Consider the following 113,713-nt stretch of genomic DNA (forward strand, 5'->3'; position numbering starts at 1 on the left):
AAGGCTTCCTGTAGTTTTTATTTTCTTATTTTTAACGCTGATCCTTCTTTTTCTCATTTCATTTTGTTTCATCCTTCCTTATTTTTTTTCATTTCTTGTCTTGAAAGGGGGGGTCCGGACCTCCCCCTTGGCTACGTGCCTGCATACGGTCAAAAAGTCGAATTGTATATCGTGCGTGATCAAATTACTGTATTCGTATGGTAAAGACCGTTTAACTGGCAACGCTGCCTGTGATACTACAATACTGATCAGAGAGTAGGGTACAAAGTTATCAGTCTAGATGCCAGATGATAGTACCTGCTAGATTTTTTTTTTTTTTTTTTTTGATAAGGTGCGAACGAGAAGTAACAAAGAACTGGGAGTCAGAAAGTATAAGAGATTTAAACTATGGTAATAGTATACAACAGTGCCTCACGATCTGTGCGCGTGGATACTTCCTACTGTTGCACTACGTATAAAAATGATTTTATTACATTTAGAAGTAGTAAGAAGCATCCACGTGCACGTGACATGCGATATGTGTTTCAAATCCCCCACATATACTCATACACTACGTACAAGGGCACATTATTATTCTTCGCATACCATAAAACACAACGAAACGCAACGCAAACCGACGTACATTTTATTTTATATTACTCAGTAATTAAATGAAAGTCGCATTTTTACCTCATTTTCAAGTTCCTTTATCCTCAATGAATAATCCTTAAAAGACTGCACTTCGTGAGTCCTCGCTAAATGATGAGGCACTCTCGTATACTATATCCTAAACTATTTTTACAACAATCGTTTTAATATGTTAGTAATAAATATTATATAATTATTTTTACACCATTTGGTGAATATATCATAGGTTGAATGATCACCACACTCAGCTTGGTCTAATGTTGAACTTTTGGTTGTATTCTGTGAAAATTGTGTTGCTATGGTAACTTGACAATAATTTTATGGGAGTATTTTCTGAAATATAGGAGAATGAGCATGCTAAGTAAGGTATTATCAAATATCAATGTATAGTTAAAGAATAAAGAAATGGCACACGTGAATTAAATGGAGCCTATGTTTGGTAAGTTTAGAGATACAACGTGACACTATACAGAAAAAGAGTAAGTATCTTTATACGTATAAACAAGTTGCACACCACCTAATGGGTAGAGAATTTGAAAGGCATTACGTTTTGGAAAATTTACAGGTAAAATAGAATGGTCGGCATTAGAGAACATAGTTCTGCAGGGTACATGAAAAACTACTGAACAGTGAAACAGAAAGTGAAATGTGAAGTTGCATGATATTACACGTAACAATAGGAATCGTCCATTTCAGTGGATGATCACAAATTAAAATAAAAATAATAAGGCTAGCGTTAGCAGAATGGGTCCAGCAATTGTTTCTTTGGGTTAAGTTCCAAAGTTGGGCGTCCGTTTCCAGCAAATTTTTAAAAATTTACAGGTAAGATATGGCTAATTTCATCGTTTGTGTGCTTGATAATATATAGGAGTCTCGAAAAATCTGTTTATGTCTTATATATAAGCGGTTATAAACATGGGACTATACGGCGAGCGGAGGGAACTACTTGGCACAAGGTAACCGAACAGTTGCATTGTGGGAAAGAAACGAGCATTTACGTTATCAACATGGCGAATGTACAAGGGCAATGAAGGAGATAAGAGTGGGAAGGAGATAAGAGCGAAAAAAACGTGGGAAAAACGGACGCCCAACTTCGGAATAAATGCCGTTTCTTTTTTTAAAAAAATGTTACAATTTCGGTAATTTCTGTTCATATTAGGTTAGGAGAGGTTAGTTTATGTTGCATTATGTTAGTCTGGGGATCCAGGATAATTTTCCAAAAAAGATACAATTTCAATTATTTCTACTAATGTTAGGTTAGGTCAGATTTAGTTACGTTATTGTAGGTGTAAGTACTTGCGTCATCCATTTCTCCTGTAAATATTGTCTTTTACGTGTATCTGGACCTATTCTGCTAAACATAACCCAATAATGATAATAAAATAATCCTATACCTTTCAGAAAACGTTTTTGTTGTCAACGTAAGATTACATTCACTCGTACTGATTAAGAATAGTCCGTCATAAACATGGTAATATTACAGTTAAAATGAATTTGTGCATATCAAAAAGTATTTCCTAGAATATTAAATTCTACTGTCGGCAGGAATTTTTCATAACGTAGGAAAACAGTGTTGACAAGTTTAATGTTACAACTTTGAAACATACTAGAGTAAAATGTGTAAGTGCATAACTGATTTCCACTGGCAGGCATTTCTTGACCTGTACGTGTAATTTTGTGCTATTTCACGTTTTTTTAAAACTTTTTTTTTTATTTACCCATTTATGCATATGTCCTCCGTCGCTGACGCACATGCTACCTGCAGACTACCGCCGCGTTGCCTCGTGCCTCACCTGCTTCGCTCCTGTCTTCACTTAGGTAGTGTTCTCGGTTTTAATGATCATCTACCAGAACTTGGTTTGTTCTTTTTAGTAGTATCTTTTGTACAGCACACGTCAGGACGCATATTTATTGCGGATAAACCTCCGCAGATAGTGTCCCCGGACTGGACACACATGAACCTGTTTGCAACGTTGTGTTGTTATTTTTTTTTATTTTTATACGCTGTACATAGAATTACTCCTCTTTCATATCCCTCGTTTATTTTTAACTGTTGATTACAAATATTTCATGCTTTCATTGCTCTTTACTAGATACGTATTCGTATGTATTGTATTCTTGCGCAAAATTAGTACCTTCCGAGTGTTAAGTGTGCAACACTACTCACTAGGCCTCTATTCAAACATAACGAAAACAATGAATCCTCACTTTCTCATGTTTCTAACCAGCACTATAAATAACATCCTATTACAGAATTATATAGATAAACTTTAAGGGGATGTTTTGGGAGCAGAGCCCCAGCCCAAACAAAATTACTTCACTAGGTTCCCATACAAGGAAATGCTAATATTCATAATATATAAACATCTTTTAGCAGGAAATGCACTCTTACTGCCTTAGAAAGTGTTTCTTAAAGGAGTTGCATTAATGGGTGAAAATGACTTTAGCAGGACTGAGCATAACTACACTCTGTGCACATATGTCATAAAAATTGCAGCGCATAATGCACAAAGTGACTTAGAAACGCAAACCAACTTATGTAAATTAGCCGCTAAAAAGCACGAACACTTCCTACTGAGTCAGGGCAGGAACTTAGCAGGGGAACCCGTGCCTAGAGCCCAGGCGCGTCATCGACGGTGGGTATACGCATAAACGAAAAGTTGCAATAATGGGTGCCAATGGAACAAAGCACTTTTTATGGTATAAAACACATACGTTGTGAGTGACACAGCTTTGTAACATTTCTATGATCACCTTGCACCCTGGATTTACAACACTTCACTTCATCAAGCCTTTCCTATAGAGTACTACGTGGTAAAGGTCATACTTTCCATTTCGTATTTCTACCTTATACATGAAAAAGGTAAGATGCCGATATATTTTGATTACTTGTACAATCCTATTGTAAAATCAAGTAACATATATTTTCCTTGATTTTACAATTTTATGCCCCTATTTAATGGAATAGGGCCCAAAATTTTGCCCCATATCACTACATTTATTTCAGATGCAACTCTCCTCTTCTTAGTTTCCGCTCTACAAATCAGTATTTTCCTCCATTGCTGCAGCATCAGGTCCTAGCTTAGTTAATAATACCGTGGGCTTGAAACACTGCCATTATGCTCTATGGATGTTTACCTAATATCGCATCAATACGCGGACTCGTATGATCCAGAATTTAACTTTCTCCCTAATTAATCACCTGACAGCGATGACCTGTATTAACTTTCTTCTTACTTTCATGTTCACATTTTATCTGATTCTGTTCGTTTCTCCGTAGATTTTGTATTTCGTGGCCGCCATCTGTGGCAGTTATCCTTTAATATACCCGTAATGGAAAGTGTACTTGTAAACGCAACTCCTACCCTAAGGAAAAAAAAATCTATGGTATTATTTGTGAATTTCGTGATGGAATAATTGTATATAATTAATAAGGTAGTATGTGATAGAATGGTACGTGATCATTTCAGGGTGTATTAGCCCTTTCCGGATCTTGGCTTTTTGGGCTATTTTTTAGACTTTCAGTCAAGCAGCTACTGAATCGTCACTATTTATGCTAGGATCATGGTTCATACCTCATTCTCTTCAGAATAGAGCTGGCTTTCAAATGGTATCACTTGTATGCTCATACCATATACCAGAAGCGGGAAAAAAATGTCAAAGTGAAAATTTCGGAGGGATTTTTTTCTCGAACTTTGCCCCCTCCCCCCCCCCTGTGTGAACGTAGCCACCTAAAAAAAATCTGAGAAATAGTACTTGGTATAGTGAATGTGTGTGCCAAATTTCAAGATTATATCTTGAATAGTAAGGGCGGGGGAAATTTTATCAGGAATTCCCACCATGCCCAAAACTACCTCAAAACACCATGATCTCAGGGAAAAAAATTCCTGAGACATCCCTAATTACCCTAGAGTCATGTTTCGCCCATCATTCTCTTCAGAATAGAACTGCCTTTCAGACGGTATAACTCACGTGTCTCTACCATGTATGTAAGGCGGGAAAGTCCCGACCAAAAGAATTTTTTTTTGCCTAAAAATCCCTTTTTTCAACTTTTGCCCCTCTGGACCCCCCTGTTTTTACGCAGAAATCGGAAAAAAAAATTCTGGTAAATACTACTCGGTGGACTGAATGTGCAAAATTTCGATCATCTACGCGAAAAAATAGGCCCGCCAGAAAAAATTTCCCGACCATGCCCCACTTTTACCCTATACAGAAGTATATTTGGATAAAAATTCACTGAGACGGCCCTAATTACCCTAGAATAATAATTCGACCGTCATTCTCTTCAGAATGGAACTGCCTTTCAGATGGTATAACTCACGTGTCTCCATCATGGATGTGAGGCGGGAAAATTACGAAAAACGGGATTTTTTAGGTCTAAAAATCCCTTTTTTCAATTTTTTCCCCTCTGGACCCCCCCATTTTTTAATGCAGAGATCTGAAAAAAATTGATAAATACTACTAGGTGGGCTGAATGTTTATGCAAAATTTCAGTCTTCTAGGTGCAAAAGTAAGCCCGCCAAAAAAAAATAAACCCACCTTGTCCCATTTTCCCTATATAGAAGTATATTTTTTAAAAATTCCCTGAGACGACCCTAATTACCCTAGAATAATAATTCGAACGTCATTCTCTTCAGAATGGAACTGCCTTTCAGACGGTATGACTCACGTGTCTCCATCATGTACGTGAGGCGGGAAAATTACGAAAAACGGGATTTTTGGGGTAAAAATATCCCTTTTTTATTCCTTTGCCCCTCTGGTTCCCCCCCCTGTTTTAACACTGACATCAGAACAAAAAATCTGGTAAATACTACTCGGTAGACTGAATGTTTGTGCAAAATTTCAATCTTCTACGTTCAAAAATAAGCCCGCCAAAAAATAATGAACATAGGCTTAAAAAGGGGAAAAAATACATTTTAAGATTATGTCGTCATCACCTCCTATGTCTGGACGCAGGACGGTCTGAAACCATACGTAATGTCTTCTACAATGTCTCTGGACTTGAAAAAAAAAAAAAAAAAGAAAAAAGAAAAAAAAAACCGGACGAAGAAGCTCAAATAGGAGAGAAATAACGCAATATACAATGAAAAACGCGTATGGTACAAATTGTACCATAAGATCCCGAAAAGGTTAGTTTCCACGCATGATATCAATCTACACGCAATTATGTAGGTATGCACCAGGGTAGTAAGAGTCCAGAACGTCTAAAGCAAGAAAATTAATACAAAAATATTTTTTAAATCTGACGAACTATTTTTAATCTGCACACAACCATTTATTATGAATGAAGTAGAAGAGAGCCACAATGTTCGTGCCTGTAAAAATAATCTGTTATTCTATAAGTGAGATTGAGTTTTTGTTCCGCAGGTATGAGCCAGCACTATCCTAACTTAACCTACCTACACTAGTTCATCCTACCCTTAATTAAGCTAAAAGCGTTGTCTCACGTCTGCTGAATATATTCTGCGAGATTTAATATTTATAAAGTATATGTGAAGTCAAAGATAGCAACCAAAGCCTAGAGTTGAACGGTATTCATCAGGTTATGGTATATGCTGATGATGTAAATTTAATAGGGGATGATAGGAGAACAATAGAAAGATATGCAGAGATCTTATTAAACGTTTGCAGGGACATGGGTTTAGAAGTAAATGCAGAGAAAACTAAATACATGGAAGTGCGTCGGAACCGTAATACAGCAAATTATGGATGCGTTAAAATATTAAATAATACTTTTGATAAAGTGGATAGTTTCAAATATTTAGAATCAATATTAACAGTCGAAAATCATATTCACGAAGAAATTAAATGTCGACTAAAAGCAGGGAATTCGTGTTACTATTCGGTTCAAAATCTCTTGTCGTCGCAAATTCTGTCGAGGAATTTGAAGCTTAAAATATACAAAACTATAATCATGCCTGTGGTTCTGTATGGTTGCGAAACATGGTCGCTTACTCTGAGGGAAGAACATAGACTGAAAGTATTTGGGAACAAGATCCTGAGACGAATATTCGGATCCAAGTGGAACGGGAATGGGGAATGGCGGAAACTTCATAACGAGGAACTACATAATTTATACGGTTTACCCAACATTATTAAAGTCGTCAAGTCTAGGAGGCTTAGGTGGGCGGGTCATGTAGCTAGAATGGAAGAAAGTAGAAACGCTTTCAGAGTGTTGACTGGAAGACCAATCAGAAAACGACCATTAGGTAGACCTAGGCGCAGATGGGAGGACAATATTAAGATGGATCTCGCAGAGATTGGAATACAAAGTAGAAACTGGATGCAGTTAGCTAAGGATAGAAGTCAGTGGAGAGCTTTTGTGAACGCGGCATTGAACCTCCGGGTTCCATAGGCCATAGAGTTAGTTATTTAGTTATATGTGAAGTTTAGATGAGTCACCACTCGATTAGTGTATATTACATACAAATGTTAACAAGAATGAGCGTGCATTTGTAGATGCGCAGTTTCACTTTAGTACGCAGCAATTAAGACATTCAATAGCGTTCTTCCCAATGTCTTTGGTGCCGTTATTGTTTATACTGTCCAACTCCCTTTCCTCTTCCCCTTTCCTTGCCGGTGGGTCACAAAACAAATTTCCTTGTACTTAACGTGCGTTCCCCATACCTAGTAAAACTGGGAAGTTACAAGTAGAACACGAGCTTTTGAGACACTCAAGTGACTACTTTTATAGAAAACTATTTAAAAGCATGCTTGTGGTGGCTTTCTTTATTTTTGATGTACCTAAAACAAATGAAATAGCGCTAAGAGGACACGAGTGTGTAAGGCTTTAAGTGACAAGTTTTGAAAATATATATATATAGAGATATAGATATTTGTGGTTACATCTTTCAGTTTCAGCTCACGTAATACACACAATGTCATGTCGCCGTGTGCAAATCTTTTGCAAACGGATTGAGAGATCTTTAGTGGAAGAATTTGAGTTCTTGAACACTTATTTCTAGTGACATTTTTGAGCTTGTCCTACACGAGTGAAAGTAACAAAATAGAGATAACATACCGCTAAGTAATGTTAGCATCTCCACTGTGTAATCCTGCATATTGTGCACCCTAAATATGTATTCATAAGGTGTTTTAACTGACAGTTACAGAAAGTAATGCCTGCTCTTGGGCCAACGGTGCCCTGTGTCTTCGCTTTCTAAGTCCCCCACATTTCCAAGTGGGTCCGAAGCATATTCCCTTTTGCAAGCATATCAAATAAAATTGGAAGGTCAATAACGGGAGAAGTGTTTTAAAGCAATAGGAGACGATGTAGTAAGGATATATTATAGTAATCAGTATATGATTGCATCTGTACTTTCTACCTATACCAGTGTGGTGGAAGTAAAAATAGGAAGTCACTTGAATTTACCGTTTTAAAGGTAGTTGGATCTATAAAAAACAATGTGCATTCGTTACATGGTGGTGGCCACCAGATTTTTTAACTGCATATGCATATATGCCATAGTCCATATCACTTGCCAAAAATTTTGTGACTGTTGATCAGTACCATACAGTACTACATGCCCTGAAAAGAAGAACTTCCACTTTTGTGTTTCACAGGTTTGATAAACATTGCCTATGTTTAATTTTATGACTTATGTCTTAATTATATTGTTAATACTAGTCCCAAATGTGAGAATTGTACAAGAGTTGTATCTCTAACAGTTAAGGTTCATATGATTGTGCAAATGCGATACGAACATAAGACGTCTGATTGAGCATAAAAAGAAATGGAGATCATTAAAATTTAAGCTGTTATGGACCATAGGGAGAGGAGCTAGGGAAGAGAAAACTTTGAATGTCACCGAAATGAGAGAAAGGCAGTGAGGACGGTGAAACTGAATTTCTTGCAAAGGATGAAAGTATTCAATCCAAAACTAACCTACCAACCATATAAGAAAGACAGACAATTTAATATAACTTTTATGTCAATGAAAGCTGTTCTAAACGGAAATAACATATGGAACCGGATCAATTAGATCCCGTGTTAAAGGTTTCATTTTGTATATAATTGAAAGAAAGAACGCGTGTGGTTGGGAAAATACGTAAATGAAACCAGTTGACGTGTGTACTACAAAATAGAGAGATGTTGTGAAATGTGCTATGCTATGGACCAGAGGGAACGGAAATATGGGAGCGTGGGCAGTGTACAGAGAGCATGGGATGTAAAGGCGCGAGATGGAACTAGTTTTAGTAGTTTTAGTAGTAGGAGCAAGTGTGAACGCATACTAGTGTTTCTTTGTGAACATTCGGTCACGCAGGTCAAGTAGTGTCAATGGAAGCAGAGTGCAGCCGTACTTCGGAGACTGATTTGTAAACTTGCATCATATATATACACAATGTGACAAACTGTAGTTGTGAAGCTGTTAGCTGATGTGTTCTGGAAACCGCAACACCGGAAGAACGCCTTGTTGCAGGACGGATTAAAACGCAGCTTTGTGAGGAAGGGGTTGTTATGGATGATTTTAACACACTAATGATAAACGATGATCAAACAGATGATAAGAACATTAAAAGTGATATCGGCAATGATCCAGCGTTACCAGGAGGGACGACGCTGCCACTAGAACGAAGTTTACCAGTCGGTGACTATTACAAGAAGACTAGCTCAACATATGCTTCATCGACACCAAAGAAAACGTGCACAAAGAAACCCGTACAAAGTACTTGCCCGATGCATACAAGATCTGGACCAAGCAGCCCAGAGGCTCGGAGCCTCCCCAGCTGTGCCCTCTTGGATTAGCGATTCACATGTCATCACGTTTGCAAATCATTATTGTTATGGGACAAAAACGAAGAAAAAAGATAGTCTTGCAAAAATTTGAGATGGTACAATGCCTTGCAAACGCCGACATTCCTTGCAAGCACGACCTAATGCTGTACGTGATCATTTCATGCCAATGAGACAATACTATACAGTTATTTACGATCGCACAATACGTATCTGGGCGATGAATATTAAGAATGAACTTGATCCATACAACACATCATTCACAGCGTCCAAACTATTGGTCAAACGCTTCAAACGAATATATATAAATTACTGCTACTGTGGGTGGGTACACCAAATCAAAACTGACCAAACTCTTCAAAGTAGAAATTCCACCTTCAGAAGACAATGAACGGAAAGAAGCTTGTGTGACTTGCCGGGAATTTATATCAAACATCAATTTAGCTGTTGAATCGCGTGAAGGAATTTAAACGGTGAAGAATGTACGACTTGAACAGGAATCGAAACTTTTGCCAAGCACCACGCCACCCAGTTCGCCTCCTGATTATCCACACATTTTCACTTTTGAGGTCGGCGCTATGCCACAGACGGTGCCGCGTTGCTAACGAACATATGCAGTTGTACAGTCTATTTGGTTTGAATGGCTGAGCGTCGACCAGAAAAAAAGAGACTGTAGCGGATCAGGAAGCTTGGTGGATGACATGGTAGTTGGCGGAACGACAGGATAAGCCTGAAGTCCGGGTTTAGTTACTGGCTTATTCGTTCATTTTTTACTCTTTTAATTTCGTTGAATTCGCACTATAGAGGGTACTGTGTGAGAAAAAAGAAAATCCTTGTTTTTTCCATTTGTCATTTATAACGAAGACTTTTACTTTTCTAATACTGTAGTAGTGATGTAATAACCTTGACGTAATATTGCCGGAATGAACTACCCTTTCAGTGCATTATTGTTTTAAACACGATATATAATTATCTGTACAATTTTGGTTTGTGATAGCGAGCTACTGCGATGCAATAATACACTTTTTTTCATTTCAGCTATTACCTGTTATTTATACTGAATGAAATTTGTACATATAATTATTGGATCTCTTGTATTATCACAGACTAGACCCGTAGTAGTTAGGAGACTTAACCAGCGAGACGATATAAAGTGTCATTGTTTCTGGTTCAGTGTTTCAGGTGCTATAATTCATTTTTTCCCCTTTTTTTCTTTCTTTTGACAGGATTAAAAATCATGTAGGGTTTGCCGTATCCCCTTGCATGACTACAGGCATGAGACATTGATGCTAGGTAAAAATATTGTTATAATTATTTTAATCATACCTTAGCAGAAGTAGTACATAGCTGTGTAATTCTATTCTTCAAATTTTCAGAACTACTTAAAGTGTTTCAGGTGACTTGTCCTTGTAGGAGTCGTGAAATTGCTTTATTCTTTTTCTTACTTTGTTTCAGGAAAACTAAGGATTTGTTTAGGAAAATATTCATAATATTAAGTTGTTCATTTTTAAACTGGGAAGAATGTCACACCAGTAAGTATAACATTTCATTTAATTTCCACTTTCATTTTTCTGTTTTACGTCTAAAATACGAGTTCTGTTTAATACTGTTGACGATAAATGAAGTGAAATGTCTAGTTGTGTGTCTCACATTCATGTCCTGTAAGCTAAAGAAGCCGAATGATTAATGAAAATGAATGATCGTGAAAAAATTGGTGGGAGGAAACAGGAGAACTCTCATGTGGGCTTATATCAAACATTGGACTTCTCACACCACAGGTGAGTTCTATACCATTGAGCCATCGTGCCTTCCTGACTGTCGATGCAGTTTAACGTCAGTCTGTGTTTGGTCAAGAGGGTACATACTCAGTAGACTGGATTCTACGCTTAGTGAATTGGATACCCTTCAAATTTGCTGTGTAATATTATGAATTCCATTATGGACAATCATTCGAAATTGTTGACGGAAATAAAAAAAAAAATGTGTTAATATTTCCACTTTTGATGTATCATAACTAAATATCCGTTCTTCGCACGAGGAGTATAGATGTATTAGAAATATTTGAATCCCCATTCCTCTTACATATTTCAATGAAATTGTCATGATAATAATCAATAAAACACACTACTTTTGGCATAAATTTTGAAACATCCTGCCCCATAGAATACGAACTTTAATCGCACTGACATTATAAAAATCTACCTTGAAGTAGTTACTACGTCCCAAAAGTTATTTCAAACGGGTCAGTCGTTTCCGTGACCCCAAAAACTATGGATTAGACATTATTTTCGGTTGTTTTGGATATTTTATTTTCAGTATTTCTTATCTACCATGCCGATGGGGGCTAAAGTTGGACTTACACGGCATTGGAAATATCAGTGTTTATCTCAGCGATTCCGAAAACTATGAATTCGGCACTAATATCGGTAATTTCAATCATTTTTATGTCACCCACCTCACTTGCCTTCTGTAGATGTGCTTGAGGGTCTTATCCCCACGGTGTTCTTTTCATGGTTGTAAATGATGTATGTACCAAGTTTGGTAGAAATTTCTCCAGGCGATCCAGAGTTATGCTGGAACACACATAAATACATTTAATATATATATATATAATAGAAAGATAGATAAATGAAGTGTACTTTCAAAAGAAGCCAAGAAAAGCTATGTGACTTTAAGATTAGGTTCTTTGTTTTTATTTAAATTGACAACCAATGTGTTAACTTGTCGTTTCTTGAGAAAGACTTAATCGCGGGACGTTACACTAAAGATTTATTCAATTTATTATCTTGTTTCAATTTTGAATTGATTTTCCTTTCAAAACTGCCAATGATAGAACTTTAATATGTTGTACCCTTTACAACAATAATTCAATTAATCTTGCAGGGTAGATTCATCTTTGTCCCATGAGGTTTTATATTTATTTTATTTCATTTATTTTTTTAATGATGATTTCGACATAGACAGAGGAATAATATTACATCTCAAAATTATGTGCAAAACATTGTGAACCGTACATCAATGTACGCATATTAACGAACTAATTTATATAAAGGGCAAATAATGTTACCTATGTGGAACTTCAAGGGATATTATTTACCTGCAATATTTCGCAAACCACACAGTTTACTTATTTATGTAGTCTACGTACAGTTTGGCAATTCTCAGAAGAATTTAAAAGTCGTACTAATCTGTTTAATTTCGGCCTTATGCTGAAGTCATGCTTTTGTCGAACAGAACTGATCCAGTAAACACGACTACATGAATAAGGAAGCAATGGGATTTGCGAAATATTGTAGGAAAACAATATCCCTTGGTGTACCACACAGGTAAAATTATTAGCTTTATTTAGATTTGTAGCTTTCTACATTAAAATTGTTGTAGCAGTGAAAGATAGTAGGCATAGAACAGGATGTATTCGATTCTTTTAAGCTTATGTTGAACGAAAAGAAAATAATAATAATAATAACAAACTTATTTTTTCACATGCAAAAACAAGAGAAAAATATTGTTTCCTTTTCTTTATTCTACAGAACATATAACAAGCTTTGGGCAGAAGCTCAGATCGCTTTGTGCAATGCTTCAAGTTTTGATGCTCTTCTCCAATCTGCGAAGCCAGAGAAGGTATATGAAAAATTAATTATTCTGTCTGTTAATGATTTTTGTAAAAAATCTACTATTTAAATTAAATAACTATTAGTTATCTACCAAACATGTTAAGTATTAAGTGCTATTAAGTAGTCATAAGACAATATTTTCGTAAGAATAGTTAATATATTGCATGATCGGAAGGAAATTTTCAGTTATATATAGCGTCAATTACCCGCTTCGCTGAGTTAAAGTAACAAAAATTAGTAATATGTTCCGTTATTGAGTCACTTTTTACTATTACAGTGAAGCGCTCTTTGATAGACAATGTTTTTTGTCTTGCCAGTCATTTTCGATCATTTTTATAGATTTCCTCCCTCCCCCCGTTGCGGGGCTGAATTTGGATTTAAATGGCATCGGAAGTGTCACTATTCATTTCAGCGACCCTGAAAACTACGGATTCGACACTAATATCGGTCATTTTCTATCATTTTTATGTATATCTCTCCCTCCTTGCCCCTCCCCTAAGTTTCACCGTCAAAGTAAATAGATAAAAAACATCCCAGGCTCGAACTTTATCTATGTTGAAAATTTGATCGAGATCTATCGGGTGATTGAAGTGTTATTAAGTCACAGACATAGTCACTTTCATTTTTAGATATATAGATTAGCTAAAATACCCACCCTTCTCATGGGTCAGATAAAATATCTATGTAAACAAACTGAACAACGAAAGGAAAAAAATATCAGTCATTTTTTACTACTTTTACATATCCCAGTAAACGGTCCCTGAGACCTCGTTGTTCGAATTTAAAAAAAAAAAAATAAAAAAGAAAACTTCTCTGCGCTCCAGCCGATGGGGGCTGTATTTGAAGTCAACGCCTGTGGAAGTATCACTATTCATCTCAGCGACTGCGAAAACTATGGATTTGACACTAATATCGGTCATTTTGGATTAATTTTACATGTCTCGGTACCCCTCCCCCCCCCCGGCAGGTGACCTCCGGCCTGTATACAGTGCTAGCTAAATTTAAAAGTCATCGCTAATGGAAGTGTCACCATTGATCTCAGCGACTGCGAAAGCTATGAATTTGACACTAACATTGGTCATTTTGGATCATTTTGGATTGTTTCGGTGTGCCCCCGCTCCGCAGCCGAATGGGGTGAATTTGGAAGTTAATGCGATCGGAGTTTCACCATTGGTCTCAGCGACCGCAAAATTTATGAATTTGACACTAATATCGGTCATTTTCTACTACTTTTACATGTCTCGGTAAAGCCCCCCCCCCCCCTCCCTCCGCCGAGACCCTCTGGTTCGAATTTTGAAGAAAACGCTTCGTCTTGGTCTGACACCTGAACCAAGGTATCCGTGACCAAAATTTGGTAACTCTCGGTCCACTCGTCTGGTCCCCAGGCTGCGCGCGCGCACACACACACAACTCTTCATTTTATTTATATTAGAATCTAGAGAGTCTCTTTCTTTTAGTTTATTAATTTATTTTTGTTATTCTCGTTCTTAGTAATTAAGGTGCATATTTTTGAACAAGCATTGAGGTTAAACAATCTAAATAGAAACAATTACTAAGTACTTGGTGAAATATTTATGTGAGAGGCACAGATAAGTAGAGAAAGGAAGCAAATTTGGAATACACAGAAATTAACTAATACAGAGCATTAAAGAGACATTTTCTATTTAGATTTGTGATCATTTCCTGAAGGCTGCAGGGTTTTGCCTGTGGCATTAAAGTAATATTTTATTTTGTTTTATTTCAGAGGTGATTCATTATCTTCCTCTGTTTTTTTATGTATAACGTTCTGCAGTTTCAACTTATATATGTGTCTGTTTACCGTATAGGCAGATGCTCACTAAGATGCAGATATATTTTGTACTGTGATATTTGAAATAGAAAATGGAGTCTCGTTTCTTTTTGTTTGAAGCTTTTACATTTTTCATATATTGCAGGACAAAGAGCTTGCTTCTAGTATTGTTTGCGGTTTATACATAAAATATGTTACAATTGTTAACAAATTAGATGAGTGCTATAATCAAATTGTGCAACCACAAAAAAGGTTATTGATAAGAAAATTGTTGGAGGCAAGTATTGGTAGACTCCTTGAAATGAAGGTAAGAATAGATTTTATATTGATAAGTATATTTGATATTGATAAGTAAAACAGCACATTTTTGTTTATAGTTTCTACGTAAGAATCTCTTCCAAGTTCTGTTGTAAATTGAGTGGCTATTTAAAGCATGTACGAAATAAAAAGTACATTTAATTGTATAGGATCTTTGTTAAATATTCTTACAGAAAAATCAAGTTCTTTAGAGGATCCCACGTATGCAAGGGATGTTTCACTTTGACGTGTTCTTAGAGATTCATATTGTCAGTTATGTTCTGGAGTTCATTACAAGTAGGGGCCGCGGTAGCTCAGTGGTAGAGCGTTCACCTCTGGTGCTTGGGGTCCCGGGTTCGATCCCAGCCCCCACCAAGTGAACTTTGTGGTGAACAAACACCGTGTGCGTGGGTTTTCTCGGCGTTCTCCCGTTTCCTCCCACTTTCTTCATTCCACCATTTCACTCATTTCTCATAATCACCGTCTCCTTTAGCCTAACCGGCATAACCGTGGGACGTAAAACTTACAGATTTCATTTCATTTTTTTCATTACAAGTACTCAAAAAATGCATATACTCACCGTTCCGTGCGCACTTCCAATGTTTCACGTTGTATTGCGAGTCCTTCATAGTTCTTTTTCTGAAGGATAAAAGTGATATGAGAAAGGGGTTACAAGGAAATAAGCAGAAATAGACGAGAACCGTCTTATACACCCACTAAATTTGTCCAAAAAATATTTAGGAAGGCCTTCTGCTGGATACATAAATATTCTGCATGTATATTTGTCATACGTTTTCTCATCTATATCATGTGACGTTTCTCTTTTATTTCTTCAGCCACTTTCCAACCAACTTGCTTAGAAATACTTCAGATATTTCCTTGCTCGTTCGATTGATCTGCACGAAGTTTCACTTGACTTTCTGTTTCTTTGTTTTTTTCTTTTTTTTTTTTTTTCGTTTTCCAATCTTCGCATTGATCTGTATGTCCAAGTTATTTTCCGTCTTATTCTAAACTGACTTCTGAATGTTATGCGTTTTATTTTTTAAAGTGCTTAAGGTACTTTTTCAGAGTTTTTACTTTAACGACCCTGATATGTTCTTTCAATCTGACATTGATTTTTCGCACGTGCAAGTAATTTCGTATATCATGCTAATCTCTGTAACCCCAGTTTTTATATGGTAGAAGCAAAGAAGTTTTATTTTACCCAGCTAGAGGCTTATTACACTGTACGTTTAAGGGCAGATTGAATCAGTATCATGAGATGTTTCTATTTTGTTCATGTTTTTATCCTAGTAACTTCTTTTACATGTTACTTCTAACTATCAGTAAGCATGTACTATACATCGATTAAAATTAACAACAAACTGACACTTCAAAACCACGTGGATGTCCCGGTGGTAGTTACAGTTGGAGGGTCTCTGTAGAAAGGAATAACAATAATACAATGTTACCGCATTGTATCACATGTTCAGAACTGTTTGTCAACCAAGGTGAAAGAAGCACAGCGGAATATCACGACTTAGCACTAGGCCAACAAGTACTCCTTCAAATAATAATTCTTTTGTTATTTTGATTTGAGTATAGAAGTTGAAAACATAGATTTAAAATTAGAAAAAAGCACATGGTGGTCAGTTTTTCTTCTTCTTCATTATAATAATAATAATAATAATAATAATAATAATAATAATAATAATAATAATAATAATAATTATTATTATTATTATTATTATTATTATTATTATTATTATTATTATTATTATTATTATTATTATTATTATTATTATTATTATTATTATTATTATTTGGGTTTTCCTTACTGGATATTGCTGTGTACAAGTATGACTTCGAATGCAATTTTCTATGTCCCTTTATCTAAACTCTAAAACAATTAGTGTTTATCCTATGTAATCGCAAAGTTTATTTTCCCACATATTGGAGGTTTGTAAGTCAGAAATGAGACTGCTTAAAAGTTTTCCCAACATAGACTTCTGTATTAACATGACTTCCTGTATGACATGTATTAATCTTCCTTCAAACGATTTTTTTTTTTTTTTTTTTTTTTTTTGAAATGTTCTGCGCTGTTATAGAATTAAGTCGGCACAAGTCATATTAATAACATAGTCGTATCAAAGAACAATGGAAAGAACCCGTTCCGAAATGTTTTACCAGAGCTCCATCCTGGCTATGTGATTAGCGTACGCGTCTTTGGCATGGTAGTCCTGGTTTCAATTCCTGGCGATGGTTCGGATCTCACTCTAAGCTGTAGGTCCACGTCTCATGAATCTTCGCTGGTGAAAGCGAAACTCAAACCCAACCAGCCGAATGTTATAGTGTGTTCACTCAATAGGAGTGCAGTTTAGCAAATGTCTTTGAAGTTCTGCTGAATTTTACCACAATATCTCTTCCTCCCTCTATCCCTCTTTTGACCACATTTGCGGGGTTGCAATCTCTTAACATCCACTATGTTAAACAGCAATCTTCTAATCACTAACTGAAAGAACAGCGTTTGGAATTGTGACAAGTAAGAGTCCACGTGGAATTGGCAAGCAGCTGTCAATTCTTTGAAATGAGAGTTCTGGTTGGCCATTTAATTATCGGGGCTGTTTTCCACAAGTTTCCTTGGACGATGACTTATTATGGCACGAGCCACCATACCTAGAAGGCGAAATCCTTTATATACGAACTGCACCTCGGTTGGAGAAAAGAACTATATCCTAAGTGTTAATCTTTTTTTCTTCCTTTTTAATGTAAACTTCTTAAAGAGTTACCTTATAAATAAATGAACTCGAAAGCTACGTGACGAAACCGCATTCTACGTCAAATTATTTTTGAACAAATCTGTTACACGATACAGAATAGCAAGATTTCGAGTTTATTTATCATTTTTGATTATATTTTATGGATTTATTAACATGTTTTGTGCCAAACTTTTAAATACACCAGGCAGCAAACTGTATAAAAATAACCTTTTTGTCTGAATGTGTCATTCACTATTAATAGAGATCCTTATTTTCCGTCAGTTCTGTATTACGAAACACTTAATCATCATTAATAATAAAAAGTTTCGTTTCATCATGAGTTTATGAACAAAACTATGAGTTAACGTAATAATTATGCAATCGTTGGCTCGAGAGGGAGAATGATATTTTTGAATTTTTAATTTAGAATTATATCTACTTTTTATCAAAACAATACTACCTTGAATACACACATAGATAAGTTTTTACTTTTGTTGCAACTTATTCTCACACACAGAAAAGTATAAGGTATTAGTAGTGCCAACTTGGAACCATTTTTACCAAACTGGATTTTAAAAAAAAATGTAATAAATTTTTGTTTCTTTGCGAGAGCGACGGCAAAATATCGATCTACTACTACTTCTTCTTCTTTTTATTTTCACTTTTGTTCAAAAACGAGGCTGACTTTGAGTTTTCTTCAGACTCTTTCTCTCATTTCCGTGACTACAGTAATCATAGTCTCACCTCTTGCCATGCAATATAGCGTATAAAATATTCCATTATATTGAAACAGTAACTATATTAAGTTACCTATTATTAAAGTTACAATGCTATCTTTGGAAAAAACTTATTGAATATTCTGTCTATTTTCATAGGCAGAACTTGTTAATCTTGACATATCCGACTGGAGTTATTATGACAGTGCTCTGTTTGATATGAACCTGACTCCCATTGAGGCAGAAGTGAGAGTTCCACAGTATTACAGACGAGAAAGGGAAGACGAAATACAGGAACGAAAACGCACTTTGGATAACATTCTGAAGAAGTTAGGGATTTATGAAGAAGTAAGTATACATAGTATTTCTCCAAGTTTTTCTTCATTTCCTTGTTCTGAAGTAACTAAGGAATTAGAAGTAAATCTTTCTTCCTAATGCAGTCGATCACAGAATTTTTGTCTTGCTGAAGAAAACGAACTTAGCCATAAATTTAGATAATATGATAAAATGCAGTATTTTTTAATGTATTACAAACTATTATATCTTTGAGAATCTGCATTAATATTGAAATTTGCGTATTAACTTTTTTTTTTTCTTTCTTAGAAGTTCTGAAAATTTTGTAACAGATTGGTCAAAAAAAATTAGGTAGGTTGATCGAAGACTGAAATTATTGTTTTTGTATTTCGTTCTGTATACCTTGTATATACCTAAGTACAGTGTTATTTGAAATAATCTTTCCTATTAAAAGCACTCATTAATTCATGTTTAGTGACACCCACATACGGTATCAAATAGTGTTGATGGATGTAGAATCTCAAATCAAGAATTCCACATCTTTGTATATATTTATATAGTCAGGTGTTTAGTGTGAGTACTCTTTGCCGCTCGGTAAATTCCTCTCATATACGCTATAGTATATTACGATCAATTGATCTCAACTCCCGTGGCTATATGGTCAGTATACGCGTCTTTGGCGTGGAAGACCCGTGTGTAATTCCCAGTGGCAACTCATGTGGGTCGGATCCCACGTTAAGCTATAGATACACGTCTCATATAGCCTCGCTGCTGAAATGAATGTTAAACTCTTAATTCAACCAACGAACAGTCAATTGATACAATGGCTTCTGTCATGTGTACGCAGATCAAGAAGAATGACAGAGGAGATTGAAAAACATGAAAATAAAATGAGATCTTTAAGTTTTACGTCCCACGATTATTCCAGCTAGGCTAAAGGAGTCGGTGATGATGAGAAATTACTAAAATGGTGGAACGAAGGAAGTGGGAGGAAAGAAGAACCCCTAGAAAACCCACACACACTGTATTTGTTCACCATAAAGCTCACTTGGCGCAAGCTGGAATCGAACTAAGGACCTCATGCACCAGAGGTGAACGTTCTACCACTGAGCGACCGCGGCCCTTGATAGAGGAGATTGTAGGCTCTAATATACTTTCAGAGAAAAACACAGGCCGTAACGTCCGAGGAACGTGAAGGCGAAGGAAGGAATTCACTGCCGACACAACCATCACGGCCAATCCATCTGTTTGGTACTCACCTATTAAGCTTCAATTTGTCAACCGGTTTTATGACCTGCAGCAATTGTAATAGGTGGAGTTACAATCGCACACGTTTGCAGAGAGTCTCCTATATAGTTGGTTGTAGAATGTCTAATTCTTTGTTCGCACTAGCTTAAATTTCTGTGGACTCGATAGGAAAGTTGTATGGGCAAGTTCTACTGTTTCAGTGGCTAAACAGATGGACGGCCGGATGACCCGCTTACAGATGTAGTGATTTCTTTCCTTAATGTGGTGCACCACTTAAACATTTTGTGCCCACTAGGAGAATCTTACCGACTTTCTTGTTATTTATTATTAAAGTATTTTTCCTTTTGGAAAGTCTTGCGACTGATAAGTTTTTTTTCTTCTTTCTTTTAAACTTCCTGAGGAAATTAAATTACACTATTTAACAGACTGGTTGATGTAAAAATCATGGACACAAAATGCTCTCTTGTTTTTGTTGCCATTTTCTTTTATATTATTCTTTCTGGCGAACTATGTGATTACAAACGGTTTTACAGGACAATGAGAACTACTTCAACTTTTCTATCCGTTGATGCTTTTCTTTTCGTTTTTATCTGAGTAATTAAACGCAATTTTTAGTGTTCCTAATTGGAAAGATCATTTGTAATAGCTGTGTATTTGTAAAACGAAATTAAATGAAATCTTTGACTTTAACATCTCACGATTATATGCCCTTTAGGCTAAGGGAGACGGATGATTAAGGCAAGTGAATGACAATGGAAGAACTGATGAAATGATAATGTGGGAGGAAACGGGAGTACCCGGACACAGTATTGTCCACCACAAGCTTACTTGACCTGTGACCGAACCAGGGACCTCTTGTATTAGAGGTAGGCGCTGTACTACTGAGCCACCGTGCCTCCCATTTCTATTTGTAAAAAATAAAATAAAGTTTACTGATTTATGTGATTTTCGTAAAATACTTCACACATTTGAAAGTGAAGTTTACCTTTGGAAATCGCTCTGTGGTTAATAAATACGGCACTAGATGTCACTTATATGCGGTGACTCCAAAAGGGATGGGAAACCCTCGTTTGGGTCGTTTAAATTGTTTGCTGAAGCGCATGTGCGTAATTTTTTAGCTGTGGATCTTAATAAAACTTGCGTAGAGTACATCTGTAAGAAGCCTAATACATTTCAATTTAGTTTTCAGATAACTTTCTTCAAATGATTTTTAGAAGCACCGAAAGGTATTAAAACTTCAAGCTTTAAAAGAAGAACAAATTAAATTTTAAAATAATAATAATAATAATAATAATAATAATAATAATAATAATAATAATAGTAATAAATTGAAATGCTACAGAAAAAAATAAGTTAGATTTGTTGATTGTAGGTAAAGAGATAGGTCAAATTATGATAAATGTTTACTTGTATGTTTGTAAATCTGTTTAGAATTGCGAATTACCGTTAGTGTTTTATTATATTTTGGTACTAGTGTTGTATTGTGGTTGAAAGACAGGAAGTGTGACTTACAATAAATGTTTACGGTAAGAAAGTAAGCTTATACTGTATTTCAAAAATAAAAAGAAGAGCGTTGTAAGAGCTATGGAAATGGTAGAGGTCGATTACCAAAATTGTTTCGTTAATTATCGCCTCTTATCATAACTGTACCGCCGATGTAAAATTATAGACCTTTCCAAGACTTAATGCTTAAGTTTACATAAAGCATGATCAAAATGTGTTCAGTAATTTTGACGTCAATTGGAAACAGATGTAGTGATGTTCTTTTTTATTTATAATTTTTTTTACATCATTATCGTTCTTTTATTTACAAATTGTTTCGTAGGTGATTTGTATTATTTCTCATTATTATAATTACTCGATTTTTATTTCTTCTTAAATTATGTTCATTAATTTATAATGTATAGTTTTCAGTAACTATTTATCTATCCCTTTTTTATTAAACTTAATTATGCTTATATAAATTTATGTCTTCAATAACCCATTGAGACAGACTTACGGAAAAATTCTGTAGGTTTGTAAAAGGGCAAAATGCAGACCGGAAACTTTTCATTTCACATCCATCCATTCTGTTTTCCCTCTTCTAACTCAGATGTTAGTAAACATGTTGAATTATTTATTACTATGTACTTTGATTCTTCATTAATAGATGGAATGACTATGCGAGACTTTCCTATTAGTCCTAAATGATTAAAAATATGATAAAGAGTGTGTCAGTTTCTCTCTAAATTAACTTTAATTTCTAGAAAACTTATGTGCCAACGTGTTCATTACCACTTTATCGTCCCATACTCTTACCGATTAACCGGTCCTTTAAATCTGATTTAAAGTACTCGCTGACCAAAACAGTACGTTTATTAACGTAAAATAGTTTCGTCAACTATCCACTTTGGCTTGATGAGACACTATCAACTATCAGACTAGCGTCTGATGAAGCCAGACTGGATAGTTGGCGAAACTGTTTTACGGTAATATTTGTTTACAATAAACGTACTGTTTTGGTCAGCGAGTACTTTAAATCAGATTTAAGTCTGTCAAAAGCAAAGCTTGTACAATGAAAAATATTACCGCCCTATTAGTTTTATCTGTAAAATACCCTTATCCTTCACATTAGTTTTATCTTCCTTCTCTAAACCAGGGTGGGAACAGTATTTGCATGAAAGCTTCTTGTGGCTATGTGAGTAGCGTACGCGTCTTTGGCGCGCGAGACCCGGGTTTGATTCCTGCTGGGAGCTCGTGTGCTTGGGATCCCAGGTAAAGCTGTAGGTCTATGTGTCATATAGTCTTGCTGCTGAAAGGGACACTAAACTCGAATCAATCCAATCAAACAACTATTGTATGGCTCTCGATTCCAATACTTTCCCAGCCGGATGCTTCAGGGCCACTCCCCTGTTTTTTAGTTCCCTTTTCTTTCTACATTTTCCACTTCCTATCCGATGAAGAACTTAGTATATGCTCTCACACGTCATCTTATTTTGTGTTCTGTGATAATATGATGAAATCTCTGAATAACAGACAGCAATGGAAGATGATTATTCGTCCTTAAATGAGAAGTAACCGTTACGGAGAAGTTACACAAATTTAGCTTACTTTCATTTCATGCGATAATTGAATTGCTGAGGGTGAGGGAGAAATTTCCTCTACAAGGAAACAAAAGTATCGCCAGGGAATGTATTTACCTTGCACTGATCTGTGTGCTGTTTCACCAGGTCATTGCGTTATGACAAGGGTATTTTGTGTGGAAGGGATTTTCCGTCTACAACGCTGTATCGCAAAAATATTTTCAGATTTATATGTACTAAATAGGTATGAAATGAGAATAATAATTGCTGTCCGTTGTCAAGAGGTTATTATAAGTTGAGGGAAAATGAAGACTATACATGTCTATATTTGTAAAAGAAAGCGTTCTGTCCCGTAGTAACATAAATTTTTCCCCCTGGACAAAGGAATCTGGCCGTATTATCAAGGTGTTTATTATTGAGAGATATTCTTTTAAAAAATCCACTGCATTTTTATTATACTCTGGTAAGTAACTTGTTTTCTGCCCTGTTTGCATACACTTGTCACCATAAGAATAGCTCATTGTGAAGGACCTCAGTTAAACATTTTCCGATCAGATTTCGATCGTAATGCATTGAGAAAGAAGCAAGATGATATGAAAATATAAAAGTTAGTGTTGAAGAACTGCATGTCTTCTGATTTTTTCACGCATTATTATATGAAACTCAAAAACAAGTTATCACATCAATTTTCGTAAAAGTTTCTTATAAATGAAGAAAAATACTCACGGTAACGATCTGCTGAGAACTTGAGGAAGGAAAAGTCAAGTAAAAGAAGGATTCCTTTATAATAAATCATAAACTATGAGCTCCATTTTCTTCAGTATAGCGGTACAAAATGTTTATTTTCTTAAGATTGAACTTTCTTCATAAACTAAATGTTACATTTTAATGAAAATATAATTTTTCCTATGTATTTTTTAGATTAGTTAAAATACATGTGAAATATATACTGCAATATTTAATTTATTGTTATTTTAGGAAAAGGTCGAAGAACCAATGTCTATACAAGAAGCTATCCATATTGTTCAGGTTCACGAAAGAGCTCGTCAGGGACGACTGAGGTCACAATTTATGAAAGAAATTCGACTTTTGAAAGAGAAGGGCAAGTTCGAACAGTCGGCATACAAAGCTGTAGATGGAAATGTTGCAGCTATTAAAATCCAGAAGACTTGGCGTGGGTTTTCTACACGAAGGAAAATAAATAAACGAAAACAGGATGAAATGCAGCTGATTGGAATGGTAAATAAAGAGTCAATCTTTTCTATAATATTACCAACTCTTTGTGACCAAGTGGCTAACGAGCGTGCTTTCTATGCGCGTAGTCCATGGTTTGATTCCCGATGGTTTGGATCTCACCTTAAGCAGGAGATTCAATTTCACAATACTGAAAAAGCATGTTAAACCCCAGTGAAAGAATAGAAATTCTATTGTTGGATCAAAAGATCCAATATATTTGAGACAGAAATTTTCTTGTAGGTCTTATATCTGGAGAACTACGTATAGTGTAGCCAAACCGAAACTACTACTTAGTATGATGTGCTTATTCCGTAAAAAATACGAAATCTCGATTTAGAGGCCATTCAAAATTTTTATGGCACCTGATCCAAAAAATCCAACGTTTTTCATTCAATTACAAATTTTCTTGTAGGCCTTATCTCGATAACTACATATAGTGCAGCCAAACCAAAACTACCACTCAACTCAGTATGATGTCCTTATTCCGAAAAAATACAAAATCTCGATTTAGGGGCATTTAAATTTTTTATGGCCCGTAATCCAAAAAATCCAATATATTTCATTCAACCAAACGTTTTCTTGTACGTCTTATATCTGGAGAACTGCATGTAGTGTATCCTACCAAAACTACCACTTAACTCAGTTTGATGTGCTTATTCCGTAAAATATACGGAAACTCGATTTAGAGGTCGTTCAAAAATTTTGTGGCTCCTGACCCAACATCTAATTATTGGCCAAGATCGCAATCTTTTGATCCATTTTTTGGATCATTCCTAAAATTGGTGTTTTACATTCTTAATGCCTTTAGGATTAAATTCTGTCCAGAAACTGTCCATATCTTGCCTGCATTGTGTATCATGTTGTCATTAAATACATTTCTTTGTTATTCAGAACTATATGAGAGTCAGATAAATAATTGAAACTATGCCATTTTTTTTTTTTCGTACAAGATCTGTACTAAGTAGTGTAGTAAAGTAACTTCCGTTTCTTAAAGCTTTCCATACGTATTGAAAGTAAACATTTTTGTATGAAAATTTTTATTTATATAAAACGCTCTAGAGGATTATCATTGTTTTCGAAACACAACTCGATGCGTGTCCTTCATTGCTGAAGAACACAATATGTTGAATAAAAATGGTTTTCATAAACAAATATTAATTTTTCTTATTTATGCAAACTTACGGGGCACCCTGTAGATTGATTGTTTGGAATTTAAATTCGTTTCAATCACCGAGAATATATAATATAGTATCACATTGATCTAGTCTAACATACAATCTGAATTACATTTATTTACACCGGTAGTCAAAAACTGGGATATCCAAGAATAAAGGCGAGAGCACTAAACATTTATTTTGCTTACTTATAATTAAAAAAAAAAAAAAAAAATCCTTTGTATTTCCTAGCTTTTGGCTCTCCCCTAGAGCCTTGTTCACGAAAGATAACAAAAGGGAAAGCAATAACTCTTTCCGATACGATGTTTCTTTCACTCATCAAAGTTATTTTAAAGTATTTTCTACACATATATAAATACATATAAATACTAAGAATGATTTAGCACATTTCAGTTATTCTCATTGTTAGGTACCCAACAATAAAAGTGTGTCAATTGATGCCACTGTGACTGTACGGTGATAAATGTTGCGCTATGGATTCTATGCACTTGAAATTAAACATTTGCCATTTCAGTTTATATTTATTTCTGTTTTTAAAAGAAGCACTACAATAGTTCCAGTTCACACGAAAGGCGACAAAACTGATTATAATAGTTATCGAGGCATCTCTCTCTTGCTAACATTCTATAAAAATCCTCTCAAATATTCTGTTAGCAAGATTCACCCCATTCGTTGATGAAATTATTGGAGTGTTACATTACTGGATTCAAGTAATGCTAAACCTGCTAAAATTAGCACGAGAAAGAATATTTCCAATTGAGAATGAGTATTTTCCAACTACAGGGATAACATTTCTACCACCAGTATTAATTACTGGAAAACCGATGTGTAATTTAGTTATCGGAAATCAGAATGAGATTTTAACTAAATACTTTCAAACGTAGATGTAACTCAGAGGGTTCCGTGAAATAAATACGTACATAATAAAATGATACAGAACATAATTAGTATTAGAAAGTGCAGTAGATATGGATAGATTAGATAGGAGTTAAAGATTTCTAAGTTTGGCGTAAGTGCTCTTAATGTGTCAGTTCTTGGCACTGTACCTTGTTGAAGAGCAGTAGTTTCATGTCTAAAATAACAGCATGATCTCGGTGTAATTAGAGAGAAAATTTAAGTCGCACTGGCACGAATTGAGCTCAAGGAGGTGATTTCGTTTAACGTTTGGAAACCAAGATACCTCTCCAGGAACTTCCGCATGTCCAAATTAGGAAAATCACTAATTAGTCTGTGTTTTACCTCCTTCTACGTCACAGGTGACGTAAATCAAAGGAACCATGATTAGGACAGGGCAAATCCTCCTGGCTGGATGTCAACCTTAAGTTCACACGTTTTCTTTGAGGAAATCGAGTAGTTTGTAAACATAACTTCAGCATGATGAGGGAAACTTTAGAGATTTCAGGCTACGTGGAAATCACAGGCAACCAAGTAATATAAATTTCTGATATCTATAAAGCGATTGGATCTTCCTGGAAAGATTACAAGGTAACAGTATTTGTTGTTATTTCAAAAGATTGTGGTAGTAATGTCCTTCGGCACGCTCCAATAAAAAAGCTGACACAATAGGAACATGAAGGTTTGACACATCAAGCCTAGTTGAAATTAAGGAGAAATAATAAATAAGTACAGGTAAGGAAAACCGAAAGAATGTAAATTATAAGAGAAACAATTTGGTGGAAAGGAGGAATCTCCTCATGTACTGGCTTTAATGCAAGACAAGAAGAATTACGAAGTTCTTGAAGGAAGCTTTAGGCTACATTCACTTTATTATTATTATTATTATTATTATTAAAAAAAAAAAAAACGTCTCCCTTAGCCTAAAGGGCGTAATCGTGGGACATTAAAGCTGAAAGATTTCATTTATTAAAAAGAAAAGAGAGAAAATATAATTTGTTTCGGAGCCAAAAATATTGAAAATTCTAAATGTGATTCAATTGAAGTCGAACTCGGGACCAGTGGATAAGCCAGCCACTAATTCCATATCACAACAGAAGATTATCAATGCAGATTTAGGCGAAATCGATCAACTATTGACCAGATATTTAACATTCTCTAAGAAGTGGGAATACAATATCCCGGTACATCAATTATTTATTTATTTCAGAAATGCCTACGACTCAGTCAGGAGGGAAACATTGTACAACATTCTTATTGAATTTGGTATACCGAAAAAGTTGGTTAGATTATTAAGATATGTTTAAATGAATTACAAAGTAAAGTCCGGTAGATACTACACATGAATTAAACGAATACGTGTTTATATATATATATATATATATATATATATATATATATATATATATATTGTGCGGAAAAACAGTTATTGGGGCAAATCACCGAAACATTTGTTACTCGATGTCAAAAGCCCAGAAAAAAGTAGACCGAAGCAAATAAAATTGTGCACAGATATACTAGAAGTAAAATAAGGGGACAGTTTTTCATTCGCCATCACTGGCCCAAACATACTGTTAATGTGTTTTTGCTGCTTGTTGTGCAGGAATTCGTCAAGATAAATCACTCACTTATGTGTTCTCTATGTGCACTTTCATACAATTCTGTTCAACAATACACTGCCTCTTCACTGTCTGAGTATCTCAGCCTGTTTGCTGGGCGTGTACTAAGTGTGTGACGTTACGTTACGGGCGTGACCTTAGTCCATTGCTGTGTTGTGTTATTAAGGCGAGTTTCCTACCAGATATCAAAGTGGACATTTTATCAGTTTAAAGAAACCCGGGTATTTTTGAAAAACCCAATCCACCTGGGCCCATATGTTTTTTTTCGGGTTTAGTTGGGTTTTTTCGAAATATTTCAATGTCTTTGGGATAAAAGTTAAAATGTGATTTATATTTCAAGATTGTCATTGTCGGAACCTGCAACAATTTTCTATTCACTACTGTTTTGAAAAAACTGCCGCCAATTTGAAATTTTACATTGGATCGTCGACAAAATCTATACAGCAAATTTAAAATATCTCTCGCTTCTACCCTCAAAATTTCAACTTAAAAGTCCGAAAATTGCACCCTGTAGTGCGGATACGCGCTACTTTGAAAAATGGCTGCCATTTTGAAATTTTACGTTGGATCGCCGTCAAAATATATATACAGCTAATTTAGAAGGTTTCGTGCTTGTACTCTGAAAATGTCTATGTAAAAGACCGAAAATTGCGCTTTGTAGCGTGGATACCCGCTATTTTGAAAAAAAAAAAATGGCCGCCATTTCGAAATTTTACGTTGGTATGCCGTCAAAATCTATACAGGAAATTTAGTGTGTCTCGTGCTTGTATTCTGAAAATTTAAACTTAAAAGACCGAAAGTTGTACCCTGTAATGTGTGTGTGGTACAGGCAGACAAACGAACAAATGTAGATCGAGTCATCCCAGGAGCCTTAGTAACGTTCGCCAAATATGAATACCAAATATATTAATTTAAAACAAAAATATAATTCATGTATTACAAAATAAATGTTTCAAAATGTCTTATATGGAAAATATTTTCCAGCGTAAAATAAATGGTTTTATGTTGTAGTTTACTTCCGATACTTTGCGCGTTCAACTACGGAAATTTCCCTAGTACTAGCAAGACGGTTCTTTCCCGAAAATGAATTTAAAACAATTAACAAAGAGATAATTCATATTTTATAAAGTAAATGATTCAAAATGTCGTAAATGAAATTAAATATCTTCCAGCTTAAAATAAATAGTTTTATTGTTCAAGTATTCACTTCCGATGCTTTGTCCGTTCAATTGCGGAAATTTCCCGAGCATTTCTTTCACGACGGGTTTTCCCCGAAAATGCAGTTTTGTTTACATTACATCGATACTTCCAGTACTACGGAAGATCAAATTCAGCAATTGAAATAGTAGCGTTACATAGTCTTCGGAATTCCGAACATTAAGCTCGGGGAATTTGGCGAGAATTTTTCCGCTATTGCTGGTGTTGATTCTACAGAATGCTTATTTGAAGAGTAGCAACTAATGAATGAACTAAACTACCATTCCTGGAAAATTAAATTATACTGAAGAATACTTGTGCTACCATCAAATGTATGAAATAACTAGCAGCGTTCACCCCGCTTCGCTGCGGTCACCCCGGAACGCAATAAACTTTGTTACTTAGATAATTTTTACTTTTTCGCTTTCAAGTGATATGATAAAAACCATAGAAGATTGCAGTAAATGTTAACATTATATCGCCTGTCATTTATGTTAACCCGCCCCGCTTCGCTGCGGTCACCCCGGAACGCAATAAACTTTGTTACTTAGATAATTTTTACTTTTTCGCTTTCAAGTGATATGATAAAAACCATAGTAGATTCCAGTAAATGTTAACATTATATCGCCTGTCATTTATGTTAACCCGCCGAGTGACACGGTCATGCGGGTTGCATATAAATACGTTTATTTTTACCTATGATGAACTAACAAAGGATTTGTACGTTATGGACACTTGAATGGTCAATTATCTCAAGACACTGGTAATTAAAAATTAAAGTGATATGATAAAAACCATCTAGGGTCCAAATCCTAATAACCCCCCAAAAATGAAAGAAATTGGTTCAGCCGTATTAGCGTGATGAGGGAACAAAGGATTTGTACGTTCTCTTTTATATATAAGATACTAACAGTTAAACTAGTGTATTTACATATTTACTGGTGGAACAGGCACCTATGGCCTTAAACTCGTCAAACGTATGAGGAATAACGTCTCCCGGTGTCGCCAAGTCGGCGAGCACACTATTCACGGAAAGTATTTCCTAAAATATAAATTTGCATGTTTTACTTCAAATAGGCTATAAACATAATCCATACATTAATTTGTTCTATAATTATCTCAAGCTAAGGTAAGCTTTTTTGTTCATTCAGTGCATTCAGAACTTTATATAGGTCTAACATTGAATGTTGTATATTTTAACATGAAAACATCTAATTCGCCCAAGGAAAGTCCAAAATCTGATAAAAATCACTTTCAGTGTGTCCACCTTAGTCGTACCAATAATATACTAACAAAAAACTCAAAAACCTAGGTGGATTTTATTTTTTTTTTTTTTTTTTTCAGGTGGGTCCAACCCTGCATTTTGTTCATACGAACGTAATATTTTTGTAATAAATCATAGGCTTTTTCATTATTTTTTGATTAAAATAAATCATTATGTAAAAAAAACATTAAAAAACAGAAAAGCGATTGGTTGATTAGAGCCTAACATCACCTTTAGGACCCGAAGTTTTTGAGCCAGGGCCTGCTTCTTGAAATGGGAAAATGCCGTTATTCTGCTTTGTATCCAAGGTAGTACCTCCATTAGAAATCGAACCGGAATCACGCATACAGGTTAGCCACTTGGGCATGAAGAGAAAGGTAGAAAATTAATACAAATCCTTGAAGATTTCAGTACCACAAGGTTCTGTCTTATTTCCTTTCGATTTTTTTTTTTTTTTTTAATGTCTCTTCGGTAATGCCTATAGAGAATAATGGCCTTACATTGGTTGTGCATGGCACTTAGCTAATAAATATAAAAGGTACAGGCCACCACACTTAACTTTCTCGTTCCAATTTCATCAAGTAGATTATATTATGTTGCAGTTATGCTGAAATATTTATTTGTAAAATAGGAGCAAAATTATGTTTTCGGAAGAGTTTGTCCGAAGAAAACTCATCCTCTAAAAGTAAATTCCCTTTGTGGATTTTTTTCCTGAGAAGTGACGTATGCCGTATACCAGGGCCATTAATGAAAAATATCTATACCGTATTATAGAGTTTTTGATTAACTATTAATGTATGAAATATAAACTAATCGTTAGCTCTGTTTTCGAGAATATCGCAATTTCTTTTCATTTTTTTTTTATTTTTTACTCTTCAGTAAATTACCCTTATTTTTGGCAGTAGGAAGACAATTTGAAAAACATCCATAGGCAATCTTATAAAACCCGTAAGTTTAACATTTGGATTCGATACTTTAAACGGTATGGGCTCTAGGTAAGTAAACATGTTTACTTCCGGACAGATGGAAAGCCATCCAAAATTCCGACTTTTGACATGTAGGGACCATGAAACGTGTAAATTCATTTAAATCTCGAATTCGATATTTTTCGTCACTATTACCGTATACAGTAGAGTCACGTAAACTCGGCCAAATGTAGATCGAAGGGTGGCCGAGTTTGTGAAAATGCTTAGTTATCAGGAATGGGGTTAAAAAAGAATAAGTACAAGTGTTTCCTCAGAAAATAGGGTACTGTACTTCGATGTATTGGTTGCTTGAGAATACAACAGAGAATAAACCGCCCAATTTCCCTTTAAACAAAGGAAAAGTACGTACTTTATGAAGGAATAGAGCCTTTGCTATACATGAAAATGAAAATTAATAAATACACACCGTACAGTAATTTAACTGATAAAACAGACTTCAGAAAAATACTTGATGAAGGCATAAAGCCGTTTATAATGAAAATTAACACGTACGCGAGCAATGATCTTGAACGGATCTGCGCACGTTTTTTTCGCTGTGCTAGGATGTAGCTGAGTTATTCAGACTGTGCCGGGTTATCGACTGCCGAGTTTGCGAGACTTTATTGTACTATCTTTTCTCCTATTAATGCTCAAAAGTAATAATTAATGAAAGAGTTGTAAGCTAAGGAAAATGAAAAATATAGTGAATTTGGTTTCTGTAAAAGTAAGTTTATGTTATTTAATTCTAACTGTTTACTTACAATTGTTATAAATATACCACATTGACTTGATCCCTAGTCTTCCGTTGCAAGCGCTGCTATCGGCTGAAGGTATTCCACTTGCTTTCTCTCGCTTAGCAACAGCTGAACCCTTATTGGCTAAACGCGTGGGTGTGTGAGACTGTGAGCTTTAGTTCGCATTTTTGCCACGGCTCAAGACATTTTGGCAGCACAATAGTTGATGCAGCATAATTGTTTATTTTTTGAAAATGTTGTTACGTTTTGTGTTTTAAAATTATTTTCGCTTCTTTATTACTTGTTCTTGTTTTACTTGTTTTCGTTATTTTGTCATCATTGCGTTCTGTTTCTTTTTGATGTTTTGTTTTCTTTTTTATGTTCGCTTTCAGAAAGTAGATTAATCTCCAGGATATAAACCATGTGTTTGAGGTACGAATTCCCTTGTATTCATTGACTTTATAATAACTGACAGATCCAGCCGATCCATTATGAGACGAGGGCTCGAGATCGAGCCGAGGAGGTGAAAGAAGCCAGGCAACAACTTCAGAAGGTATATGAAAAGAATTATCAGGATGCCTTAGTTGCAGAGAGAGAATTCATAGTGGAAACCAAAGGTGTAGAGATCACACAGTGTATTAAAGACGAAATCAGGAATTGGTTTATGGATTACAGGTAGGTGTAGTATATTCTTACCATGTTGAATTGGATTTGTTTACTAATTTGGAAACAAAATGCTGACGCATGTGTTCTTAACAAAAGTTTTAGAGCTCTTCCGTGGCTATATGGTTAGCGTCCTTGTTGTCGGTGGGGGCTCATTTAGTTCGGATCCCATGTTAAGCTGTAGGGATCCCATGTTATAGCCTCGATCTGGAAGGGATGTTAGTCAATTAATCAGCCAACCAATTAACTATTGTCTAATTTTTATTTTCGAGCGAAGGCTTAAATAAGTATGTAAGTGTCAAATTATCAACTTCCTAGAAAAATGAGTTCAGAAAGGTATATGAATCGGTCCGTACCGGTTATAATGAAAATTCAATATAGCGGCAAAAGACCAAATCTGAACTTTCATTTTTCTTTATGTCATCTGATATATATTGTAAGGTTCCGCATGTCTCCATAACATGCGATAACCATGTGTGTACTACACGTGGTAATAGTAAACAAAAACAACGCAGACGACGGACCCGAAGAGGAGTCGCCCACACTCGCCAGTAGTCGGCAAGACGAAGATCACCGAGGGTAGCCAACACTCCAGGATAAAAGAGAGGAGCACGCATCAACAAGCATCAATCTATTCAGGTTGATCAAACCACCTAAAGCCTTAAGACACCCTGCCATTGGGTTTACCTTACCCTCTCACGACGCTTGGTCAATTGGGAGATACCTATCCTTAAGCTCTAAGACGCACGATCATTGGGTTCCCTTCCTCTCTCACGACGCCCGGTCACCGAGAGGAACCTCACCTACAAAAGCCCTAAGACGCTTGGTCATTGGGTTCCTTTCCATAATCTTACCCGAAGTATTAGAGGAACTAGTTATTGTATGCATTTGTATCTAAGTGGATCTTTTTATAATAAAAGGTGAAGGGAAAGTCCAAATTCTTGTGTACAGTAATTGCTTTACCTTACATAAACTGAGAGAATTTTACATGGTGGAGGCGCCGAGTATTCGGGAGCCTGATTCTGCCATATTACTATCACTTTCTCTACTCGTATTTTTCCCAGATCTAGTTGTCGGCATAAATACCTGCCAGCCTAAAACGAATCAATTTACTGCTAAGAATAATGAGAGTGCTATAACAACACGGATATTATTTTTACGTGATCCTGTTTTAGTAACACCAACACTTAAAGAGTTCTAAGTTCGTTTTTCCGTTAATAAAAAGAGCGTCCCGTAGGAAAGTCCTTAAAGAAATGTCTGTAAATAGACGCCGACGCAATATTCTGCTTGTCATGTTATAACGCATTTTCACAAATGGTATTTATTGGGTTGATTCATTAATTCATGTCATTCATTTTCAGGATTTTATTTTCGCGAGATGTCAGTGATTATGACAGTGCTGTGAAATATGTAGCACTGTTTGTGCTTTTGTTCGTTCTAATCAATTTTTGTTTCTCAGGATCTGAAGTGTGAAGTGTCAAGTTAAAAAGGAGGGGGGTCACATCTGATATGGTCTCCAGTACGAGTTCAACAAAGATTCTAATGCTGCAGAGGTATCTAGGTAAATTTGTGGAGTGTATGGAAAGAACCAATTCCTGAAAGGACTACCCGGAAATGATTTGACCTGAGCGATACCCCACGTTTTGGTCGCCCATCCCACTTTGATGAGGACCATTTCACGACTTCATCCACGATAATACACATCAATGCACTCGGAAATTGGCCACAAAGATTCACAGTAGATAGGCAACCGTATGCGACACCTTCAACATGTGGGAAAGGTTGAAACATTGGATTCATGGGTGCCTCATTCACGTACTGTAAAGCACACGAACCAGCGTGTAGCCATGTATGGTCCTTTGCTTATTCACCATCGTGAATCCTGTCGCTAACTTTATCCCTTTCTTTTACGTATTACCAGAGATGAGAAATGGTGTCTGTACGTGAACTTTAAGCAGAGGAAGGAATGAGTCAGCCCTAACAGAAAGGCAACAACACGTGTCAAATTTGATTTGCGTCCCAAGAAGAGAATATTGTGTCTCTTATGGGACATGGAAAGGATCATCCACAATGTATTCATACCCTGTAATCGTACTATCACTGTTTCTGCATATTGTGATCAACTACAACACGTTAATGCAGCACTTCAAGAAAAAAGGTTGAATAAGCAACATGGCATTACCATCCACATGGACAACGCTAGACCACATGCAGCACAGTCACAATCGTTGCCGTTTAGCAACTTCAATGGGATGTTCTTCTTCATCCGGTGTATTCTCCGGACGTGGCTCCTACAAATTTTCGTCTTTTTCCCCTCCCTGTCGAATGTACTCCGTTATATATTCTTTGAAAATGATGAACAGCTTCAGAACTTCATTGATGATTTCTATACATCCAAGGCACTGAGATTTTTTCCTAAAGGCATCGAACATCTGTCTGAACGTTGGGAACAGATTGTGAGCAATGTAGAGAAATACAAGAGTAATCCATTGGTTTCAAACGGCACGAATTAATGAATAAATACAATGCATTGTTATTTACTTTAATTTTAAAATATGTTTTAATAAAGAGTGATCAACTTTATTCTTTCTCTCTAAGGCTCTTTTGTAGCTTAATGTTAGCACACATCTGTAGAGTCCCTGTGGGCACAAAATTTTAGATGTTCATGCATCATCGTAATGCAATTGGAAAGTTACATAAAGTAACAGCTAGCAAAATCTCATCTCGAAAGCCAAAAATAACGGCTAGAGGAACCGACATACGCGTCACGTATAATACAATAAAAATATCTGGCTGCCACACCAGTTAGTGGGTTGTTATGCTGGAGAGTTTAGGTTTTAGTTATCTGAGCCATATTGTTTTCATTTAATTCGTCTTTCTGTGTAATTTACATATACCCATGTAACAAGTATTTTTAATGCAAGTGAGAAAAGTTCATCCTTCTTTGCTCATAACAAAACTTTATTGTCAGCACACAATGCAACGGGGCACGGTGGATCAGTGGTAGAGCGCTTATCTCTGGTGCGTGGGGTCCCTGATTTAATACCCGGCCACGAACGGTCCCGGGTTCGATTCCCTGTGGGGACACTCGGTCGAAAAAGTGTAACATTTTTTAGGCCAGTCATCTTGACTGAGCTTCTTTCTGGGTTTCCCTCATTCACACTAGGCAAATGCCGGGATACTACCTAACATAATGCTCCCAGGTCGCTTCCTTCCTTTCCCAATCCTTTCTTCTTTTCCTTTCCCTGTGCAATGTGTTCTCCGAGGGACGTCATCCCTCATACGTGACGGGCTAAATGGCTATAGATGCCGACAGCCCAGAAATCTGATTCCTAATCCTAATCAATCCCCGGCCAGAAGGACAACATCATGTTCGTGAGATTTCTCGGGGTGCTCTCGTTTCCTCCCACATCTCATTCCACCAGTTCTTCCATCATCATTCACTTGCCTTAATCATCAGTCTTACTAAGTCAAAACTCCAAATTTTATGTTCAATAATTCGGAAATCAAAGCTCTGCACACTGTAAGTTCTATGTATACACATCTCATGGAAATCTTATCAACATACAAAGTTCGGTCAAAATCGAATGAATTCCATCTTTAGTGTTCTAGTGAAATTTCTGTATTTCACTGGGTCCAAACCCGAATTTGATGAGTAACTTGGGAATCAAAGGTCTGCACATTAGGGTGACCATAAAATTCTCAACTGAAAACGGGACAGGCTCCGGGTTTTTAAAAATAATGAGAAATGAGAAACAAGCCGGTATATAAAATTATAAAGGTAAACAAGAAAGTTCTGTCGCTTTTGTGGAGATCTGTGTTCCGTTGGCCCTCACACCGTGAGTTGAATGCGAATAGAGATAAGGCGAAGGCCAGCTGTTGGTGTGGATGTATCCAACACACTGTGAACTTGTGTAAGGACAGAGTGAACAGATGGACCTCCACAGACCGTCATAAAGGTGTGTATGCTGTCCGAGTTCCAATTGAGGTCAAACGCTGCTGCAGCGGGGCGGAAGATACACCAGGCCTTTGGTGAGGGTGCCGTGACAACGCGGGCAGTGCAGCGGTGGTTTAACAAGTTTAAAGGCTGTGACGAAACACTCGAAGACGCACCATGTGCCGGAAGACCAACACATGTACAAAATGAAGATCTTCAGGTAGCAATTGAGGCGAACAGTGACCAGACATGTGAGGAACTGGGACTACAATTCAGTGTGAGTGGAGAAACCATTCAGCAGCACCTCCATCAACTTGGGAAGCAATACAAGTTGGATCGATGGGTCCCACATGGTTTGACTCCGGGCCAGAAGGCAACGCGAGCAGACACCTGTGTTTCTTTGCTGTCTCGTCTGAGGAAGGAGCCATTTCTGTACAGGGTGTTGACATGTGATGAAAAGTGGGCCCTGCACGAAGCTCCACGGTGCTGTCATCATTGATTAGCATCCCATGAACCGATTCCAAAACAGCCGAAACCAGCACTGCTCCAGAAGAAGGTCCTCCTGTGTGTTTGGTGGAATGCTCTTGGCATTGTGCATCGGGGTCTGCTGCCAGTTGATCAGAGCATCAATGCAGATGTGTACTGTCAGCAGTTGAGTCATGTTCAAGAAAAACTCGAAACTCTGGAGCCAGAACTTCTGAATCGCAAAGGGGTCCTCCTGTTACAGGACAACGCTAAGCCCACGTGTCTAGGATGACCCGGGACACCATTCTACGCCTTGGATGGGAAACACTATTGCATCCGCCATACTCCCCGAACATTGCACTATCCGATTATCACCTTTTCCATTCCTTGGACAATCACCTTAGAGGACGCCAGTTGAAATCCGTAGTAGAGGTACAAAATGCACTTGATACTTTCTTTGTTTTTCGGCCCACTAAGTTCTATCGCGATGGAATCTATGGCCTTCCAGAACGTTTGTATAAGGTCACCGATGCTGGGGACTATTTTTGATTTTCCTTTCACGTCTTAGGTCACATATTGATTTCCAAAGGTGGTGGGTGAAAAAGCGACAGAACTTCCTTGGTTACCTTTATAGTTCTGCTTGTTTACCTTAGCAATACCTAATACATTTTTATTGTAATTTAACATAATATATATATAAGCTATAAAATATAAACAACATTTAACTTACAATATAGTAGGACATGATACTGCCTGCATTTGCTCCTTTACCCTGGCTCGAATCCTTGATACTACATTGGATGAGAAGTTGACTCTTGAACTGAAGAATACAAGAAATTTCTCAGAAGAACTTGTCTTCGTGAGAATACCTTTATTCTTCACTAGTCTTTCATAAAATTCACTGCCGTTCTCTGTGAAGTTGACCCGTACCAGTAACGTAGATTTCGTTGTTGCAACATCATGTAAGAAAGATTTTTCACTTGTCTATATGTTATTCATGATTGAATAAATACGCTGACAGAAGTGCATGTTCCAGGCAGGCCCAACAGCCTTCCTTTTGCTTTCAATAGAATATCGAACTTTATATTTCGATCAGTACTGCGAACAATAGGTCATGTTTAATGTATTGAATTTTAATTCAATTCTTGCCTCTTTGTTATTATTAATTATTAATACCTTTTTAAGTAATAAATGTATAGGGTTTGTTATTTACCTCTTTCACTTGCGTAAAACGGACAAAAAATACTTTTTTCCATCTACTGACGGGACGGCCGGGACAGGTCCCTAAAACGGGACGTATGGTTGCCCTACACATTATATTAGTTCATACTAAGCTCGTGAAGGTCTGTAAATCATACCAAGTTTGGTGAACATCAGATAAGTTTCATCGATCGCGTTTTAGTGAAATATCTTGATTTCATTAAGTGAAAAACAAACTTAGATGGCCGAAACCCTACATACCACAATATCTTATATATAAAAGAGAACGCACAAATCCTTTGTTCCCTCATCACGCTAATACGGCTGAACCAATTTCTTTCATTTTTGGGGGGTTATTAGGATTTGGACCCTAGATGGTTTTTATCATATCACTTTAATTTTTAATTACCAGTGTCTTGAGATAATTGACCATTCAAGTGTCCATAACGTACAAATCCTTTGTTAGTTCATCATAGGTAAAAATAAACGTATTTATATGCAACCCGCATGACCGTGTCACTCGGCGGGTTAACATAAATGACAGGCGATATAATGTTAACATTTACTGGAATCTACTATGGTTTTTATCATATCACTTGAAAGCGAAAAAGTAAAAATTATCTAAGTAACAACGTTTATTGCGTTCCGGGGTGACCGCAGCGAAGCGGGGTGAACGCTGCTAGTTTTACATACATACTAAGCAGATTAAGATCTACCATCATGCCAACTTTGGTCAAGATCAGATGAGTTTTTGGAATCAAAGGCCTGCGTGGCTATTGTACTACATATATGTACTAAGCTTGTTAAAGTCTACCAGCATACCAACTTTGGTCAGGATTGGAAGAGTTTCATGGATCTACTCCCTTCGTGATATATACTCCCTTCGTTATCAATTTTTTAAAGAAGAATCAAGCAAAGGAAGAAAAGACGGAGATTGAAAGAAAAGAAAGGTACATATCCATATAACTTAAAATATAAAATATTCATCTGATCTTTTTTTTTTTCGCGTAATATACAAAAGACTCAAGGAAAATGTATTTGGTGCAATTTTGATGATTTGCAAATTATCAGAGAGAAATGAAGGGCACAAAGAAATGAAATGTTGTAAATTCCTCACTTTTCTTTTCTAAGAATATATACAGGCTGTTACAAACATTTGTCACTTTATTTTGGGAAGAGACTCCTCACATTAAAATAAGAAAAAAGTTCATATGGACCTGTGGTCAGAAGTGCATAGTTTCTTAGTTATAGGGTGCTGAAAAGTTGAAAAAATAAACTTTAAAGGTCCATAGATCTACTACTATAGGACCGATCGTAGTTGGCTCAAGACATCACTGAGAAACTAGCAAGTGGACTATCCAAATATCCATCTTTCAGAACTTGCGGTACTTGCACAATCATTTTTAAAGGCTGTTTTGGAGTACTTGATCACTCCCCACCTACCTCTCTAAAAATTGGTGTGCAAATACTGGAGCATTCTTAAACATGGATATTTGGATAGTTCACATACCAGTTCCTCAGTGATATTTTGATCCACCTACGATAGGCGATGTCTTGACCCAACTAGTAGTGGAGTTATGAACTTTTGAAGTTCACTTGTTTCACGTTTTCGGCACACTATAACTCCGATACTATCCACTTTTGAAAAAATGAAATGAAATCTTTAAGTTTTACGTCCCACGCTTATGCCGGTTAGGCTAAAGGAGACGGTGATAATGAGTAATGAATGAAATGGTGGAATGAAGAAAGTGGGAGGAAACGGGAGCACCCCGAGAAAACACACGCACACGGTGTTTGTCCACAACAAAGTCCACTTGGCTGGGGCTGGGATCCAACCCGGGACCCCAAACACCAGAGGTGAACGCTCTACCACTGAGCCACCGCGGCCGCCTATCCACTTTTGAGTACAGGTCCATATGAACTTTGTTTTTCTTATTTTGATGCGAGGAATTTGTTCCCAAAATGTTGTGACATATTTTTGTAACACCCTGTATAGCGAATTACTTAGCAGAAAATAATGAAAACGTAATCAGTCAATAACCGAAATACACTGGAAGCACTTTCGCTAGACGTACATTCCACGTTAGCATGTGATCCTACAATTCAAGACAACACTGCCCACCTGGACGCCTCCCAGCTACTTTTCTGTCCTTTCATTTCTCTTTCTTGTCTTCCTATTTCTTACCCTTGTTATCTGATGGAGCGTTTAGCGATAATAAGCAGTACCTTCCTTAGTAAGTGTGATGTGTGAAATGTTTTCACTATTTTCTGACAAGTAATCTTTTCACGATATACCGGATGTATCAAAAGTCTGGGGCCATAGACCAACTTCGTTATGAATAAAAGGTACGAAAAAGGAAGGAGAGGAAAGTTGTTGGAAATGGATCATTTTTCAGTCTAAAATGATGGATTTTCCCAATCACATCAACAGTTTGACCTCCACACTGGTAAAGCGTCCTGAGTGAAATAAAAAAAAAAAGTAACTTCGGGGGACTGTAAGGGCTTCGGAGAACGTGCACATTGTTTTGTGGGGAAACCTAGAACAACTTGAATACGTTCCCCAGCAGTACTCTATTGTAACTATTTTGAGGGTGCAAGGAAAAAGCCTGTTGAACTGATAACGTTGCGTCTTAGTATAATATAGGACACTTTACCAATGTGGGGACCAAATGGCTGGTGGGATTAGAAAAATTGCACTTATTTACATTCTAAACAAGTTTCCAAGAACATTACTCTCTTTCCATTTTTCGTATCTTTATACTCATGACTGAGTTGCCCTGTTGTTTCGCACTTTTGAAACACCCGGTATATTTAGACGTAGAAAATTCATTAGTACATTTTAATTGTAAGATACGGATTCAAGCGAATAGATTTTTATTTGTAGAAGCTCTATTCAGTAGTGGATATTAAAGTAGTGGGTTCTGTCCAGTTAAATTTTGTAAATGTGTGAAAATGATAAAGAAAGAAAAAAAACTGTGAATTATCTAACAGTTATATGAAGTGTATTTTAACTCTTATATGTGTAGTCGTTTGTTTCAAGGCGTGAAAGAATATAGGTTTTTGACAAATATTTCAATATATTTCAAGTGAAATTAATGAAAGTTTCTTGCGTTCTGCATGGAGCTTGTAACAATGATCGCTTTTCCTAGGAACGAAACAGGGAAGTTGCCTGATTTCCCGTCAGAAGATGCTGGGGGCTCAGCTGCGGTCTTTGGTAGGCAAGGAACAGACAGTGATAGCAAGTCTGCAACCCCATCGTCGAAGGACAGTAGAAGCAGACGAGAGAAAGGAAAGAAAACGAAGGACAAAGATAAAGACGTGAAAGTGAAAAAGAAAGATGATGAAGAAGAAGATCCTGGATTTAAAATGCAGCCATCAGGGTTTCTTAGTGAGTTAATATTAGGAAATACGGAATATGAAGGTACGTATTTCACAACGCGAGTGAACTTATTCCTTAAGAATTATTGTATACGTTCAGGATTAGGTTCGATATTATATACTATCGAGTAAAAGTGATCGTTACTACATCTTTAAATGCTATTCGAGTAATGTCAATATTAGCACCATTACTTAAATCATGTGTTATTGGGAGTTGCGCGCACGTGAATATCGGCGGATAATTTGGAAATGCCGTATATACGCGTGTATAATCCGCATCCTGTTTTTAATTGGGAAAAACGGAGAAAAAAGTAATATCTCGCATATAAGACGCACCATATTTATTAAAGGCAGATCCTGATTCACTTGTAAGTATATAATAAAATAATAATAATTAGGTCCAGGATTTTTATGCGCTAAAAAAACTGTAAAATACTTATGTGCTAAAAATGAAAAAATATTTGCTAAAAATTAAAAAAATATTTAACAAAAATTAACAAGGAAAAGTATGAGAAAACAGCCAACGTAAGAAAAATAAATGCTGGTGCTAACCAATAACTCCTATTCATCAGGTGTCGATATTCAATGGGGCATTACAATGAATAACTAACGTCTTTTCCAAATTGTCCATCGTAAAGCCATGCCCATTCTCGCGGAATAATGTCTTATACTGAGGAAAGGAACGTTCAACATCACACGATATTAACCTCGCTTATTTGAAAAGGAGCATATCACGAATATTCACACCATGAACTTCACTTGTGTTTTGGCCTTCCAATACTTCAGATATTTTACATTGGGTTTTATACCCAATGTTTTTTACAAATGCTTTTTTTTTTTCTTACGACTTCAGCTTTCGAAGCAGAAAGAACATTCAACTTTCTTTCAATACACTGTATTTCCTGTACTTTTTTAACCGAAGTACTCAATAAATCTCCCGTAGTTTCTAGTTTCTTTAGAGTGAGTCAAGAAACTGAAATTGGCAGATATGAGAGCCAGGTCACATTTCAAGCTACTGCCACTTACTAAATTTTGAACAATTTCAATGGATGAAGAATCTTCTGAGTTTAATTTAGTTACTAGAGATACAAATGCTTCAAAATTCTCTACATAACATAGTACTGGATTAAGCCAGGTACCCCATCGTGTGATTACGGCTGTTGAAGGAAGTGAAAGATCAGGATTTATGTCTTTGAAATGTTTAATTCTAGTTGGCGATTTTACGACAAAGTTTTTCTCATTTGACACTAACTTGTTCACTTTAGTACATAGCACTCCTTCAGAAGCTCTTTGTTTGGCACAAGTTACCCCAGCGTTGATAACCAGAATTTATGATGACGCTGTTTCTGCAGATGCGAAATTGCTTATAAATACAATGGATAGATTTATGTAGCCTACTCTTTTCCCGATGTTAATTTTCTAGAGAAAGTTATATATATATATATATATATATATATATATATATATATATATATATATATATATAAAGATGGTGGAAACACCTGTAGTTGGCAACACGTCAGTTGTATGGGTTGGCAGTGGTGTCGTGGCGCCCGCAGCGCCGGACCGCTGTTGGTGGTGTGTTAGGTCGGTCTCCATACTACGTCAGGCACAGTGGAACAGCAGTGTCCAATGGCTGCAGCAGACGGAGGTAGTGTGAAATGGGAGACCTCTCAGATTTTCAAAGAGGGCAAATTGTTGGTGCGCAGTTATGTGGAGTGAGTGTGATGGCAGTGGCTACTGTGTTAGGTGTGTCGCGTGGGACAGTGTCGAAGGTGGTGACGGCCTACACAACACACGGGAAAACCACATCGGGGAAGCGGAACAGTGGGCGGAAGAAAATCATGAGTGACAGGTCACGCCGGGTATTAAAGCGCATTGTCACGCAGAACCGTCGTGCCACTGCGGAGCAAGTGACGGAGGAACTCAATCAGCACCTGCCCCACCCTGTTTCGACAATCACAGTCCGCCGCGAATTACATGGCATGAACTTACGGGGTCGTGTTGCACGGGCCAAACCGCTCATCAGGGACCATAACGCTTTCGCACGCCGCAAATGGTGCCGCGACCATGCAACTTGGACCGTTGAGGACTGGAAACGTGTAATATGGTCGGATGAGTCATCGTTCACCCTATTCCCAACCACGGGCCGTGTTTATGTGTGGAGAACGCCCAAAGAAGCTTATGATCTGCAGTGTCTCCGCCCAACTGTGAAACATGGCGGCGGCTCGGTGATGCTGTGGGCCGCAATATCATAGTTTTCATTGGGTCCTGTGGTCACAGTTAGCGGACGAATCACTGCCAACGATTATGTCGCAATTTAGAAGACCACTTGCATCCTATGGTCCGGATGTTGTTCCCGGACAATGACGCCATCTTCCAGGATGATAATGCACCCATTCACACAGCTGGCGTTGTTGCAGCGTGGTTTGAGGAACATCGGGATGAAGTTCAACACCTCCCCTGGCCCGCCCAATCCCCAGATCTCAACATAATTGAACATCTGTGGTCCGTCTTGGAAACACGACTCCGGTGACGATTTCCACCTCCATCCTCTCTCACAGAACTGGCCGATGCCCTGCACGAGGAATGGTGTAAAATTCCACTTGCTACCATTCACGACCTCTATGCCTCCATCCCACGTCACATCAAAGCTGTTCTGAAGGCGAAAGGTGGCCCGACACCATATTAATCTGGTAAGTTGCAATTTCGTTCAGGTGTTTCCATTTTTCTGATCACCATCTATATATATATATATATATATATATATATATATATATATATATATATATATATATATATATATATATATATATATATATATATAAACAATTCGTTGTGGAATTTAGAATAAAATAACGGAAAGTTGTTACAAATATCTATTTATTACCAACATATTTATTTACATTACTTTTTTCAGAAAATATGTTTTTTTATGTGAAATAAAATTTGTAATTTACACTTGCAGATTCTTGATTGGGATAATAAACTTTGTTTTGGGCTTGTACGTGTTTGAAAAAAAAATATGTTTTTACATATAAATCCGGGCCTTAATAATAATAATAATAATAATAATAATAATAATAATATAAGTTTAACCTAAATTACCGCATTTATCCACATATATTACACCTTTTTATTAAAATACCATAAAGTTAAAGTTTCTGCATTACGTACTTTTGCACCACAGAAAACTTCGTGTGTGTTGTTATATTTTACTGTGTTACTTTTGCGTCGCTAATCTAATAAAGATGCATGATATAGTTTTTAAATGTTGCTTTTGTTATTCAGTTATGTTAATTTAGGTTTATATATATAGGGGTTGTACAAAAAAATCTAGTATGTTTCCAAATGTGTGAAAATCATACCTAGTATGGTGTGGGGCCTCCTTTTGCATCAAAAACAGCTTGGATCCGACGTGGAATGGACGTATACAGCTCCTAAATCGTGGTGTGTAGAATTTTGTACCATTGTTCCTCCAAAACACGCTCCAGTTCCCTAAAGGATGCTGGTGGAGGGTAGTGAGACCGAACACGCCTTTTTAACTCAGACCACAATGGCTCAATGATGTTCAGATCTGGTGATTGTGGGACCCAGCGGAGGTGCGATAGCTCCTGGTCATGCCCCTCAAACCATGATTTCACCGTTTTTGTAGCGTGACAGGGTGCTAAATCATCTTGGTAGATGCCATCACCATCAGGGAACAATATTTGGGCCATGGGTAGAACCTGGTCCCCCAAATTGGCCTCATACGCCTTAGCATTCATCATTCCATGCAGGGCTATGATGGGACCTGCGGAAAACCACGATATCACTGCCCATACTGTAACAGAACCACCTCCATGCTTTACAGTTGGGAGCAGACAGTCTGTATCATAGGCCTGCAACGGTGTTCTCCATACGTAAACACGACCGGTTGTTGGAAACAAGGTGAAGGTCGATTCATCGGACCACATTACGTGTTTCCACTGCTCATGAGTCCACGCCTTGTGGTCCTTGCACCACTGGATACGCCTCTTCGCATTTACAGCTGTGACCAGGGGTTTGGCGATAGAGGCCCTGCCATGAATTTTCATTTCATGAAGTTCCCGTTGCACTGTTTTCGATGAAACCGGGTTCTGTAGGCCGGAATTGAGTTCAGACGTAATTTTCATTGCAGTGGTCTTCTTTTTAGCTGGGGGCCGCGGTGGCTCAGTGGTAGAGCGTTCACCTCTGGTGCTTGGGGTCCCGGGTTCGATCCCAGCCCCCGCCAAGTGAACTTTGTGGTGGACAAACACCGTGTGCGTGGGTTTTCTCGGGATTCTCTCGTATCCTCTCACTTTCTTCATTCCACCATTTCATTCATTACCCATCATTACCGTCTCCTTTAACCTAACCGGCATAACCGTGGGACGTAAAACTCAAAGATTTCATTTCATTTTCTTTTTAGCTGCTACAACCCGTTTTAATGTCCTCCGATCCCTATCTGACAGGATTGTTTTTCGACCACTGTTGTGCTTTGCAGAGGTCGTTTGCCCATGAAATGTGTATGCCCTCGTGACATTGGACACAGTGCCTTTCGATACCCCCACAATGTTCGCCATTGTTGCCACTGAAGCTCCAACCACAGGGGCACCAACGATCATGCCTCTTTGGAAGTCTGTCAGGTCGCCCATTTTACCGCACTACTTTCACACCACGACACTCACAGGTGAACTAGTTACTGCTGACGGAAGAGGAAGGTCCATATGACACATTGAAAACAAAAATACGATCGGCAACCGCAACACGTGTTGTACAGTGGAGGGCCAAACTTATATGTCCTGTATGAAGTATTTTTAGATTTTTTGTGTATCCCCTAAAGTTGGTAATACCGTGTATTTACTCAATATACATAAACTACTAGCCGTGAAAGTGCAAATATTTTACTTATTAGTTTTATACTCGTAAAATTTTGTAACAAAATCTAGATGTTGTATGCAGTAACTTAGTTAAAGCACGCGTAGTTTTATGTAGCTTTCGGAAGTAGTATATACTGTGCATTCTACTTTTAGGCCTAATATTGAATAATAATAATAATAATAATGTGAGGGTTATATACTCGTAAATGCAGTAGGTGTTTTAGATATTGGACCAACATTGGATGGTGAATGTTTCATTGTAATTGATATCAAGATTTTATTCTTTTTTTTTTTATTTTTTTTTTAATTTTTTTTTTTTTTACTAAAGTCCTTGACATTACAGTCCGCGAGGGGCTTATGACCTATCTCTCTATATATAAAATTGAAACAGTTAAATAGGTACAGTTAATCTATATATATAAAAGAGAACGCACAAATCCTTTGTTCCCTCATCACGCTAATACGGCTGAACCAATTTCTTTTATTTTTGGGGGGTTATTAGGATTTGGACCCTAGATGGTTTTTATCATATCACTTTAATTTTTAATTACCAGTGTCTTGAGATAATTGACCATTCAAGTGTCCATAACGTACAAATCCTTTGTTAGTTCATCATAGGTAAAAATAAACGTATTTATATGCAACCCGCATGACCGTGTCACTCGGCGGGTTAACATAAATGACAGGCGATATAATGTTAACATTTACTGCAATCTACTATGGTAAAAATTATCTAAGTAACAAAGTTTATTGCGTTCCGGGGTGACCGCAGCGAAGCGGGGTGAACGCTGCTAGTCTATATATATAAAATTAAAAATCAATATGTTTGTGACTCTAAATCTCCTTAACCACCCGACTGATCTCGATCAAATTTGTAACATGAATGAGGTTCGAGGCTGGGCTGGTTTTAGGCTATTCACTTCGATGGTAGAACTAAGGGGAGGGGGTGGCATAGGGGTATAAAAAATAAATAAAACTTCATAACTCCTGAACCACTCCACCGGTCTTGATCAAATTTTCAACATAGATGAGGTTCAGGTCTGGGATCATTTTTGTGATTTAAATTTGACGTAGCAACGTAAGGGAGGAGAAAGAGAGGGAGATATATAAAAATAAATTATATAAGACTGAAAGTGATTATTTTCGTAACTTAATAACTCTCGCACTATCCGACCGATCTCAATCAAATTTTCAAGATACATGAGGTTCGGATCTGGAAACATTTTTGTAATTTCACTTTAACGGTAGATACTAGAGGAGGGGGCGTATAAATAAAAACTAATAAAACCTAATAACTTCTGAACCACCCTACCAATCTCGATCAAATTTTCAACATATATATGAAGGTCGGGCATTGGGTGTGTTTTATGGTTTCACTTTGACGAGCCAACCTAGGGGAGGGGGATGGGGAGATATATGTAAAAAAAATGAAATTAAAATGACTGATTTTGTGACTTCATCACTCTTGAACCACCTGACCGATTTCAATCAAATTTTCAACATACGTGAGTTTAGGGCTAGGGATTACTTTAGGCTATTCACTTTGACGATGCAACGTAGGGGAAGGGGAGAGAAATTTAAAAATGATCATAAATGACCGATATTAGTGTTGAATCCACAGTTTTCAGGGTCGATGAGAGAAACAGTAACACTTCTGATGCTCTTTCAATCCAAGTTCAGCCCAAGGAGGGAGAGGGTACAACGTAAGGGAGGTGGATAAACATTTAAATTGATCGAAAATAACTAATATAGTGTCGAATCCATAGTTTTAGGAGTAGCTGAGATTAATAGTAAAAAAATCTGATTCCGTGTGCCGCTGCAGGATGGGGGGGAGCTATATTTACCGTAGGGGAGGGGAGAGAAGTTTAAAATGATCAAAAATGACCGATATTAGTGTTGAATCCATAGTTTTCGGGGTCGATGAGAGAAACGGTGACTCTTCTGAAGCTGTTTCAATCCAAGTTCAGCCCTGATAGTTGGGGAGGGGGAAGGTACAACGTAGGGGAGCGGGATAAACATTTAAAATGATCGAAAATGACTAATATTAGAGTAGAATCCATAGTTTTAGGAGTAGCTGAGATTAACAGTGACAATTCCGATGCCTTTTGCCGCAGCATGGAGAAGGGGAAGTTACATATAATAATAATAATAATAATCGAAAATGACCAATATTAGTGTCTAATCCATAGTTTTCGGAATCATTCAGATGACCAGTGACATTTCCGATCCGGTTTAAATCCCAAATCAGCCCCGCCACTTGGGGGAGGGAGAGTAAGAGATATATAAAAATGATCGAAAATGGCCACTATCAGTGACGAATTTATAGTTTTCTGGGTCGCTTAGATGAACAGTGATACTTTCGATTCCTTTTAAATTCAAATTCAACCCTGCAACTTGGGGGAGGGGGGGGGAAGAGATATTTAAAATGATCGAAAATGACCAATATTAGTGCCGAATCCATAGTTTTCGTGGTCGCCGAGATGATCAATGATCTTTCCGATGCTGTTTAAATCGATGCCATTAAAAACGAAAACAGCATATTTCACGGGTACTAAACACATGACATACGGAGTTGTGCATTTAAATTTTCATTTCAACCCAGCGAAGCGCATAATATGTATATGCTAGTCAGATGACATATTCAACTCAGTGCGTGGGGATGTCATGACTAGACTTCGGATTTTAAGGCAAATGCCTATTTTGTTCCCTTTATAGGAAGTAAAAAATACTTCGGATCTTTACGAATCATGAGGAATTAAGCCTATTAAAACACTTTATAAGTGCCCTAAAAATGCCTAAAATGGAGTTTAGCGCCTATTTTGGCCGTTTTGGCCTAAAAATGCCTAAAACTGCAAAAAATACAAAATTCCTGTATTTTTTAAATAAACTTTTTTTTTAGTGTTGAGTGAAATTTAATTGACAAATCTGAAGGCAGAGTGAGTGTGTTTGTCGAGGCTAATTTTAGTCTAACTCGTATGAAGAAGTGAAACGCAGAGGGTGGTTGTATGTAAAAAATTGTTTCTAAAAGTTGAGCTATTTCTGCTCAAGGTCAAGCCCATTTGTGAAAGACAAAGACAAACCATCCCTTTGCATCCTGCAGACACTGTACTGAAAGATCTCTATCTCTTTCTGTCTGTCTCTCTTTCCCCAGGGGCAAAACCAAAGCTATTGCTAAGTGCATATCGCAGTAACCAATATTCCCCTCCCTGCCGTTCTGCATTCTTGGAACTATTCCACCTTTTCTCTTCTGTAGCGGCTCACTTCAGCTCTTCTGTGATCCGTTCAGCTCTCTGGAATTTGGACAATAGTTTACACACACACATTCACAAATCAACACACAGCTCTATTGAAGCAAGAATCTCTTCGGGTCTTCGCTTTCAATATTTGGGAAAAACCAAAGTCCACGAACAGAAACGATTCATGAAGTGACGCGGTTCAGTTGACTGGAGTATCCATCCATGTATCATTTTCGGGTCAGTGCAGTGATTTATCTTAAACACGTAGTTCAAGAACGATACATCGTCTCTACAACGCATGAACAATTGGACTCAACGGCTTACAGCCCAGTCACAGATCTTGAGGATTCTTAAAAAGAAGTTTTGTATCATACGCAACAATGCCAAAGGAGAAGTCTTCAAAAAGTACCTTGATTCGCCAGTGGTTGCAAGAATTTCCAGATCTAACATACGATGGAAGAATAATCTTTTGTCCATTGTGCAGCAAGCAGGTAAGAAAAGCTATTTTTATTTACAGAATTTATAAATTTAATTAAATCAATTGTACACCCCCCCCCCCTCCTTGTTTCTGTATAGCTAGCTAAAGTAAAACCTTTATCAATGGGAGGTTAACTATTTTAAGAGACAACGTTACTGAGCTGCTGAACTCGTGAAAATCTAATTTACATGGAATTTAGATCAGTTAAGAAAAAACATAAAAATAATCCTGTAACACAGGAAAATCTTTAAAATGTAAAGACTTCTAGCAGCCTGCTTAAATGAAATATATGAACGATGGTTTTGAAAGTGCTAATGGAAGAAAGTGTCTAGACTTACACATTCAACAGTTTTAGGGATTCTCGGGGATCTTGAGAAAAGCGGACATGGCATTCTCGGTTCTTTCCGAAGGACTCCCCCCCCCCCCGAAAAAAAGCGGTAAAGGTTAAAAACAATGTAAGTTAAAGTTGACATATTGTGTCAGTAACTCCAAAAGGGGTCCTCTTTTCGGAGAAAAATGTTTAATGCCAGCAATTACTCGACAGTTTCAGGAGCTTAAGAAAACATATTTTTGCTATCTCGTTTTTCAAAAGAAAAAAAAAAAATACGAAAGAAGTTAAGAAAGGCGGGATTCAATTTTTTTTAAATGCCAACAGTTCCAAAAGTTTGAAAGAAGAAATGTGCAATGCCAATATTGATTATCTTTAAAAAGTTAAGGAAACTGGATATATCCTTTCATCCCGAAAATATCTAAAAACGAGGATTTCAGTTTGAAAGAAAAACTAGAAATGTCAATATCTTGAAAAGCATAAAAGATAGGAAAAATGTTTAAAGGCCATTTTTTTTTTTTTTTTTTTTTTTTGTTATTTTTCTCGAAAAAGAAAGAAAAGATCTGTTAATAGTTAAATAACGGCGTTTGAGGTTCATAGATTGTCTCAGAACTTGTTTTACGAAGCAGAAACTTGTTTGTCTCTTTGTTTTTTTATTTATCAATTTTGCTCGAGGTGCTACTGTCTATTGTCTTAAGATGCTATTGATTTCCATCCATAGTTACAGACAAATAAATTCCACACAGGGGCAAGAAAAGAACAGTCTGACACTCGTCTAACAAGAATTACAATTGCGGATAATTTTATTTTAGGACAGATCTTAAGAAAGGAAGAATTTGTCTCTGATGTTCTCTCCCCAAAGCCAAAAAAAAAAAAAAAAAAAAAAGGAATTCTAATCGATTGCTCTCTCTCTCTCTCTCTCCTGATGAAGAATATCCATACACCTTTTGTCGCAGGGCCGCAAGAGACAACTAATTTCCAAAAAAAAAAAAATTAAAAAACGCCAATTTTATTTATTGTATCATGCTGATGTTCACGCTCAACTAAGGCATTGCTAATACTTTATTTTCGTTCTAACTTTGGTTTCTGTCAGTTGATAGTTGCAAAAATTTTGAATTTTTGAAATTTTAAAACGGCCCTTATTTTAAATTTTTGACAGGTCACTGATTTTCACACTGAAACATTTTAATCATATTTTGGGGAAAATTTGGTTCAAATCAGTTAAAAATTTTGTAAATTACAGTTTTAAAGAAAATTTTAAAGGGACGATATTTTGAAATTTTTCATGCAATTATTTTGGCATCCAAATCTCAAACAAAATATTGCCAAATTATGTTTTAATTTTTGCCAAGTTGGAGTGTGTCAGCATTCGAAATTAAATAAAATATAGTGCTTAAAATTAAATTAGTTACAGTGCTTAAAATTAAATATTATTTCTCAGATATTGATATACAATTTTATTGCTTCTGTCTGTAAATTGGGGATTATTCTGAAGTAAAATGCTCATCGATTAGTCTTTTATTTGATCTGTTCTGATTCGAAATGGGACTGGGGTATATTGGTCTTTAACGAGGTAGACCAACAAGTTTGCCTTTTTGTCAACTTTAAATCAATAATGTAACGTTCACCGATTAAAAAAAAAAAAAAAAAAGCACATTACGACCAGAAAGGCAAGCAAACAGTGATGGTAGTTGTCGCAATTAGTGCTCTCAATCGGGTCAGTTCGGGTCGACTTTTGGTTGGACACCCTCGAGTAACGGGTCGGGTCAGGTCAGCCTAACTCGGGTCACGGGTCGGGTAGCGTTAGACCAACTCAGTTCACCGGTCGAGTCGGGTCACCCGAGATAGTTTGACCCGACCCGACTGGTGAACTGAGTTGGTCTAACGATACCAGACTCGTGACCCGAGTTAGGCTGACCTGACCCGACCCGTTACTGAGGGTGTCCAACAATAAGCTGACCCGAACTGACCCGTTTGAAAATACTAGTCGCAATGTACACGAAGAAAATTAGAGAATTTGAAACCGAAATTAAAGTTAAAACGCCACCATCTTCACTAGTTTTGTAAGAAGCATTTGAAAATATATTTCTAAGCGTTTTTTTTTTTTTTTTTTTTTTTTTTTAAGGTTTCTCAGGAAAAGAAGTGCCACTTAAAGCAACACATTGATGGTGCTGGACATCTTGCCAAATCTAAAGCGAAGAAACAACAGAAACAGACACAGTTAACTCAGCCTTCTGGATCTGGATCTGAATCTGGAACTGCGAACACATTTAATGCGGATCTTGCTAGAGCCCTTGTCGCTGCCAACATCCCATGGAACACACTTCAAAATGAAACATTCCGACAGTTTTTACAGAAGTGGTGCCAGCAATCGATACCGTGTGAGTCAACACTCAGGAAAACGTGTTTGGATTCTGAATACAACAATACACTTGATACAATCAGAAAGGATATTGGCGATTCCAGCATTTGGGTAGGCGTCGATGAGACTACTGATGCATGCAATAGATACATAGTGAATGTTGTTGTAGGAAAACTTGATGAAGATGGACCTTCAACTCCTCACTTGTTAAGTAGCAAGGAAATTAAGAAAGTGAGTGCCCAGACAATTGCTTACACCGTGAACAAAAGTTTGCAACTTCTGTATCCTAGTGGTGTGGATGATTCTAAAATTCTTCTTCTTTGCACAGATGCAGCTTCTTACATGATTGCTGCGTTTAAGAACCTAAAACCTTTCTACCCCAACCTCATCCATGTTACCTGTGTAGCACATGCTTTTCATAGAATTTCTGAAACAATCAGGAACGAATTTCCTCAAGTCAATGCCCTCATTTCTAACATGAAAAAAACTTTTTGCAAAGCCCCATCGAGAATCGCTGTCTTTAAAGAAAAACTGCCTGGCATTTCTCTTCCTCCACAACCTGTCCTAACGCGCTGGGGAACATGGCTTGAAGCAGCTTTGTATTACGCAGAGAACTTGGACGCTATTGCTGGTGTTGTTGGCGAACTTCCTGGTGTGGAAAACATTGCAAGTGTTTCAGTTTTGAAGGAACTTTTCAAAGATCCCATTCTCAAAAGAGATCTTGTATATATCAAGTCAAATTTTTCATTCTTACCTACGACGATCACTAAGTTGGAAGCTACGGGAAAGCCACTTAGTGAACAGGTGTCAGTAGTTAACGAAGCCGAAAAGAAAATCCAAAGTGCTACGGGGAAAGTTGGGGAAAAAGTGCAGTGTAAGTGGGAAAGTGTAGTGAAGAAGAATGAGGGATTTCTTGTGTTGGCTCGTATAGGGAAAGTTTTGATGGGAGAGGATGAAACCATCCCCGACGAAGTGGAAATGAAAAATGTATCGAAATTTAAGTATGCTCCTGTAACATCTGTCTCAGTGGAAAGATCGTTTTCGGCAGCAAAGATGATCCTTACAGACAAAAGAGAGAGATTGACAGTCGAAAACTTTGAGAAACTGTTGGTAATTTACTGTTTCCAAAATTACGAATGAGCAAGTTGTGTACTGAATGAATCACCTGATTCACTGAAAACAAAAGATGTTAATAAAAAGGGGTATGTAATAATTTATACTATTATTTTTAGAGCCTATTTTTAATTTTTAGCGCCTATTTTCCTATTTTTAGTACCTATTTTAGGCGCCTAAAATTAAACTTTTTGGTGCCTAAAATTCCGAAGTCTAGTCATGACGCTGGATTAATATTAAACATTTTGTGCCTACAGTGGAATTGAACCGAAGACCATGTGCACTGACCATTCAGTTACACAATTTTCAAAAATAAAAATCAGTGTAAAGCTGTTAAAAACGGACATTCTTATCAGGATATTAAAATAATTAGGAGAAATACTTAGACACGTCAGCAATATTCACACGGTATCCATCGATATTTGTTGTGCGTGATCTATAAGATTCTATCATTACTTCATCGTTGAGTGGGTGATTCACTAGTGAATATGGACTAGAAAGTCGATTCAATGTTGAAAGCCTATCCTAAACCAGTGATGAGTTTTTTTTTTTTTTAATTTGTGTTTAGCGTTCCTTTCAGCAGCGAGGCTATATAAAACGGACCTACAGCTTAACGTGGAATCCGAACCACATGAACTTTCGCCGAGAATCGAACTCGGGTCTGCCGTGCCAAACGCGAGTACGCTATCCACGAAGGAGCTCAGGAAAACCTTTAAAGGAGGTTCCGAAGAAAAAATCTTTAGTCGGGACAATGACATTTATTAAAAATAACAATAGTACAAGTTGGAGCACCTGTCTATGCCTCTCCCCCACAAAAATAGAAAAAGAGGAAATTTCCCCATTTTCCTAAGAAGTCGCCCGGACAATGTTTAGAGCCCGTAAAAGAAGACATGTCTGGGTAAAGTGGACATCTATCAATCTTATTCTTTACATTCGTCAGATTAGAAATCATGTCGCAGATGTAGAACCTTTCAGGGAGTTGTGTCTACACCACGAGCTGTTGTTTGTCTATCACTTCCGTAAATTATTGACCATGAAGATACAGAAATAATATTCTTTAATTGTACTTTCAATAGTAAACTCGGTATTTTTCTTTATGTATTTACATATTTAGTTGTACAATCGATGTTCAACATTACTTAGCTCGTACTTCATAATTTCGAGGGTAGGTGAAAGAAAGATATAAACGAAAGTTGAAAATTAAACTTAGAATAACTGAAGAGATAGTTTTGAGTTGTCAGTTTCGTTTCGATTCACCATGCTTATGATAACATTAAGAAAAAATAAGGCAAACAGCTTGAATATATTACTTCCTGTTAAGTTGAACTCCACGCGCCTGCTAAATCATGTCAACTGTTTAGAAGTATTAGTTTTAGTTGTGGAAGTTGTACATTTCTATACTATTGTGAATTATATGATTTGTTTTAATCCTAACATTTATGCTTAAGAAATATCAAGATAAAAGACTTACTGCTTTTCGTTACGAAATACCTGATCTGTCTTGTATTTTAGCCCATTGATTTGTACGGGAAAGTATTGTTTTTTCTTTCTTTGAAATGAGCAGGGATTTCAATGGTTTCTTTTTTTAATTTGTCCTTCACATTTATTTAAATGTGTCTTACGTTATAAAATAAGTTGGTATTATATGTAATTTTAATATTTATAAATCGAATTTGGTTTAACTAGTATTATTAAAATTATATATAATACAAATTTATTTTTCAAAGTAAGGGACATTTACAGAAGCTCGAAGAAGAAATCAGTAAAATTAAACCATTAAAATCCCTGTTTGTTTTCAAGTGGAAAGAATATCTCCCCAGATAAATCAGTAACTGAGAAATAAAAATGGCGGAGGAATTAACAGCCGTAATAAAATATTATTTTCTTATTTGTTTAACCCTTTGTTTACCAAGTTAAAATAGTTACTCTGTTTTCCGAGTGGGATGTGAATGCATACTAGCATCAGAAACTTTTTTTTCTAGAAAAGTAAAAGGATAATTATAATACCAGACTTCCCCAGTTAGAACCATGACGATCAGCGGAAAAACATGGTCAGTCATTTAGTAATAATTCAGGAAAATATTTGTTGCTTTATTTATCAACTCGGTTGTACGTACACCTCACTCTTATTAACTTCAAATGTCTACAAGACAACTTACTGAATAGTATTGCTTTTTCGTAGATATGTTCAATAGATATAAACAATACAAGTTAAGGAATACCATCCTTGAATTATTATTTAAGTAACAAACAGCACTGAGGTTTGCGCAACCCTACTTGGTAAACAGAGGGCTAAGTGCTTGCTGGATAGGATTAAATATTTTTTCTGAAATATTTACGTATAATATTTTTTCGTCTTTAATTCATTTCATCTTTAATCGTCTTAAGGTTATGTCATTTAGGCTAAAGGAGACGGATGATTGATGAAAGTGTATAATTATACAAGAATTGGCGGATGAGAATGTAGGAGGAAATGAGAGAAGCTCAAGAAGACTTACAAACACGATGTTGCCGACCACAAACATCATATAATATTGTTATCACGGCATCATCCATTGATGTTGAAAAAGATATATGGTGCAAGTGTTTAACGCCTATAAGAAGATATTGCTTTCTTTTTTTTTTTTTTTTTTTTTTTTAAGTGCTTACTGGATAGAATTGTTTTGTAAAAAATATAAGATATAATATTGCTATATATTTCCATAGAAATCTGGAAGGATAAAGATGAGAGGAAGAATCCACAACAAATTCACTACGTGGATATGATCAGAGATGAAAAATTAACAGAAGTGGAAGCAGAATTGCGGAAAACAGTCGACGTATTGATGCGTCAAGAGCTGGAAGTTTTGCAGGCTGTGAGTTCTGTTTTATTTTATTTTTTTTTCTGATTTTTTTCTCAAGTATGGATTATCATTTTACGTACCTTAAAATATATGTATGCCTAACAGATGATCTAGGGAAACCAGCCAATTATTCTGTTGAAACTTCCAACATTTTCTAAGCAGTGAGATCCAAAGAAGAAATCCAAGGAGACTGTAGTGTATTATATAAAGACTTCATAGATTATATTCATCTCATTAACTGCAAAATCTCAATCACTGATCGGCTGGAAATCTTGTCGCTGATTGCCTGGAATAAGCGAGTCGCTATACACTCAAACTGCCACTTCATGATTAGCTGTCCTCTAGAAATGATCTGGCAATACTGATGAATTGACCTAAGATGATTTTGTTAGACTTCCAGACTATGCACAAGTATTGGAAGTGTTACAGAACGACTATGTTCGTTTGTCTGTCGACAGGTATCAGAACAAAAATGGTAAAAGGTCTCAAGAATCGGTTTTCTGGAATCGATTCAGTGTCCCAAGAACAGGTCCCATCTCATCTATTAACCCTGAACACTGTTTTCAAACCGAAAGTGGTAGAAATTAGCCATTTCCGGGTTCAACGTTGATCGCCATAGAACGGAAACGGTGACGGATAGCGACAAGCGTTTTTTATTTATTTATTTATTTATTTATTTATTTATTTATTTAAAGAATTGATTCAGCATTTTAAGAAAATGTTATCACCCATATCTCTCTACTAAAACCAGAAGTGGTAGAAATACACTACTGCTTCAGGTTACACTATGAATTTTCATAGAGCAAAAACAATAAGAAATAGAAGAAGGAGTTTTCTACAATCCATTAAGTGTTCGAAGAATATGTTCCATTTTCTACCAATCCTCCAGCATGGCCACGTTCTTTAAACAGATGTTGAGAAAGCTCATGCTTTTATAACCATTACCAAGTTATATAAGTAATTTTTGGGACGGTCTGTATATTTTTGAAGAAGAGAAACCATTCTTCGATTTATATTTTATTCTTTCAACGAAAATCATTTCTTTTCTTCGGTGCGAATAGCGAACAACTCGATTCTCTCCCACGAGTAAGAACAATAGAATCTTTCATCGTTCATCAACACATATGTGTGAAACGTTGGTTCACAGTGAAAGGATTTTAATGAGTAACAAAGACAACATTCATTTTGTGAACTACATGCGTGTGAACTGTGTTTCGTCTATTTGGACACTTCAGTGTTTCTTCCTTACTCATTATGCATAGACTACGTTATATAATTGTTTAAAACTAAATTAAGTACTTTCGTCTATTACTTATGGAAATACAAGCATCACAGGTGCGTCAATACAAGCAAGTCAAACCGACGCCAACCTATATCCCTCAGCCCGTTCTTATCTCAAAAGTTCTCCCATTTGAACTAATCACCTCTTCTTCTAATTGTGGCTAGTGTACTGTGAATTAACATAAGTTCAGTTAACGTTTAATTTACATATCCACACAGGTTGCTTAAACCAGATTGCATTTTAAAATGAACTGCCAACCTTAACCAGTTGGTCAGTCGAGATCTTACCCCGAGTATCTCGACTCAGGGAGTCTTTCTCCAGGCACCAACATAGAAATTGTACGTGCGCTGTTCATTATACAGTTAAGCAAAGGGGCATAAGTTATTATGTAGTCGCCCAAGTACCTTATCAGCGACTAGCCACATTGAGTTAATTCCCTGGTCCTCTGTCCACGTACAAATAAAAGTTATCGGTTCCTATCAACTACTTCGATTTTTACACTGCGGCTGCAGGCATTTATCCTGGCGAATTACCATTATGTTCGATTCTCATCGCACCAGCTAAAACTTTATGTCGTGGGGCTACTCCCAATGTTACTCCACAGTGTTAACCCCAATGTGCATCATATAGTGGTGTGAGAAAAGTGCTTATGGTGATCTCTAAAATGTAAAATTTCATTCTTGTATATCTTATATATAAAAGAGAACGCACAAATCCTTTGTTACCTCATCACGCTAATACGGCTGAACCAATTTCTTTCATTTTTGGGGGGTTATTAGGATTTGGACCCTAGATGGTTTTTATCATATCACTTTAATTTTTAATTACCAGTGTCTTGAGATAATTGACCATTCAAGTGTCCATAACGTACAAATCCTTTGTTAGTTCATCATAGGTAAAAATAAACGTATTTATATGCAACCCGCATGACCGTGTCACTCGGCGGGTTAACATAAATGACAGGCGATATAATGTTAACATTTACTGCAATCTACTATGGTTTTTATCATATCACTTGAAAGCGAAAACTTCCGGGGTGACCGCAGCGAAGCGGGGCGGGTTAACATAAATGACAGGCGATATAATGTTAACATTTACTGCAATCTTCTATGGTTTTTATCATATCACTTGAAAGCGAAAAAGTAAAAATTATCTAAGTAACAAAGTTTATTGCGTTCCGGGGTGACCGCAGCGAAGCGGGGTGAACGCTGCTAGTATGTGATAAAGATTTAAAACGGCTATTGTATGTTGAAACGTGACGTGTATTTTTTTTTTTTTTTGTGTGTGTGTGTGTGTGTGTGTGTGTGTGTGTGTGTGTGTGTGTGTGTGTGTGTGTGTTCATTAATAGTTATCCATATCTATATCTTATATATAAAAGAGAACGCACAAATCCTTTGTTCCCTCATCACGCTAATACGGCTGAACCAATTTCTTTCATTTTTGGGGGGTTATTAGGATTTGGACCCTAGATGGTTTTTATCATATCACTTTAATTTTTAATTACCAGTGTCTTGAGATAATTGACCATTCAAGTGTCCATAACGTACAAATCCTTTGTTAGTTCATCATAGGTAAAAATAAACGTATTTATATGCAACCCGCATGACCGTGTCACTCGGCGGGTTAACATAAATGACAGGCGATATAATGTTAACATTTACTGCAATCTACTATGGTTTTTATCATATCACTTGAAAGCGAAAAAGTAAAAATTATCTAAGTAACAACGTTTATTGCGTTCCGGGGTGACCGCAGCGAAGCGGGGCGGGTTAACATAAATGACAGGCGATATAATGTTAACATTTACTGCAATCTTCTATGGTTTTTATCATATCACTTGAAAGCGAAAAAGTAAAAATTATCTAAGTAACAAAGTTTATTGCGTTCCGGGGTGACCGCAGCGAAGCGGGGTGAACGCTGCTAGTCATAAATAAGAATATTATTATTTTATTCAATGTGTTTTCGTCTCATGTATGAATAGTATTTTTGCGTGTCGCAGTCTAAGCAATTGTCTGGCTGTCCATGAGGATTTCGAGACGAGTCATCCGAACCTCTCGGTGCTTTACGCTCATTTCATTGTCGAGACCTGAAAACGATCTGGGAAAAGTTTTGTAATTCGTTTTTGGAAATGTTCTTCAATGTCCTAATCAGGTAAGCTCAGTTGTTTTCAAAGTATCCATTAGTTGGACGACAGGAACAGATTCGGAAAGCGGTTACACTTTCGCCAATTTTTTTTCAGGATATCTTTACACTTCCTCCTCATCATTTTGCCATTCAGTTTTACCGACAATCGAACGCCTTACAGATTCAACTTGCCAACACACCTCGCCATGTTATCATTGCGATCATACCATTGATGCTATGCAGCTGCTCACTACGCTAATAATTTCTTTCGACATTGTCAATATACTCCGATATAAACGCAATACCGCACCTTGTTTCGACAGTCACTTAACGCCTCATCAAAGCCACACCTACTTTCTTTCATACCTTTCTTGCTTCTGTTTATAATTTCATTCTTCGTGCCGGCTTTTAACCTCCTCAATGGAAAGTATCTAAAATGTTGTCTTCTAAGCCAAATAAACCCTCTCAGGCTCTCTCACCCTATCATCTAATTCAACTTACTTCTTGCTTTAGTAAGATCTTTAAAAAATTCTTGTAAATCGACTTCATAACCATTTCGTTGCTTATAACCTCATGCCAGTTTACCAAGCCTGCTATAGACCTGCCAACACTAGCGGATCCAGAAGGATCGTTTGTGGGGGAGGGGGTTCGCTTCCCGGAAGATGAGCGTAGCTTCAAGGTGACCAGAATTTTACTTTGCAAAAATCGGACGCATATGAATGCGGGACTGGAGGGGGTATAACTAAACCTCATTTCCAGATTCCATTTTGGGACCCAAATTTGTAAGGTTTTATTATTTTTTTTTTAATTTTTTTTTTTTAAATGAAAGTATGTTCTTTCTGTAGATTTAAATTAAATACGCACTTTCATTTCGGAGACGGCGTTGTCATGATTCACTAGTCACCGCAATATACCAGATGCGCTGTCTTGCACAGTACTTGCACAAAAGAAAATACTGTATTGACGATGGCATTCATTTTAACGAAAGAGTATAGAATTTGCTCTAATCATTTATATTTTGAATAACAATTGCAGGACAGCAGTTGAAAAAAAAATGACAGACTCGGTGTACGCAAAAATAGATAACAAAAGTATACATGCATAAAGAATAATACAAAATGTCAACAAATAACAAGAAACTATAAAGTGATGTTTAATAGTATATGGCACACAGTGTTCCAAATGGGCCAAAATATAGGGGAGCAATCTTTACATATTCCTTTCATTTCTGTTTGTATCAGAAAATTGAAAACTGAAAATAAAAAAAAAATATATATATATAATATTCAAACTGAACTCCAAGGATGTTTAGTGCCTCCATGATTATTCCCCGTGGTAGTGATTGCCCGAAGATGAATTTCGTAGCTTTCCTCCGAAATAAGAATGTTATGGTTTTTGCCTTAAAAGAACTGGCCTGCGCATTCAAGGGCACAGATCAAGTACAGGAGAATGAAATGGATACACTTTCTAATACATAATACTGTTCATGACTGCATTTAAACATTGTACTGTACTACTAACAGGAACCCAGAACGACGGTTTGAAGTTAAACTACAGCAGTAACATATAAAGAAATGAATTGTGAATATAAATCTTATATAAATATAATATATTGCCGTAATCCTTAACCATATAAATCACTACAAAAGTAAATGCACAATTTATTCAAGAAAATACAGTAAATAATGTAATAGCAAAAATATCAATACTAAACTTTCTGTTACACAAACTTAACAGAAATTTTGTCGGAGCTAGTACGTATATAAATTTTAGATTAATTAAAATTATATAGAATCACAATATAAGCTATTATAATGTATAACAAGTTAAAAAAAAAAAAAATGAAAGATTAGCAAAGCCTACAACAAAATGAATAAATGATGATCAGAAATGTAAAACCAAAAATTCGTTCATTACTGCACACAAACTATATTTCCTAAAACATACCGACTGGCGATATTATTTGACAATATCAGATATTTTAAAAAAAATGAAAATTAAAATTTAATTTTGAAAAATTCTCACTTTAAACGAAATTACCAATAGAGAATAAAGTACGTAACTTCTTTTTCTTTCATCTCAGATATAATATGGACCTCGCTTGTCTTTGGTGCGCGTGATCCCGGATTCGATTGCCGGTGGGGGTACAGTTGAACAAAAAAGTGGTTCGGATTCCACTATAATCAGTAGGTCCACGATTCCTTTAACCGTTGAGCTCCCTACTGGCTAAGTGGTTAGCGTACGCGCCTTTGGCGTGGGAGACCCGAGTTCGATTTCCGGCGGGAACTCATGTGATTCGGATTCCACGTTAATCAGTAGGTCCACGTCTCATATAGCCTCGCTGCTGAAAGGGACGCTAAACTAAAAATCAATCAATCAATCCTTTAACCGTTCTGGCACAAACGTGGGACGTTAAACAAATAAATATCATATGTATAATATATAACTGTTTATTAAAATATAATATAGCCTATATACCGGTACACATCTTTTACGATTGTGGTTGTGCCCTTTTGTTTCAGTTAAAGATTTTAAAAAAGCAATTTCAAAAACTTTTTCGAGTTCGTTCATCTTTCTTGATTTTGTTTGCGATTCAAATACATCGAAGGAGTTCAACTTTAGACTCAGGCTCATGATTTCTGTGGAATACCCACGAGTTGAAATAATTACGATCAAACACCACGACGGGTGGAAACCACACAACTGCCTTAGTCACCTTGCAGTCCATCTCTGTAAAAGTTACAGCACAAACTCAAATCTACGCCCTGTCTTGTTTCTGGCAAATCTATCGATGACATGATTTTAATCTACGTTTGTCTCCTTGCGTATATAGTAGTGCCAGGTCGCTAAGTCGATCTGCATCCATCCGGTACCTAGCCATGTCTTCAACCATTTGAGTGTTGAAATGTTCTTTCGGCTGATGCTCTGTATAGGGTATTTTCTACAAGTACACCTCTTTTGCAGTGGTATAATTGAGTATGTAAAGAAAAAAAAAGCATTAGACCAGACTAGGAATATGGGGTTGGAAATTGGCTCTATTAGGTAATTTCTTAAATGCAGTTATTAGGAACATAGTATAATATAGCTTTGCTTACAACAACAATAAAATTATATTATACTAGCCTTCGCCTAGGTTGGGCTTTGCCCTCAGACCCTCAATTTGCTCTGCATATGGCCTCACACAGTATAACAAATGCTCATATGTGCTACTGTGGCACAATATTTCGCCTTCTTCCTTCTATCTCTTTCATGTAGCATTGCATTAAGCTAAAACTCTGTCACGAAATTCAAACACTTCGTAAGGCATTTTAGTGAACCACCCCAACCTCTTTTCCTTCCCTTCTATGTTAAGTGCCAAAAAATGTTCAAATACATGTTTAATTATTTTAAATGAAAAATTAAAGTACCAACTTTCACATATCTAACCGTAAGAGATCCCGATATATATATATATATATATATATATATATATATATATATATATATATATATATATATAATTATTATTATTATTATCAAAAACGCTGAAATACGTATAGAATTATTTTGAGTGAGAAGTCCATACACCAGATTTCATGTTTCCAACTTTAGAAGATTCTGAGAGATTGATATCTTATTTTAATAATTGCAATCTCCGACCCCTTTTCTTCCCCTCCCTTTTTCCCCATTTTACTAAAGTATCAAAAAACGTTGAAACGCTTATCAAATTATTTAAAATGAAAATCCAAATACCAAATTTCAAGTTTTCATCCTTAAAGGATTCGGAGAGATGACCACCCCCTTCCCTTCTGCGAATTTCCAAGAAATCCTTCCTGAGTGATACCCTACGTCACAAATCTTATCTACTGTCCGAATTCCAAGTTTCTAGCTTGAGCGGTTTGGCCTGTGCGATCAAGTTGTTCTCTCAGGACTTCGTCTTTTGTATAACAGCTTGTGTTATTTCCCAAGAAAAGATGAAATGCTATTAAAAGTCACAATAAATCCCTGGTCCCTTCCTAATGTTTCCGTGTTTGAACCCCAAAAGTCACGGCTCTCTATGTTGATCTAGTAGCTAGCGAACGTATCTTTGATCTTTGATGCATGAGGTTGTGTGGTTTGATTCCAGGTGAGTGAGCATCGAACGCACTATAGTGGTTCAGATTCAACTTTAAACTCTAGTTCTCGTTCTGTAAATCATCACTTTTGACAAACGACGTAAATACATATCAATCAATCAACCAACCGAAAAGCCTTAGATTCAGTGAGCTTTTGGGTAAGGAGCGCTGAAAATTCTATATTTCTATTCGAGGTAAAGGTACTTGAAGTTTCGGGATCCGAGTTCAATTTCCATATCCTTTTTCTAGGACACAATTTTAAAATATATCTTTTAAGTTCAAAGAGTGAGGCGTTTTACCCTCCTTCCTACAGCTGTTCGTCCAACGAATGAATCATATTCTCGCTCCTTTTGGGCTTATGTTGACCGCCTCAAGGAACTAGGGACAGAAGTATTCACACTTCAAATATGTTTCTATTAAGTACAACACATTTTGATTAGACTCTTTTAGGCTTGTCACACAGATTGAGTCGGTCGGGAAAAGACCATATTTGTATTTTCCAACGATAAATGCTGAAAGTAAGAACCAGACCTTTGGGGGTAGCGGTCGCCTCCTCCGCCCCCTGGATCCGCCAGTGCCTGCCATGAGCCTGTGCAATTTGTATTTCTATTCTAGTCTCACTTTATTGATATCTAGTGTCCCTCAGGATAGTATTCTCCGTGCTTTATTCGTCTTGATATATATATTATTTGCCTCGAGCACATTTTATAAAGTTTACTTTTTTTCTTTCTTTTTTTAAAGTCGTTAAACTTTTGGAACAAATATTAGAACAATGCAAAATTTCATTTATGAGTACTAGTATACATACCTATAATTTCACACTATAATTGTAATTTTGTGATAAACACTATTGTAAACATTTTCATTTTTCAGTTCTGACTAAAATTACAAGAATAATATATTTTGTAAAACAGTTTCCTAGTTCTTGAATTTAGTTCTATAAGTAGTAGTTTAATTATTGTAAACTCTTATGTAGACTGCAAAGTGTTAGTTCTAGAGTTTTCTGATAGTTTGCTTTTGAAATGTAATGTGAATCGAAATCGACGTGTGATGACATGAGAGAGAAAAGGAATAGTGTTACTCTGTTAACATTTCATGTGAACTTACATGTGAATTCTTTCCGTACTGGCCTCCTGCAAAAATACAAACAGGAGAAAGGGATTCTTGAGAACTAATGTTGCTTTCCTTCTTATTGGGATTCCTTTGGTATTTTTTTTTCCCCAACGAATTCTAGTTTGGCAACTTATATAGTGATTTCACGATAAATTCGCGAAGTCTCAGTTGGTGAATATATTTTTAAAATTTCTTTCAGGCACTAGATAGAGATAGATCAAAGAAAGGGAAAAAGAGTAAAAAAGCTGCAAAGAAGAAGGCACGGAAAGGTGGTAAAAAGGGGAAGAAGAAGAAGGACAAAGATTTGACGCCAGATAGGACTTTGGAGTCCTTGATTGAAGAGCTTGTCACGAATGGAATAATCAGAAAATATCCGGAAGTTTCATTGTCGTCATTTCGTGGTGAATACTCTTACATGGGCTATTCACTTCGCAAGGAAGGGAAAGATCCACTGCCTTCGCTTGGTGATGTGCGGAGGGTTATTAATGAATATTGCATACTTCCACTAGGTAATTTATTTTGCTTGATCTTCACATAACTTGAGGATAAACTTCTCTTTAGAATATTGGATGGCGTTCAGATTACTTCCGAGAACATATAGTTATAAGCAGGAATCTAATACTCATAAAATTAAGAGCAGAATACGAATTACTTCCGGGAAATCGAAAAATTAGAAAAAAATGAACGTCCCACGGTTATGCCGGCTAGACTAAAGGGGACGGTGATGATGGGAAATGAATAAAATGGTGGAATGAAGAAAGTGGGAGGAAATGAGAGAACCCCGAGAAAACCCACGTACACGGTGTTTGTCCACCACAATGCTCACTTGACGCGAGCTGGGATCGCACCAAGGACCCCATGCACCAGAGGTGAACGCTCTACTACTGAACCACTGCGGCCCTATTTCCTTGAAAGAATTTGTAGATGATAAAAATCTAACTCTTAGTTAGGCCGCACTCCACAGTATGACAACTATTGTCCCTTGCATAACTCAGACTGAAGCATTCTTCTTGAAAATTACGCACTTTGTTGAGAGGAAAATTTCCCGAAAGTTTCAACATGTTTAATATGGATTTCGCAATAAATATCATGTTCAAAAGCGGGTAATGGTTTAATACTACCATACAGTAAAATCAAAACTTTTCAGCAAATGATCACAAGATTTGAATATTTCATATCTTTGTTTTATATGTTTTAGATTTTTGCACTTCCTCTGCGTTCGAGACCGCAATTTTCCTTTTATGGTCATATTGTTTTTCCACCCGCACTTACACACACGCACTACTTTTAGCTTTTGTTTTTCGGCACCACCAGCCCAAGTTGCAAATCATCATCTGGTATGGTACCAGATCTGGTGACAAGTGAAAGAGTCACCAAAATAGGCGTAAATTTTACTGTTTTGATGAGGGTTGTAAAACTAAAGTGTCACAGGTGTGCGAATGAATTATAAGGGCACGCAGAAGCGACACGGTGAACGTGAACATTGTTGTGTGAAGGAATCTAGAACGCTCATATCCCTTTACCAACAATGCTGTATTGTTGTTATGATGAGGGCTCAAGGCAACAGCCTGCTGAACTGGCAACGTCTCTTTTCCATTTATCATAGGGCGTTTTACCAATGTGGAGCCAAAATGGCTGGTGGAATTGGAAAAATTCCACTATTTCAGATTGAAAACCGTCCACTTTCAACAACTGCTCTCCCTTTCCATTTTGTCGTATTTGTATCCGTAACGGAGTTGGCCTATAACCCCGGACTTTTAATACACCCGCCATAAATTGGGAAAACAGGGTCTGAATTACCACTAGGAATGAACAAAATTAAAAGCAGATTAATTAGGTGGTGGGACCCGTGACATGGCTCTGTAGTCCGGGATCTCTCTCAGAGGTGAGGACAGTGAAGCAGCGGAAGACCTGTTCTGTGAAGGGAATCTTGTGTAAAGCGTAAATAATTACAAGTGGTATTGAAATTACCATTGTGAACACAAAATTGGAAACTGGGTTCAAACATTACAAAATTGCCATTAAATTAATTATATTTGGGGACCATTCTGAATTATAAGCAGGCCGGAGAGCAGTGTTGGTTGATTGATGCTGGCGTCGATCTACCTCTCTAAAATAATGGGGAGAGAAATCGGCTGTGATGGAAAATAAATCATATTCTTCTAGACAAATAATATATACTATAGTATTTGCAATTATTTGATAAATACTAAACGTAGTAGTATTTACATGGTGAGAGATTTAAGTGCTTAAAAGGTTATAACTCTACTTCCTGAAATAGGTTTCACGGAATTCGGCCCTAACAGCTTTTCCAAAGCCGAAACGGGAACAATAGGTTCGCCTTTTTTTGATGTCTCCAGTGAACTACCAATTTAGTAGGGACACATATGTCATCTCGTGGCAGGTTTAGTGCAGAAATATTGGCGATAGTTTAATTTTGTCATAAACATCGTCTACATGAATAATTTCCATGGTGGCACTTCATATTCTGATGCAGGCAGCATTGGTGACGTCATCAAGATGGCCGCCGTTAAGAACTGTAGCTCCCGTACTTTTTGTTCGATTTTGATGAATCATGGCTCATTTGAAAGATCTTGCTAACACAAGTAGAAATGGTTATGTAGACTTTTGACGTAAAATCGATCGTTTTCGAAATAAATGACGAAATGTATTTTTTGAGCCATTTTTATAGGTGCATATATATATTTACTGCAAAATAGTCACGATATGTTAATAACGTGTGTATTTGTCATATTCATTTTAATTTATTTAAGAAAGAAGAAGATCTGAATGTAGGGAAGCTAAGAGTGTCCAAAAACAGTGTGTTTAGAAGTAAGGATGAATGTCCGCGAATATTCAGCTGTCATGTGCCTAACGACCTCGTCGTAGTGAGATAAGCTTTAGTTATTGTTAACTGTGTAAATGCCATACAGAGGAAACTGTAGTGAAGAATCCAAGATCATCTCAAAAGCTTCTGGATTGCACAAGATTTCGGGATGATTGTGAGGATAGTAACTATCAAACACTTGCAAAGTGTTTAGAATGCACGACTTCAGAAGATCTTATTCAGTGTAATGCGAAGTGGCACCTTTCTTATTACAAAAAGTGTACACATAAAGGTATGCTTGAAAGACTGCAGGTGAAGTAGGCCTATAAAAAGAGAAGAGAGTAGGATGCAAATGAACATGGTGATAGTGGTGAGTTTTCAAAGTGTAGTAGCGAACCTCCTCGAACAATACTAATAGTTAAGCAATACTAATAGTTTACTAATAGTTAAGCAATACAAATTGTTTCTTTTGTGACCAACTGGAAACAAGGAATCATCCGTTGCACAAAGTATGTACGGAAAGTGTTGGGAAAAACTTACCTGATGCAGTGGAAGTGGGAACAAATCAAGAATGGAAGATAAAATTGAGCGGGTTTATTGATCCTGAAGATAGTGAAGCGTATGAGGTTGTATATCGTAAAGAATGTTTCAATAAACATGTAGGTGGGTTTTGAAGTGGGTTTCTCTTTCCAGTTCAGAAAAAAAATCAGGTGTAACCGTACCATATATTACCATTTTAGCCAGTCAAATAGAATTCGTGAATTGCTTTTTGGAGGCCCTCTCGGATGGCAAAGTAATTACAATGACAGACGCAGAGAATTTTTACCAGAAAAATGTTATTCTAAAGGTATGAAAGCGGAAGATGTCATGTGAAGAAAATCTCTGAAAACATTTTTTGAAAATGAACTTTTCGACGTAGACGTAACATTAAGTAAACCCTCTACCCTCTAGAAAGAACCATTCAGAGCGTATTATGTTAAAATCAGTAAGTTGAGGCTATATCATATAAGTAAAGCAATATCAAAAGGTATCGGAAGTATGAAGGGAAAGATGGAAGTTCTATATCAAGCTGTAAATATACTCAAGAAAGCAAATCTGCAAGGAGAGAAGTGGTCCTTTTCAGATTCCGTAGAGGAGGCCTAAAAAAAAGTGTACCTCAGAAGTTAAAAGTCATTTGTTAAGTCGGTTATTGGTGGAAGAAAAACATTTGACTCCGAAAATGTTAACCACAAAGAATTCGATATGAAAGTGAATAGTCTATCACAATGACATACTGCCTTTCAGAAAGACGGTTCAGAGAAGTAAAGGCATTCTTGCAAATTTGCACTCCAAATTGGTCTTGCTTTGACTATTCATTCAAAGACACGTAGTAAATTTTTGGTGCAACTCATGCGTGGTTTGGATGTTTCTGTAGAATACAACAGACTACTAAGATTGGAAATAGTTTTTGCGAATGAAATTCTTCACCGCACCGAAAACAATGGAGGTTTGAATATTCCACCAGAACTTGTGAAGGGGAGATTTATTTACTGTGCTGCAGATAATTTGAACTTCTTAGAGGACATTCCAGATGGAAAAGGGACACTGCATGCTACTGTTATGGTTTCTTACCGAGAAATACATGAAAATGACGAATATTAAGTTATTGCACTGAATGAAGAGAGAAAGGAGCAAAATCGTTCACTAAAATCAGTCCTATATTATACAAAAAATCTTATTCCGTATGATGGACTAAGCCGTCTTAAGCCAAAAATACAGTTCATCCTGAATGAGATGTCAATTAGAAACCTGTTCAACTGAGACTAATACACAATTTCAATTTAAGTTGGAATTTATTCAAGTCCAGAATGATACTAAATCCTCCTCCTGTGGATGCAAGATAATGTTCATATGATCTTGTCAGTGACCAATATGACCAAAAAAATTATGGCAGTTTTGATTCCCAAAGTAATGTAAATTCAACCACCGAATGTGGCCTAACGTGGAACTTTTTTAATTGGTTGATGGACCTAAAACATTAACTCGAGTGTATGTGTTTTACCATTAATACCAGCATCTTCAACTGACCATTCAATACAATTAACCTTCTTCCAGCAATTAGAAGATCTCTCGAAAACTTGGAACGGAGATGCAAAATGTATTTCAAGTTTAAATCTGGGTTTGTACAGTCCTGTTCAGCAACTTGTAATGTCTCGACAGAACTTAAAAATTTCATTTATATTAACGCTAGGGGAACTGCACATAATAATGTCATTTCTTCCAGCTCTTGGAAAATTTTTGATGGAAATGGTATTCCTGAATTGTGGGAAGTGCTATACGATAACAGTGTGTGCAACAAATCTTAACAGGTAAACACGTTAGACGTGAAATTGAAGCTCACAAACGCACACTCGTTGCGCTGTACTATTTTTATTTTGAAGAATTGCTCGACAAAAACTTACCTCCAGCGTTAATAGAAAAGGTGGATGATATGAGAAGAAAATCAATCACAAAAGAGGACATTAAAGAACTTCTCCGTATTATTGAAGTGTGCAAGCTTAAAGTCAAAATAGAAGAATGTGATTTTGGTAAGAATTCAAACCCTACATTTCAAATGCTTCGTTAATATATGACGATGGTGGAATGTTTGCTGAACTTTATACAATTCAATGCCTACTGGAAAGCATTTATTAATGCTACAGATGCAATTTTCCAGCCAATGACATCTCTAGGTTCAAGTGGGATCAATCACTGATGAACATTTGATAACCTCGCAGACTTACGGTGGTATAGTTGGGAAAAGTTACAACCTGCAAGAAGTGCTTTGGTTCCTTATAAAAAGAGTCAACTCCCGAGTAATGATTTTGAATGAAGACGATCAACCTCAACCCATAATCCCATTTCCCATTGGTCACGGATGGCAGTTTGAAGATAGAATGATATGTTCTGTTCGCTGTGAAATGTCATGTGCTCCAGATTCAATTTTGCAACTGATTTGATGTTCATGCCGGAAGACTAGGTGTAGTCCACTAGTAAATGTTCCTCATACAATCTACCATATACTGAAATGCGTGAGTGCGAAGGAAGCGAAGGACTTTGTGATAATCACTCACATATGATGCCTGAAGATATCGGCTCCGACATGGAAGATAATTTCCCATAGGAACGATTTCTTCCAAAATTAAGCAGAAATGGCCTTAAGGAGTGTTTTAATTAAAATACTAATGTCCAGATATATCTGTATATATAATTTTCATGACAAAACGTGTCATTCTTCAAGTTAGTGGATAGTATTATTATTGTAATGCTTACAAATATACTGTTGAAAAATTTACCAAATCTATTTCTTTGCTCGAAAACCATTGATTCTATCACAAAATTTTAAATAGACTCTTTTTTTCTCCTAAGTATTAGCTTTTGTATGAAATCGAGTACATGAAAGTCAGATGAAAATAACGAAATACATATGAAACTAGAAAAGTGGCGCCAAAAATACATTTCGTCACTTATCTCGGAAACTACTGGGTTTACGTCAAAAGTGTACATAACAGTTTCTACTCGTCTCAGCAATATCTTTCAAATGAGCCATGTTTCATCAAAATCGGACAAAAAGTAACGGACCTACAGTTTTAATTGGCGGCCATCTTGATGACGTCATCAACGCTACCTGCATCAGAATATGAGGTGCCACTATGAAAATTATTCATGTAGACGATGTTTATGACCAAATAGAACTATCGCCATCATTTCTGCACTAAACCTGCCACGGAAGCTCTTTTTCCTACATATGCTCCCCTACTAATTAAGCAATATGTATATACTCTATATATTTTTCAAAGTCGAGGACTATCTAGATAGGTTTTACATACTCAAGAACAATAGATTCACCGCATACTGTGGAGATGTTGATTAAAATATTTAGAGCTATCTGTTCTTTAGTTTTGCTTTCCTCTTGATTTTCCTTTTCTTTTATCTGATGGAGTGGTCAGCGAAAGTAATAATAATGCATGTTTTAGTGTTGTTTTGTTTCAGTGTTTCCTGGTAAGTTATTAAAATTAAGTTTTAAGATTAGAGTCTCTTTCAGTAGTAAGACTATATGAGATGTGGGCATGCAGATTAACCCGGTATCCGAACCACGTTAACATCCACCAGGAATTGAAATTGGGTCTCCCGCTCCAAAGACGCGTACGCTAACCGCATAAGCCACAGCTGTAGTAAGTTATTTGTTACATATATATTGGACTAATTTGAGTTTATTTCACAGTAATGTACAAAATTGTTTTTCCTGTGTTGCGACAAAATTCTAAACAAATTTGCTCATTCGTTCCTAAGCTACTAGTTAAGAATGTACATGAGATGAGTATGCATTGATGCTGGCTACCGTAGAATGTACAGAATTCTTCTCTTGTGATGAGTTTTGTTTGTTTCATGTTTTCCTCATTCAAAATTAACATCACATGCTTATTAATGATCAAGTGTTAGTTATTTTACTCCAAGCTTGTATAACAAGCTGAAGTGGACATATTTTAATATTGATAATTTTTTACTTTGCTTTAGGTTCTCCAGTGATACACCGGACAGCACCGCTTCTCCGATCTTTACTCATATGTGGTCCTCACTGGAGTGGAAAAGACATGTTGGTGCATGCAATTTGTTCGGAATTAGGAGCTGTTCTTTTTGATTTATCTCCAGCTAATATAGTCGGCAAGTACCCTGGGAAGACAGGGCTAACCATGTTAATTCATCTAGTAAACAAGGTTTGTTTGTGACGTAAACAAATTAATAATAATACAAGTGTGGCACTCACCTAAAACATACAATTAAAACCAATCGCAAATGGTTTCAGCGATAAATTCTCATCATCTTCAGTGCTTCTTTTAATTCGAAACTTTGTTGTTCGAAGAATGAAGTTTTTGCCAAATCTTCCTGTCTGTAGAAATAATGGATGTTGAAAAATAGTTTTTCGTAGGTTTTGTGGCTCTGCGTAACGTAGTCGTTAACGTTCTCGTCTTTGATCCGAGCGGTCCCGGGTTCCATTCCCGGTTAGGACACTCGATCACAGAAGTGTAGAAGTTTTTTCAAGGCAACCATCTTGAGTGAGGTTTTCTTGGGTTTCCTAATTCACACCAGGCAAATACCGGGATGGTACCTAATATAGAGGTCCCAAGCTGCCGCCTCCATTCCCCTGTCCTTTGTTCCTTTCCTTTCCTCTGATAGCGTGATCACCGAGGGACGTTATCCCTCATACGTAACAGGCTGACATGGCCACAGATGCCGAAAGCCCAAAAATATAATTCCTAATCCTTTCGTAGGTTTCTTTGTCTTATAACCTGAGTTGTCTTCCCGTTACCAGTACCTAGACTTGAAGAAAATAAACTTCGACATATTATTCGTTTGTGCATTAGAAGCACTAAATCGTTCCACGCCGCTTTAGTTCTAATTAGATGTGGCAAAATGTGATTCTTTGAGGAAAAACCACACTAAAGATGACCGAGACTTTATCGCTAAAGCTATTTGCGATTGGTTTTCAATTGGATGCGTCAAGTAAGTGTCCGATTTTTATTATTAGTATTTGATATTCATTAATAATTAAAACGAATGACACTGAGACATGAACGGAAGTAAATCGATGATATTGATACAGTTCGTATAAATCAAGAATACATTTAATTCTATGAGTTCCAGAGTTTTCCTTCTTGTTCTTTTCTTGTTTGTCTGTGAGTAGATATAAGAGTTCTTTTCGTTACCATTCCTTTCCGATCCTGGGGGGCTCGCCCCCTCAAAGCTCATGTGGGTCCCCCCGCATTATATTTATGGATATTTAATATTTGGCATAGTTTGAATGCAATTTGTCTTAAAATCCTCATATATGCCTTCTGCATCTGAATGCCCCCTTCCCCCAATTTACAGAGAAATCGACGCCCTTGTATGTTCCTGCGTTTGCAATACATTAGTTATCAATGTGGAAGTAACCGAGATTGCAACAGTAAAGAAAAAGAAAAAAATAGACCAAATGTAATGCTTGTAATTTCATTAAATGAAGAAGAAAATATTTCTCCAGTCATTTCGATGATATTACGAGGAGGTTATCATTAAGGACAAAAGGGAGGAGAGCGAGTGCCCAAAATTGCGGAAAATTTAGTATCTTACAATCCACTCGCCGTAGAAAGGTGAAACGCGATACATACATTCAAGAGTTCTTCATTTAAAATAATAGTACCCGTAACTTAGGGTTTTTTAAAATACCCCTTTTTAAGGAATGTAAGAGGACATTGTCAATGTGTACAATAATTAATATAACGATGTTGGTTGCGGTCTCCTCGCGGAGTACTGCACCGATTTTAATTATTGTTGGCATGGGTAGTCTCTCTCCTAACTTACATTTTAATACAACTTCATTAAGGGAAGAAGAAGACGTTAGAGGTGGGCATGTGAAATCATAGATAATGGCCGATATTAGTGTCCAATTCATTCTTTTTGGGTTTGCTGAAATTATTAGCAACACTCCAGATGCCGATGAAGTCCAAGTTCAGCCCCATTGGTATAAGTTGGAGTGAGAAAAGGCGACATTTAAAAATAACAGAAAAGATCCAATATTATTCTCGAATCTATAAGATGAATAGTGACACTGCCGATGCCATTTAAGTCCGATTTTATTCCCCAGGCGTATCTTAAGAGTAAGAACAAGTTCAAATACTTAGGGTAAACGTATTCTCCCCACACGAGGGACGTGTATTTCATCTAGTATGTAACTGGAATAGGTTTATGTAACGTATTTGATAAAATTCGAACCCCTTTCCCTCTTAGGGTACCATTTTAATCAAAGTCATGATAAACCTAAGCTAGGCAAGAGTTAAGTCTGGTGCAAAGTCATCAAAATCGGTCCAACTGTCTAGAAGGAGTTGGTGGACAAACTTCGTTACGCTCATTTATTTATATATCATCAACGATCTGACGAAGGGCCGTATCTCAAAAATCTCACTTCAAAGTCTCAGATATAATGAAAGAAAAACAATTGCTTAGAGAAAAAGCAGTTAAATATGTAATAACTCGTCACCTATTCTAGATAATTATCATCGCCTTCTACGTTCTGCGTGTCTTGACACTTCTGTGTCAGTTTAACCTAATTTGTAGTAACATTTTGTCACCTTTCTTTTATCCATGACGCGAGGTTATCCTCGCTTCACTCGATTTATTGCGTCACTCTATTCGAAAGTTAAGTTGGCCATTGGAACACTCTAGCGGTCAGAACTATAACAACGCTAGACTGTCAACTATTCAAAGAGTTATTCTAGAAAATCATCCTCATTATGTACCGGGCGCACTATGTATGAGTTGGTTAGTGGTTGGAAGAGTAGGTGTCACAGGTTATAGAGAGTCAACTCTGCAGGTGGAAAACCCAACAGTCGAATGATTAAACAAAACTCCTGCCGTTTGCCAATATCGATAATTACGTGATTGTATTCAACTTCCCTTCTCTGTGTTTTCGGATCATGTTTTCAATAATTAAACCTCCTCCACCACTACCGACCCCATTTTCTTTAAATTATGTATGCATACTTATCTCCGATGACTATATAAGATTTCTTCAATCCTCACCTGGGCTTTATACGTTAGTTGCCTTAAATATTTGAAAACTGGACGTTATGACGGGTGATAGTCGCGTAAAGATTCTTTTTCTCCGGCTTAAGATGTGTGTTAGCTTCAGTAGCCCTCGTACGACTGACAACAAAGCTCTATCCTTTTACTTGTAGTTCCAGTTATGGATTTCTGTATACTTTTCTGGTATGAATATGTGTTAATTATTTACAGGTGTCGAGATTAGTACAGCCATCCATAATATATATGGATGGTGGAGAGAAACCGTTTATGAAAAAAGTTCCGAAAACTGATAAGACTGATCCGAAAAGATTGAAGAAAGATCTTCCGAAACTTATCAAAGGCATTGGACCAGAAGACCAAGTGATGTTCATTGGTGTTTCTTCTTCTCCCTGGGAGTGTGATCAGAAGGCAAGTAGATACTGTTAATCTATATATATATAAAATTGAAAATCACTATGTTACTCCTGAACCGCCCGACTGATCTCGATCAAATTTGTAACATGGGTGGGGTTCGAGGCTCGGCTGGTTTTAGGCTATTCACTTTGATGGTAGAACTAAGGGTTGTAGTAGGGGAGGGGGTAAAAAATAAATAAAACTTAATAATTCCTGAACCACACGACCGATCTTGATCAATATTTTCCACATAGATGAGGTTCAGGTCTGGGATCGTTTTTATGATTTAAATTTGACGGAGCAACGTAGGGGAAGAGAAGAAGGGGGAGAGATATAAAAATCAATTTATATAAGACTGAAAGTGACCGTTTTTGTAACTCTTGAACTATCCGACCGATCTCAATGAAATTTTCAAGATGCATGAGGTTCGGATCTGGAAACATTTTTGTAATTTCACTTTAACGGTAGATCCTAGGAGTGGGGGGGAGGGGGCGTATAAATAAAAACTAATAAAACCTAATAACTTCTGAACCACCCAACCAATCTCGATCAAATTTCCAACATATATGAGGGACAGGCCTCGGGTGTTTTTTGTCGTTTCACTTTGACGAGCAACGTAGGGGAGGGGGAGATATATGTATATATATATATATATGTATATATATATATGTGTGTGTAAAAAATTAAAATAAAATTGACTGCCTTTGAGACTTCATCACTCTTGAACCACCTGACCGATCTCAATCAAATTTTCAACATACATGAGTTTAGGGGTAGGGATTACTTTAGACTATTCACTTTGCCGATGCAACATAGGGGAGGGGAAGGGGGAGAGAAATTTAAAAATGATCAAAAATAACCGATATTAGTGTTGAATCCGTGTTTTCGGAATCGATTAGAGAAACAGTGACACTCCTTATGCTGTTTCAATCCAAGTTCAGCCCTGATTGTTGGGCAGGGGGAGGGTATAACGTAGGGAAGGCGGATAAACATTTCAAAATGATCGAAAATAACTAATATTAGTGTCGAATCCATAGTTTTCGGGATCATTCAGATGACCAGTGACATTTCCGATCCGGTTTAAATCCAAAATCAGCCCACCACTTGGGAGTGGGGGAGAAAGAGATATTTAAAAATCATCGAAAATGACCGATATTAGTGCTGAATCCACATTTTTGGGAGTCGTTGAGATGAACGGTGACATACAAAGATGTGCATTTAAATTATTTATTTCAACCCAGCAAAGCGGGTAATATATGCTAGTTTTTAATAAATTGTTATTTTTTAGTACGCGATACAAGAAAAATCAGTTAAAATAAATGAATAATGTAAATTTTTAACACAATTAGTCGATCCCAAATTTGTATAAGGGTGCGAAGTCTGGGTTAAGGTCCAGAAAGGGATTAGGAGCAAGACTCAATGTTATAATCAGCAATAGGAAAATTTAATTATATTCTCCACCTAGAGCAGTGTATAGCAGGGCCATAGTATACAGGATAGTTCAATGGAAATGAAATGAAATCTTTGAATTTTAATTCCCACGGTTATGCCGGCTAGGATAAAGAGACGGTGACAATGAGAAACGAATGAAATGATGGAATGAAGAAAGTGGGAGGAAATGGGAGAACCCCGAGGAAACACACGCACGCGGTGTTTGTCCACCACAGAGTTCATTTGGTGCGATCTGGGATCGAACCAGGGACCCCATGCACCAGAGGTGAACGCTCTACCATTGAGCCACCGCGGCCCCTGATAGTTGAATAGTGTTGTGAAACACCGTAATAAGTGGTAAACCTGCAAAATATAACCAAAGTAGCAATGTAGGTGGGAATAGGGATGGGGAAATGTTTGATGACACATAACAATGATATCCGCCATCTCCAATGATACGCAATTGTCTTAAAAAGAAACTATAGCATGTGATGTATTATTTTAATAGCAAATTTTTGTAATAGGGGTTGATGTCTGATTTTCCTGGCTGAAATGCATTGAAGAAGGTACTTTGGGGGTTGGTGAGGTTGAAGTTGAGAGTAATTCTAATGTATGAACTGCAAAGTACTACCATTAATATTCGTTTTGAAACGAAATGATCATACTGAATATGAAACTTAGCATTTTGCCTTGAGACAACTTATTAAGAGAACATACTCCAAATTGAATGCCATCCTTAAGTTGTTGTCAATCTATTATGATTTAACCGTTTAGAATTTATTATACTCAGGGGAAAAGAAAAACGATTTTGCTTTTCAACTTCTAATGAAGCTTTTCGAATATTACAATAGGAAAAATAAAGTATAAACTTTTCATTGAAATTAACATTTAAATAACTTTTCTCTTACGTGAAATGTAATTTGTTAAACAAATTTAGAATTGATTTACACCAGGTTACAACTTATTTGGGTTTCGTTTTCTAATCTTATTAAATTTTTGGTTGCTAAACTGCTAGCTAAGTTACATTGAATATGAACTAACTGAATTGATTTGAGTTATCCCTTTTTCTCATACTGCTGATAGAGTTACAGATAAAATGGAAGTAATCATAATTAACTCAAACATTGAACTCATCTGTTTAAAAGGGTTGGCTGGCAATAGTCCGTTTAATATTTTCAAAAATGGTCCGTTGCACACGAATTAAAAGAAAAAAATTAGTAGAATTTTACGTTAATCTTGTAACGGATACATAAGGTGACAGTATCGATCGACTCTCAGCCGTCGAAAGGTGTTCATTTCAGTGGTTTCTGGCTTCTCGCCATTTTAGGTGTCCTCTCCAAACGATAAACGTTTGAAGGGTTTCGTAGTTCCTTCCACTATAGTTGTTTATTATTATTATTATTATTATTATTATTATTATTATTATTATTATTATTATTATTATTATTATTCCAACTATCAGCGTCCATTTGAAGTCAAATGGTTCCCAGATGTTTTTGTATTGTGATATTTTTGTTCTCCACTGTACTTTGGAAAAGTCGCTTTGCTTATTTATTCAATTCGTCATGTTATTCTTTGCCTTAAATGCTCGTTTCTAATTTGGTAATTTCGTAAACAAATCTCATGCCTGATCACTCCGTTGAATGGCTTAACTAACTGAATCCGTAGTCCTGTACTCTGTAAGAGTTATTCTCTCGGTCTTCGTAGATAGACACTTCCTATCTACGATTACACGACAAAACTTTTAATTAGGACCTCGTGTAACTTTAAAAACTTGAATCTTTCCTTGTCTGACGCTTTTCTTCCTTTACCAGAATAGTTGCTGAACATCAAATGTAGAGGTATACACCCTTGTTACTATTTTGTCAATACTTTTGTATTTGCATTTTTGTCAGTCTCTGACGCTTTCTTTATTGGTTACTTTTTTTAGTATTCTTGTTTTAATTGTCTGTTTCTTCTTTCAAAGAAAACCCTTTAAAACACAGGCTGAAGACCAGTCTTCAAAATTAATTCCACTTACCATTGTGGCCAGTAATGGAACTACATAATCTTTGAATGTACGTGTACAAGATAACATATGGTAGTAGCCTTATGAATTATTTTTGTATTCACAAAACCAATTGAGACGTAAGATTCAATGGGACACATATATGGGATTTTTCGTAGTTCACAAAGTTGTACCTTCTGAACGAAATTAACGGAATCGTATACTGCAAACAGATTTAAAATTATTTTTTAATGTTATTTATTAGGTTGGTACAAATGAAATTGTCATTTCCAAAGAAAGAAAGAAAGAAAGAAATATGACTGGTCAACCAAAATATACACTGCAACCACACACTTTTGCAATCGCCTAGCCAGCGATTTGATTCCGAAGCGAAAGAAGTCTGGAATCTGTGGTGCAAAGAAACCCTGAACACAGCAGGGCAGGTGTTTCCTCCCAAAAATATGCTTGAGATACCAGAAGAGATGTTAGTCGGTAGGAGATACATCAGAATAATACAGTGGATGATGAAGACTTCAAAACTGCAACTCATGAAGTCTTTAACGTCCTTTGGGTGACACGCGTGTATTCTCATGCAACATGAGCAGACATATCATGTCTGTTAAGCATTTCTGGATACTTGTGGGCAAAGTTGTGGTGCATTTCATGGATTTCAGCACTCCGCCACCATAGACCACTATACCAGAAACATCTAGGTGTTTTGGAAACTGTTGTGGGCTTTATCAAGATCGAACCATTGTCCTGACTATCTACGATTGTCATGCAGATCCATAACTAACTAACTCTATGGCCTGTGGAACCCTGAGGTTCAATGTCGCATTCACAAAAGCTCTGAATTGACTTCTATCCTTAGCCAACTGGATCCAGTTTCTACTCTGTATTCCTATTTCTGTGAGATCCGTCTTAATATTGTCCTCCCATCTGCGCTTAGGTCTTCCTAATGGTCGTTTTCCGATTAGTCTTCCAGTCAAGACTTTGAAAGCGTTTCTACTTTCTTCCATTTTGGTTACATGACCTGCCCACCTAAGCCCCCTAGACTTGATGACTCGAACAATGTTTGATAAAGCGTATAAGTTATGTAGTTCCTCGTTATGAAGTTTTCGCCATTCCCTATTCCCGTTCCTCTTGGGTTCGAATATTCGTCTTAAGATTTTATTCTAAAATACGTTCAGTCTATGTTCTTCCCTCAGAGTAAGTGACCATGTTTCGCAACCATACAGAACAACAGGCATAATTATCATTTTCCATATTTTAAGCTTCAAATTCCTCGACAGAATGCGCGACGACAAGAGATTTTGAACTAAATAATAATACGAATTCCTTGCGTTTAGTCGGCATTTAATTTCTTCATAAATATAGTTTTGGTCTCTCAATATTAATCCTAGATATTTGAAAGTATCCATTTTGTCAAAAGTATTATTTGATATTTTAATGCATCCATAATTAGTAGTATTACGATCTCGACGAACTTCCCATGTATTTTCTCGGCATTTACTTCTAAACCCATGTCCCTGCAAGCGTTTAATAAGATTTCTACATTTTTTTTATTGTTCTCCTATCATCCCTTATTAAATTTACATCATCCGTAGCAGATCCATTCTTAATCAAAAGTGACAGTTCGTTGCATGAAACGTTCCCGATTATTCCTCACACTCAGAGTATTGCACACCTCTAGATGGCGGTCCTTGTTGGCCGATGTCAACTTATGTGGCAATCATGAGTCCCAAGTTTTTCACCTTATCGATTGCATGGGGCAATAGAATCACAGTAGTATGGTGTATGCCTAACTCGTCTGCAATGGCACGAACACTTTTCCGAGGGTCTACTTCTATGGTGCTCCTGACTAGCTAATCCGAACAAGATGTTGATCGGTGCTCACGGGACTTATTTTCCAATGCTGTATCACTGGAACATAATTTGACAAAGTAACGGAAAATGGTGCATTCATTCGCCAATTCTGGTCCAAATGTACTGTTAATATTTTTGCAGCTGAATTTGTAAAAGAAAATCACTCGCAATTTTGTGTTCCCCATGCTGAATTTTCATACTAACCTGTTCAACAACGTTGTGCGTGCTGACTGCCTGGGTACCCCAACCTGTTTGTTGGACATGTACAGAGTTTCTGACGTTAGATGAGTGACGTTAGTGTATCCCTATTTTGTGTTGCTGAGGTGAGTTTCCTACCGAATATCAAAGTGGACCAATCTAATATTTATTTAGTTTTGTAACGTAGGCACTGGTTTAAATGATTCTTTTGCTTTTGTTTTTTGAGAGTGGATATTTATCACTGGATTCACTTTTTTTATTTATTTATTTATTTTCTTTTACAGAGTTTGTTTCAGACCTACAATAAATTCATTTTGATTCCACGACCTGACTATGGAACAATGTCTATGCTATGGAAGGAGCTGATATTTCAATATGATTGCATTAACCCACACTTCGATACGTCTGTTATGACTAAATTATCCGATGGTTATACAGTTGGAACCATAATGGATCTTATGAGACAAGTGGGTAAATGTTCGTACGTTCACTAGCAAAAGTTGGATATCCGCCTATACTTCTTTCTCTTTCTCTACGACTTCTCAGTAAAAGGGGCGACTTTGATGTAACGTGAAGGAAATCGAGTCCTTTTTAACCCATTGGAATCATTTGACAAGCTGTGGTTGCGCGATGTATTTAAACGCTGAAACATATGGCAACCAGAAATAGCAAAGTGTAGTAAGTCAATAGAAACAAAAGTATTATATATTTTCCCTACCCTTGTAGTTTATTTTTTAAATTGGATGCCAAATAATATTCGTGCAGTAGAGACTGCTTGTGGAAATTTAAAGCATATCTTGTGCTTACAACTGAACGTTTATATCTGACTCCAATGGCTAAGTTTGGAATATTCACTCAAATAGTAGTTTCAATTTGGAAATTGTAGATAAAAGAAATTATGTAGGCGGATATTTTTCGCTGGCGACCGTATACAAATTTTCTTTTTAGTTTGGCTTGCGTTTCTTTACAAGATGCTTGTTGCATGTACATATTATCATATTCAGGCCCGTATTTATATATTGTTCGCCCCTGTGCTCTAAATAATTTGCCGCCCCCCCCCCCCCCCGCAGGAAATCTCATTCCCCGAAAACGACCAATATTAGAGTTGAAATCACAGTTTTTGGGATCGCTGAGATGAATAGTGACAGTTTTAATCCAATTCAACTTCAAGGTCATATTCCATTCCCCAGGAAGGGGGTGAGATTTTAAAAGTAATTGAAAATGACAGATATTAGTATTGAATTCATAGTTTTCGAGGTCGCCGAGTTTAACGGTATCAGTTTTCATGATGTTCAAGTTCATCCTCACCCCTTCGGATGGGGGTGGGAGAGTGTGACTTTTTAAAAATAATCAGATAAGCTAGATAATTAGTAACTGTTAGAGCGAATTGAACACATTAACATATTTCTCGCGCTTGCGCGGGACTCTGCGGGGTTGCTAGTTTTAAATATTACTTTATTGAGAATCTTTAAAAAAATCCAAAATTTTGCCGCCCCTATATTCTGGTGCCCTATGCTCGAGTGCAGAATAGCACTTACCTAAATACGGGCCTGATCATATTGTCTATATTATCATAAAGAAGAAATCTATTTGTGTATATTGTAATATGTATTATTATTATTATTATTATTATTATTATTATTATTATTATTATTATTATTATTATTATTATTATTATTATTATGTTATTACAGCTAGATATGAAACTTACGTATTTTTGATAATCTTATATCAGAAGATTAAAATTATTAATATGCACTAGATACACTGTAGATTGGTTAGTATAACTTCAATGTCAAAGTACAAGGGAGGGTCTGGAACTAAGGTTACAAGGCCGATATTTCTGGAGTTTTGTCTGTTATAGAAGAATGAGGAGTGTGCGGTAATTTTAATACATGGAGTTGGCAACAGTGCAGAGTTTCAGCCACCCGCCACTTACGGTGGTAGTTGTAGGTAAACACAAATGGCGACTCGTTTGGAAAACTGGTCTCGCGAAGAAGTCTGCTCAGTTATTCGATTTCTGTGGGTGAAACATGTAACCGCAGCTGAAATTCACCGGCAGCTGTTAGTGGTTTACGGGGAGACTGTAATGTCTCGTCAACATGTCGCAGAATGGTGTCGAAAATTTACGGCTGGTAGAGAAAACATTACCAACGAGGAGCGCAGTGGCCGACCCAGCACGGCATCAACAATTTGCACACAGCTCGCGTGGAGGAGTTCATTCAGGACTCTCCCTACAGCCTGGACCTCGCTCCAAGCGACTTTTACCTGTTTCCCCACTTGAAAGAGCTTCGCGTCAGACGAGAAGGTGAAACACTTCGTGACAACGTGACTGAATACGCAAGGACAGGATTTTTACCATGAGGGAATCTTCAAACTCCTTCCACGATGCGACAAGTCCTCAACTGATGTGGAGACTGTCGGAAAATAACCTAATGTATGTACTTGTTGCCTGTATTGGTTATATGAAATAATATATATACGTTTCACTGCAGGCTTTGTAACTTTACTTTTTGATCACTCCTCATATATCCAAGCGAGCGGCTTTGAACATAGCTATTTCTTCGAAACTAAAGTTACGCATTTATTTACTTTATTGTTATTATTATTATTATTATTATTATTATTAATTTGTGGTAAGTGGTATAAAAATAGATCCATTTAATGCTGTCCAGTTTCGGCAATGTGTTTGATTTTTCTTTTTTACAAACGTTTGCATACTGTATGCTCGTAAAGAAATTGTGAAATACTAATATCGGTCAAAATAAATCGAAACAAATTACACATTAATTGTTTCGTGAATGCAGAAGTATATGGAAAATACAGTAGTTCCGAATTGTTTACTCTTTTACTTTGTTGAAAGGAACAGTTCATTTCTTATTGATCTCATATACCTACATATGCAGAGTTGTACTCGAGGGTACACGGCAGTACATGCCGTATACCCTCTGCTTAATCTTATTCATTAGAGTGTACATTCTGCTTCAAAGCGTATGGTACTTTTTTGTATATTTTATTTATTTATTTATTTATTTATTTATTTAATCGGCTCATGACTCGAGTGGTAGAGTGACAACAGTACTTTCTACTCTATCCTACTCCTAGCCACTGTTCAAGTATATCGATCATACGGGAAAAATCCGTTTTTTTTTTTTCTGACTACTCTTCGATCACAAAGGAAAGAAAGGGAGGGAGAGAAAGAAAAAATGGATAGATTACGTCAACTCGGTCCAAGTTCATGTTTTGGTCAATGAATATCGGTACATAGCTTCGTGTAACTGTGATATTTGAATTTCCACTCTACACCTCACCACAATTTTCGTAATTTTTTCTGGTACGCGCGCGGTTTTCTCTGTTTCTTCTCGCAGTGGGTTGATTCCTTCTACATACCTACACCCACTAGTGATATTAATAGTGTAATTTATCTAAGGAGCATCATCAAGAAACTAGCTTAAAATGTTTTAGGCTATAAAATAGTATCGTAGCATTTGTGTATTAATGCAGTTATTAATACATGCGTTTTACATTGTTCATTTTTTTTTAAAGTGCCTTCTCTATTGTCATATGTGTCTTTTATGTGCTAATCATAGATATTCACAGCGTATATTGCTAAAAATTTTCTAAATAGCCTACTTTCTCTTCGATATAATTATCTAGAAGTACGGGCAAGTCAACTATGAGGATTTGTGTAAAGGACAAAGTCTTATATATAAGATTTTAGAGGTCTTTCCCCCTTTTATTAGAGAGGGAATGTTTGTTTTATAATTATTTTGGTATTTTGATCATATATAGTAAAATATACTAAATCTGAGAGAGAAACAAATGAGACGATGGCTTGCAGGTTTTGACATATTCGAATGCTTGAAAATATGCACGGAAAGGGAATAATTGTTGCTTATATTCGAACTGTTCCTGTACTTCCCGCTAGTTTAGTGACTAGCACGTGTGTCTTTGGTGCATGTAGTTCCGGATTCGATCCCCGGTGGGAGAGCACAAAACAATTCATTTCACGATCATTTACCTTCATTGGTCATCTACCTCCTTTAGCTTATGGGGCATAACTGTAAGACAATAAATAAAAAATAAATAAATAAAATGCATTTTCTTTTTCTTGTACTTTGTTGTATGTAGTTACGAATTAGTTGATACTACACTCTACGAATATATTTGCCTTATTTGACACTAATCTGTCTTCTTACAGTTGATGACCTGTAAAAGAGTTCTTAGGCTGCGAGTTCAACCTTTGACACATCTTGAATTGATTCATGCCTTGTCTAAATATGATCCTATATACAGGTAAGTATATATATGTGTAATTATCACTGACTGCAGACTTATATTATTGACTTTCATTAGTGTATTGCTCATTTCCTCTTTTACTTCAATATTTATTTTCTTTCTTTCTTCAGGACCACATTGAGGGACCGTGGTGGCTCTGTGGTAGAGCGTTCACCTCTGGTGCATGGGATCCTTGGTTCGATCCCAGCTAGCGCCAAGTGAGTTTTGTGGTGGACAAACACCGCATGTGTGTTTTTTCTCGGGGTTCTCCCTTTTTTCCCCACTTTCTTCATTCCACCATTTCATTTATTTGTCATCATCACCGTGTCCTTTAGCCTAACCGGCATAATCGTGGGGCGTAAAACTGAACGATTTCATTTCATTTTCAGGACCACATTTCATTTTCCCTAATCATTCGCAGGAGTCTGAACCCATTATTCGAATGTGTTGTACGAAAAAAGAAAAGCATTTGAATCGGTAGCTACGTAACACAGTTTACCCTCAGAACTGAAATTTATGTTTTTAATTGCCTTATTTAACCAGTTTCTCATCTTTGTTATTATCTACTGTGTTTGAGATAGATCATTGGGAAATCTTATCCTGCAGTGACTATTTTCTCGAGTCTCTTGAGACATTTGAGGTGGAGCAAATGGAAAAGAGAAGAATGGAGTTAGAATTGTGGAAAAACAGTTAAAGAATGCAGTGTGTGACATAAAGAGGAAGAGCCATAAGATCGCGAGCGTTAAGTTGGTGCAAGGAGGTAATTTGGTGACCATATTATGTACCTATTCCCCTCAAGTAGAGCGCAAGAAAGAAGAAAAAGAAAGCTTTTAGTTAAAGATAGATCAGATATTAATGAAAGTATCCGAAAACGATAGGTTAAGTGTTGAAGGCAAACTACATGGACATGCAGGAAAGAACAAAGTAGGGGAAGAAAGAGTGCTAGAAAAATGGAGCTTTAGAGAAAGAAACGCAGAAGATGAAAAGATAACAGTTTGACCTGACCTGACTGTAGTTAACACATTTTTTGACAAGCGAAATAACCAGCTTATGTCTTATGAAAGTGAGGCAGAAGCATTCAGGTCCCGTATATTATATGTCGCAAGAAATATCTTAAGGACGTGAAGGAGATAAAAGGTGATAAATGGAGAAAGTGTAGCCTTATAGCATATATTGCTTATAGCCGATTGTGATATAATAGTGGACAAATACGTGAAGCATACAAGACAGAGAGGAGAATGCAAAATGATAGAGACTAAAAGAAAAAATCCCAAATAATGAGTTTCACAAATGAAATTAGTAAAGGACATGCAACAATGGTGGAAGTTGAATAATCAAACTATGAAAAAGGTTGGAGATGAAGTGCTGTGGAAAACGTCAGGGAAAAGACCACCACAAGAGAAGGAAACATGGTAGTGAATCGAGAAAGTGCACATGGCAGAAATAGCTATGGAAGCAGGATAACATGGCGGTTGAATGGAGGAAAAGTATATCACCTAGGTAGCAACAATCTAGAAAGGTAGAGATGTTGCACAAGACTATGGAAATTACATGGGAATTAAATTAGTTTCTCATACCATGAAGATCTGGGAAAGAATAATTGAAAGAACGATACGAAAAGAGACGTCTGTTGGAGAAGAACAGTTTGGTTTCATGCCAGGAAGAGGAACAACTGATGCAACTTTTGCGTTCCCGCAGTTGATGGAACGATATAGAGAAATGGATGCGGAGTTGCACTTGATGTTTATAAATTGGTAAGGTACACAACAGAGTACCTAGAGATGAAGTATGACGATACATGAGAAAGGATATTTTTGGAAATTATTTACGGCTGGTAAGGGACATGTACGAGTGAGCAGAGACCCAAGTAAAGAGTAGTGTGGGTATAACAGGTTTTCCTGGAAATTGATCTGCATTAGGGATGAGCTCTCAGCCCATTTCTTCAATTTGGTAATGGTTATGTTGGCGAAGGAGGGACAAAATAGACCACCATGAAATATGCTATTCGCGGATGACGTCGTTATGTGCGAAACATCCAAAGATAAGGTAGAGGAGGACTGTAAGAATGGAGAAGGGCGTTGGAATGAAAAGGCGTGAGGATAAGTAGAACAAGAACAGAATATATGGCATTCAGCAAAGAAGATGGAAGTTTCTTAAGTCTACAAGGAGAGAAGCTACTTCCTATCTCAAAATGTAAGTGTCTTGGATCGTACGTCGATCAGAATGTGGTATTACATACTACATATAAGAACCTAACATAGAATGCACTGCGGTTGTCCTAAACTGGAGAAGAATGAGCGGGATGCTGTGTTACAAGAAAGGAAGTTGAAGGTTAAAAGGTCGTATATGTAAAACGGTAATTAGGCCAGCATTGATGTGCAGTAGTGAAACTTGGGCAATCACAAGTGTCCGGGAAAAGAAGATGGAAATGACGGCGATGAGAGTGTTAGTGGCGATGGAATTTTGGTGTGACGATGAAGGATAGAATACGGAACGATTATATAAGAGGCAATGTTAAGGTGAGACCCTTGAGTGGAAACATTCAAGAAATGAGGTTGAGATGGCTGGAACAGGTAGAACGAAGAAACGAAGATTATGTGGGAAAGAGAATTGAAAAACTGGAGGTAGCAGGTGTAACGGTATGGATTGGCATGAATTTTTAAATCAACCCTCGCATTATTCCAACGTCAATTCTTGGAAATGAAATGCGACTAATCAACAGTTGGAAGAGAACAATGCTCAGGAATTTCTCTCCCAAAAGGTACCTCACTTTTCCAGACACTCTTACTTCCTCCCGTCAGTCCATATTTGGAACAAAAATTCTGTTACCCTCGTGCTGTCCGCCCACGCAGTGAGCCTTCATAACGATGACAAATCTTTACGTGACAATGTGAAAATTATCAATAATCATCAGTTCCACAACTTATTGGAACTATCAGTGTTGTAATGTGATTTCTATTAACCTATGAACCATTCATTATATATAATTAGCAATATAACAAAGCAAAAACTCAATGTTCTTTACGAACTATATTTTAGTTTTGTCAGTGTATTCTTGCGCTGGGACCTGGCAACGGTGCGCCGTGCGAAGAAGAGGAGAGAGCGTCGACACATATCAAATAACTTGGACATATTGAACACTCGCTCATACATATGTGCAAAACACCTTTACAACATGGAATATAAAACACCGATAGTTATTTTATAATTTTTGCAATTTCAAGTTAGTGAAATATTTTCAATAATCGTAGTTGACAAGTTTAACTGAAGAAACCCATGGAAGAATGTGCTTGAAAATTGAAGACGACGCACAAACTCATCATTATTCAACGATACATTCGTAAATATGATTTCGTATGTTCCGGCGTGGTCATCGCGCGCGTTCTAATATCGCATCGAAATCATTCTAAAAAGGGCCAAGTGAAAAAATTATCAATCCTTTGAAAATATTAGTTTTGTTTTATATTATATGTGGTTGATGTAATCAAAGTGAAGTGAATTTTAATACAAAATTATTTACAATTCTTGTTATTATTTCCGAAAGCGATGATAATGCTAACCAAATGCGTTTAATAAGTCGTATTTTCTTTTAGCGCTTCAAATGTGTATAAGTTAAAGTGTATGCGGCATAAAGTGTTTATCAACAGGTAAGGTATTTCTAAGCAGTGAAGAACAAATATTACTTTCGTCTCCCACTTTCCATCTGGCGTAAATTTCAAATGGCCACCCCACCTTGTATTCCTTCACAGGTATTAACTGGTATACCTTGTAGCTGACGCAGTAGCGACGGTGGGTAAACGGCAAATGTCTCTAGTTAGTACTACGCCCGAATCCTAGGATCACGGAGGAGTGAAGATACTTGTTTATTGCTTGTCTCTTACGTCAATTTACTAATTTGTGCATTTGAATGATGATGTAAAGGAGATTTGTGAGAGATCCAAGGTTCGAATCCCAACATTATTATTATTAATCGGTATTCTCGAACTGGAACAAGCAAGTATCGAACCCCATTCCCCTTATATCTGACGCACCGAACAAAGACAGATGCTTTAGTGGGAAGAAAGCGAATATTTGAACTTCACAATTTTGTATTCAATGCCTGGTGTGTTATGTTTTGTAGTGTAATATTTTACAATGTCAACGTATAACGAAATGGAAACCTTGCTTGACGCGGTAAAAAAATTGTCCGCGGATTTAGCTAATACTAACCAAGTGATAAAAGATAATCATAATGAGTTAGTCAAACAAGGTAATAGTGTAAAAGCAGAAATTACAGAGTTACGTGAAAAACATGAATTTTCAACTCAGGAACTTACGAATGGTATACAGAGAGTAGAAGCTGAGTGCAATGCCTTTAAAGTAGAAATTAAAGTTGAAATCGAAAATTTGAAACATGAAGTTAGGGATTTTAAGGCAGAAGTAAATGATCGTTTCAATGAAATGAAAGTTCAAATGAACAATCAGCTGATCGAGACACGGAATGAGTTGTCATTAGCTATCCAGCAGGTTGAAGCCCAAAGTTGTAGTTCACTAACTCAAATGAAGCATGATTTTCAACAGATTTCTAACACGTATGAGTGTAAAATCGTAGATCTTGAGCAGAAAATATGTAGCAATCGAAATTCGTTGGTAGACATTGAAAGTAAAATTCAAGCTCACCAAGCACAGGTAGTCCAGTGCATGCAAAAGGTAACCGTAAATGAAAGTAGTGTAAACAATTGCGGCATGGAAGTTGATCGGATTAATCAATCGTTACTTTTTCTCAAAAATACAGTAGATCGTTGTAACAACAGTGTAGTAGAATTAACAAATGATAGGGAAAAAGAATCAAAACAGTATGTGCAGATCCAGAGTACTGTTTTGGAGGTTAAAAATGAAATTGGTAACCTCAAACAAGAACTGCAAATGCTACAAGCTCAACTAACCTTGACGCAAAAACAAATTTTGAACTTGCATGTGGAATCTAGACCCAGTAGCATTGCTAATACTCGTAGTGTAACTAATTCACTATACAGTAGTGTAGCTAACACCTCATCAACTCGAAGTTCTACCAGTCGTAGTAGCAGTAGCGGCACTAACACAAGTTATGAATCTAATAGTAAACCGAAATCTAAAAGCAAAAACCGTAGTCGCATTCATCACAGAAAACCAGTTCAGATTACGAATGCTAGGCCCATTAAGCGTAGTGATATTGAATCGTTTGAAAAGTTCTTAGGACACGAAAGCGAAATTACAGCTTCAAACTTTTTGGAACTGTTTGAGAAAAATGTTAAATTAATGCAAATTCCTGAAGAGCAGTATTTAGATATTTTAGATTTTTTGATGCAAGGATCTTCCAAATCTTGGTTTCTTACACGTAAACCTGACTTTAAATCATATAGTGATTTTGTTCTTGCTTTCAAGCAACAGTTCGAATCTCCACAAGTCGTAGCTGGTAAGATGTCAGTATTGCAATCCAAAAGGTATGACCCTAAAGCCGACGGTACAGTTTACCAATTCGTAGCAGATCGCTACCATAGAATTCGAGAATTGAATGAAAACGTTAGTGAAGCTTTTATTTTGAATACAATTAAATTGTTATTGCCTAATTATTTTCAGAAACAATTGGTTTTGTTACCATCCTTGGATTTGCAAACTATGTTGAATGTTGTTCAAAACCTTGAAACATTGTCAAAAAACAACGACAGCTTTAGAACAAATAGTGGATTTCTTAAGAAACAGATTCGTGTAAATCAGGTTAATGTCCAAGAAAATGAAAGTAATGAACATAATCTTAGAGAATCACAACATCAAAGCAAAAACAAAGGCAAAAAGCAACCCCAAAACAAAGGTAAAAATCAATATTTTAAGAATAAGAATAAACCTAGGAACGTTCATTCTCAGCGTAACCCTGAAAACGATAATCAGTACGATAGCCAAGAAGGTATACATTACACTGAGACTAGGCGCGCTGATGATGGTGAGCATACGCCTCAACCATTTCCAACTTTCCATCCTGGTAACCAACCACCTTTTATTCCAAATTTTAATCAACCTCGTACCTTCCCTTCTACAGCATCAGGTAATCAGAGTAGGCATACACCGTTAAACTAGAAACGCTCTGCCGAGAGAGTGCTTCTGGTAGAGCTTGTGAAAACTTTAGTAATAGTCATGATTTCAGTAATGAAGATGCACTCACCCCAATTTTTCCTGTGGAGTACGTAACGTTGAGTAAAAATATCAATAATGTTGTTAATTGGGACTTAGATATTTCTGAAAATGAAATAGAAATTGATGAAAATGTAAGTCAGGGTAATAACACTCGTACTGCAGAAATTTATTGTAAAGTATTAGATACTCAGTTGAAAGCATTGTGCGATACAGGCGCTTCGGCATCCCTTATCAGTTTCGAGGCATGGAAACGTATTTCTTCCGTAATTTCACATCCGCAATTAAAACCTGCACCACATATTCTCTTGGTAGATTATTCTGGTAAAAGAAAAAAGCAGGTTAAGGGTGAAGTAAATATTTGTGTGGAAATAGAACACTTGATGTTCGACATAAGAGTTCTGGTAGTAGATGAATTAAACACAGAATGCTTGTTAGGTCGTAATTTCCTCACAGTCGCCCATGCGATGATTGATTTTTCGAAAAACGTAATTAGTTTTTCTGACGGAAAAAAAACTGTTGTTGTTCCTATGCTCATTGAAAAAACACATAGCAAGGAAAATAGTTGTTGTCAACCTAAAAAGATTTTGACTTATGCTGATCGAACAAATAAACCTGTTGACACTGAGTTTGGTATTTCTGTAGAAAATAATAATTTGTCAGATGAAAGTTCAGAGTTCGAACCCAAGCATGACTATACATTTTCAACATGTCCTGTAATTAATAGTTTGATTTCACAAAAAGGTAAATTAGAACAAGAGTGGATCCGTGTCTTACATGAACGAGATCAGGCGTATTCACAGTTGAGAAAAGAGTCAAAAGGTTTTCGAATAAAAGATCTTAATATAAATCAAGCAGTAAAAGAGAATTTTTTACTCGAGTATTATGGTTTACAAATGTCAGAAATTGATAATAAGATTCAAAATGCTCATGGTAATAGCCAAGATAAACAGGAAAGTTGTGGGGATAAGGTATCAAGTGATAATGTTATTTTTGAAAATGTGTGTGCTGTAGCAACAATAAACGAAATTAGGGAAAAGGTACATGAATGTGATCATTTAAGTAATGAGGAAAAACAGCAATTATTTGATTTGTTGGTAAAACACCGTGATATATTCACAGATTATCCAGGCAGGTATAATTTATATGAATATTCCATAGATGTTGACACTGGTGACCCCATTGTAAAGCGGCAATATACGTTACCCTACCATTTTAAAGAAAGCATTGACAAGCAAATTAATGAATGGTTAAAAGTAGGTGTCATTGAACCAGCAGTGTCAATACATAGCCACCCAATTTTCTGTGTACCTAAGAAAAACACCACTAAACCTAGAGTCATAGTTGACCTGACTGAGCTGAATAAGCATGTTAAATTAAAACAATTGAAAGTAAACCGAATTGATGATTTATTGTTGAAATTTCAAGGTGCTAAGTTTGTAAGTTCAATTGACCTCGTGTCATCGTATTCACAAATTCCTGTGTCTGAGGAATCTCGTGATTTTATTGCCTTCTCTTGGAACGGTCATATGTACAGATTTACTGTTATCCCATTTGGATACATAAATGGCTCTGTTGCTCTCATAGATGCATTACAGAAGGTGCTAGGTTATGCATTGTATAATAAACTCGTTTCATATATTGACGATTTAAGTATTCCAACTTTTTCTTTTGAAGAACAATTACATTTATTAGATCAGTTATTTACTAAGCTAAGTGAAGCTAACATGACTGTTAATCTTTCAAAATCTTCATTTTGTAAAACTAGTTTTAATTTTTTGGGTTTTGTTGTAACACCTGAGGGTATTTGTAAAGATCCTTCTTACGTAGAAGTTATTCGCCAACTACCTCGTCCAACCAATATAAAACAATTGCAACGAGTTTTAGGTCTTTTCGAATGGTGTTCCAAATTTGTACACAAGTTCGCTAAATTAGCTGTTCCTCTATTTGAACTCATCCAGAAAGGAAAAAAATGGATTTGGACTCCAGAATGTAAACATAGTTTTCAGTCCCTTAAAGACAGTTTGGTTCAAGATGTATTACTCACTCACCCAAAACTTGATTCCGATTTTTCATTGATCACCAACAGTTCACAAGTGGCCGTGGCTGGCATACTTTTCCAAAAAATTGATGGTAAACGTAACATTATTGGCTTCTGTAGTAAAACTTTAAATAAAGCGCAGCGTGCGTATACTACAACTGAACAAGAGGCGTTAGCAATAGTGATTTCTATTCGTAAATGGGGACACTTATTGTATGGTAAACATGTTAAAGTGTATACTGACCATAACTCTTTAGTGTACTTACATAAGATCAGAAACTGGAATTCTCGTTTAGCTCGTTGGAGTCTTGAATTACAAAGCTTTGATTTGAAAATTGTTCATATTCGTGGAATTAACAATAAAGCCAGTAACGCCTTGTCACGTATAGTTTTAGCTCCTAAAACTGAAACTCATACGGTAAATAACCTCGAAGTGCTACCGTCATTTTTCGGAAACATGACCATACAGGAACTAATCGAAAAACAACGTGAACATACAGAATATGATTCAATAATGAAATTTCTTCAAAATCCTAACGACCCATACTCTAAGGTGAAAAACCGAAATCTTGAAAATTTTTATAAACTTGACAATGGTGTACTTTTGAACAAAAATTTCCATTTCCCAAACTCTTGGAGAATTTGTATTCCACCTTCATTAGTTCGTTTTGTTGTAGAACACATGCATTGTCAACGAGGTCACTTTGGAATTGAAAAAACTTTTGGTTTTATAAATGAAATTTGTTACTGGAAATCCATGAGAAAAGATATCAGTAATTTTATCAATGATTGTATTGTATGTAAAGAAACGAAAGTAAAAACATCACCTCCGGCTAGACCAATGGAAAGTATTACTGTTAATGGTCCTCGTGTACTCGTTTCAATCGATATTTTAGGACCATACGTTTCTTCTTCCTCAGGTTATAAATATGCATTGTCAATTTTAGATGTTTTCACTAGATATTACACTTTGTATCCTATGCGAAATGCTACCACCAAATGTGTATTACGTTGTTTAGAATCACTGTATTTTTTGCATTTAGGCATTCCTAGTGCTGTTCTGGTTGATAATGGTAGCTGTTTCATTTCTCGAAAATTTAAAGAAAAAATGTCAAAATATGGAATCAAAATACATTACGTAACACCATATCACGCTTCTTCTAACCCGGTTGAACGAATCCATCGTGAGACTAATCGACTGTTTAAATTGTTTTGTAGTGAAGATCACACTGCTTGGGAAAAATTCATCCCTCAAATTGTAATTTTGTTAAATTATTCAATCTCAAGTAGCTTAGGTGTAAGCCCTGCCAGCTTGCATTTGAATGTAAAACCTTCTGAATCAGTATTCAAGCATTTTGGTATTGTGGTTACTGAAAAGGACGCAGATGAATATGTTTTGTGGGATAACAAGTTAGTTATGGCAGATCTGAAAAGAACTGAAATAATTCGTAAAAGAAATGTTAAGCATAACCTGAAACAAGAAAGTAAATATAAGGTAAAGGAAAATGATTTAGTTTTCTTGAAGCAAACAAATTTGAGTTCAGCCATAGACAAAAGAATCTCAAAATTTCTTTATTTGTACAAAGGTCCCCTGTTGTGTTCTAAAAAGGTCTCAAAAAAGGTTTTTGAGTTAACGAATCCACTCACTGGTAAATGTTTAGGATTACATTCAGTTGACAGATTAAAGGTTTGGAAACCTACCAAAGAAACAAAGAGTATTTGGCTTAATTTAGCTACTAAACACTGTGAAACTAAAAGTGATAAAATCCTAAAAGAACAGAGTAAAAGCTCAGAGTTGAATAGTTGTATTGAAAAAGTAACCTATAATTCTATCAATGCTGTAAGGGTAAATCTTTCAAACCAATGTGATTCCAAAATTAACTCTAATAAAATTGGTAAGATCCTTAATGAAATTTTAGAATTAGATTCATATTTAAAATATCTCACTGAATCATCATGGTGTAACGTACATAACTTAGAGTTTGCATTGATAAATTTCATTAATCCTCTCGTTTTGTTTAATTAGCATTCTGGTAAGATCACAGTGATCAACTTAGAATGACTGACTCCTACTGATGTGGTGGGCTACCGCAGCCTTGTTTTCCAACTAAACACGCCTACGTGGTGAACCACTGAGTCACAAACGGGAGAATAATAATAATAATAATAATAATAATAATAATAATAATAATAATAAAAATCATAAAATCAATGTTCAAATGCAAATGTGAAACTAGTAAGATGAATACTTACATGATAATTGTTAGCAACTAGTGTTGCATTCACGTTGTATTAATCTTTTCGTTGAATACGAAAACATTTCAAGTAGTACTTGAAGATATTGAAGCAAATGTCCCTCCACTATTATGGGTTACTCATATTATGTAATGCCCGGAGTAGGCAATTTTCTTATTAGTCCCCTCTGTATTATTTTTGAATTCTAACCCAACATTCTATCTCTTCACTTTGCTTCGGGGATGGAAATATATTCACTAATAAATGGGATAGGGTCTTGTCAATGTAATGCAGGCAGTATATTTTAATATACTTTGAGCGTAACGAGCTCACATGTGCCCAGTCTTTCATTTCATAATAAATGAAATATTTTTAGTGTTATATTTACATATGTGCTTTTAACATGTAATTTTAATAAAGTATGAACCTATCGTGTGTATTATATCGCATGTTTTAGTTGTGTTAAATTATTTTGATAAATATTTTGTGTTGATATACCCAGAAACATACACTTTTGAATTTTATGAATAATATTGGTGTTTCAAATATAATAAATTTTTATGCATTTAGCCGTAAGGAATATTTTATCTTTATGAAAAACAATATCATGATATGTTGAATTACTTAGTGATATATGCTATTTTGAGTGATATTGTGTGTTCTATTTTAAAATTAAGAGGCATTATTGCAAAATATTAAATCAATTTTACAATTTTAAATTTATTGGTATACATTTAGTTCGTGTTACTTGTACTTTACTGTGTATTCTTAAATATGGCATTGAATACAATACCTTACCAAATGTAATGTTTTATTAAATATATTGTCGCATTGAGTATATTAATATGTTTGTGTAACTTGGTTTGAATTTTGAAAGATATTTTGAAATACGATGTTGAATAGTATTTCGAATTGCAAATAACTATTAATTTATATTTAAATATTGAAATTACCTTTGTGTTTACATTTCAAGAAAAAAAAATGATGATATAAACTAATAATGAAAATAAAAAGAACTCAAAAGACATTTACGAAATGGCCCTCGCGTTATCGTAAATGGCCCTCGCGTTCGTTGTTCTTCAAATTTCGCGATCATGTGCGTTCGAGTGAAGCTACAAACTGTTATTCTTCAGTGAAAACGAACTTAAAATGACATTAACCCTTTACGGACTAATGGAGTGTTGTGATTGCTGTTGTGTTGCAGTATGATTATGAAGACTTGGATTCCAGGGTTCTTGCCCACTTCTGTGATACCTTCAGTGGACAGTCCGTCCGCCGCCAGTTCTAACGGTATGGATTGGCATGAATTTTTAAATCAACCCTCGCATTATTCCAACGTCAATTCTTGGAAATGAAATGCGACTAATCAACAGTTGGAAGAGAACAATGCTCAGGAATTTCTCTCCCAAAAGGTACCTCACTTTTCCAGACACTCTTACTTCCTCCCGTCAGTCCATATTTGGAACAAAAATTCTGTTACCCTCGTGCTGTCCGCCCACGCAGTGAGCCTTCATAACGATGACAAATCTTTACGTGACAATGTGAAAATTATCAATAATCATCAGTTCCACAACTTATTGGAACTATCAGTGTTGTAATGTGATTTCTATTAACCTATAAACCATTCATTATATATAATTAGCAATATAACAAAGCAAAAACTCAATGTTCTTTACGAACTGTATTTTAGTTTTGTCAGTGTATTCTTGCGCTGGGACCTGGCAACGGTGCGCCGTGCGAAGAAGAGGAGAGAGCGTCGACACATATCAAATAACTTGGACATATTGAACACTCGCTCATACATATGTGCAAACCACCTTTACAACATGGAATATAAAACACCGATAGTTATTTTATAATTTTTGCAATTTCAAGTTAGTGAAATATTTTCAATAATCGTAGTTGACAAGTTTAACTGAAGAAACCCATGGAAGAATGTGCTTGAAAATTGAAGACGACGCACAAACTCATCATTATTCAACGATACATTCGTAAATATGATTTCGTATGTTCCGGCGTGGTCATCGCGCGCGTTCTAATATCGCATCGAAATCATTCTAAAAAGGGCCAAGTGAAAAAATTATCAATCCTTTGAAAATATTAGTTTTGTTTTATATTATATGTGGTTGATGTAATCAAAGTGAAGTGAATTTTAATACAAAATTATTTACAATTCTTGTTATTATTTCCGAAAGCGATGATAATGCTAACCAAATGCGTTTAATAAGTCGTATTTTCTTTTAGCGCTTCAAATGTGTATAAGTTAAAGTGTATGCGGCATAAAGTGTTTATCAACAAGTAAGGTATTTCTAAGCAATAAAAAACAAATATTACTTTCGTCTCCCACTTTCCATCTGGCGTAAATTTCAAATGGCCACCCCACCTTGTATTCCTTCACAGGTATTAACTGGTATACCTTGTAGCTGACGCAGTAGCGACGGTGGGTAAACGGCAAATGTCTCTAGTTAGTACTACGCCCGAATCCTAGGATCACGGAGGAGTGAAGATACTTGTTTATTGCTTGTCTCTTACGTCAATTTACTAATTTGTGCATTTGAATGATGATGTAAAGGAGATTTGTGAGAGATCCAAGGTTCGAATCCCAACATTATTATTATTAATCGGTATTCTCGAACTAAAACAAGCAAGTATCGAACCCCATTCCCCTTATACAGGTAGAAGAAAGAGGAAAACATACAATATACAATGAAAGGGCAAGATGGAAAATGATTTGATGGAGAGGTTACGGAAAATATGACAGGACGCCTTGTATAGAAGAAAGTGAAGGAAAAGAATTACGACCCCATATAAATAAACATAGTAAAAGGCGGAGACAAATAATAATAATTTGTTTAGTGTTGGACACTTTGCACCACAAATGAGTATCTGTGTTGCTTTGCAAGTCGAGTTCTCTCTTTGAATTTAGTTTTCCGACAACCGTCCGATTATTTAGAAATTGTTAATAACTATGATTCTACTTTGCGTGAGAAAACATTACTGGAATGCTATCTTTTTTGTACAGATAAACAAATGTTTAATATGACGTATAACGTTTCATGTAATAATCCTTCTGTTGTATGTGCACTTAACAGAAATTTAAATGCTGATTCCACCAACACACCGTTATTAGATTGAAATCTTTATAAATTTTTATTTTAAAAAATCGAATACTTAATGATATAAATTCTACAAAGTTGTTATCTCAGTTTAGTTAACAATTTCGTGCAGTGCAGTCCAGTCTTTTCTCCACTCACATCTTAACATTCTGATTGGCCAAATAAAAATTTTACTGGTTTTGATGTCTTTGCTTCGGAATATTTAAGTATATGCTCATAGAAATTAGAAATTGTGGATAGTACTTCGTGCTATACGAGAAGAAGTATTGGAAGGTGAAACAATTGACAATATACAGTATATCTAGACTGCGCGGGAGAAACAGTGTAAGTCAGAAATTGGCCAAAATGAGATAAGTCAAAATTGGAGATCTATGTGTCATGCTCCACCTCCTGTTAACTTGTTATAAGTCAATTCTAAACAACATGAGTTGAATAATCGCGTCTTGGTACTGTTAGCATAAGTATTTTACCATACTTATGCTTGGTAAAATAAAAAATCGCCCCCTGAAAACTTTTTTTTTTTTTTTTTTACTTATACTCTTTCTCCGGCGCAGTCTACTTATAATACGAAAGAGAAAATTTAGGTATTTTTACCGAGATCATCATGCTTATCTCGGGTTGCATCAAAAGTCTTAAATATATTGTATATTATAAATTGAGAAAATTCCAATTTTGTATCACACCAATTCGGTATTCTAATACGTACCTGGAAGATCAAAAATAGTCCCCACCAGCATTGACGACCTTTTGCCAACGTTCTGGAAGGCCATGAATTCCATTGCGGTAGAACTTGGTGGGCCGTGAAGCGAAGAATGTATCAAGTGCATTTTGCACCTCTACTAGGGATTTGAACTGGCATCCTCGAAGGTGATTGTCTAAGGAATGAAACAGGTGACAGTTGGGCAGTGCAATGTCTGGGGAATATGGTGGATGCAATAATGTTTCCGATCCAAGGCGTAGAATGATGTTCCGGATCACCATAGCCACGTGGGGCTTAGCGTTGTCATGTAACAAGAGGATCCCTTTTCGATTCAGAAGTGGTGGCTCCAGAGTTTTGAGTTTTTCTTTAGTAAGGCTCAACTGCTGACAGTACACAGTTGCATTGATGCTCTGACCAGCTGGTAGCAGTTCCCGATGCACGATGCCGCGAGCAGTCCACCAAACCCACAGGAGGCTCTTCTTCTGGTGCAGTGCTGGTTTCGGCTGTTTTGGGACCGGCTCATGGGATGCTAACCAATGATGACGTCGCCGTGGAGTTTCATACAGGAGCCATTTCTCATCACATGTCAACACCCTGTCCAGAAATGGCTGCTTCCTCGGACGAAACAGCAAAGAAACAAAGGTGTCTGCTCGCGTTGCTTTCTGACCCGGAGATAAATCATGTGGGACCCATCGACCCAACTTATAGTGCTTCCCAAGTTGATGGACGTGCTGTCGAATGGTTTCTCCACTCACAGTGAATTGTAGTGCCAGTTCCTCACATGTGTGGCCACTGTTCGTCTCAATTGCTGCCTGAAGATCTTCATTTTATACATATGTTGGTCTTCCGGCACATGATGCGTCTTCGAATGTTTCGTCACAGTCTTTAAACTTGTTATACCACCGCTGTACTGTCCCCGTAGTCACGACACCCTCACCAAAGGCCTAGCATCTTCCGTCCCGCTGCAGCGGCGTTTGACCCCAGTTTGAACTCGTACAGCACACACCCCGTTGTGACGCTTTGTGGAGGTCCCATGTTCACATTGTCCTTACGCAAGTTCACGGCGTAACTGAACTACCAAAACCAGGTAGTATGTTGGATGTACCCACACCAACAACTGACTTTCGCCTTATCTCCATTCGCATTCAACTCACAGTGTGAGGGCCAATTGAACACAGACCTCCACATAAAGCGACAGAACTTTTTTGGTTACCGTTATATAATGCAAAGTCCTATCACTATACCTAGGTAGTCTTACATATGCTTAACGATTGTTTTAATAACTATTTTAAAAAGTACTAAAGAATCGTTAATATCGAGGAACTAGCTACTAATTATTACCCGTGGTAGCAGAAGTTGGTAAAACATCAGTGTTAGTGAAACGTTAGAAGGTTGTTTAGTTTATATCGGACTGATTTTTAAATTGTACTTACCCTGTGTAAAGCCTAGTCGCTACCATCGATTGTTATTTACCGGACCTCCAGTGTTATGAATTATCATCCGACATTGCATTTTCCACTGCGACGAACGACGTTGTAGCACAAGCATAGTAATTTTATCCCATTTTTCCCTGCAGGTTTTCTGCAGGGTGGTCCGGAAGTGAGTGTACCCCTTTTAGTTTCAACAGTATAGTGTTAGTCATGGTAGAATGTCTGTACATAGTTACCTTGAAGTCGTAATAGTCATAAACTTCGATATGATCACAGCTGAATTCCATGTCGTAACACAGCTGAATTCTGCGCCAAGTTCTGGCAAATGTTTTGCAAAGATACTCCGGAGTCACGAGAGTGAAGGCGTGTTCCACAGCTGCTCGTAATTCCTGTATTGTGTGATATCGATTGTTTCTTCCTTGTTTCTTTATGATGGATGGTGATCATACCGATGTTTATGACTCTTAAGACTTCAAGGTAACTGTGAACAGACATTCTACCGTAACTAACAATATACTGTTGAAGCTAAAGGGGGGTACGCCCACTTCCGGACCACCCTGTGTAGACAATGAGGGTGGTATTGTAGGCGTCGTTTTAACAGTCCAAATGCCCAGAAATGAATTGGATTGGCATCAAGGTTCTAACAGGAATGTCGTGAAAGGAAATAACACAGATTCCCGTTTCGGGCTGCATGTCATGATAAAACCGGTGGGGGTGTAGGTGGACGTTTTGCCCATGTGGATCCACACTTGGTTCTTGTTGGGCTTCATATAAGCGAGGGATCTCTTTCCGATACATTGGTTCATGATGGATTGCTGGAAGTACGGCAGCATTCACAATTACGGTTCCCTGCGAGATACTTTCTCTTCACTGGCGTAAAACCCGGTATGTCCCTTGACAGAAATGTCACGTTACGAAATTGCCTGAATGATACCATGACGCGTGAGGTAAATATATTCCTCATCTAATATGACAACCGTCTTCCATTTTGACCTCCTTCCGCATGCATATTTCCTACAGTTTGTGACAATGTTAAGCAGTGTCACTCCTGTGGAGATTGTGAATCCGCGTAGGTTGTGGTTCACAGTGGGCTGTGTCAGATTTAGTATATTGGTAATGCCACGTTGGGGTGGTAGATTGTCCTGGTAACTGCCAGTGGATGAATTTCACGAAGTGCCTCAAGTGACACTTTCTCTGGCAACCTCCAAGTGGTCCTAGTTTTGTCAAATGTTTCTGCACTGTCTCCATTTGTGTTTGCCTGGCCATGATATCTTATATCTTTAGCCGTTGTCTCTCCGATGGTTAAACATTTTCCTAACACTGTTTCACTATTCTCTTGTACAGAAAATGTGTGTGGAAAAGAACAATGCTGTACCCTAACATTCGAAGTAACGGTTTACTGTCGGTGGCATTTTACTAGGAGAAATAAGACGCTCTGACATTTGTAAGCTGAGACAGGCAATAATAACGATACTGGTTTCAAGTTCCTGGCGCAGCTACATAGGTGATAGCATCATTGTCAAATTGGTCGATATGAACCGAATAACTTTCTGTATATAGTTTTAGTTTTGGGGAAATCGGCGGTAAAAATGAACAAACGATGATAATTTTATTTACACATTAAGTGTTTGGTTTGAAGTAAGCTGTATTCATCTGATTATTAAGTGATTTGTCTGATAATATTAAATTTTTAATTTTCACTAGGGAGGAAGAAGAATCCTTTATTCAGTGGTATTTGAAGACTCCACTGGGAAGAAAGAAAGCGAAAGCACGTGAATTAGAGGAGGAGAAACTTCGACTTGCTCAAGAAATGCAGGCAGAGAAGAAAAAGAGTAAAAAATAATGTGGTTTACTACGGATATATTTCAAGAAGCTTTCCGTAACAAAATATTCTAAATGGAAGATGCATTTTATATTCGAAACGTGAAAGGACAGCGTAACTTTATGATCATCCATCCAACTTCAAAACTACAATATTATTGCTTCAGTTTTCGACACATTTAAAAATACCTTAAATCATGGACGTTTAGAAATATGTTATTATTCTAACTACAGTGCGCCACAGTGATAGCGAAAGAGAAACTATAAATTTCTTGTTTGACAAGTGCTATGTTATTCCGACTAACTTGAACTTTTTATTTATTTATTGTTGCAATGATTACTCACTTCGTATATTGGTTTCAGTATATCCAACTAAAGTTTTAGCTTAAGGTTTTATGTCTGATATTTTCTCCTTCCTCTTCATTTTAATGTTTACTGCAATGAAGTATTTCGTGTTTTACATCAGACTAAGCTACGTATTATTTTATCTTCGCAAGTCCACGTAATCGACATATCTAATCATTAGTGACATTTACATAATGCACAGTTCCTCCTATAGTTGATGTTACTAGACGTCCGGCTTTTAGCCGGAGCGTCCGATTTTGAAGGAGCAGAATTGATGTTCTTAGCAAAAAGCTGTGTACATTTGGTCCTCCTTTTACGACGTAAAGATAATTCTTAATAAATAAAAATATTAACATCGACGAGTTCTATGAGTAATACTCTTTGCTTAAGGGATTCGTGTTATCTGATAACCTAAACCAAGTTATATCAGACGAAGAAAAGCATAGATTTTCAAGGAATGTTGTTCTATATACAAACTTGAAAAACTACAAAATAATAGTTTCGTACCCTTTTTTTTTTTTTCTTTCTTCTTTTTTAAATCATATTCAACTGCAATGCCGAGAGTGATAGAATATTTAAAAAACTGAAATCTGTGAAAATATGTAGGTATAGACTCAATGTTGTTACAATGAAAACAGAACTTTAAATTTGCTCAAATTGTGGACAAAGTGTGATGATAGTGAATGTGAAATATGTTTGTGTGATACAATGTATATCAGGTTTCTAAGTAACAAGGCTGTGAGTCACAAGTGTATACAAAGCTTTTTTTTTTTTTTTAATCAAAAGATCTAATATATTTCAGACAGAAATTTTCTTGTAGGCCTTATATCTGGAGAAGTACATACAGTGTAGCCAAACCAAAACTACCTCTTAACTCAGTATGATGTGCTTATTCCGTAAAATATATGAAATCTCGATTTAGGGGCCGTTCAAAAATTTTGTGGCCCCTGATCCAAAAATTCCAATATAATTCATTCAACCAAACGTTTTCTTGTACGTCTTATATCTGGAGAACTGCATATAGTGTATCCAAACCAAAACTACCACTTAACTTAGTTTGATGTGCTTATTCCGTAAAATATACGGAAACTCGATTTATCTAGAGGCCATTCAAAAATTTTGTGGCTCCTGACCCAACATCTAATTACACTAGTCGACAAAAAAATACTTTTTCTCTGGCACACGGAAGAAAATAACCTGATTCTAATAGAACTTTTCACGTAGAATTCGAATCTGCAATCAGTTTTTCTCCAGTCCCCTCAGTTTTCCCGTGACAGAGGGATTTTCGGGAAATTTCCCCTCAAATTTCCCTTTTTAAAAACCATTTTCATACCTGTAGCTTGGGTACCCTTATGTATATAAACACACAAATTATATTGTATGTTAGCTTGAATATACTTAGTAAGCCCTCTAAGTTTCATAAGAATCGCATTATTCTTTCTAGAGATATAAACATATTTATATAAAAATATGCTATGTGTACTATTTATTTTACTATATTCATTAGTGCAGATAAAATCACATATAACTTCCACGAAAGTTACAATATAAGCACGGTTTATACCTCATTGGATTTGAAATAAAGCATATTTTCAATGATGTATACACCGTGTCATCATTTTTTTGTATGAGGGAATTTCTAGAGGGATTTTGTGGGAAATTTCCTACAAAAAGTATTTTCTAAGATTTTTTTGGTCTTAACTTGCTATTTGTATATAGTGATACAGAAACAGGAACTGCACTAAAACATAATTGTATGTCTACTTAATAAATAATACAAAAGAAGTGAGTGGTATCTTCTTAATAAATGAACACTTACTTATCTTAACTAAAATGTTTTAGTTCTCGACTTTCTTCTGTGTTTGACTTCTGGAACATCTCTTTTGAGTGTCCAACAGTAATCAGCTAGCATTTGTGAACTCCACTGTCTCTGGTATCTCTTCTCCATGGAGGAAATATCCTGATGGAAACGTTCTCAATGCTCATCACTAACAGCACCAAAGTTTTCAGGAAAGAAATCCAGGTGGGAGTCCAGAAAGTGAACTTTAAGGGACATGCTGCAACCCATTTCTTTGAATGATTGCAGGAAATCACTCACAGTTTCACGGTAATTTGTGGCTTTCTGGTTTCCTAAAAAATTCTCCGTTAAACATTAAATGAACACCAAGCTGCTTTTTCAACCGGAGTTAAGAGATCCTAAAATTTTTGGTCACGAATCAAACATCTTATTTGGGGGTCTACAAAATCCCTTCCTTGATTTTAGCGTCACTAACCCGAGGAAATTTTTCCTTGAGGTAACAAAATCCTGCATTACTTTTGTCCATTGCCTTAACAAAGTTTTTGAAGAGCCCCAACTTTATGTGAAGAGGAGGTAGAATTATTTTATCAGGGCTCACCAGTGAGGAATAAACATTCTTCTGTCCAGGAGTTAATACACGCTTTGGTCATTCCTTCTTGATGTAATGTTCCGCTTGCTGTCCCATTCGCAGAGGAAACAACAATATTTCGTATAACCAAGCTGCAAACCCATTAACAAAGAAATAACTTTTAAATCACAGCAAACGGTCCACTTGTATTTCTCATACTGAATTCTTTCTAACACTATTTTGATGTTTTCATAGGTTTCCTTCATATTAGTTGCATAAGCCAAAGGCACTGAAGGAAATTTTTTGCCATTGTGCAAAAGGACAGCCTTCAAACTAGTTTTGGAAGAGTCAATAAACAATCTCCACTCTGTACTTATATGTGCATATCCGAGTGTATCCATCACAGCACAGATATTACAATACACTAAATCATTTTCTTGAGAATAGTAGTTTTGAAACTCTGTATGACGAAAAATACACACTTTAGTGTCACGATGGAGCAGATTCCTGCCTTTAAGTCTAGAAGGAAGAAGTTCTGCCTGTATCTTGGAGAGTTTTAAATCCTGTACGAGGTCATTTAGTTCACCCTGAGTTATTAGATGGGGATCCAATGTAGATGTGCTTCCTACATAAGTAGGACCACCACCTTCATTTGGAACTTCAGTAGTTGCCTCAAGTACATAATCCTCGTTTACCGTAAGATGAGCAGGAGGTACTGGTACAGGTAATTCTGCACTGTGTGGAACTGGCCTAATTGCTTATGACAAATTAGGGTACTGTACTGTATGCTTAGATTTACTGGTTATTCCTTTTATCTGTGTCATACAAAAGTAGCAGTCTGAAGAATGATCTTTTGGTTTCCTCCATATCATCGGTACTGCGAAGTTCATGTTTCGTTCACCATTTGCCCACCCAGTCAGACGTTTCACGCAAGTACAACAAATGTAGTGAGGAGCCCAATTCTTATCTTGGTCTCCTACACAGCAACCAAAATATAACTGATAGCACTTCCTCACAAGTGGAGTAAAACATCGACGTTGCGATTTAAATGTCAGCTCCCACATACATAACAGAAATTGTCCGGGTGATTTACATACTTCCTCGGCATCTTGAATCCTGTAAGGTATCACACACACATACACACACGAATCTACACTCCATCAATCATGAAGCAGCACAAACGTAATCTAACTTACTGCATCACCACACAACACAATCTATTTGAACTCCACAATGCACAAACACTTCCACTTACACGCGGCCACATCTAAAACACGTCCAGCTTGGACCGTCACTCAACGCTACTAACAGTCATCAAGCTATGTGAGTCATCAATTTTTTTTATGCATTGTTGCCAGATCAAAATATTAAAAAGTGACTTATTTTCCACAGAAAGCATGCGTGTATTTGTGCTTGTGTTTGAGTATCCATCTATCTGCCGACAATAATACATCAAGGTTAGGTTTTTGTGTTTGGTAAAAAGTCTTGCATAGTATATTCTTTATTATCTATAAATAGACACAATAGTTTATATCTCTAGACAGAAAAATGCGATTCACATGAAATTAACATTATTTATTAAGTAGACATAAAACTATGTTTTAGTGCAGTTCCTGTTTCTGTATTGCTATATACAAATAGCAAGATGATACAAAAAATCTTATAAACCACTTTTTGGAGGAAATTTCCCACAAAATCCCTCTAGAAATTCCCTCATACAAAAATGGCGACGTGTACACATCATTGAAAATATGCTTTATTGGAAGTCCAATGAGGTATAAACCGTGCTTATATTGTAATTTTCGTGGAAGTTATATGTGATTTTATCTGCAGTAATGAATATGGTAAAATGAACAGTACACATAGCATATTTTTATATAAATATATTTATTACTCTAGAAAGAATAATGCGATTCTTATGAAACTTAGAGGGCTTACTAAGTTGAGTTGATTTTAGTTTAGCGTCCCTTTCAGCAGCGAGGCTATATGAGACGTGGACCTACTGATTAACGTGGAATCCGAACCACATGAGCTTCCGCCGGGAATCGAACCCGGGTCTCCCACGCCAAAGGCGCGTACGCTAACCGCTTAGCCACGGAGGCTTACTAAGCATAAATGAAGCTAACATACAATACAATTTATGTGTTTATATACCTAAGGGTATCCGAGCTACAGGTACAAAAATTGTTAAAAAAAAAAAGGAATTTTGAGGGGAATTTTCCCGAAAATCCCTCTGTCACGGGGAAACTGAGGGTGATGGAGAAAAACTGATTGCAGATTCGAATTCTACGTGAAAAGTTCTATTAGAATCAGATATTTTCACTTCTGTGCCAAAATCATGTTGACTAGTGTTATTGGCCAAGATCGCAATCTTTTGATCCATTTTTTGGATCATTCCTAAAATTCTTGTTTATATTAATTTTGTTATTCGTAAAGAAAAAAAGAGAACGTTTTATATGACGGAATAGGTCACTGTAATTAAAATTATATATGTGCAGTCCCCAAACATTTTAGTGGTGAACGGACAAAGTGTTCTCCTATTTTATAAATCTGACAACCCTACTCATAATACGAATACATGTTTGCCGACGTGGCATGGAGTAATTTCATGAATATATTCTTCGAAGCATGTCCGATAGCTCTGATCTTTTGGCCGGTGGCTATAAGCATTGAGTAAAGCTTGCGTAGTGTTCCATACGTGTGGTTTAAGCTTTAAATAGATTTAGCGCAGGGGATGGGTATCAAAGATATAGCATAAAGTGAGTATGCATTGAACCAGTTACGTGTCATGTGTTCACCATGTTCCATTGGGTTATCCTTCTGCTAACAGAGAAAGAATGTATCAGATTTACATACCGGACATCAGTTAGGAGCACCAACAGAACACATTTCGTATCATGGAAACATACTCAACTTGAACCACGAACTTTTCTATAACACACAGACTTAAATCGTTCTAAGAACAGCTGAAAATCAGATCCATCAAAGTGGCATAGTCCAAGTCTTAGTACCTGAATATCTATGTTCTTTGGCCTGAGTTAGCATGCTATCCGATGCTAGAATCTGGTTTCATAATGCTACTTTCATATTACAATAACTGTCTTCTGAATTTTGACCTCCAAATTCTCAATAGTGTTTAGACAACGATATTACCAAATACTAACTTATGTATACACGATATTGCTCTTATTTTTCTACGACGGACTGTGATAGACTGTTTGGTCAATTAATTAATTAGAATAAGAAGAGACTTTCCCATTTTACCATTTCAAACCGTATAACAAGAAACAAATGAACTATTTGATTTTTTAAAGAAATTCTTGCGGAATGATTTTATGTGACGAGTCAGAATATACCAATACATTCTTGAACTAGTTGAAACCCTTAGCCAAATGACAGGAACAAACTGAGACCAACAGATGAGACACAGGCAGACAAACTTCTACATCCTGTCTCAGTAATTAGATTCTATATCAGAGAGAGAGAGAGAGAGAGAGAGAGACATTTCACTTTTCACACAACGAAGGTGTTCATGTTCACATTTGCTTGCAGTATCTTTGTTCGTATTACAATATTATTAACGAAATGCCAGGTTCAGTAGCGAATGGCGCAGTCTCTCTCTCTCTTTCTCTCTGGTATACACACACACACACACACACACATATATATATATATATATATATATATATATATATATATATATATATAGGGTAACTGGTAATTCGATACATTCTTTGCAAGGGGCTATTCTACAAGCACTTTGGAACATTTTTACCTATATGAACCGGAGGTCGCAAATCAATAATTTCTGAGTAATTTGCACATGTGTGATTTCTTTGAAATTTGTCGACTAACGAAAGGTGCACGAGAAAGTTTTACCCTGACCTACTTCTACATATCGTAGAGCGCTGAAATTTTGCATGTGTAATACTACGTACCTCTGTAGGTCAGGTGGTAATGTACGGCACGAGACTCTGCACCGTTGCTGTGTTCTACCGTATACGCTCGCGTAATGTCCGCACTTTTTTTTTTTACTAAAATCACAGTGTCCGCGGCAGGTGCGGACATTACGCGAGTCGTTCAAAACATGCGCAATTTTCAGTCAAATTTTTTTTTCGAAGTAAAGTTCATTTTGAACTTCCTACATAATATCGGTAAATAATTAAATGAAAAGCAAATGAGGACCACTAATTGAAACAAATTTATGGCATTTAAAGTCAATAAACAAATTATTTAAATCTTACCTTTATTTTCTCCTCGAACATAATTTTCAACCACGTCGGCACATTCTTTATGTAAAGTCACAAACACAACACAATCATAAATGTAAAAATATTAAAATTACTTGTAAGCATTTTTTTTTTTTTTTTTGACTGGAAAGAAACAAATGTTAATACACAAGCAGTTCCGGCACCTTTGTTCCTTCTTTTCTTTTCACTCATCTGACGAACAGTCGGCAAAGTCCGAGTCATTATCGGTGTTTTCTTCGTTCACTTTATCTTCCGAAAGGAGGTCGTCTTCCGATCCATCAAGTGCGTTTGCTATACCAGTTACCTTAAAACTTTTAACAATGAGATCATTGGATATGCTTTTCCACACAGCAAGAATCCACGTACAAACTTCCGAGATTGACGCCCTTCTTAGACGTCCAGTTGCGGTTGTACCCCCTCCACCAAAAGCCATCAAATCACGGTGGCTGCGCCTAAATTCAATCTTAAATGGCTTGTTGATGGAAATATCAAGGGACTGAAGAACTGATATTAGGCATCCTGGAACTACATCAAGATCAGTTCTCGAAGTTTTAAGATGTTGCTTCACTGCGTATGTGAGATACCCTTTGAAGCTGTCCAAAACAAGAAGAGAACGTAGCCGTAACAGTGAGCCAGGTCGCTTGCACCACACACACTGTAACCAGTCCTGAATTAAAGCATCATCCATCCACCCTTTTTCTTGAATTTGTACCACAATTCCAGGTGGCAGTTTTTCTTTCGGCATGGTTTTTCTTTTGAAAACCACATACGGTGGAAGTTTTTTTTTTTTTTTTTTTTTTTTTTCATCTGCAGTTATGGCTAACATAACGGTAGCGCGTTGCTTTTCGGATCCAGACGTGCGAATTGGTACAGACTTATCATTTATTGTGTAATTATCGGGAGCATCAAAATAAACGGGTGTCTGATCGGCATTTGCAATTTGCGAGGCTAAATATTGATTAGCTTTGCGCTGTGCGATTACGAAGCGTTGAAAGTCCTATGACCGTCAGCATGGTCATAACACCACACTTATTGGACAAACTGTGTATTTACTCAATTTTCAAGCAACACACAAAATTATTATTTTATTCATGTGAAAGGAAAAGTTATTTTTCTTGCTTCACTCTGAACGCTTTCGAGCTGGTGAGAAACTGCGTTCTTCCTTTGCATACAGGTGTTCTCCAGACTCTTTACTGAATCAAGCGCTTATCTCATTAGCAAAGTGCTTCGGAACAGCAAACTTTTTTTCTTTCCTTGAGAGAAGTTACCAACTCATGATTTTCGCTACTGAGACCATTTTTTATATACTCTTTATATCAAAGCCTGCATTATTTCAGTTGTGTCATGTGTTTCAGCATTGAATGATGGATTCCTATGTATCTTGGTGTGCTTGATCCAAAAATGACCGTAGTTTGCTTCCATCACGTCAAAATTGTTTGCAAATCGCAATGTGTTATGTGTCTAAAAACATCACAAATATGAGACGTACGGACAGATATCAGGACATAGGAAATGCTGCCATCTGTTTGTTTATGATGAAAGTGAATCGTTGGCAACATAAACCGGAAGATGACTGCACTTGCGTCATTAAATGTGGTGAATAATGCAACTGTTAGTGCTGGTGCAACCGTTCGTATATATTCTCCGTGATCAAAAGTCGGGTACACAAAGTTTCTGTGTTTTTTATACCAGTGGGATAGCAGAGACAGGGACAATCATTGGAAGCGGAAAGATTGGCCACAACGAGCGGCATTGGAATCTGGAGTAAAACATGTACTTGAAAAACCTCTCATCGAGGTAACGAAAGTTCCTCTGCCACCTCTGCATATCAAATTAGGCATTCATGAAGCAATTTGTGAAAGCCTTAGAAAAGGATAGTACATGTCTGCAGTACATGTGTACCAAATTTCCAGCCTTATCAACAGCAAAACTAAAAGAGGATGTTTTTACGGGTCCGGACATTAGAAAACTCTGCTAAGATTGACATTTTGAGCAACACATGGAGGTTGCTGAAAAAGAAGCCTGGGTCGCCTTTAAAGATGTAGTAACCAAGTTTCTGAGCAACAAGAAGGATCCGAATTTCAAGTCTATCGTTGATAGTATGCTGCAGAAGTACGAAAATTTAGGCTGTTCCATGAGTTCGAAGGTTCATTTCCTGCATCCCATTAGGACTACTTCCCAGAGAATCTAGATGCTGATAGGTGAGAGATTCCATTACGAAATCTGAGAAATGCAAAAGCGTTACCAAGGACGATGGAATACAAAAATGATGCCGTACTATTGCTGGATATTGTACCGAGATGAACCCGGAAAAGAACAAGTGCGGAAAAGCCAGAAACATAGCATGACTGGTCTAAAGAGACGCCGACACAACTACTAAACTCGTGAGTATTTCTATGCTATTCTATTTTCATCCATTTCTAAGCCACACAATGCCACGTGTTTCACGTAACAAACTATGTCATTATGTCGCATACTTGTGATATTTTTCAACATATTTGGTACATTGCCATTAGCAAAGAACTTTGACGTGATGGAAACAAACTAAGGTCCTTTTTGGATTAAGCATACCAAGATACATAGGAATCCACCATAAAATGTTGAAAAACAGAACCATCGCAGGCTAGTGAACGCTTGGAAATCTTTTCAGACACGAAATCGTTACATTGCAAGCAGGTGCGCATCGAACGTTGCAGTCTCACGCACTGACGCTTTGTTATCTCAACCACCGTGAGAGCAGCGCTCACAGTCTGTGTGAATTGCAGACAGAATGGTTAATCTCCACAATTGCCAATGCATTCTTTTTTACTAAACTGTTTTGTATCGAACTATGAGATGAAAAATCCATCAATTATGGACTGCATTCTTAAAGTCGGTTTGCAGCACTCATTTAATTGCAATCTCTAGTTTTTTGTTCCCACGAAATTAAGACACGTGTTGTCAGAACTATTAAATATACCACAACTATATTTGTATCAAGTATGGATATGCAAACTTCTGTA

General features: G+C 36.6%; 1 protein-coding gene across 3 annotated transcripts; it reads left to right on the forward strand.

Moving 5' to 3' along the window:
• The first annotated feature begins 905 nt into the window (after positions 1–905).
• LOC145688026 (dynein regulatory complex subunit 11) lies at positions 906–105,408 on the forward strand. Of its 3 annotated transcripts, none has more exons than XR_014131830.1 (15): positions 906–1,066; positions 10,817–10,893; positions 12,892–12,982; positions 14,910–15,071; positions 18,675–18,863; positions 24,098–24,358; positions 32,679–32,878; positions 41,618–41,889; positions 56,950–57,098; positions 65,899–66,208; positions 73,063–73,262; positions 76,318–76,515; positions 82,267–82,453; positions 86,184–86,278; positions 103,634–103,770. XR_014131830.1 is itself a non-coding variant. In XM_081761698.1 (15 exons), the coding sequence occupies exons 2-15, from the start codon at positions 10,883–10,885 to the stop codon at positions 103,770–103,772; spliced, it is 2,460 nt and encodes an 819-aa protein (XP_081617824.1). In that variant the 5' UTR covers positions 907–1,066; positions 10,817–10,882; the 3' UTR covers positions 103,773–105,406. The 3 variants fall into 3 exon arrangements, 2 of the variants coding, with proteins under 2 accessions (XP_081617825.1, XP_081617824.1); XM_081761698.1 differs by having other exon boundaries at positions 907–1,066; positions 82,267–82,449; positions 103,634–105,406; XM_081761699.1 differs by lacking the exon at positions 14,910–15,071 and having other exon boundaries at positions 82,267–82,449; positions 103,634–105,408.
• The last annotated feature ends 8,305 nt before the right edge of the window (positions 105,409–113,713 follow it).

Source organism: Thermobia domestica, chromosome 6, assembly GCF_964235325.1.
Source record: "Thermobia domestica chromosome 6, izTheDome1.hap1.1, whole genome shotgun sequence".
NCBI classification, from domain to species: Eukaryota; Metazoa; Arthropoda; class Insecta; order Zygentoma; family Lepismatidae; genus Thermobia; species Thermobia domestica.

What these genes read in the sequence shown, in the direction of transcription:
- LOC145688026 (XM_081761698.1), top strand. An exon ending in AGCTGGAAGTTTTGCAGGCT is followed by an intron (nt 57,099 to 65,898) that starts GTGAGTTCTGTT and finishes AATTTCTTTCAG; the next exon opens with GCACTAGATAGAGATAGATC. An exon ending in TAATTCATCTAGTAAACAAG is followed by an intron (nt 73,263 to 76,317) that starts GTTTGTTTGTGA and finishes AATTATTTACAG; the next exon opens with GTGTCGAGATTAGTACAGCC.